The 124315-nt window shown below is 48.4% G+C and overlaps 1 protein-coding gene across 5 annotated transcripts; it reads left to right on the top strand.

The window, feature by feature from the left end:
• Nucleotides 1-19318: 19318 nt before the first annotated feature.
• On the top strand, nt 19319-113805 carry Smarca4 (SWI/SNF related, matrix associated, actin dependent regulator of chromatin, subfamily a, member 4). Of its 5 annotated transcripts, none has more exons than XM_059267469.1 (35): nt 19319-19526; nt 33751-34003; nt 35751-35883; nt 36553-36957; nt 37167-37265; nt 38761-39019; nt 40162-40288; nt 40792-40965; nt 43477-43650; nt 44701-44868; nt 44974-45024; nt 51420-51550; nt 51686-51743; nt 59410-59531; nt 63187-63337; nt 66474-66637; nt 72953-73019; nt 73899-74009; nt 75362-75604; nt 77682-77795; nt 78322-78429; nt 79204-79290; nt 80926-80972; nt 82335-82501; nt 84284-84447; nt 86695-86922; nt 87214-87312; nt 87583-87660; nt 88201-88419; nt 96394-96647; nt 109609-109714; nt 109845-109946; nt 110957-111089; nt 111196-111338; nt 113373-113805. In XM_059267469.1, exons 2-35 carry the CDS (start codon nt 33782-33784, stop codon nt 113403-113405), a joined length of 4941 nt encoding a protein of 1646 aa, XP_059123452.1. In that variant the 5' UTR covers nt 19319-19526; nt 33751-33781; the 3' UTR covers nt 113406-113805. The 5 variants fall into 5 exon arrangements, with proteins under 5 accessions (XP_059123452.1, XP_059123450.1, XP_059123451.1 ...); XM_059267467.1 differs by having other exon boundaries at nt 19320-19526; nt 109606-109714; XM_059267468.1 differs by having other exon boundaries at nt 19320-19526; nt 33754-34003; nt 109606-109714.
• Nucleotides 113806-124315: the final 10510 nt, after the last annotated feature.

Genomic DNA, 124315 nt, shown 5'->3' on the forward strand with positions numbered 1-124315 from the left:
GCCTCCCCAGTGCTAGGATTAAAGGCGTCGTCCGCCGCCGCCGCCGCCGCCGCCGCCGCCTGGCTTGAAATATATATTTATATATAGGGGGTTTATTAGACTGGCTTATAAGTTCTGTTTTAGAGGACCTTAGCTAATATTAGTCAACTTTGGGGAGGGATTTAAGACCCACTGACAGAGTTCAGCAGTGGTGGCGCATGCCTGATCTACAGAGTGAGTTCCAGTGACAGGCTCCAAAGGTACACAGAGAAACCCTGTCTTGAAAAAAAAAAAAAAAGACCCACTGACAGCAAGATGACAAGTCTCTCATGGAAGTATTTATTATTTTATGTATGTGTTTGTTTTGCCTGCGTGTATGTCTGTGCACCATGTGTGCCTGGTGCTCACGGAGGTCAGAAGAGGGCATTGGATCGTCTGCAACTGGAGTTACAGCTGTGAGCTACCATGTGGGTGCCTGGAGTAGAACTTGGGTTTCCTGCAAGAGCAACAAATGCTCTTAACTGCTGAGCCAATCTTCAGCCCTTTTTGTTAATTTTTAAAGCTTTATTGTTTGTTAGTGCACATGTGGAAGTCATTTTTCTCTCTCTGTCTGCATTAATTCCAGGCATTGAACTCTGGTGGTCAGGATTGCCCAACAAGCGTGTTTACCCACTGAGCCATCTCCGTGGGCCTGGTCAGCAGTAGCAAAGAGGGACTTGGGGAATGGTGTGCTGGCTAGTGTTTTGTCAGCTTGACACAAGCTAGGGTCATTTGGGAAGAGGGACTCTCAAATGAGAAAATGCCTCCATAAGACTGGCATGTCAGAAGCCTGTGGTGCTTTCTTAGAGATTGATATGGGAAGGCCCAGCCCATTGTGGGTGGGGCCACCCCAGCCTGGTGGTCTTGGATGCTGTAAGAAATCAGGCTGAACAAGCCAGGGAGCAAGCAAGAAAGCAGTGTCCTCCATGGCTTCTGCTTCAGCTCCTCATGCCAGGTCCCTACCCTGCTTTAGTTAACAGCCCTGACTTTGACAATGAACTGTACCTTGGAACTGTACACTGAAATAAATTCTTTCCTCCCCAAGTTGCCTTTGGTCATGGTGTTTTATCACAACAATAGAAACCTAAACTAAAACTGATGACTCGTGGGTAAGAGCAGCTTGCTATGCAAGCAAGAGGGCCTGAGTTCAAATCCTGCCGCCATGTTGTTCCCAGTAACCCCAGTGCTGTGCCAGGGGAGGGCAAGGGAGACAGGGTTGCTCAGGCTTGCTCCAGGTTCAGTGAGACTATGCCTCAAGAGGATAAGAGCGATACAGGAGGACACCTGATGCCCTCTGACTTTGATATGGGTGCACATCCCACACACAGACACACAAGGACTATTAAAGAGGATTGCACACACCAGCAATGCTTGTGACCATCATTAGATGCCACTTGGGACTTCCAATCAGGGTATGTTTCATGTAATCTCCACCCCCAATCTGAACGGGGCTGTGAAATGGAGAGCAGGAGGTAGCATAAACTCAACATTGAAAACTGTTAGCAGCTAACCATGGAGGGGGCCAACTCAAAGGCCTCAGTGCTGGTCTGGTCAACCATTGACCAATCTCCAGAGGGAGTTACTGATCACTGTCTCTGTTGTTACGCAGAGTCTATATAGCCCTGGCTGGCCTAAACTCATGTTTCCAGGCTAGCCTGAAACTCATTAAAGATTCTCTTGCCTCTGCCTCTCAAATGCTAAGATTAAAGGTGTTGAGCTGGGCTAGAGAGTTGGCTCAGTGGCTGAGAGCATATGTTTAAGCTACCATTTGTGTGCTAGGTATGTACATGCACAGACATATATGTAGGCAAAACATGCATAAAAATTTTAAACATTTAAATAGTAATAAAGCAATGTGCTCCCGAACTCAGCTTTGTATTTTTTTTTGAGATGGTCTTGTGTAGCCTAGGCGCGTCTCCAATTTATCTATGACCTTCAATTTCTGATCCTACTGCCTTCCTCTCTAGGGTGCCAGGATTTCAGCTGTGCACTACCATGCCCATTTACACAGTACTGGCCATCCAGTTCTGTGCTTTGTGTATGCTGAGCACTTTCCACAAACAGATACTGAATTCTAAACTAGTCTGTCTGAACATATTTTATTGCATTTATCTATTATACAGGTGTATGTTTGTGTGTATAAGTACATTAGCACATGGGTATCATGAGGCACATGTGAGGGTCCTAGGGGTTGAACTCGGGTCAGGTCAGGCTTGGGGGCAAGCATCTTTACACAATGAGCCATCTTACTGCTTCCCCCTCTTTTAAAGATTTTTAATTTTTTGAGCATTTTGCTTGCATGTATGTATGTGCATGATGCATGTACTTGTTGTCCAAGGAGGTCAGAAGAGGGCATTGGATCCCCAGGAGTCACAGACAATTGTTAGCTGCCATGTGAGTGCTGGGAACCAAACCCAGGTCCTTTGCAAGATCAGCAAGTGCTCCTAACTGCAGAGCAGTCCCTCCATCCAGCCCAAATAGTCTTTTTTTAATTTTTTTTTTTATTAGTGTATATGAATGACCTGTTTTCGGGGACACCAGAAGAGGGAATCAGATCCCGTTATAGATGGTTGTGAGCCACCATGTGGTTCCTGGGAATTGAACTCAGGACTTCTGGAATTGCAGCCAGTGCTCTTAACCTTTGAGTCATCTCTCCAGCCCCAGTCCCCCAACCCTCCCCCACCCCCACCCGGAATAAAATTAACCTTAATCTCTGCTTTCTGGGCCAGTCCAGGATTGGCTGCCAACATGTTCCTGCTATTCTTTGACAGCCCAGCAGAGGGCGCCAGAGACTCAATTCACAATTCAGCTGCTTTGTCCGGGCCGGGCTGACCTCATGGGAAATGCTAGCGAAGCCCCATGTGGCCTCCGTTGTGTGAAGCACAGCAGATGTGAGCTGCTTTATCTATTTACTGGCATTCAGGATTGGTATATGGTGGCAGAGGTTGGTGCCACGGGGAAGGGCCACAACCATTCCTAGAACCTGTGTCTTATCAGGTTGGCAAAAGAAGCGAGCCATCTGCTCAGTCTACCTTCCTGTAGACTGCAGCCTCAACTCCAAGAAGACACCTCTTGGTGATGCAAAGGCCCTGGAGGGTAGGACAGTCCTTAGATTCCATCTCTGAGGCATCTCCTTGGCCAGGTGGCCTTGCACACACCAATGCCGCTTAGCCCATCCAAGTCACCAGGTCATCCAGCAAAGTCCGGTCATCCATACCTGCTCTCCATTAAAGGCATGTGCTTTGTGAGCCAGCCCTGAAGCTCTCCATGTACGAGGTCTTTATATGATTATGAGATTATTACAGCTCTTAGCCAGCCACCTGCCCCCCTCTAGGTTTGATCACCTGACAGGCACAGCTAGCCCTCTGTGTTTGCAGGTTCTGTACCCAGAGAGTCCAACCACCAGAGATGGAAAACCGCCATGGGAATAGCTGAAGCTCACCTAGCGTTCAGGGAGTCCCAGGCTCCGCCCGGCCTGAGCACTGGTAAATGGGCCTGGTCGTGTACGACCTGTAATGGCAGCACTTTTCTCTGAGAGCTCAGTAAGACTATACCTCAAGGTCATCATCTGCTTTGTAGTGATAGTTCAAGGCCAGCCTGGGCTAAATGAGACCCTGTCTCAAAAAAGAAAAAAAAGAACAAGAACAAGAAGGAGATCAAGAAAAACTTTCACAGAACTGATGATGTACTGACTGTCCTGTTGTTGTCTTCTAAATAATAAAGTACAAAGCCAGGCATGGTGGCTTACACCTGTTATCCCAGCCCCGAAGAGGCTAAGGCAGGAGGATCATGATGAGCTTGAGGTCAGCCTGAGCTATGAAACAAGACCCCATGAGACGATGATAATGATGGCAGTGGGAGCACTTGGGAGCACTTGCCTAGGATGCACAAGGCACTGGCTTCCGTTCTGGTTCCAGAAGCAATGATGAAGTCAGTGAAGTGGGCCCCTCATCTTGAAGTTTGGCCCTGACTGGATTTGCCTCTGTGTCATTTCCTTTGTGGTTTCTTCCCTTGTGGTTCCTGTCAAGTCTCATTAGAGCATGCTTTGATTCTGCCTGGGAAACAGTAAATACCTGGTGGCCCAGTAAATAATTTCATTAAGACTGGGAAAATAGCTGGCCAGTGGTGGCGTACACCTTTAGTACCGGGCAGATCTCTGTGAGTTCAAGACCAGCCAGGTCTATATGATGAGTCCAGGCTAGCCAGAGCTACATAGGGAGACTCTGTCTTTAAAAAAATAAAAAAAAAAAAAAAAAAAAAAAAAAAAATTTGCTTGCCACCAAACATGACAACCTGAAATCAATTCCTGGAGCACTCTCAAAAGTGGAAGGAGAGGAATCTGGAAAGATGGCTTAGGGGTTAAGAGCACTGGTTGCTCTTCCAGAGGTCCTAGGTACATGGCAGCTCACAACTGTCTGTAACTCAGGTCTTGGGATCTAACATGCACATGATGTGCAGACATAGGCAGAATACCCATTCACATAAAATAAAAATAAAGGTTAAAAAATTTTTAGAAAAGTGGAGAGGCAGTGGGGCATGGTGTTGCACACCTTTAATCCCTGCACTCAGGAGGCAGAGGCAGGTGGATGTCTGTGAGTTTGAGGCCAGTCTGGTCTACAGAGTAAGTTCTAGAACAGCCATGGCTATTTGGAGAAACGCTGTCTCAAAAAAACCAAAAACCTGGGTTGGGGATTTGGCTCAGTGGTAGAGTGCTTGCCTAGCAAGCACACGGCCCTGGGTTGGGTCCTCAGCTCCGAATTAAAAAAAAAAAAAAAAAAGGTGTGGAAGGAGGGAACTGACTTCACAGAGTTATCCTTGGATGATGCTGTGGGTAAAGAGTTTGCCACATATGCAAGAGGACCTGGGTTCAATACCCAGCACCCATGAAAGCAAACCAGCACAGCAGTGTGTGGTAACCCCAGAACTGGGCAGGCAGAGACAGGTAGATTTCTTGAGCGTCCTGGCCAGTTGGGCATGGTAGAGCACACCTCTAAATCCCGGCACTTGCGATGGTGAGGCAGGAAGATAAGGACTTGGAGGCCAGCTTGATCTTTGACCCTGTCTCAAAACAAAACAACGGGAAAAAAGAAAAGGGAAGAAAATAGCATAAAATAGACCCCTTTCAGGGTAGAACGAAGAAATTCTCTATCACTCCACTTTGTCCTCCATGGGGTGTGAGCCACACTGTGTAATCTGCTTCCCAAGAGCTACCCAGCTGCACAGCTGTCCTGCTTGTCAGATGGAAGGTTGTCATACAATCTGACCCTGTGTGCTGGATGGTTTTATGTCAACTTGAAACAGGCTAAAGTCATCTGAGAGCAGGGAACCTCAATTGAGAAAATGCCTCCATAAGAGAACTGTAGTCAGGCAGTGGTGGCGCACGCCTTTAATCCCAGCACTCAGGAGGCAGGGGCAGGTGAATTTCTGTGAGTTCAAGGCCAGCCTGAGCCTGGTCTACAAAGTGAGTCCCAGGACAGGCTCCAAAACCTACACAGAGAAGCCCTGTCTCAAAACCCCCCTCTTCGCCAAAAAAAAGAAAAAGAGAGAGAGAGAGAGAGAGAGAGAGAGAGAGAGAGAGAGAGAGAGAGAAGTGTAGGCAAGCCTGTAGGCGTTTTCTTAATTAGTGATTGATGGGGAGGGCCAGCCCGTGGTGGGTGTGGTCACTCCTGGGCTGGGGGCCCTGGGTTCTATAAGGAAGCAGGCTGAGCCAGGTGGTAGTGGCGCACACCTCTAATCCCAGCACTCGGGAGGCGGAGGCAGGCAGATCTCTGTGAGTTTGAGACCAGCCTGGGCTACAGAGTGAGTTCCAGGAAAGGCGCAAAGCTACACAGAGAAACCCTGTCTCGAAAAAACAAACAAACAAAAAAAAAAAAAAAAAAAGAAAGAAAAAAAAAAGCAGGCTGAACAAACCATTGGGAACAAGCCAGTAAGCAGCACCCCGGCACCCCTCCCTGGCCTCTGCATCAGCTCCTGCCTTCAGGTTTCTGCCCTGTTTGAGTTCCTGTCCTGGCTTTCTTCAATGATGGACTACCGTATGGAAATGTAAGCCAAATCAACCCTTTCCTCCCCAACTTGCTTTTGATCATGGTGTTTCATCGAAGTAATAGTAATCCTAAGACACCTGGTTTACACAAGCCTTCAAAACGTCTCCAGAGCACAAGGAGATGATGCTGATCCTGGTGTGGCGGCACACAAGCCCAGCACTCAGAAGGCTGAGAGAAGACAATCTGGAGTTTGTCTCCCTCAGATACTGAAATTCTGCCTTAAAAGGAAATGAAACAGGGCGGAGACATTCAGTGGGTGAAGTGTTTCCTGCACCAGGTGAGGGACTGCGTTTGCATCCCAGCGCGAGGCAGAAAGTCAGGCGCCTGGTGCATTTGTAGTCTCAGGGATGGGCAAGCAGACATTGGCAGTTCCCTGGGCCTCAATGGACACATAAATACAAATAAACCAAAGGCATGCTGGGCATGTTAAATTATTTTTTTAATTTCTGGAAGTATTCTTTTAAATTTTAATTCATTTATTATTTTATGTGTACGAATGTTTTTCCTGCATGTATGTCTGCACCATGTTCATTCCTGGTGCTGGAAGAGGTCAGAAGAGGCTGTGGTATCCCCAGGGACTGGAGTTATAGAGGAAGCTGCCATGTGTGGACTGGGAATCCAGGTTCTCTGGAAAGCAGCTGATGCTCTTAACTTCTGATCCACCACTCCAGCTCCCTAATTTTAAATTTCATTTACGTCCGCCTTATTCCTTTTTCTTATTTGTGTGCGTATGTGTGTTTTCTTTTTTGTTTTTTGAGACAGGGTCTCTTTACATAGCCCTAGCTGTCTTAGCTGGCCAGGAACTCACAGAGATCCACCTGCCTCTGCCTTCCGACTGCTGGGATCAAAGGCGTGCGCCACCGTGCCCAGCAGCATATTTCCACCTTGTTCTTTGGGCTGACCAGGAAGCCCTAGGACCCTCCTGTGTGTGCCTCCTCAGTGCTGGGAGCTTGTGTCCCCGCATCCCTAGCTTCTCACGCAGGCCTCACACTGTGCAGCAAGCACTCTGCTCTCTGCTCCAAACCCCACATCTTCATTTCTTCTTATGGGAAAGACATCCCACTGCCTGGATGTTGCATGGCTTGCCTTCCATGCACCTGCAGAAAGACATTTGGTCACCCCCCAGCAGAAGTGGTGGCGTTGGTGTGGTGGCTGTGTATGGGCACAGCCAAGTGCACTTGTTCTGAGCAGTGAACACCTGAGGGCGCCAGAGCCTCTGCTCTTCCTGGAAGACAAGCTCAGCGGCGAGGCATTTCAGGGTGAGGGAGTTAGTTAAGGTAGACTAGCTGTTTTGATTATATATATTAAAAAAAAAAAAAAAGCGAATGGGGATGCAGCTCCATGTTTACCTTGCATACATTCACCTCCAGCACTTCGAATACCAGGCATGGTGGTGGCTCACACCTGTGATCTCAGCATCCAGGAGGTAGAGGCAGGAGGATCAGTTCAGGACTACATAGTACGTTCAAGGCCAGCACAAGATGCTGAGAGCCTGTCTTGAAAAAACAAAAAGAAGAGAAAAGAAAAGAAAAGAAAAGAAAAAAACTGCAAAATGAACATCCAGCAACACATTAGTTAAAGAGAAACCAGGCGTGAGGTGCAGGCCTTTAATCCCAGCACTGGAAAAACAGAAGCGTTGTTTTAGGTCCTCTATGGCCTGCTTCAGTTCCTGCCCTGACTTCCCTTCATGATGGTGTGTAACTTGTAAATTGAAATAAGCCCTTTGCTTCCCAAGTTACTTTCTCTGTGTTGTTGTTCTTCTTTTTTTCAATTTGTTTTTTTAATTCCACTCATGATATTCATTAATTACACTCATGATATTAATTGCATTTGTGGTATTCATTGATTACATTCACAGTATTCATTCAATAATTATATTTATGACATTCATTAATTACATTAATTGTATTGATTTACTACATTCATGATACTATGTCCTGATACTACTGTCCATTTGTGGGGCTTTTCCATCACACAAAGCAGAGATTCTGTACTTAGGAAATGGTTGCTCTATATTCATTTCTTCTCCATCTTGAGATAATGTCTAATCTTTCTGTCTCGATGAATTTGTATATTCTATATATTTCATGTAATACAATTCTATAGTATTTGTCCCTTTTTTTGAATTTAAAAACATTTTATGTACAACTGCAGGAGAAATAATACACAGATAGCTTGAACATGAACACAGATAGCTTAAAATGGCGATATATACTTTTTTTTTTTTTTTTTTTTTTTTTTTTTTTTTTTTTTTTGGTTTTTCGAGACAGGGTTTCTCTGTGTAGCTTTGCGCCTTTCCTGGAACTCACTTGGTAGCCCAGGCTGGCCTCGAACTCACAGAGATCCGCCTGCCTCTGCCTCCCAGTGCTGGGATTAAAGGCGTGCGCCACCACCGCCCGGCGGCGGCGATATATACTTTTAATACCAGCACTCAGGAAGCAGAGGCAGGCAGATCCCTGTGAGTTTGGGGCCAGTCTGGTCTAAATATTAAGTTCCAGAATAGCCAGGGCTACATAGACATTGTATCAAAATAATAATTAGTAATAATAAATAATAAATCGCTGGGCGGTGGTGGCGCACACCTTTAATCCCAGCACTTGGGAGGCAGAGCCAGGCAGATCTCTGAGTTCAAGGCCAGCCTGATTTACAGAGCAAGATACAGGACAGGCACCAAAACTACACAGAGAAACCCTGTCTCGAAAAACAATCAATCAATCAATCAATAACTGATAAATCATACAACAGGAGTAGAGAAAGTCAGCAAGATGGAGCAGCTAGGAGCAGTAGGTGGAAAGACTGGCACCCCACGCTGGGGTGGGATGGGGTTGCAAGAAAAGGAGCATGCTCTGGAAGGAAGGCCTGAGCTCTTGGATGTAGGAGGTGATTGTTGCTATGCAAACTGAGAAAGGGCCTGAGTCTGGAGCCTGGGGTTGTGTGTGATTGTGAGTGTGTGGTGTATGTGGTGTATGCCCACTGGTAGAGACCAGAGGAGGACACCAGTGTTTCGGCTCTGTCACTCTCCACCTTATGTCTTGAAACAGGATCTCTCTGATCCTGGATCTAGGCTGGCAGCCACAAGCCCCTGAAATCCTCCTGTGAGCTGCCCGCAGCCATGTCAAGGGTGCAGGCTCCTGTGTGGCGACATCAACATCAGATTCTGTGTGGTGCTCAGGGCTTCATGCTTGTACAAGTCCACTATACACTGAGCTATCTGCACAGCTCCTTCGCTTTGACTGTCACTTTTCATGCATCCTTGTCTTTTGCAGGGTTTCTATTGCTGTGAAGAGACACCGTGACCACAGCAACTCTTGTTTGTTTGTTTTTGTTTTTCAAGACAAGGTTTCTCTGTGCAATAGCCCTAGCTGTCCTGGAACTCAGTCTGTAGACCAGGCTGGCCTCGAACTCACAGAGATCCACCTGCCTCTGCCTCCTAAGTGCTGGGATTAAAGGCATGCACCACTACCACCTGGCATGGCAACTCTTATAAAGGAAAACATTTAATTGGGGTGGCTTGCTTATAATTTCAGAGCTTCAGTACATTATCATCATGTCAGGGAGCATGGTGCATGCAGGCAGACGTGGTACTGGAGCTGAGAATGCTACATCTTGCAGGCAGCCAGAAGTTATCTGACTGAGACACTGGGTGGTTTACTGAGCATAGGAAATCTCAAAGCCCACCCCCACAATGACATACTTCTGTAGGCAGAGTTTTCCTGTCCCAACTGCCTGCTCCCAAGTAACTGGTAGCCACTTCCCAAATAACTGGCTCAGAGACTTAATATTACTTATAAATGCTCAGCTGATAGCTCAGGCTTGTTACTAGCTCTTACATTTGAATTAACCCATATTTCTTTTTTTTTTGGTTTTTCGAGACAGGGTTTCTCTGTGTAGCTTTGCGCCTTTCCTGGAACTCACTTGGTAGCCCAGGCTGGCCTCGAACTCACAGAGATCCGCCTGGCTCTGCCTCCCGAGTGCTGGGATTAAAGGCGTGCGCCACCACCGCCCGGCTAACCCATATTTCTTATTTATGCTTTGCCATGTGGCTCATGGCCTGTTACCTCAGTTTCTACACATCCTGTTTCCTCAGTGGCTGGTTGGGGTCTCCCCGACTCTGCCTTTCTTCCTATCATTCTCCTAGTTTGGTTGTTTTGCCTATAATTCCTGCCTACCAGCCAATCAGCTTTTTAGTAAATCAATCCAAGTGACAAATCTTTACAGTGTACAAAAGGATTATCTTACAGCACACTTCCTCCAACAAGGCCATACCCACTCCAACAAAGCCACACCTCCTAATAGTGCAACTCCCTATGGGGGAGTTATGGGGGATTATGGGGCCAATTACATTCAAACTATTACATTGTTCCAGTTCCTTGTTCGTGTACACTAGAATGTGTCAGTCAAGACAGGTATCCTCTGGACTTATGTCTGTATCCCTAACAGTGGAAAGTTGCACATGTCTTAGGGTTTCTATTGCTGTGACAAAACACCATGACCAAAAACAAGTTGGGGAGGAAAAGTTTATTCAGTTTACACTTCCACATGGTAATCCATCATTGAAGGAATCCAAGACAGGAACTCAAACAGGGCAGGAACCTGGAGGCAGGAGCTGATGCAGAGGCCACAGAGGGGTGCTGCTTACATCGTTTGCTCAGCCTATTTTCTTATAGAACCCAGGACCACTAGCACAAGGAATGAAACCACCTACAATGGGCTGGGCCCTCCCACATCAATCAATAATTAAGAAAATGCCTAACCATGCAGTGGTGGTGTATACCTTTAATCCCAGCACTTGGGAGGCAGAGGCAGGTAGATCTCTAAGAGTTTGAGGCCAGCCTGGTCTACAGAATGAGTTCCAGGACAGCCAGAGGGCTACACAGAAGAAACCCTGTCTCAAAAAACCAAAACAAAAAAAAAAAAAAAGGAAGAAAAAGCCTTACAGCCAGGTCTTATGAAGGTGTCTTAGTTAGGGTTTCTATTGCTGTGACAAAACACCATGACCAAAAAGGCAAGTTAGAGAGAAAAGGGTTTGTTAGGCTTACACTCCAGCATTGCCAGTTCATTGCTGAAGGAAGACAGGGCAGGATCCTGGAGGCAGGGGGAGATGCAGAGGCCATGGAGGATGCTGCTTACTGACTTGCTCCCCATGGCTTGCTCAGCCTGCTTTCTTATAGAACCCAGGACTACTAACCCAAGGATGGCACCACCCACCATGGGCTGGGCCCTCTCCCATTGATTACTAATTGAGAAAATGCCTTACAGCTGGCTGTCAAGGAGGCATTTCTCCTCCTGAAGCTCCTTCCTCTCATGACTCTATAGCTTGTGTCCAGCTGACACACAAAACCACACAGTACAGAAGGCATTTTCTCAGTTGAGGAGCCTGCCTTTCAGATAACTCTATGTGTCCAGTTGACATGACTAGCTAGCACAGACAGGAAACTGAGAAAAAAGCAGATGATTAGGGATAAGATAACTTCCAAAACCTCCCCCAGTGACCAGCTTCCTTCAGCTGGGTCGCACCTCCTACAGTTTTCACAACCTCCTAAAACTATGCCACCAGGTGGGGACAAAAATGTTCAACCAGAAGACTATAGTGGAAATTTCTATCTTTTTTAAAGATTGATTGATTGGGGGCTGGAGAGATGGCTCAGAGATTAAGAGCATTGACTGCTCTTCCAGAGGTCCTGAGTTCAATTCCCAGCAACCACATGGTGGCTCACAACCATTTGTAATGAGATCTGGCGCCCTCTTCTGTATACATAATAAGTAAATAAATCTTAAAAAAAAAATTGATTGATTGATTTAATATCTGAGTGCTCTATCTGCATGCATGCCTTTATGCCAGAAGAGGGCATCAGATCCCACTATAAGGTGGTTGCTGGGAATTGAATTTATGTGGTTGCTGGGAATTGAACTCTTTGAGTTCCAAGCCAGCTTGGTCTACAGAGTGAGTTCCAGCACAGCCAAAGCTATGCAGAGAAAACCTGCCTTGAAAAACCAAACAAACAAAAAGATTTCTTTATCTGTTTTTTTTAATGTGGGTGTTTTGTTGGCATGTTCATCTGCCCACCAGAAGAGGGCGTCAGATCCCATGGGACTATAGATGGTTGTGGGCGTCCATGCGGGTTCTGTTCATTGAACCCAGGACCTCTGGAAGAGCAGCCAGAGCTCAAACACTCAGCCAGCTCTCCTGCCCCAATGGCTTTAGTGAGCCATGGGTTCTGACTGTGCTAGCTCAAGGTTGTGTAACCTGTTTAACTAAGTCTCACAGGACCCACCTACTAGCCTTCATACTGGTGCTTCACTGCGATGCCAGAGGCTGTGGCTACCTGTGGCTACCTGATCTGGTTTAATCCCCAGAAGTGAATACACTAGGCATGGTGGTATACATCTATAATCTTATCACTCACGAGGATCAGAAGTTCAAGGTCATTTTCAGCTAGCAGTTCAAAGTCATTTGGTCTGTGGTGATATTCCCTTTGTGCTCTAACAAAGTTTGCCTGGAGATCAGAGCTAACCATTAGTTAACCATAGAGGCCAGTGATGGCACACACCTTTAATCCCAGAACTCAGGAGGAGGAAGCAGGAAAATCAGGAGTTCAAGGCCACCTTGGGCTACACAAGATTGAACCAGTCTAAAAGAAACAGAGCCAGGCGGTGGTGGCACAAGCCTTTAATCCCAGCACTCAGGAGGCAGATACAGGTGGCTCTCTGAGTCTGAGGCCAGCCTGGTCTACAGAGCGAGTTCCAGGACAGAAAAACCCTGCCTCGAAAAATAAACAAACAAAAACAAAAGAATTCCAGCCCAGCCTGGGCTACATGAGACTACCTTCAAATTTAAGTAAATATGTACAGGAAGATGGCTCAGCAGCAGATAAACTCATTTTCTGCCAAGCCTGAACCTGGGACCCACATGGTAGAAGGAGAAAACTGGCTTCTGGAAAGTTTTCCTCTGAGCACCACATGGGCACCATGGCCCTCCCATTCACATGTGTGCACATGTACACACACATAATAAAGTATTTTTTAAATAAATTCCAAGGTGAGCTGGGAATAGTGGTACACACCTTTGATCTCAGCACTTAGGAGGCAGAGGTTGGCTGATCTCTCTGAGTTTGAGGCCAGCCTGGTATACATGGAGAGTTCTAGGCCAGCCAGGGCTACATAACGAGATGTTGTCTCAAAAAATCCTGGCCCATTCTGCTCTTTCAGCAGAGCTCAGTTCCCAGCATGTAGTTCTAGCTCCAGGCACCTGATTCCCTTTTCTGGCCTCACTGGCATCTACACACACACACACACACACACACACACACACACACACACACACACACACAATCTAAATAACCATTTGAAATAATAATAATACAAATAAAAACCTAAAGTGACAGGTTCTCTCATTAGCCTGGTGTAAACACCACAATGCAAACAGGTATTCAAAGATTATATTGTACCCCAGTCATGTCTGTAATTATTATGTTTCAATAAAAAACCAGCTGTTAAAAGTACTTGCTGCTCTTGCAGAAGACCAGGGTTCAATTCCCAGCACCCACATCAGATGGCTGAAAATAGCCTTAATTCCAGCTGCAGCAGGTTCAACTTCTCTAGCCTCTTTGGGCACCTGCACACACACACACACACACACACACACACACACACACACACAGGATAATAAACATAATTCATGTACCCTGGCTGGCCTAGAACTTGCTATGTAGACTAAGCTGGTATCAAACTCACAGAGATATCTGCCTGCCTCTGCCTCTAGAGTGGTGGAATTAAAGGTGCGCATCTTTAATATAAATTTTGCTTGTTTGTTTTTAATTTTTTAAGATTTATTTATTTTGAGCGGGGCGGTGGTGGCGCACGCCTTTAATCCCAGCACTCGGGAGGCAGAGCCAGGCGGATCTCTGTGAGTTCAAGGCCAGCCTGGGCTACCAAGTGAGTTCCAGGAGAGGCGCAAAGCTACACAGAGAAACCCTGTCTCAAAAAACCAAAAAAAAAAAAAAAAAAGATTTATTTCTTTCATGTATATGGTGCTCTGCCTGCATGTACACCTGTGGCCAGAAGAGGGCACCAGATCCCATTATCGATGACTGGGAGATTGAACTCAGAACCTCTGGAAGAGCTGCTGCCAATGCTCTCAACTCCAGCACCCCTTCCTTTTTTTTTTTTTTTTTTTTTTTTTTTTTTTTTTTTTTGAGGCAGGGTTTCTCCGTGTAACCCTGGCTGTCCTGGAACTCACTCTGTAGACCAGGCTGGCCTCGAACTCACAGAGATCTGTCTGTCTCTGCCTCCTGAGTGCTGGGACTAATGGCATGGCCACCACCACTGGCTAATATAAATTATTTTTCAAAAACCCCATTTTACCAGGAGTGGTGGCTTATGCCATTAATCCTATCCCAGCACTTGAGAGGCAGAGGCAGGTGCATCTCTTCTCTGTGAGTTCGAAGCCAGCCTGGTCTACAAAGCAAGTTCTAGGACAGCCAGGGCTGTTACACAGAGAAACCCTGTCTTGAAAAACCAAAAATAGAAAAGAAAGAAAGGAAGAAAGAAGCCGTGAAGGAATGCTGCTCACTGGCCTCATGCTCAGCTAACTTTCTTCTACAGCCTAGGCCTATCTGCCTAGGGATTCTGCTGCCCACAGTGGGTTGACCCTCCTCCCATATCAATCATCACTCAAGGCAATCACTCACACCCATGGTCACAGTCCAGTGTAACAGAGACAATTCTTCAACTGTGATTTCCTTTTCCCTGGTGACTCTCACTTGTGTCAAATTGACAATAAAAACTAAACAGATTGCCTGGGCGGTGGTGGCACACGCTTTTAATCCCAGCACTCAGGAGGGAGAGGCCAGTGGATCTCTGTGAGTTCAAGGCTCTGCTGGTCTACAGAGTGAGTTCCAGGACAGCCAAGGCTACACAGAGAAATCCTGGCTCCCCCCTTCTTCCCCCAAAGGAAACAACTAACCAGGACTAGACAGAGGTTCCCAATTGTGTGCTCCCTCAACAATAAGATTTAGAGTGCTGCCAGTCGGCCTGCTCCTGAGGATTCCTAGTAAAGGTGACATGGGGTCCAGTAGACTTGTGAGCTAACAATGAGGTCTGAGATTACCCGGTTCCAGTCTGGCTTCTGTGTATATTTGGAGTCTTGCCTGTGATCTTCCTAGCGGGTACCCATCTGGGAATGGAAAAGGCCCAGTTTGCTGATGCAGGTTAAGAGCTTGGCAGAGTTGCTACTCAGTAGCCAGGCATCCAGGACCCTCTTCATCCCCTGCCCCCATTTTTCTTTCCTTTTGCCTTTTGAAGCATTCTCATGTAGTCTAGGCTGACCTCAAATCCACTCTGTAGTGGACGGTAACTGCATTACTGACCTTCAGGGCTTCAGATTCTTATTTCTGAGCCAAAAGGCATGTACCACCGTGCCTAGTTTACTCAGCGTTAGTGATGGAACCCAGGGCTTCAGGAATGCTAGGCAAGCTCTACAAGCAAGAATTACACTCCCAGGCCATAGGTGACACTTAAAAGGTCTAGTATGGCTAAGAGTGCTGGCCTTTAATCTCAGCACTCTGGAGACAAGGCAGGTCTCTGAGTTTGAGGACAGCCTGATCTACATAACAAGTCACAGGCCAGCCAAGGTTACATAGAGAGACTCTGTCCCCCCCCCCCCCAAAAAAAAATCCAAACAACCTCTAGTATGTAAATTGGACATGGGGTCATCTGTAATCCTAGTACTTGGGAGAAGGAGGCAGGAGGATCCTGAGTTGAAGGCCAGTTCTGTCTTCATAGGTAGACCCTGTCAAAAAACAAAAGCAAGCCTTATGGAGGACCAGGGTTCAGTTCCCAGTGTCTGTATGGCAGGTCGTATCCTCTGGCTTCCTGGGAACTACCCATGCATGTGGTACACATACATACAGGAAAAACACTAATACTGTTGTTGGGTTTTTGGTGGGGTTTTTTTGTTATTTTTTTTTTCTTTCCCCAGAGAGGCTTAGAGAGATGGCTCAGTAGTTAAGAGTGTACTGGTCTTGCAGAGGATCTGACTTTTCACACACATACAGATAATAAAACTAAAAATTAGGGGGCTGGAGAGGTGGCTCAGCTGTTAAGAGCATTGGCTGCTCTCCCAGAGGACCCGGGTTCAATTCCCAGCACCCACATGACAGCTCACAACTGTCTGTAACTCCAGTTTCAGGGGATTCGACACCCTCACACAGGCAAAACACCAGTGCACATAACAATAAAAAATAAAAATTAATGACCGGCAGTGGTGGCACACGTCTTTAATCCCAGGACTTTGGAGGCAGAGGCAGGCGGATCTCTGAGTTAGAGGCCAGCCTAGTCTACAGAGAGAGTTCCAGGACAGCCAGGGCTACACAAAGAAACCAGATCTTGAAAGGCTGGGAAAAAAAAACAAACTTGTGTCTTTCATCTGTATGATAAGTGTATGTGTATATGCCTAAGGAGGCCAGAGGAAGAAGGTATCGGTTCATAGGCATCAAGAGCCACTTAACGTGTTGGTTGTGAACAGAATCTGGGTCCTCTGCAAGAGCAAGTGCTGTTAACTGCTGAGGCATCCCACTCAGCCACCAAAATATTTGTCTGTTTTTGAGAAGAGTCTCATTAAGTAACCCTGGCTGACTTGGAACTCACTATGTGGACAAAGTTGGTCACAAAGTCACAGATTGGCTTGCTGAGATTAAGGGCAAATGCCACCAAGCCCCATTTTAAAATAAATCCTTTTTAAAATAATTTATTTTTATTTCATGTGTACTTGTTTGCCTGTATTATCTGTATGAAGGTGTCAGATCCCCTGGAACTGGAGTTACAGGCAGTTATAATCTGCCATGTGGGTGCTGGGAATTGAACCCAGGTTCTCTGAAGGAGGAGACAATGCTCTTAATTGCTGAGCCATGTTTCCAGACCCTTAAAATAAATCTTAAAAACAGAAATAAGCCGGGCGGTGGTGGTGCACGCCTTTAATCCCAGCACTGGGAGGCAGAGCCAGGCGGATCTCTGTGAGTTCGAGGCCAGCCTGGGCTGCCAAGTGAGTTCCAGGAAAAAGGCACAAAGCTACACAGAGAAACCCTGTCTCAAAAAACAAAAACAAAAACAAAACAAAACAAAACCAGAAATAAGCCAGGCGGTGGTGGCACACACCTTTAATCCCAGCACTTGGGAGGCAGAGGCAGGTGGATCTTTGTGAGTTTGAGGCCAGCCTGGGCTACAGAGTGAGATCCAGGAAAGGCACAAAGCTACACAGAGAAACCCTGTCTCGAGAGGAAAAAAAAAAAACAAAAAACAAACAAAAAAAAAAAACAGAAATAAAATACTATGAGGCTGCCAGTCTTGGTAGCTTGATCTGTAATCCTAGCACTGTGGAGGGGCCCCAAAACAGCTTGACCACACAGCAACCATGACAGGCTTAGGGGCCTATACACAGCTTCTGTGACAGGCTTATTGGCAGGCAACACTCAGATCCAGGAAAAGCCTTAAGCTGACCCCCACCCAGGGATCTATCCAGGGATGAGGAAGTACCTGACACCCCAAACATTCCAACCATTAGATAAGGTGGCCAGATGTCCTTGAGTCTAGCACACACCTATTTTTGTTTTACAGATACCCCTACACAATTGTCAGCCAATCAGGGTCCTGGACCCTGGAAATCCCCTCACCCCAACCTCTGCTATGATAAAAACTCTGCCCCACCTGAGCTCAGGGCTCTCTGCTCTCACCACTGCGATGGACAGACAGACCAAGCTCGGAGCTTGAAGAGAATAAAGGCTCTTTGCTTTTACATGCAGGATTCGGTCTCCATGGTGGTCTTTTGGGGGGTCCCCGTGATCTGGGCATAACAGCACTTGTAGGAAGCAGTGTCAGGGGAATCACTGCCAGTGATTTTTTCTTTTTCTTTTTTTTTTTTTAAATTATTTATGTGTACAGTATTCTGCCTGCATGTATACCTGCATGACAGAAGAGGGCACCAGATCTCATTACAGATGGTTGTGGGCCACCATGTGGTTGCTGGGAATTGAACTCAGGACCTCTGGAAGAACAGCCAGGGCTTTTAACCTCTGAGCCACCTCTCCAGCCCGCCAGTGATTTTCTGACAGGAAACATTGTTTGTTCTTTATGACAAAAAACAAAAGAAAACAAAATAGCTTTTTGTTTGTTTGTTTGTTTGTATCCCTGGCTGTCCTGGAATTCGTTATGGAGGAGACCAAGTTGGGCCAGGTGGTGGCGGCACACACCTTTAATTCCAGCACTCAGGAGGCAGAGGAAGGAGGATCTTTGAGTTCAAGGCCAGTCTGGTCTACAGAGCAAGTTCCAGGACAATCAGGGCTACACAGAGAAACCCTGTTTTGAAAAACTAAACAAAAAAAGTTGGCATCAAATTCACAGAGCTCCATCTGTCTCTGCCTTCTGAATGCTGGGATTAAAGGCGTGGGATTCCATGCCTGACCACCACCAAATATTTTTCAAACTCAACCAGAGGCTTGGAATCTCTACACTTGCACCAAGTTCCACCCTCATTCCTTCATATCTAGGCTATTGGCTTTCTTAAAAACTTTAAGGAAAATTGTGACTCTGGCTGTCTACCTCACACCCTGTGCATATTTCACTTATTCATCCTGCTACCCACAGATCTGAACCAGAGGGCGGCTAGGAGCTGATGGCAGCTCAATAAATATTTGGAAAGCTAATTAATGGGCCTCAGCAGGTTCTGCAGGAAATGTGGCCAGGGCAGAGCCTTGCAAAGCAGGCAGAGCCGCGCCAGCGCAGGATCCAAGAGTTTCCCAGGCCTGCCCTTGGCCTCGCGTAGGCTCTGTCCCGTTCTTAGGCAGTCTGACCGTTTATCGGCTTCACTTTCCACCCTGGGTGCTCTTTTCCGAGCCTACGGGCTTCGCTTTCATCATTACTATCTCCCATCAGGACCACAAAGTCCCCTCCCCCAACCCTGGAGCCTCCCCGCAGTGGCGCCCGCTCTGCGCATGCTCCCCGGATTGTGGCCCCGGTGCCTGGCTTGGATGCAGCTGTGCGCATGTGCAGGGCCCGCCCCGCGCCCCACAGGGGAGGTGCATCAGGAGCTTGTGCGGCCTCTGGACCCGCCCACCTCCCCGCCGCCTCAAGGACCCGTGCGCGTGCGTCCAGCGGGCTCCTGCGCGTGCGCACAGGGAGCGGAAGGGTGGGCTGGCGCGCGCACGAGGCCGGGCGGGCGGCGGAAGCCGGAGTTGTGAACTGTAGGAAGGGAGGCGGGCGCGCGTGCGGCGGGCGCGCGGGCTGCGTGTGTGTTGGGGGGGCGGCCTGCCGGAGCTGAGCGGGCGCGCGCGCGAGGCTTTTCCCCCGGCTTAGCAGCGGCGGCGACGGCTTCTTTGTTTCGAGAGGAGAAGCGAGACGCCCACTCTGTCCCCGACCCCTCGTGGAGGGTTGGGGGCGGCGCCAGGAAGGCTGCGGCGCCGGTACCTCTGGGTAAGGAACGGAGACTCCCGGGTGAAACGAGGCGCCCGGGGCTTGGCGGAGACGGTTTGAATGAAGGCGAGGCGCCGGGAGGGGGAGGGGGCAGCCGGGCGACCCGAGCGGGGTCGGGGTACGGCGGCGCCCGAGGGTCAAGAAGCCTAGCGCGCGGCTCGGGCCGCAGTGCAGCGGGACAGCGGCCGCTTCCAGCCTCGGTGGCTGGCGAGGCGGGTGGCCCTGGGCCTCGTGGAGGCCGCGCGCGCGTTCTCGTGAGATCTTGGGACAAAGCTCCCTCCCGTTGGCGTTCCAAAGACCAGATCCCCCACTTTAATTTCTGTGACCCCCAACTTTCAACAATGGCTGGGTGTCGTGGGCTTTTCTGGCCTCTTTGTAATGGGTGCGATCCTAATGCGCTGTGGTCGGGCGTCGGGAGCAACGTTTTACATCAGATATTGATGTTCAGTGTAGCTTGGACGCAGTCACGAACCCTCTTCGGTCACAAGACATCACCTTTTTTTTTTTTTGATAAATTTCATTATTGCAGATCTTGAAGGAAATGTAAATAATTCCTTCCATTCCTTGCAGGTAGTGACTTTGAGACATTTGCCTAAAAAGTGAAAGATGGCAGGGAGCGTTTGCTCACGGCGGCATTGTTTTTCTTTCGAGTCTCTTGGCCCTTCCCAGTTTTCCAGATACGGCTTTTTATTTTAAAACATCGAAGGCCAATGTTTCGTGCGGGTCCGAAGGCATCGGCCTGATCCCTTCCCCACTTCAGGGACTCCGGCTGCTTCTAGGGAATTGGAAACAAGTTTAGTTTGAATTGACAGACTGGCTTTGAGTTTGATGCCCTGCGCTGGCTGTCAGCTAGCTCTGTGGCCTTAGGCAAAGTCGCTTAATGTCTCAGAAGTCCTTGGTTTCCTCCTTTGTACAAGGGAACTGCTTTCACAGATAGGGTTGGGGAAAACTGGGCAAATAGTTCCTGCATCATCTTTATTATTGTGATTTTGGAGACAGGATCTCATATAACCAAGGCTGACCTCCAACTTCTTATGCAGCCTAGGCTGGCCTTGAATTCCTCATCTTCCTGCCTCCACTTCTCAAGAGCTGGGGTAGGGGTGTTCAGCCAGACTTCCTGCACTGTTATTGACTGGTCCACCAGATAGTTGAATCCCTACTGTGTGTCACATGTCTAATAGGCTGCAAACGTATTCATGTACAAAGTGTTTGTTTTGCTTTGACTTTTTTGTTTTGTTTTCTTTGGGTTTCGCTGTGTAGCCCTGGCTGTCCTGGAACTATGTATCTGGCTGGCCTCAAACTCACACATATCTTCTGCCTGCCTCTGCCTCCTGAATGCTGAAACGAAAGGCATGCATCACCACGCCCTGTGGGCCCACTCGTGTTTTTTGTTTTGTTTGTTTTTGGAGACAAGGTTTCAACAGTCCTGGCTGGCCTTAAACTTGCTCTGTAGACCAACTGGCCTCTGCCTCCTGACTGCTGGGATTAAAGGCCTGCACCACTGCCACCCGGCTCATGATTTTTTTTTTAATTAAACGTTCCAATTCCTTATTAGTGTGTGGAGGTCAGAGGACAGCTTGTTGGTGTCGGTTCTCCCCTTCATCATATGGATTCCTGGCATTGAACTCAGGTCGTCAGTTTACTCTTGAGTCATTTCTCCTACCCCGAGTCCTCTAAGTGTGTTTGATTTTTGTGGTATTGGGGATCAGACTTGACCCTGTACATGTTAGGCAAGTGTTATACCACCCCTGAACCACTTAGTCAGCAAGCATTATTTTTATGAATGTGGATGGCCTTTTTTTCTTTCTTTTTTTTTTTTGTTTTTTTTTTTTGTTTTTGTTTTTGTTATGGGTGTTGTTGGGCCTGGAACCCAGAGTTTTGTGCATGTTAGACCCCAACCCTTTGGTGTGCCATTTAATCCTCACAACCTATCCTGTAGAGGGACAGAGTGGTTGCACAAGGGAGCAGTGGTAGGCATAAGTCAGGGAGGCTGCATGGAAGAGGAACCTTCCCTCAAAATTAGGGAGGGTGTGTCCCCTCCACGCCCCCACATGCTGGGGATGGAGCGGTGCCAGCGAACTGCTGCTCTGTCAAGTCTGTAGCCTTGCAAGTTGGAAGCAGAGAGTAGTGGAAGGAAAGGAGGGTCCTTGGGAGGGATGAACTTTGGGGTGAGGTGATTGGTAACAAGATCCAAAGCAATAATCATGTGTCACTGCTGTTGGGCTCTGAACTTTCCAGGACGGTGCTTTCCTAGCCCCAGAAGTCACTGCTTCAAAAGTGATGAGAAGTCGCTGAAGTCTGGGGTCCTGGTTTGGTGGTTTGTTTGTGGGGAGTGAAGGGTGTTACTTCTTTTCTTGAACTTAAAGAATGTTTTGTAGGCTGGAGAGTTGATTCAGTGGTTACGTACTTGTTGCTTAGGACCTGGGTTCAATTCCCAGCACCCATATGGAAGGTCACCACCTCCTTAGGCACCAAGCTCGAATGTGGTGATACATGCAGGCAAAACACTCACACACATAAAAATAATAAAAATCTAAAAAACAGTTTGTTTAATTTTGTGTGATATGTGTGGAGGTTGGGACAACTTTGAGGAGCCTATTTTCTCCTACCATGTGGGTCCTGGGGATTGAATTCCAGGTCATACTGGCTGCCAGTTCTTCAGAACTCTAATTCATATGCAGCCCCCTAAGTCCTGGCGCCCCACCTGTGAAACTTATGACCCGGTGCTACCCTACCTGGTGATGGGCTTCAGTGAAAGGACGTGGGAATCTGCTAACTAAACTGTAGTTACAGACATTATTTGTTTTTTGGTGTTTTAAGATTTTCTATCCATTTATTTATTTAATTACACTCATGATATTCATTAATTACATTCATGATATTAATTACATTTGTGGTATTCATTGATTATATTCACAGTATTCATTCAATAATTATATTTATGATATTAATTACATTAATTGTATTGATTTATTACATTCATGATATGATCTAATACTACTGTCCATTTGTGGGAGTTTTCCATTACACAAAACAGAGATTCTGTACTTAGGAAGTCATTGCTCTATATTCTTTTCTCCACCTTGAGATAACATCTACTCTTTCTGAATCTATAAATTTGTATATTCTATAGTAATACAATTCTATAGTATTTGTCCCTTTTTTTGAATGTAAAAACATTTTATGTACAACTACAGGAGAAATAATACTCAGCCTGAACATAAAAACAGGTTATAATTTAAAAGTTCAGGGTTATTTTAAACAGTAAAATATTTTCTCTGTAGAAAATAGTAAAAATGATAACATTTCCCAATAAGCCCTTTTAAGCCAAATGATAGCTGAATTATACATATAAATATTGATTAGATTCTGGGATGCAGAAGAAACCTATCTTCATCTGTTCAGAGAGCTATGTTTTACTTAAGTTGTGTAAGTGAGATTCCTATTCAAATCAGGCAGACGTTTTTCTATAGGCTAATCCATAATCTAAGACGATTTTAGCTTCCCCTCCTGAAAGTATGGCCAGCATTTTTTTTCTGTTTTTTTGTTTTTGTTTTTTCGAGACAGGGTTTCTCTGTGTTGTTTTGGAGCCTGTCCTGGATTCCGCTCTGTAGCCCAGGCTGGCCTGGAACTCACAGAGATCTGCCTGGCTCTGCCTCCCGAGTGCTAGGGTTAAAGGCGTGTGCCACCACCGCCCCCCCTTTCTTTTTTTAAAGATTTATTTATTTTATGTAGATGAGTGCTCTATCTGCATATACAACTTTATGCCGGAAGAGGGTATCAGATTATAGTAGAGGTGGTTGTGAGCCACCATGTGGGTGCTGGGAGTTGAACTCAGGACCTCTGGAAGAACAGCCAGTGCTCTTAACCGCTGAGCCATCTCTCCAGCCCCCTGGCCAGCATTTTCTTTCATCAGCTTGATACAGTACAAATTCTTATCCTAATAGTGAAATGTTTTACCTAAGCTTGCGAGTGATTGGGCAAAACCAAAACTTATTATAAACCACAGTCATCCTAGAGTTCCCCCTGCTGGGTAGCCTCCCTGGGTCTGTGGGTTGCAGTCTGATTGGTGGACATTATTTGTTAAAGTTAGTGTTCTGGTTTCATTTTTATTGTGATGCTGGGAACAACAATACAATCAATACAATTACAATGATAGGTATATTGGTTTGAATGAGAATAGCCCCCAGAGGCTCATGTGTTTGAAAGCTTGGTGGAACTGTTTTTGGGAAGGATTAAGATCTGTGGCTTTGTTAGAGGAGGTGTTTCAGTGTGTGTGGAGGGGGTTGAAGTTCAAAAGCCCATGCCAAGCCCAGTCTCACTGTCTGCCTCTTGCTTGTGTAGCAAATGTAAGTTCTCAGCTACTGCTCCAGGACCCTGCCATGCCTGCTTGCCTTTGCCATGCTCCTGCCATGATGGTCATAGTCTCACCCTCTGAAACTAAGCAGGCCTCCAAAGAAAAGCTCTCAGGTACCTGTCATGGTGTCTACAGCAATAAGCAAGTAACTGAACAAAATAGGGAAGTGCTCTGCCCCTAGGGGACACTTCCAGTCATTGTCATTCATTCATTCGTGTTTTCTGTAGGGTCTCACTTTGTTGTCCAGACTTACCTCAGACTTCAGAAATAGTGGTTTCATGTGTATGCTGTGTGTGTGTGTGTGTGTGTGTGTGTGTGTGTGTGTGTGTGTGGAGAGTTTGTCACAGTGACCTTGGAGGTCAGAGGACAGTTCTGTGGAGTTGGTTCTCTCCTTCCACATTTATGTGGGTTCTTATGCCACAAATACTTTCACTGGCTGAGCCATTTCTGTGCCATGAACCCCCGTGGGAGCTGCACAGCTATGTCTCAGTTGTCAACTGGATACCTCACCTCAAATCTGTGGGTGCTTTACTAGGTGGTTTTCTCTACTTGACACAAACCCAAAAGAGAAAATCTTTTTTTTTTTTTTTTTTTTGGTTTTTTTTTTTTTTTTTTTTTTGGTTTTTGGAGACAGGGTTTCTCTGGGTAGTTTTGGTGCCTGTCCTGGATTTCGCTCTGTAGATCAGGCTGGCCTCGAACTCACAGAGATCCACCTGCATCTGCCTCCCGAGTGCTGGGGTTAAAGACGTGCGCCACCGTCACCTGTGGCTTTAAACTCTTGATGTCGTCCTTCAGCCTGTAGGGGGCTGAGATGTATCATCTATTTAATTACATCCTTTTTTCAGAGACAGGGTTTCTCTGTAGCTTTGGAGCCTGTCCTGGAACTCACTCTCTAGCCCAGGCTGGCCTCGAACTCACAGAGATCCGCCTGGCTCTGCCTCCCGAGTGCTGGGATTAAAGGTGTGCGCCACCACCGCCCGGCAACATTCTTAAAAATTTGTTATTTTTTTATGTATATGAGTATTTTGCCTGCATGTATGTCTGTGTACCACGTGCATGCCTGGTGCCTGCCAGGTCAAGAGAGCTTTTTGGATCCCCTGGAACTGGAGTCAACAGATGGTTGTGAGCTGCCATGGGGGTGCAGGGAGTTGAAACTTGGGTCTTCTGCAAAAACAAGTGCTCTTAACCACCAAGCCATCTTTTTTGTTTGTTTTGTTTTTTGTTTTTTGTTTTTTTGAGACAGCGTTTCTCTGTGTAGTTTTGGTGACTGTCCTGAATCTTGCTCTGTAGCCCAGGCTGGCCTCGAACTCACAGAGATACGCCTGGTTCTGCCTCCTGAATGCTGGGATCAAAGGCGTGCGCCACCAGGCCCGGCCTGAGCCGTCTTTTTAGCACCTCTCCGAGGTGCTATGTGTGCGTGTGTGTGTGTGTGTGTGTGTGTGTGGGTGTGGGCAGCTTAGTCAGCTGTGTAAAGACTGTAGAGTAATCAAGTATCCCTGAACCTGTATGTCTGTTCTGTTGGACACACCCTGTATATCTTCTTTGCATGCCTTTAATATTAGCACTGGACCAGCACTTGATAGGCAGAAACAGGCTGATCTATGAGTTCAAAGCCAGCCAAGGATACACAGTGAGACCCAGTCTCAAAAAAGAAAGGAAGAAAAGGGAGGGGGGCGACTAATGCGTGTATCATTAGGAAAGTAATAAATATTCGTCATTGTGTCCTAGAATTATTTGGTGTGTAGCCTAGTGCTGCAGGAAATGTTTTACAGGTTTTTGAATGCAGGGTGAGTAGCTCTATGCCATCATTGGGTCTATGGTGGAAGGTGTTGCTGTGGCCACTAAGCTTTTCTTGTCTGGGAGCAGCACCCAGCTGATGCACCCATGTTCATCTGCAGATTATTTGCATACTTTCACCTCTCTTAGTGGCCCCTCAAAACATTGAGAGGCACCCCTAGATTAGTTCATGCAGTAACTTTTGTTGGATGTGGGACAGCAGAGGGAGTAAATACTCTGATACTCTGGGTGGGTGTGCGGTGACGTCATCTTCCAGTGAAGGCACCGTGTGCAAAGGGCCAGTCTTCAGCCAGGGCTCTGATGACAGTGCTTGGGGTGGCTTCTGGTTACGACAGTCAGAGAAATGAGGATGTCAGTACCTAGTACCTGAAATACAGTAAGCCCTCAGCTGTGTCAGCTGATTTTGGTCCCAGTCATTGGGCCTACCACGGCATAGACTGTTGTCCCCTTAACAGCCTATAATAAGATTGGGTGTGGTGATGCACACCTTTAACCCCAGCACTAGGGAGGCAGAGGCAGGAGATATCTTTAAGTTTGAGGCTAGCCTGGTCTACATATTGAGTTTCAGGACTACAGAGACTCTCTTGAAAAAAACAAATAAAAAAAAGCACAAAACAAAAACAGAAAAACGGGACAGACTGTCATGAATGGTGCCCATTGGTTAGAGTAGTACAAGAAGTAACAGTCACTCATTTGCCATTCACCAAGCTGGCTGTGGTAGTTTATGCTTGTAATCTGAGATTTAGAGACAAGAGGATTGCAGAGAGCATGGGTTATCCTTGGCTACATAATGATGCCAGTCAGCAGGAGCTACGAGCAAAACCCTGTCTTAAAGAACAAATAAGGGGCCAGGCATGGTGGTGCACGCCTTTAATTCCAGCCCTCGGAAGGCAGAGGCAGGGGGATCTCTGTGAGTGTGAGGCCAGCCTGGACTACAGACTGAGTTCCAGGACAGCCAGAACTGTTACACAGAGAAATCCTGTCTTGAAAACAAATAAAGCAACGGCAACAAAAACAAATACGGGAGGGGAAAGAAAGAATCCTAGTAAATAGGTCTGCATGGAGTGTCCACAGCAGGCCCTCCAGGGAGCTAGGCTTAGTGGGGCTAAGGCAGGGCCTCTGCTTCTCATTGAACACCCAGCTTCTTACTTCCAAAGGGGGCAGCAGTGATGCCTCACTGTAGAATTGTTACAGGGACTAAACACCAACAAAATTACAACTGTAAAACTTAGAGTTGTGCTCTCAGGAGGCAGAGCCAGGCGGATCTCTGTGAGTTCGAGGCCAGCCTGGGCTACCAAGTGAGTTCCAGGACAGGCACAAAGCTACACAGAGAAACCTTGTCTTGAAAAACCAAAACAACAACAACAAAAACTTAGAGTTGTGCTAAACAGTAGGGTACAGGCTGGGGACACAGTGCAGTGGCAGAGGCTTTCCTAGCCCTAGAAGCCCTGGGATCTAGTGTCTGGAGGTTGTGAGCCGCTTGATATGGGTGCTGGGATTGAACTCGGGGTCCTCTGCAAAAGCAGGAAGTGCTCTTAACCTTTGAACCATTTCTCCAGCCCACAGCTGAACACTTAAAATACTATTTGTAGTTCTATCAAGAACTGTGTTTTTATAGCTCATTTTTCGGCTGTAAGTGTTTTCTGGGGCGTCTTTTTTTTTTTTTTTTTTTGGTTTTTTTCAAGACAGGGTTTCTCTGTAGTTTTAGAGCCTGTCCTGGAAGTGTCTTTAATTTTTGTAAGTTTATTTTGTGTGTGCACATGCAAAAAAAGAGGAGGGCATCACTCTGCCTTTCCACTGTGGGAAACAAGACCATCACTGTCAAACTCAAGAAATTACTGGAAGTGAAACATTTCGTAATACGGTGTTTTTTTCAGAAAGGGATGCCAGCACAGAGAATAGGCAAAAATGTCTGGCATGTTGATTTGGTGCAAGATGGTTTTGTTTGAACTTATTTAGATCAGACTGGCCTTAAGCTCACAGAGTTTCACCTGCCTCTGCCTCCTGAGTGCAACATCACACCCAGCTCTCAAGACTCTGTTTGCTTGTGTAATTTGTTTTTTTGGAGACAGGGTTTCTCTCTGCAGTCCTGGCTGCCCTGGAACTCGCTTTGTAGACCAGACTGACCTGAACTCACAGAGATCTACCTGCCTCTCTCTTCCTAGTGATGGGACAAAAGGGGTGAGCCACCACCACCTGGCAGATTTGAGTGTTTTATCTGCATGTATGTCTGTATACCAGAAAAGGGCATCAGATCCCATGGTACTGCAGTTGTAGATAGTTGTGAGTTGCCATGTGGGTTCTAGGAATTGAACTTGGGACCTCTGGAAGAGCTGTTAGTGTACTTAACTGCTGAGCCAGCTCTCCAGCAGCTACTAGGGATTTGAACATGTTTTATTCTTGCATAGCAAGTGCTCCTACCCCAAGTCATCTCCTTGACTCCTAATTTGTACAGTTATTTCTGTTTCTAGACATCATCCCATGTCTGAAGTGGAGCTGGCAAAGATAGGCTGGTGGGCTGTTCTGCCTAGATCATGTATTTTTTTTTTTTTTTTTTTTTTTTTGCCTCTTGTTCTGTTTTCCAGCTAGTTGGAATCAACTCCTCTATTTTGCCTTTATGGTAAAAAATTAATAATTGTAATTTTGCCATCCAGCTTTGTGAAGGAGAGAATGTGTTTGGTGATGAAGCTTTACTTGCTTACTTTAAGACAGTCTTTTGTAGCCCACGCTGACCGCAAACTCACTATGTGTCTGAAGGTGATCTTAAACTGCTCGTTCACTTGGGCCAACTATTCCCAGCTCTGTTTACTATTTAAAAATCTTTAATTTCAGGCCGGAGAGATGGCTCAATGGTTAAGAGCACTGGCTGTTCTTCCAGAGGTCCTGAGTTCAATTCCTGACAACCACATGGTGGCTCACAACCATCTGTAATCAGATCTGGCGCCCCCTTCTGGTGTGTATGCATACATGCAGACAGAACACTATACATAATAATAAATAAATCTTTAAAAAAATCTTTAATTTCTTTTTCACATACATCTATTTATTTTGTATGTGTTTATGCAATAGTCAGGTTAGGAGGTCAGAGGTCAACTTTCAGGAACAGGTTCTCTCCTTTAATCAAGTGAGTTCTGAGGTTCAAACTTATGTCATTGGGCTAAGTGGCAAGTGTCCTGACTTAGTGTTTCTATTGCTGCCATGAAACATCGTGACTGAAAGCAAGTTGGTGAGGTAAGGGTTTATTTGGCTTATACTTCCATATCACTGTTCATCATCAAAGGAAGTCAGGACAGGATCTCAAACAGGACACAAACCTAGAAGCATGAGCTAATGCAGAGGCCATGGAGGGGTGCTACTTACTGGCTTGCTTCTCATGGCTTGTTCAGCCTGCTTATAGAACCCAGGATCACCATCCTAGGGATGGCACCACCCACCATGGGCTGCCCCCCCTCCCCCCATCAATCACTAAGAAAATGCCTTACAGCCAGGTCTTATGAAGGCATTTTCTCAGTTGAGGTTCCTTCCTTTCAGATAACTCTTGGTTTTTTTTAAATTAATTTTTTTCGTTGGTGTTTTGCCATGAGTGTTGTCCCTTAGAATGGGAGTTACAGACACTTTTGATCTGCTATGTGGGTGCTGGGAATTGAACCTGGGTCCTCTGGAAGGACAGTCAGTGCTCTTAACCTCTGAGCCATCTCTACAGCCCCAGATAACTCTTATTACGTGTCAAGTTGACATGAGACCAGCCAGCACATGCCCTTAACCTGCTGAGCCATCTTGCTTGTTCCTATTTATTTATTCTGGTTTTTCAATGCAGGGTTTCTCTGTGTTGCCCTGGCTGTCCTAGAACTCACTCTGTAGACCAGCCTGGCCCGAACTCACTAAGATCCTCCTGCCTCTGCCTCCCAAGTGCTGGGACTAAAGGTGTGTGCCACCGCCCTGGCTCCTAATTATATTTTAAGATAGGCTCTTGCATGGCGTAGATTGGCCTGGAGCTTGCTATGTAGTTGGAGGTTACCTTTAACTTTTTTCTTTTTTCATAGGATCTTGCCGTGTATTCAGGCTGGTCTCAAACTCAGCAATCTTCCTGGCTCAGCCTCCTGAGGATAGGGTTTACAGGTTTGGGTACCACACTTGTCTTAAGCATTGGGATTTCATTTTTCTGACTTCTCCTAAGTTGTACTACAGCATCTCTCTGTGGTCTAGTGGCTAGGGTTCTGAGCTTTCATAAGCTGTAGCATTGAAAAACACTTGAGAGTTTAGTGGGGTTTGTTTTGTTTTGTTTTGAACGAAGAATTTGGGGCTATGATCTGGCTTAGTGGTAGAGCACTTGCCTAGTATGTGTCAAGCCCTAGGATCTATCTCACACACACATTCATGCACACATAGTCTATAGAACTGTGGGTCTGGAGGGATGGAGAGATAGTTAAGACTACTGGCTGCTCTTCCAGAGGACCCAGGCTCTATTCCCAGCACACACATGGTGGTTCACAACAGTCTGTAACTTCAGTTCCAGGAGTTCAATGCCTCCTTCTGTCCTCGGGGCACTGCACATAGGAATTATACAGACACCCACGCAGACAAAACACCCACACACATAAAATAAAAGAATAATTAACAAAAATGGAAAAAAATGTGAAACTATTCTTTGATTTTTACCTGTTACTTAACAAAGTGTCCCCAGAATTCAGTTACCCTTCTCATAAACACAAGCATAAATAAATAAATAAATGTGTCAGATCCCCTGGAACTGGAGTCACAGACAACTGCAAGCTGCCATGTGGGTGCTGAGAATTGAACCCAGGTCCTCTGGAAGAGCAGCCTGTGCTCTCAACCACTGAGCCATCTCCCCAGCCTCCATGAATTAATTTTTAAAAAAGGACTGGAGAGCTGGCTCTGCTGGAGAGTGTGTACCGCTCTTGTAGAGGATCAGAGTTTGGTGCCCAGCACCCACATTGGGTGTCCCATAACCACCTGTAGCTCCAGCTCCAGGAGGACTCTGGTGCTCATGTGCTTGTGGTTGCAGGTGCCTGTGGAGGCCTGTGGAGGCCAGAAGAGGACATGAGTCAGATCCTGTGCCTGGATCTGGAGTTATAGGTAGCATGAGCTGTCCTGCATGGGTGCTGGGGAGTGAACCAGTAAATGCTCTTAACTGCCGAACTCTCTTTAGACCAAATTGGATTGGTAATATGATTCAGTGGTGGTGTGATTGCTTAGCATATTTGATCCTGGGTTCAGTCAGTAGCACCACACACTTAAACCAGAAGGGATGTTTAAAAGCTCTGAGTGTGCTGGGTGGTAGTAGCGCACACCTTTAATCCCAGCACTCAGGAGGCAAAGACAGGCGGATCTCTTGAGTTCGATCGAGGCCAGCCTGATCTACAGAATGAGTTCCAGGACAGGTACCAAAACTACACAGAGAAACCTGTCTCAAAAGAACAAAAACAAAAAACAAACAAAAAGCTCTGAGTGAAAGTGGCAGTATTATCTGGGATATGTCATGGTCCTGTCAGTCAAGTCCAAGAGATCTTGCTGATCTCATCTCTTAGAGGAAGTGTTAAAGCTTATTAAGGTAACTAGTGATTTTTGTTTTTTTGAGACAGGGTTTCTTTGTAGCTTTGGCGCCTTTCCTGGAACTCACTTTGTAAACCAGGCTAGTCTCAAACTCACAGAGATCTGCCTGCCTCTGCCTCCCGAGTGCTGGGATTAAAGGCATGCTCCACCCAGTGGTAACTAGTGATTTTGATGTTTTCTGTGTAACATCAAAGCTGCTGCTGTGAAGTGTTCTGTTTGTGAAGTTGGAAGGAAGGTATGTGAGTTAGGGGATGGATGGCAGGGCCAAGTATCTGGCTTTGTCTGGGGGTTGACTTTCCCACAGCTGCATAAAAGGAGTGGACCTTCATTGGCGTCCCACCAGGAAGGTACTATATGTAGAAATAAGCAAGTGGATGTGAGCAGACACAGACTATCCCTGACCCCTTCCTGTCCTTTGCACCCCAAACTGATTTCTAGAGCTTATGCAATAAACTCATGTAGCTTAGGCTGGCCTCAAACTCATTATGTGCCTGAGACTGACCTTGAACACCTGCCTTTGCTTCCCAGGTGCTGGGATTTTTGGGGGTGGAGTAGGGACTATTTAGTTCTTATTATGTGTTCTAGTTAGCCTGGTACTTGAAATGAAGCTTATGTTAGCCTTGATGTTGGGGTCCTGCCTCACCCTCCCAAGCACTAGGGTTATAGGTCTGTGCTCAGCTAACAGTTCAGCTTTTGTTGCATGTGTTCACCATTCAATATATGGCAAAGTTGCTGAGGGTGTAGCTTGGTTTGTAGCATGCTTGCCTGGCATATATGAAGTCCTGGGTTCCATCTCAAGCACTCTATAAACAAGCATGGTAGTCCATGCCTGTGACCCCAGCACTTGGGGGGTGGAGGCAGGAGGATCAAAAGTACAAGGTGAAGCAGGGTATGGTGGTGATTGCCTTTAATCCCAGCACTCAGAAGCAAAGATTGGCAGAGATAGATAAGCTGGAGGCCAGCCTGATCTACATAGTTCCAGGCCAGCTAGGGCTACCTAGTGAGACTGTTTCAGAAACACAGAAAGCCTCAGATCCAACAATAGAAAAACAAGCAGCCTGTGCCCATTTTTAACAGTGGTGGCTCTTCGTCAGTTTTAAGTTGTTTGGCCCGCTAGTTATGCCTCACTGGCTCAGGAAGCAGGTGGCTGCATGACAGTTGCTGCATCACCTGTGACAGTAGGAGGTGTCAGGGACATCTGATGTGCCTCTTGTCTGTCCTGAAAGTCTCAGGAGAGTTGTACTGTGGGCCATCTCACTGCCTTTGAGGTTGAATCTGGAATCCAAGTGGCTAAGTGTGATGCTGATGGTAGTCATTGCTGTTCACCCAAAACAAAACAAAACAAAAAACAAAAAAACCCCAACAACAACAAAATGTATGTGTCACCATGCCTAGACTCATTTTATTTTTGTACTGACAAGGCCAGTTAAGGACCTGGTCTGTAGGCGGACATTTCTTTCCTGCCTGCTAGTTCCCAAGTAACCAACATGGAGTCTTTGTTTGTTTGTTTGTTTGTTTGTTTGTTTGTTTGTTTTTAAAGATTTATTTATTTATTATGTATACAATGTTCTGCCTGCATGTATGTCTGCAGGCCAGAAGAGGGCGCCAGATCTCATTACAGATAGTTGTGAGCCACCATGTGGTTGCTGGGACTTGAACTCAGGACCTCTGGAAGAGCAGTCAGTGCTCTTAACCTCTGAGCCATCTCTCCAGCCCTGTTTGTTTTGTTTTTTGAGACAGGGTTTCTCTGTGTAGTTTTGGTGCCGGTCCTGGATCTCTCTCTGTAGAGCTGGCCTCGAACTCACAGAGATCCACCTGGCTCTGCCTCCTGAGTGCTGGGATTAAAGGCATGTTGGGGATTTTCCCTCTGTGCTGACCTTCTTTGTGGACTAGATGCTGGTTAGAGCTCACTGATTTTGTGTGTGTTTATTTTTCTTTCTGTCTTTGTGTCTGTCTGTCTCTATGACCTTCCTGAATAAGAGAACAGATGATTCCTCACAGTTAAAGGACATTTGAGAGATGCCCCACAGTCTCCCGGGACCTAGTTGATCTTGGATGCAAGGGGAGGATATTTTCCCTCTGACCACATCAGTGTAGTCTCCAAGTGTGGTTATTGATCACACCCAGAAGGTCAGATTCACCAATCTGTTACTTTATCTACCATGTGGTATTTAGATAAAGCTGGGACAATACCCAAAACCACTTGCCCTGGATGGTCTGGAACTTGTTATGTAGACCAGAGATCCTCTGCCTCCCTATTGCTGGGGAGATGAACCTGCACAATCATGTCCTGCTTTCTGATCTGATTTCTCTTATATATAGTGTTTTCTCCAAAAGGAATAGAAGAAGGGTTTGGAACAGAGGTTAGGACAGGGCCTGCAAGGTGGGGGGGCACTGTGGGCTGCATGGTTCTGACTGGCCTGTGGCCCTTCTTTGCTCTTCTTGACCTACTGAACCTATGTCCCAGATCACAGGATGACCAGGATTTCTTTCCAGCAGGAGACCACTGCCTGCTGCTCCTGTGAAGATGTCTACTCCAGACCCACCCCTGGGTGGGACTCCTCGGCCTGGCCCTTCCCCTGGTCCTGGTCCCTCACCTGGTGCAATGCTGGGCCCTAGCCCTGGCCCCTCACCAGGCTCTGCCCACAGCATGATGGGGCCCAGCCCAGGACCTCCTTCGGCTGGACACCCCATGCCCACCCAGGGGCCTGGAGGATATCCTCAGGACAACATGCACCAAATGCACAAGGTAGGCATGCTATGCTCTCATTCTGTACTCTGTTCCTGAGACTTGTCTCAGCTTGGGTCCTCAGTGTTGCATACAAGGCTGCAGGAGCCTCCCTAGACTAGAGAGGAAAGGTCTTTGTGAAGGTAATTTGGCTTGGTTCAGAGTCCCACCCTCAGTCTGCTCCTGTGAACAAAGGAATCAGGCTGTGGTCCTGAGCCAGGAGGCTGAGCAGCCACCCCACTCCTACATTTCCCATATTCCGTGTTTGGGAACAGTGTGCCAAGGCTTTCTTTTGTTAATCAAGGAATTCCCAAATTCCTCCAAGGAGGCTTCTCTGGCTGCACTGGTGCCTGCATACTTGAAGCAGCGCTGATTGCTCGAGCTGTTCCTGAACTTACACTCTGGACTGCCATCTTCCCAATTCGTAAATCCGGCAGCATTGCTTTTGCCAGCAAGACTACCCAATAGCTCTCTTGTCCTGCGGTCTTGGTCTTTCTGAGCTGGCTGAGAGTAATATCATCGTTTGTCTGGGCCTGTGGAGGCTGGGGTGTGAGAAGATATGGTTGGAGGCTGCAGTAGGCCTCACCATAGTGGCGTTGTCAGCTGCTCTGCCTCCCTGCAGGGTCGTCCTTGGGTTTGCTTATACACCTCTGCAAGCTTCCTGGTTTGGCTTGTGTTCCCCATCCTCAAATGAGGAAGGCCCTCACTTGCCTGTCTTACCCCGTCTGGATTGTCTTTGTGTGCCAACTGTGCTCTGCCTCCAAGATAACCCTTCTCTGGTTCCCTAGTCCTGTTCTGTCATCTTAGTATAGCATTTGTTTTGCCCTTGTCCTCCTGTGAAGGAAGCTGTGGGTCACATGCACAAGCCCACCTTCTGGTTTATAGCCTCTTTCAGCATACCAGCCACATCCCCTCTACCTGTATTCCTTCTCCTGCCATTGCTCACATGTTCTACTGCCTCTGAGGTGCCTGTTGGATATCTACCATGTATCCAGGCACCTGCTAGTTACTGGAATCCTGGATGACAGCACCTCAGCTACACAGAGCTTCTTCTATACTGGGGGCAAGGCTCTTGCTCAGCATGAACAGTCTAGGGAGCCTGCACACACCTGTCCCAGCTTCCTTTGTTAAGGCTGTATTGAGCCGTGTCTTTGGCACTCTGCTTCATCACATGCTATGCTTGTTAACTGGGCCTAATTCACAGAAGGCCCTTAAGCAGTGTGTCTCTCACCAGCCACTGTAGCCATTGCCCTGGAAGGCATGCCCACTCCCAAGGGTACCATGTGTCAGCCTCTCCTCCACATGCAAGGATCCTGTTTTATTGTGCTCTGGCTCAGTTGCAGGACAGTGAGGTATCTGGTATCTTGCTGTTGTCTAGTCTTTGTGTGCAGATTTTTTTGCATGTCCCTTTGATATATAGTCTCCAAGGATGAGGACTTTAGCCCTAGGTTTGTGACCAGTCACCTTCGCACAGGGAGCAAGGGGCCAGGACATTCCTGCTGGGAGCTATGGCATGAGTCCTTTCCTTGTGGGTTCTCACTAGCCCAAAAGACAGCTCCATACCTCTGCTGTCTATTGCCTAAGTGGTCACCTTCTCCAGCAGCTTGATTTTGTGTCTCTGTCCTGACACCCAGAAGCTGTGGTGTCTGTGCCTCAGAGCTAGCCTTCTGGCCGCCTTGGGTGGACCTCTGTGTGGTCTTTCTGGTGGTAGTTTGTTCGGCTGCCTCTTGCTGTACTTGACTGACCTGTGTCCTTGCACATCTCATAGCCTATGGAGTCCATGCATGAGAAGGGAATGCCTGATGACCCACGATACAACCAGATGAAAGGGATGGGCATGCGGTCAGGGGCCCACACAGGTATGGGACCCCCACCTAGTCCCATGGACCAGCATTCCCAAGGTACGGTCTGTCCTGGGTCCCTTTCTGCCTCATGTTGTTCATGCACCTGGAGCCCAAAGTCTCCTTTCTTCAGCGGGGTTCTGAGGGCAGCTAGGACAACTGACTGTGGAGAAGGCTCGCCTGGGGCCTCCTGATGAGGGGTGGCTGGTGTTCTGTACAGCCCTCTTGCTTTGGAGTAGTCCTGGAAGACTGAACTGGTGGGACAGATGCTGATCAGCATGGTGTTTGAGGTCAGGCTCAGCATGGTGGGGCCTGAGGGCTAGAAACTGCAGTGGAGCCTCTCAGCACCTTGGCTTAGGCAAGTTGGATTTTCTGCATGAGGAGATTGATGTAGTAGATGACTTGTGGAGTCCTTCCTGTCACCAGGGGCAGCAAGCAAGGTACTAGATCTTCGGACTTGACAGGAATGACAGTGGGGAAGCTTGCCTGACTGAAGGGCAGGTCTCACCTTTTGCATTGATCATCTGTACCCTACTGAAACATCCAAGCTCCTGTCCCCATGGGCTGTTGGGCTGGGGCTGTGACTTAGCCCTGCCCCCTGGGTGCTTCTTGTTTGACTTAGGAGAGTGGTCACTATGTCTGGGGAAGCTGGGTGATGTGGATATAACTTATCAGTCATAGATATATGTGCTGCCAAGTGACCACTGAATTAGTCTTCTTTCCTTACAGGTTACCCCTCACCCCTGGGTGGCTCTGAACACGCCTCCAGTCCTGTCCCAGCCAGCGGCCCATCTTCAGGCCCCCAGATGTCCTCTGGGCCAGGAGGGGCCCCATTAGATGGTTCTGACCCCCAGGCCTTGGGGCAGCAAAACCGAGGCCCAACCCCATTTAATCAGAACCAGCTGCATCAACTCAGAGCTCAGATAATGGCCTATAAGATGTTGGCCAGGGGCCAACCATTGCCTGACCACCTGCAGATGGCCGTGCAAGGCAAGCGTCCGATGCCTGGAATGCAGCAGCAGATGCCAACACTACCTCCACCCTCAGTATCTGCCACAGGACCTGGCCCTGGCTCTGGCCCTGGCCCTGGCCCAGGTCCAGGACCAGCCCCTCCAAATTACAGTAGGCCCCATGGTAAGGCCTACATCCCTGCCCCTGGGTCATAGTGGTAGGCAGCCCTGGCTCCCAGATGGTGGTTATGGATGGGGTTATGTCGATAAATGTTTTTTATCTTTCTCTTTAGTCTTATTTGTGGTGGGTGTATGTGTTCCTTGAGTTGACACGAGCAAAGGCCAGCAGGTTTGAACAGTGACATTTATGGTGCTTTGTTTCCTTGAATGTAGGTATGGGAGGGCCCAACATGCCTCCCCCAGGACCCTCAGGTGTGCCCCCCGGGATGCCTGGTCAGCCCCCTGGAGGGCCTCCCAAGCCGTGGCCTGAAGGTGAGTTTCTTTTCTCTTGGTGGCATGCCTTACCTCCTGTCATGAGCCTGAGCAATGTTGGACCCCAGAGATTGGGCTACATTTCTTTACCCCAGAAGAAGTCTCGGGCTTTTCTGTGAGGGTCAGCTGGGGTTAGCAGAGTACTTCCTTGTTCTGTGGGTGGGGATTGTTCTGCAGTCTCCTTACACTAGTCAGCAGAGGAGGCAGGCAGGCAGGGAATGTGTCTACTATGGACTCAAGGAGAATGGCTGGCTATCACGGGGACCACAGACAAGCTTGCTCAGGACAAGGTACTTCCGAGCTTAAGGGACGAGGGTGTCCAGTATGGTTTCCTTCTCTCTAGAGAGCATTCCCAGTGGAGGTAGGTACCTCTGCTGATTGTGTGTGGCCTTGGCCCTCCCATCTGAAGTATCTCTGGAAAGTAGTTGGTTATTTCAAGTTCTATGTTGGGTTGGGACAGTGGCCTCGGCCTGCTCTCTTGGGGTCTGAGGTGGACCATTGTATATTAAAACCTGGTTTGTTTGGATGTGGAATAGAGTCGTTCTCTTCATCTGAGAGGGAAACTGTCCAAGACCCTCAGTGGATACCTGACGCGCAAATAACAGCAAACCCCACATTCACTGTGTGTTTTCTTTACACACTGTCCTTCATTCATCAAACAGAGTAACAAGAGCTAAACAATAAAACACATCAGACATGATCGAGTAAGCAGGAATGTGCTCAGGATAGTGTGCACTGTACCTGCCTCTGTGATAGTGCTGCAAGGAAGCGGTGAATGATTCAGAGGTAGAATTCGAGTGTAGTTATTCAGAACAGCACGCAGTTGAAACCTAGCAATTGTTTATTCCGTTTTTTTCCCATTTAATTTTTTTAAGACTACCATTGACCAAGGGTAATTGAAATGGCAGACATGAAGCTGCTAAAGGGAAGCAATGAACTGCTTTAGAGGAAAGATAGGGACATGTGTCCCTGTGAAGCCAAGCACAGAAAAACCAAACACTGGGTGGTTAGGTCTGAGGTTGTGGGCACCCAGAGAGGAGACTGGCTCCCACATTTTATGACAGAGTACTCTTGAAGAGAGAGGGATAAGAAATATTAGGTAGAAGGATAGAGGGGAGAGAAACAGATAGAAGCACAGGATAGCCTTGGGAGGGTCTGGATCAATATCCACTGGCCCCTCCTGTTTCTTCTAAAGGGCTATTTATAGGAATGCCAAGGAGTAGAGCAAAAGACCTTCCCTAGCTCAGCCAAGTGTAGACCCTTCCAATCACTGAGTAACCGTGCGCGTGGTCAAACAGTCCTCTAATGTAACTTTGCTGGGTAAAGCAAGCTCAACTCTCACTAGGAAACCTTTGTGGGCCTTCATATGAGGTGTGGGAGAACTGTGCTGGAGGATGGGAGTGTCTGTGTTCTGGTCTGGGTGAGAAGTGTGAGGGCTGGAAGGGCAGTTCTGTGGCTCCAGAGTTCAAGGAGCATATTCCGCTTGCCTCTCCAGGACCCATGGCCAATGCTGCTGCCCCCACAAGCACCCCACAGAAGCTGATTCCCCCCCAACCAACAGGCCGCCCTTCACCTGCACCTCCTGCTGTCCCACCTGCTGCCTCACCTGTGATGCCACCACAAACACAGTCCCCAGGGCAGCCAGCCCAGCCTGCTCCATTGGTGCCCCTGCACCAGAAGCAGAGCCGCATCACCCCCATCCAGAAGCCCCGGGGCCTGGACCCTGTGGAGATCCTACAGGAACGAGAATATAGGTGAGCACCCAAGTGCTACACTGCCAGTGCTGATTGCCAGGTGTCAGGGAGTGGGTTTCATCTCTTTCTTAGGCTCGTTCCTGTCCCAGAGCCTTGGCGCAGGCTGTGCACATCTGTGGCCGTCCAGGCCTCACTGCTGAGGCATATGGTCCTACTCCCTTTCGGCCTTGCACTTGGTGCTCGGGCGTGGCTGCCAGTGCTTACTGCTTTACTCCTTTAGAGCCGTTCTTCTAATGAGACTGTGAGCCACAAGAGAAGGGCAACATTTGGGCCCCTGTTCAGTGCTAAGACTCCATGAGAAACCTGCCCTGGCACATAGTAGGTGCTCTGTAAATAAGTATGAGAAGATAGAGTAGGGGACTTTTCCCACCTAGGGTTACTGGGAGAAGGGTAGTATCTCCTTAACCTGTAGACAAAACATTAACGCCCATGGGCTAAGTAGATTCCCACAGTCCCGTGTCTCATGCTGAGGCTGGATTGCCTGATGTCGCAGCTCTCATTGCCCACATAGGATTAGCACTTAGCTAAGTCACTGTTCTAGTTTGCTTTTCTATTGTTGGAATATAATACTGACCCAAGCAACTTGGAGAGGAAAGCGTTTATTTCCCCATAGACTTCCAAGTAACAGTCCATTACTGGAGGAAGTAAGGGCAGGAACTCAAGCAGGACCTGAAGCAGAGACTGTGGAGGAACACTGCTTACTGGCTTGTTCTCCAGTTCATGCTCACTAGCTAGCTTTCTTATATAGCTCAGACCTACCTTTCTAAGGATGATGCTGCCCACAGTGGGCTGGCCCATCTGATAAGGCAGTTTTCCAGTTGAGGTTTCCTCTTCCCAGGTGATTCAAGGTTGTGTCAACTTGGCAATAAAAATTGATAAGGACAGTCACCATCAGGTCTTAGGCTTGCTGTGTAGTCCCAGCAAGCCTGTTCTCAAGAGCACTCTGAAGGCTGCTTGCCTCTGTTCTGTGTTGTAATGGAGTCCTTTCCTGAGGTGTCCCCTCTCTACACCTGGACTGGGGCTGCCTCCTTTGAGGGATAGATCCTTTACAGACTCCAGCTTTAAAGACCAGGTGACTGCTTGCAGACAAATAGTCCTCACCACTCTTACCACTTGTCTGTCCTTTTCCTGTCTCTGCCCAGGCTGCAGGCTCGAATCGCACACCGAATTCAGGAACTTGAAAATCTCCCTGGGTCCCTGGCTGGGGACCTGCGAACCAAAGCAACCATAGAACTCAAGGCCCTTAGGTTGCTGAACTTCCAGAGACAGGTGTGTCTGGTGGCCTCAACTCTGGGCTCATGAGGCCTTTTCTGACAGTGGGGATGCTGGATTCTGAGAATGCTTTGAGGGAGGTTACCTGAGATACCTGTGTAGTTGGGGCTATCTGGATCCCAGGATAGTTAGTTCACCATCATGGCCCATACTGCAGCAAGACCTGTCGATGGATATCCTGTGCATACACAGGTGTGGGCTCCTGAGGTTGCTATTGGCAGCTGGAAGGCCGGAGGCCTGGTGAGTCTCAGTTCCTGAGGGTTCTGTGCTTTTACACATCCCCCCAGGAACTGTATGTGTGGCTGTGGAAAAGTCCAGATCTTTCATGTTCTGCTCTTTGCTTGTCTCACCTGTGGTGCCTCCCAGGTGTCCTGTGCATTCCAGGCAGGAATGTTGTTGTACTAGCATCTGCCTGGCATGTGCTCATCCCTTGTGAGCATCACCACAGGTATCACAAACCCATCATGCCTGATGCCAGCATCTCCTTTTCTACCCTAAAGCTGCGCCAGGAGGTGGTGGTGTGCATGCGCAGAGACACAGCCCTAGAGACAGCCCTCAATGCCAAGGCCTATAAGCGCAGCAAACGGCAGTCGCTTCGGGAGGCCCGAATCACTGAGAAGCTGGAGAAGCAGCAGAAGATTGAGCAGGAGCGTAAGCGCCGCCAGAAGCACCAGGTACGTTTGCTACAGCACCTTGCAGGGTGCATTCTGCTGGCCAGTCTTCCTGTGGCTCAGCTAAGAGTCCCCTGGGCACAGCAGTATGCCAATACACAGGCCAAACAGTAAGAGAAGATGAGCAATAATCACACTGGGCACGTAAGAGGTGGGAAAAGAGGAGTAAGGACAGGAAAGGAGCCACCTCAGGCAAAAGGGGGTCATTGAGGTTTCCATGAGAGGAGACAGCAGAGAGACTTGAGTGGGGTTGCCAGACTGAGGAGGGGCAGTGGCCCTGGGACTGGAATGGGCTTCAAGGATCAGGGTAGCTAGCAAAGTGAGTCATAAGATTCATTAGAGAAAGTGAGTGAGGACCGTGTGGGATGTGGAGTGTTTGTGCTTTTGCTCTGAGCAAGGGGAAAACCACAGGAGACTGACTGACTTCGATTATTACAAAGTCCTTCAAGGAAATGAAAATCTACAGTCTAGCAGTCTTGCAGATTAATCCAGTCAGCTCATTTGTGTGTGTGTGTGTGTGTGTGTGTGTGTGTGTGTGTGTGTTTTAAGATTTATTTATTTATTGTGTATACAGCATGTATGACTGCGAAGAGGGCACCAGATCTCATTACAGATGGTTGTGAGCCACCGTGTGGTTGCTGGGAATTGAACTCAGGACCTCTGGAAGAGCAGTCAGTGTTCTTAACCTGAGCCATCTCTCCAGCCCTGCTCATTTGTTTTGTTGTGTATTTATTTTATACAGATAGGCTTAAAATAAAAAGGTATATTTTATACATATTTATTGTACCTGCATATATGCCCGTTACATGCATGCCTGGTACCCAAGGAGATCAGAAGAGGAGAGCATCGTATCCCCTGGGATTGGAGTTACACATGGGTTTTACCCACCATGTGGGTTCTGAGAATTGAACCCAGGTCCTCTGCAAGAGCAACAAGTGCTCTTAACCACTTAGTCATCTTCCAGCCTTGTTTATTTATTTAATTTTGAAACAGAGTCTTCCTGTGTAGCCCTGACTGTTGGTTGGTACCCTCTGTGTAACCCAGACTGGCTTCAGACTCAGCCATCCTCCTACCTCAGCTCCTGTATGGACCACCATGCTGGACTTGGTTGCTTGCTCATTCATAGTTTCTACATTTTTAAAACAATGACTATTCCGGGATGATGACCATGGTGTAGGTTTGTAAATTTTTTTTTTTTTTTTTTTTTTTTTTTGGTTTTTTTTTTCGAGACAGGGTTTCTCTGTAGCTTTGCGCCTTTCCTGGGACTCACTTGGTAGCCCAGGCTGGCCTTGAACTCACAGAGATCTGCCTGCCTCTGCCTCCCGAGTGCTGGGATTAAAGGCGTGCGCCACCACCGCCCGGCTAGGTTTGTAATTTTTATACTCAGAAGTATCACAGATTTAAGGGCACCCTGAGCCCAAGGTATAGCTCATTGAATAGAATGCTTGCCCAGCACATACCACACGGCCATAGGTTCAATTTCCAGTACCACACATAAGCAAATTTAAAGTCGGTGCTCAGTATTAACCATGGTTAACGTTTTGGTATTTATCATTTCAGCTTCTTTGTGTGTGTGTGTATGTATGTGTATGTATGTGTATGTGTGTGTGTGTGTGTGTGTGTGTGTGTGTGTATTAATTAGAAGTTAAAATACCTGGGCTGTCGAGACGGTTCAGTGGGTAAAAGTTAACCACCTACCCTTTCAGTAAAATTTAGATACATTGATCTGTGCTTCCTCTATGGAGTATTTCCCAGTTTCCTATGAATTTTGTCATTGCATCCCTATTTGGGACACAGACTATAACTACTTTTGCTTTCTTGAGGCAGGTTCTTTTTTAGTCCAGGATGGCTCGGAACTCAGTGATCCTCTTACCTCTACCTCCCAAGTGTTGGTACTACAGGTGTGTACCACACTACACTCAGCTATGCAGCTAGTTTTTCACATTCCAGAGTTAATAGTTGCCCTGGCAGTCTCGGAGTCACTACTGTATCAGGATAAGTTCCTTGGAGGGGCACAACTGAGCATGTTTGGAACTTGCTTTACAGTGAGTGTCTAGTTGTCCCTGACAAGAGGTTCACTTGGGCACATGCCCTTGATCCCATCACCCAGGAGGTAGAGGCAGGTTGTTCTCTTGAGTTCTAGGCTAGTCTGGTCCACATAATGAGTTCCAGGACAGCCAGGACTCACAGTGAGACCCTGTGTCTAACCCCTCCCTCACAAAGGGGGGGTCTACTTGGTACACCCACCTATTGTGTCCAAGGGCCCCTGTCATTGCACAGGGGCCAGCAGCAAATTTTGTCATAGACTGTGATGATCATGGCAGCCTTATTATGTGGACGGAACCCGCCTCCATTTTCTTTGAGGTGCTCGCGATGGAACCCCAGAGCTCCATGTATGTTAGAGAAGTGCTCTACCACCGAGCCAGTTCTAGACACTCCCAGCTGGGGTACAGTTGTGTCTTCGTGTCTTACTGATCTGGAACTTAGCCGCCCCTCCACGATATCTCTCTGCAGGAGTACCTCAACAGCATCCTGCAGCATGCCAAGGACTTCAGGGAGTATCACAGATCAGTCACAGGCAAACTCCAGAAACTCACCAAGGCTGTGGCCACCTACCATGCAAATACCGAGCGGGAGCAGAAGAAAGAAAATGAGCGTATTGAGAAGGAGCGAATGCGGAGGCTTATGGTACACCCAGTTTTCTTGTGTTTGGTCACTTGTCGGCCCTGGGTATAGCAAATTCTGGGTTATTCACCCAGGATTACACTTAGATGCTCTGTGGCTTGGCTTAGAAGTAGAGCTGAAGGAAGAGCCACGTGGACTTAGGAGGCAGAGGTCTGGGCCTTCTGACTGTTAGGGCAGGGTAGCTCTGAGTTCTCTGGGCTCCATGAGAGCCATGGAAGGTACAATGAAATGAAGACTCTCCACCCAGATGAGTCCAACTCATGTTTCATCATGGTGGAGCTGCTAACTGGACAGATTGTTACCTGCTCTGGGGACACAGAGGGGAGCAGAATAATTTCCTGTCTTCATGGGGCTCGTGTTTGCCCTGGAAGGAACAAAACAGACATAATAGTACTGGGTAGAGACAGTTGAGGCAGGGCTAGGGCTTGGGCAGCTGTGAGACTTGGAGCAGTTGAGGGGAGGGTCCAGTGCATAGTGCAGAGTGCTGTGGAGAAGAAGAAAGAGTCCAAGGAGGAGAGGAGAGGGTCAAGGAGGCAGGACACACACACAAAGTACAGCAAGTCACCACTGGGGCCCTAGAATCTCATGGGGAACGGAACAAGACCCCAGCTCCAAGAGCTTGCAAAGTTGGGTCACGTGGGGCTTGTAGGCCAACCCTGGCTAGCCTCCTTTGCATAGAGCAGGCTGGGCTTGAACTCGGATCCTCCTGCTGCTGCCTCCCAAGTGCTGGGATTACAAGTTTGTCCCACCTTGTCCTGTTCCTGCTCTTGTTCTTTCATAAAAGGATATATAAAGGTCCAAGCTGAGATTTGTGGCCACAGGGCCCAGATCAGATAGGAAGGTTGGGATTCGTGGTGTGTTTTTTGGACAGGGAGTCTAAAACTCACTATGCCCTCTGTGAATGGTTCATGGCAGGAGCTGTATTGTCCGGCAGTTCCTTCCAAGTCCAGCATGGGGTAGGGACAGGGTGCAGCAGTAGTCATGAATGAGCTTCTGCAGTCCTCGGGGGTGCACTCCTACAGGCCTGTGTTCCATCCTGCCTTGGTTTTACAGGCTGAAGACGAGGAGGGCTACCGCAAGCTCATCGACCAGAAGAAGGACAAACGCCTGGCCTACCTCCTGCAGCAGACGGACGAATATGTGGCCAACCTCACAGAGCTGGTGCGGCAGCACAAAGCTGCTCAGGTCGCCAAGGAGAAGAAGAAGAAAAAGAAAAAGAAGGTTTGCTGGGCCTGACTGGAACAGGCACCCCTTGTAATTGGCCTGGCTCTATGCTTAGTGGCCTGGGCCTATGAGGCCAGGCTGACCTTGTCTTTCTGTTTGCAGAAGGCAGAAAATGCTGAAGGACAGACACCTGCTATTGGACCAGATGGTGAGGTGAGAAGTTGGGCTTTCTTACAGAATTGCTGGTCAGCCCTGGGATATGCATCTCTTTGAAATCACATTTTGATTTCTTCAGTGGGGTACTGGTGGTGTGGATTTCCTCCTTCCTCCTTGTGAGGGTGGGTGCTTAGGCTTTCATGTCGGGCACTTTACCCACCAGTTCATCTTGCTGGCCCAGGGCTGAACTTCCACTTTGGATTGTCTTGCTTCCACTTAGTCCTTTTTGTGTAATACTTCAAAGTTTTTTAAGTCAGGTGGTAGTACTGTACACCTTTAATCCAGCACTTGGGAGGCAGAGGCAGTTGGATCTCTTGAGTTTGAGGCCACCTTGGTCTACAGAGTGAGTCCCAGGACAGCCAGGGCCACACAAGAAACCCTGTCTTGAAAAACAAAACAAGTCTTTTTTTTTTTAAATTTTGTAGTTGATGATGATGATGATGATGATGATGATGATGATGATGATTATTTTTTTGGTTTTTCAAGACAGGTTTCTCTGTGTAGCTTTGGAGCCTGTCCTGGAACTAGCTCTATAGACTAGGCTGGCTTTGAGATCCACCTGCTTTTGCCTCCCAAGCGCTGGGATTAAAGGCGTGTGCCACCACCACCCAACCAAAACAAATCTTTTATAAAGATTACATTTATTTCTGTGTGTTTGTGCACACACCTGCCCTCACATGTGCATCAGGCATTTTCTAGGCAGCTTGGACTGCAGGCATGTGCTGTTGCATTCAGGTGATATCTTCATTTCTCACCCAGCTCCCCTTCGGCCTTCTTCCTAAAATCATTAGTCTCACTCCTAGCAGCCTTCATGGATTATATATTTGTCTAGATTTACCACACACAGAACATCTGTTCTGACTATCTGTCCAATGCTGTTGGTAGGAATCTGTTTGCCTAGACCTCAGCCTTTGTTTTCAGATCTTTGGTTGGGGAGTGTGTTTCCAAGTTTGTTTTTTTGACTCTCCTTGTGTCTTCTTGCTGATTTCTGCATTCACTGAGTTCATTCATGTGCTTAGTAGGTGGTTCCAGAAAGTCAGCAGACAGCATTGCTCATTTTGAGACAAGGCATGCTATCCACACTGTTTCCATTTCCTAAAGGCAGGTAGTCTCATGCACCTGCTGTGTGTGTGTTGGGGGGGCGGGGTGGCTATGGATCAAACCCATCGCCTTGTGCAGAGTAGGTAACCTGTCTACCAGTGAACTATATTCCAGCACTCAGTGCATTTGGAGAAAAAAGGAATATACAGTCGAGGGGGAAAGAAAAAAAAGAGCCCAGAAGGTAGATGTGGTGTCACCTGCCTCTGGCATATGTGAGGTCAGAAGTGAAAGATCACCAGAAGTTCAAGGCCTTGGGCTATACAGTATCCTGTTTTACAAAAAGCAATTACAAAAATGTAATTGTGTGAATTACATTTGTGTGAATACAAGGTCAGTCACTCCCAGATAGAAGCCCTGCCTCAGAACAAGGCTGTTGCCTCTCTTGGGTGTTTTCTATGCAGGCCTCAGGCTCTCTGCTAGTTCCTGCCTGGCCACATATCTTTTCAAGTCAGATCACATGCCCCTTGTTCTGTCTAAAGCCTCCTGAAAAGTTGCTGCTCCCCCTTATTTGAAAGGCATATGTTTTGTGGAAAACTCTCCAGGAAAGCACACTGATGATACATGCAGGCATGCAGGAAAGGTGCAATGCTACACAGAGAAACCCTGTTTTGAAAGGAAAAAAAAGAGAGAGAGAGAGAGAGAGAGAGAGAGAGAGAGAGAGAGACAGGGTTTCTCTGTGTAGCTTTGGAGCCTGCCCTGGAACTCACTCTGTAGACCAGGCGACCTCGATCTCACAGAGATCAGCCTGCCTCTCTCCCAAGTGCTGGGATTAAAGGAGTGCACCACCACCACCCGGCTCTTTTAGGCATATTTAAGCATATAGCACAATTACAACTTATGCTGGTTATGATTAACTCAATCCTGCATACACAAAAAATCATGCATAAATCTCTTTGAAGAACAAAGTAAGCTAAATATAGATCACATATGACTGCATCAAAACTATTTTTAAAGTCCATAAAGATAAAGTTCTGTAGATTGACTGAGAAAAACAAATTTATTATAAGGGTCTGGGAATGGGAGGGCCTGATGCTTTAGAAATTTTTAGCCACTACAGCACAAAAAGGTCACCAGGCTAGGAAGAATGTTCCAGCTTCTGTGCTGGTAAGAAGGTTTTTCATCCTTTTCCTTGAGGGGACAACCTTGTATGCTTAACATTCCAGGTTCCACTCCTGCAGTGGTTCTCAACCTTCTTTTTATTTATTTATTTATTTATTTATTTATTTATTTATTTATTTATTTATTTATTTATTTATTTTTTTGGTTTTTCAAGACAGGGTTTCTCCTTGTAGTTTTGGTGCCTGTCTTGGATCTCACTCTGTAGACCAGGCTGGCCTCGAACTCACAGAGATCTGCCTGGCTCTGCCTCCCGAGTGCTGGGATTAAAGGCATGTACGACTGCTGCCCGGCGGTTCTCAACCTTCTTAATGCTGCAACCCTTTAGTACAGTTCTTCATGTTGTGGTGACCCTCAACCATAAAGTTATTTTCATTGCTACTCCATAACCGTAATGTAATATCTGTGTTTTCTGATGGGCTTAGGCGACCCCTGTGAAAGGTTCATTCGACCTTTAAAGGAGACGTGATTCACAGGTTGAGAACTGCAGCCCTAGTGCATGTTTGTAAGCACAAAGACCTTAGTGCCTCCTACACTATTTTCCATTCCATGGGTGTTCAGGCAGTTCTCTGTGAAGATATATTACAGGAATCTTTTAGACTGGTGGTGGTTCAACAGGTGGATGTCTGTGAGTTCTAGAACAACCAAAAAAAGAACAAAACAACAAAAACAACAACAACAAAAGAACCTTTTGTCTCACTGTGTTTGTGTGTTTGGACTAGTGATGTCAGGCTAACTTCAGGTCATTTATTTCCTTCTATCTTTTTTTTATTTGTTTTTTTGTTTCTTGTTTTTGGAGACAGGGTTTTTCTGTGTAACAGCCCAGGCTGTCCTAGAACTCTCTCTGTAGACCAGGCTGGCTTCGAACTAACTCACAGACCTGTCTGCCTGCTTCTCGAGTGCTGGGATTAAAGGTGTATGCCACTGTTGTCTGGCGGACATTTATCTCTTGAAGCTGTTAGAAATTTGTCTCACGGAACACTTCTGAATCATGTTCTTTTTTGGATTCTTTTGTTTTTTTCTATTTTATACATGTATGCCTGCGCAATTCTGTGTTTGCAGGTGTGTGTACATGTGTAGACTAAAAGGCAGCTTTGAGTCTCATCGTAAGAAGCTCTACCCATTTCCTTTGAGACAAGGTTTTTTATTGACCTAGAACTGAGCAATTAGGATGGATTTGCTGGCCAGAAAGCCCCTGGGATCCTCCTGTGTACCTCCCAGTGCTGGCATTATAAGTGTGCCATCTTGATTGCTTTCTACTGTGCATGCCAGGGCTCACTTGGGAGGTGAGCACTCTGCTGACATGCTTCCTCCCTGGTCCCCTTGTTTTCTTCTGTTGAGGCTTGGTCTCATCTAGCCCAGGCTGGCCATGAAATCTCTGGCCAAAGATGACCTGGAACTTCTTATCTTGTCTTCCACTCCAGAGTTATGGCATTGAGATATGGACCACTATATTACCCTTACCTTTTTTTTTTTTTTTTTTTTTTTTTTAATTAGTCTTTTCAAGACAGGGTCTGAGTAACACTGGCTGGCCTGGATGAAACTCATGTAGACTTAAGCTGGTCTCAAACTAACAGAAATCTGCTTGATTCTGCCTAGTGAGTTCTGGGATTAAAGGTGTGGGCCACCATGCATGGCCCATCTTTTTTATTTTATCTTGTTTCTTTAGTTAGTATTTTTATTTCATGTGTATGAGTGTTTTACCTGTGTGCATATCTGTGTACCAAGTGCATGTCTGGCTCCCCCAGACGTCAAAAAAGATGTCATATTCCTGAGAACTGGAGTTATGGACAGTTGTGAGCTACCATGTGGGTGGTGGGAACTGAACCCAGGTCTTCTGTAAGAGCAACAGATGGTCTAAAGTGCTGAGCCATCTCTCTGGCCTCTGGCTTGCTCCCCGACTCTTCTTTTTAAGGTAGGGTCTTTCTATGTAGCCTGGGCTGTTCCTGAACTCTGTAGACCAGACTGGCCTCAGATTCACAGAGATCCAACTGCCTCTGCCTCCCAAGTGCTGGAATTATTATGTGATAATAATAATGATCCCAGGATAATAATCCATGGGATCATTATGCCTGGCTTTTTTTTTTTTTTTTTTTTTTGGTTTTTTCGAGACAGGGTTTCTTTGTGTAGCTTTGCGCCTTTCCTGGGACTCACAGAGATCCACCTGCCTCTGCCTCCCGAGTGCTGGGATTAAAGGCGTGCGCCACCACCGCCCGGCTCTGGCTTTTGTTTTTTAATGTAGATTCTTGTTATATATCCAGGCTGATCTTAAACTTATTGTGTAGCCAATGCTGGCCCTGAACTCAGAACTCCTGCCTTTCTCAGCCTCCCTAATGCTGGGATGACAGGCACACCCCATGCCCAACTCCACTATGTGTGTTTAGCTTTTTTTTTTTTTAACGATTTATTTATTATGTATACAATGTTCTGCTTGCATGTGTCCCTGTAGGCCAGAAGAGGGAACCAGATCTCATTACAGATGGTTGTGAGCCACCATGTGGTTGCTGGGAATTGAACTCAGGACCTTTGGAAGAACAGCCAGTGATCTTAACCTCTGAGCCATCTCTCCAGCCTGTGTTTAGCTCTTTTTTTTTTTTTTTTTTCCTTTTTTTTTTTCCTTGGTTTCTTGAGACAGGGTTTCTTTGTTTAGCCCTGGCTATCCTGGAACTTGCTCTGTAGACCAGGCTGGCCCCAAACTCAAAGATCCAACTGCCTCTGCCTCCTGCCAGCCTGGTCTGTATAGAGTGAAGTTCTATGACACCTATGACTACACAGAGAAACCCTGTCTCAGAAACAACAGAAGGTTAAAAGTGCTAAGGTCTGATACTTTCTCTACCCTAATATTTGAGTCAGAGTGCCCTAGGGTGAGTCTGAGTCTCGGTTACCTCAATTGTTTTTTTTTAACTTATTCTTTTGTGTTTGGGTATTTTGCTTGCATGTATGTATGTTTACTGTGTATGTGCCTGGTACTCCCAGAGGTACCCTAGAAGAGGGCATTAGATCCTTTGGAACTTGAATTAACAGCAGCCGTGTGGGTGCTGGGAATTAAACCCAGGTCCTCTACAAGAGCAATTAGTGCTCTCAAGTGCTGAACCATCTCTCCAGCCTCTTATCTCAATTTTTCACCCCCATACTACTGACTAAAAAGCATAAGTGAGGCTGGGAGCAAGCACCGAGTGACAGGGGCACCGTGAACTCCAACCGAGGAAGCACCACAGTGCTGACTCAGCAGGATTCCCTGAAGCTCAGTTTTCCAAAGCCAGATTGCTGCCTTGAGTCCGTCCCCACATGGTCTAGAGTAAGTGGCTCTGTGCTTCAGGCACAGTGGCTCACACTTGTAATCTCTGTGCTCTGGAGGCTCAGGCAGGAGACTGAAGCAGGCAGGTTGCCAGCCTGAGCTAGTAAGACTTTGTCTCAATAAAAGTAAACACTACAAACCCCCCACGAAGTGGCTATGCACTGTGATATGCCAGCCCATATGCTTTTACAGTAATCTAAGAGAACATCTGTGCTGGCTAATGTTTTGTCAGTATGACAGAAGCTAAGGTCATCTGAGAAAAGAGAACTCAGTGAGGAAATCTTTCCTAAGATTGTCCAATGGGCAAGCCTGTGGGCCATTATCATCAGTGATGACTGATGTAGGAAAGCCAGCTCATTGTGGGTGGTGCCACCCCGGGCAGGCTGAGCAAACCATGGGGAGCGAGCAGTAAGCAGCATTCCTCCACAGTCTTTGCATCACTTGCTTTACCCAAGTTTCTGCCTAAGTTCCTATCCTGATTCCCTCAGTGTTGTGCAACCTGTGATAAACCTTTTCCCTCTCCAAGTAGCTTTTGGTTGTTAGCACAGCAATAGAAACCCTAAGACAGCATCCCAAATAAAGTCCCTTGGAATGGCCGTCTCTAGGAGAATAGGCACAGCAGAATGCTTCTTTGAGACTAGCCTAGAGAAACAAGTATGCACTGCTCTGGCTTTCCTGAGGCTTGGGAGGAAGTGCTGGGATCAAGGCATGTGTCATTGCCCACCTACTTTAGCCTTGCTGAAGTCATCTGCTGTCTCCTCTTGTTTTCTGATACTGTGTGTTCACACTGGCTTCAGTGGTGTCAGTCTCCCATCAGCTAGCATCTTAGCCCTTCTAAGTTGGGGGGCCTTGGGTCATGACAGTCACTTTCTTTCAGCCTCTGGATGAGACGAGCCAGATGAGCGACCTTCCTGTGAAGGTGATCCATGTAGAGAGTGGCAAGATCCTCACAGGCACAGATGCCCCAAAAGCTGGGCAGCTGGAAGCCTGGCTTGAGATGAACCCAGGGTGAGTTGGATGCCCCCTTCATGGGACTTGGCAGCTATGGTGACTAGTGCTTGCGTTTGGGGGCCGGGCCGGGTTCCAGGGAAAGGAAAGCTGCCCTTTGCAGGGCCCTGCGTCTAACCACTGCTGTTTTCCCAGGTATGAAGTGGCTCCCAGGTCCGACAGTGAAGAAAGCGGCTCCGAGGAGGAGGAGGAGGTGAGAAGCCACTTGATCTCTCCCGTTAGTGGGCCTTCCACTTGGTTTGTGCCCGTCAGCCTGTGGGCTGTGCCCTTCGTGCCCTGTGTGCTGGCCGGGCGTGGTGTGGCAAGGGCAGCCGAGCCCCCGGGCTTGGCTGAAAGTGGTGCTTCAGAGCTTCACTGACTTGAGGACTGTTTCCATGTAGGGCCGACCCAGTGTCAGTCATTCCCTCGGTTGTACTGGCCTCATTTCAAGCGCTCAGCATCACTTCTCTGAACACTGCTGCTTTTGTTCATTCTTTATCAGTGCTGTGACTTAACAGTCATGCGTGCGTGTGTGCCCCATATGTGCAGTAGCCACCCAGGATTCTCCTGCTCATGCCTCTTGATGGCTCCTCCTGCCCTTGCTCCCTGGGCTTTGTGTTTCCCTCCCCTCCCCACAGCATTAGGTGGATGGTCCGCCATCTCCTCCAGCTTTTCCCTGTTGAGTTGTGGTGTTAGAGGACTTTTGGTTCTGTGTCCACTAGAGTCTTGAGGGCCACCTGTCTCCTTAAGAGTCTCTCCAGCTTTAGGTGTATATGTATATAACCTGTTTGTTTGTTTGTTTGTTTGTTTGTGATAGGGTTTTGCTATTTTGCACATTCTGGTTTGAAGCTCAGACATACATTCCTCCTGCCTTTCTGAATGCTAGAGTTATAGGTGTGCACTACCATGCCCAACAGAGAACTTTGTTCTAATTTAAACAGTTTCACTGAAGTCTAGTTTTGTAGTGAACACATGGGACTGTGGATCAGCCCCTTACACCAGTGTTAGAATGTCTCGGTCAACCAGAAAGCCACCCTTGAGCTGTCTTTTTGTGGTTGTCTTGCCTTCCCCTCTTGCCCCAGGAAGCCCCAGAACTGGTTTTTTTGTTTTTGTTTTTTCATTTCTTGTTTTATGAGCCTCCCTTTATAGCCCAGGCTAAGTTCAGACTAACTGTCCCCTAACTGCTGGGGTTACAGCAGTGCACCCTCACACCCAGCTCACCAATCTGCTTTCCATCTCTAGATTAGCCATTTGTGGACATGCTGCAAATGGAGTTGGAGCACCATTCATTGTATAGCATGTTACTGAGGTTCATCCATGCGTGGTGTGTACCAAGAACTTGTTCTTTTTATTACTGCGTTGTATTCCATTGTATGAATAGACCGCATTTTGTTTACCCATCCACTAATTGGTTGACACTTGTGTTTTCGTTTTTGCTATGATGAATAATGTTGTGAACATTTGCAAACATGTTTTGTGTGGACATATGTTTTCATTTTTCTTGGGTAGATTCCTAGGCGTGGAATTGCTGGGTCACGTGGTAAGTTTATGTTTACTTTCTAAGAGACTGCCAACTGTTCTCCAAAGTGGCTGTACCATTTCACGGGTTCTGGTTTCTTCATGTCCTCACCAACACTTGGTATTGTCTGTTCTTTTGCTTATGGCCATCTTAGTGGGTGTGTGGTGGTATCTCATTTGGTTTTGATTTGCATTACCCTAGTAAGTAGTGATGTTAAGCATCTTCATATGCACATGTGCTCCATCCATCCATCCATCTTCCTCAATGGAAGTCTGTTGAAGTCTTGCCTGGTTTTAATTGGCCTGCCATCCTAATGAGCAATCAGTTCTTACTTATTCTAGACACACGGTTCTGACCCAGTATATAATTTGCAAATATCTTCTAGTATGCTTGGTTTCTCACTCTCTTTTTCTGTGTATGTGTATATGAATATAATGTGTGTGTGTGTTTTACTTGTGTCTGTGTCTGTATAGGCACACACATGCCACAGTGCCTGTGTAGAAGTCTGGACAACCTGAGGTGTCACCTTTACCTCTACCTTGAGACTGGGGATTCTTGTTTCCTGCTGTGTACCCCTGGTGAGCTGGCCCACAAGCTTCCAGGGATTCCTCTGTCTCTGCCTCCCAGCTCACCTTAGGAACACTGGGATTAACAGACGTGCACTACTGCACCTGGCTCTGTGTGGATTCTGGGGATTGAATTTAGGTCTTCACACTTGTGCACAAGTGCTTTACCCACCGACCCCAGCCCCCAACGCTGTGTTTAATGGGTTTTAACTGCCTTCATCCTGTAGGCTCAGAGGTGAGGATTCCTGAATTCCCAATTTGGGTACTTTAGTGATTTGTCTCACTTTGTTGATTGATCTATGCTTAAATTATTGATGTGAGGCTTTTTTGGGATAGAAATAGTGTTTAAAACCTGTATGTTTAACACTATGCATTCTTGGGTACATTTAATAAACTTTGGTTTTGAGTTTGGCTCTCACTATGTATAACTCAGGCTGGCCTTGAACTGTTTGGCCAGGATGGCTTTAAACTCTATATCCCCCTGCTTCAGCCTCCTAAGTATTGGTAATTATAGTTGCGTGCCATGACACCTGGCTTCATAAATGTTTCCTTTCAACTCCCCCTACTCCAAAAACCTAAGGCCAGATAAGCACTGTTGTGTGTCTCATAAATTTTAATGAATTCAGGTGTTTGCTTGTTTTTTTTGTTTGTTTGTTTGTTTTTGTTTTTTTTTATGTTTTTGAGACAAGGTCTCTATGTTATGTAGCTCTAGCTGTCCTGGAACTTGCTATATATATTAGGCTGGTCTTGAACTCAGAGATCCACCTGCCTCTGCCTCCTCCTGTGTGGTTTTGTTTTTGACACTGGAGTTGAAAAAGGCCCCACATATTCTAGGGAAGTACTCTGTACCACTGAACCCTAGCTCCAGCAATTATTTTATATTTATATAGTTTTGGCACTCAGGAAGTTTTATTTAAAACAAAAATATGCACACATACACGCCATACACAAAGGGACAGATACACCCATGGGTGGGGGATCCAGACCCAGAATCCTAGTATTTTATTTTTGTTGTCATCCAATCTGAACTTCTTTTAAAATTTATTATCATGTGTGGGCGAGTGTAGGTGTATATGTCATATGCATGTGGACTGCAGGCATAAAACTTAGATTGTAGCTTTGTGTAACAGTTACAAAACTACTATGCTATTGGCTATTAATTTGATTTCCTTCTAATTTTCCCTTCTTTGTTCATTTTGACATTTTCTTTTTATTGTTATTATTATTATTAAGAAATTTTCTCTTCATTTTACATACCAACCACAGGTGCCCCTCTCCTCCTCCCCCCGCCCTTCTTTGTTCCGTGAATGTGTGTGCAGGTGAGCACCTGAGGCAGCTTTGCTTTACATTCCAAGTTGCCTTGACTTCATGAGATCCTTTGGAGTGCTGGGCTTCAGGTGTGCATCACCAGCACAGCTTTGCCCGTCTTCCTTCCTTCCTTCCTTCCTTCCTTCCTTCCTTCCTTCCTTCCTTCCTTGTGTTTTTAAAATCTTTTTTTATTCTTCCTTTCCTGTGTACTATCTTTTTTTTGCTGAGTTACCATTTCTATAAATTTTCATTTGAGCTATGCATTTATTTAGTAATTTCTTTGTAATCATACAATTTCAGTAGGCATCTACTTCATTACTATGACTATGACTATATTACTATGACTATGAACCTGTTATCCTCCTGTCTCACTTCCTGAGTGCTAAGATTTAGCACAGTGTTCTTGAAATTAATGCTTTATGCACTCGCAATCCTTTGAAAGATAGTATAGAAGAAATAGGTAAAAGTATATTTAAAGTCTTACATTCATCTGTATACTTACCATTTCTGATGCTATTTCTGGGTGGTTCCCAAGGATTTATTTTACATGTGTGAGTGTAAAGCTTGTGTGTGCATGCAGAGGCCAGAAGAGTGTCAGCTACCTTGGACTTAGATTTGCACGTGTTTGCATGACTGGGCCTCATGAGTGTGCAGCAGGCACTCTTAACCTCTGAGCCATCTCTGTCTCTGTTGTCTCTTCAGGTACTGTTTCTCTCTATGGATTTAAATTATCTGCCAGCATGTTCTTTAGTTTTGTATCTTGAAATTTTGTGTTAGTGGTTGTTTGGTTCTTTTTGCAGTCCTGCTGGGATTGCGCCCTAGGGCCTTATACATACAGGCAAGTGCTCTACTGCTGGGCCACACCCAGGCCTGTCTGCCAGCAGCAGGTGCTGTTCAGTCGGTTCTTCTGGGGTGTTTTGTCTTTTGGAAGGACAGTTTAGTTGAATGTATAGATACTGGGTGACAGCCCCTTCCTCCTCCTTCAGCACTTTGAACATGTGGTTCCACTCTTAGTTGGCCTTTTTGTTTCTATGCATGTCCCTATATGCGGTCGTGAATGCATATGCAAGAAGACGTCACATTCCCTGGAGCAAAGCTACTGGCAGCTGTGAGCTGCCTGACATGGGCACTGAGAACTCAACTTGGTTCTTTTGCAGGAGCAGCATATGCTCTTAACTTCTCAGACCTTTTTGCAGCCTCTTTTTTGACCTCTATTTCAGATGAGAATCAGCCACCTGTTGCCTCAATTCTCTTTTTTATTGCCTGAAAATAATTATTAGCCCCACCCCCACCCCGCTCTTTGTCTGTTTTGCCTTATTGATTATCAGATTATCTCGTTGTCTTTGGATTTTTAGTGGCCTCCATACAAAGCTGTCTTGATATTTATCCTTCTTGATCTGTCCCTAGCTTGTCTGAGGATCATTTTGGTTTTGTCAGAGTGGAAAGTGGATAATCTTTTGATTCTGTGTTCATCGATTGAGCAGAAGCCTAGCTTCTCCAACAGCTTTGCACACACGAGTTACTCCTGCTTGGAACACCTTCCATAGTCTGTGAAGAGAGGCAGGGACACCTAACTGTCTTTGTTTTTTCTCGTTTATTTACTTAGCTCTTTTTTGTTTGTTTGTTTTGTTTTGTTTTTTATTTTTTGGTTGTTTTGTTTTGTTTTTTGAGACAGGGTTTCTCTGTGTAGCTTTGGAGCCTGTCCTGGAACTCACTCTGTCGCCCACGCTGGCCTCGAACTCACAGAGATCCACCTGCCTCTGCCTCCCCAGTGCTGGGATTAAAGGTGTGCGCCACCACCGCCTGGCTGTTGTTTTTGAGGCAGAGTCTCACTGTGTACCCCTGGCTGGCTTGGAACTGGCGATGTAGACCAGACTGACCTCAAACTCAGAGATCTCCCAGTTAGCTCCTTTGAAGGATTATGACCCACACCCCCTCCAGGACCATGGTAGCTGTCTTAGATTTCTCTATTGCTATAATAAACACCAGGACCTAGGGCAAGTTAGAGAGGAAAGGGTTCATTTGATCTTACAGCTCCCAGGCCAACAACCCATCACTGAAGGAATTTGGGTGGGAGCTCAAGAAGATTGAAGCAGGACCACAGAGGAGCCCTGGTTACTTACTGGCTTGCTTCCAAACTCACAGAACTACTTACCATTAGTCTACCTCCATGCCACCTGTTCCCAGAGTGGCATGACCCACAATGGCTGAACTCTTCCCACATCAGTCAGTAATAAAGAAAAACATCCCAGACATAGTGACAGGCCAATCTGATACAACCTCAGTTGAGATTCCCTTCTCCCACGTGACTCTGTTTGGTGTCAGGTTGACAAAAGCTAACCAGCACAGTAGCGATATCTGTGGGAGTTAGTTCATTCTAGGAACTCTTGTTTTCTCCATGGTGGGTGCTGCCACTTTTGGCTTGGCTCACTTTATTTTCCTAGTTCAATTCCTGGCTCCCTAAGTAAAGGCCTTATTTCGCTACCACTTATGGGTGATAGATCCTGTAGTAATCTGGATGAAATTGTGTGCAAACAACTGAGCCTGTGAGCTGTCTCTGTCCTGATAGGCTGTGTGCACAGGGACTGCATTTCAGAGCAGGGCTGTTTTCATGTCTGCCCAAGGCCCTTTTGATCTCTGCACATGGTGACCTCTACCAGTCACACGCACATCTTCACTAGTAGTAGCATATACCAGCTCCCTGGTGAGATTGCAACTTTTCGACCAGGGGCAGGCAGGGCCACCATTGCTGCCAAATGAGTAGAAATGTCCTCGAACTTGGAGTCACAACCCGGGCCCCAAGTTAGGTCTGGCCACCTGTCCTCAGTACTCCAATTAAAAATGGAAAGCAGAGAGAGATTTAGTCATGTGGCCACATTGGGAAGAGGGACAAGAGAACCAGCATAGCCCTCAAACCCATCGTCAGGGTCCTGAAGTGATGTCAGAGTTTAAATGGAGGGTCAAGGTTGTGCATGTCCAGTCAGTACCTATCATGGTGTGGTGCCAAACCGACAAGTTGTTAGAACTGTGTGAAATCTCTTTCTGGGAGACCAGTTTCTCCCATGACTGGTGATGTTTCCTTCCCCCAGCATGAGATTCCTGGGGAAATTCCCATTTCTTTGGAGTCTGTTGTTTCAATAATCTGATACATTGAGAGATTTGCAAAGTATGTGGTTGATGTTTTGTTTTGTTTTGTGTGTGTATGTATTTTTTTTATATAGATGATCTTTATTTCTACCAGACGGGTTATAGAACCTGTCAGCCTTGTCCACCTCCATGGTTCCCTAGCATAGCAGACTTCATCGTGTTATTGGGAGTGGGTGGGCTAGATTGAAGATTAAGCTGCAACCCTCTGCCCTGTTTTCCCAGAAGTTAGCAGCATTTCTAATGAATGTTTCTTAGAATGTACTGTGCCCTGCCTAACTCCTGGAGCTTGAGTCGTCATTTTTCAGTCTTGTTCATTCAGTTCGTATCCCTGGGAAGGGAATATCCTGACGACCTTCTCCTTTAGCTGTTTGTCCCACCCTATGTAATTCTAGCCTTGCTGTGATTCATTGGAGGGCTGCTGCTTTTCTAAATTGCTTAGTGTGAGTGTCCGCCTTGTCTGTCCCCAGTGATCTGGAGTTGTGTTGCGAGGCGCAAGGAAAACTTTGTCAGAGTTTGATTAGAACCGTTTAACAGATAGTTATGAATTAAAAATATACATTTTGTACCATTGGGGTTGAACCTTGCCACATGCTAGGCAGGTACTTTAGCATTGAGCTATGGCCCTGGTTGTTTTAATTTAAAACAAGATTCAACTACATTGCCCAGATGACTCAAACTTAGAGTGTGTGTTCTTTAGGTTCCTGAGTAGCTGAGGTTAGAGGCATGTGACAGTTACATACAGTATTTAAAAATCTGTGTAGCAATTCTGTTATAGTTGAGAAGAATCTGCTATGGACCTGCATGGTTCATGTAGGAGAACAAGAATGGCTTGGTACTGGTAGTGCGTTACTGTGTATTTGTTGAGCATGATCTGCAGAGTTCCAGTGTTACCTGCTCAGTATGCAGGGAGGCCCTTTAAGGAAGTAACACTCAGTCAGCTTACAAGTATTGGAAAGATGCCTGTTGTTTCCAGATGAGTGAGAGCCTGTCCACAAAACTGGAGGTAAAACACGGGCATATTTAGTGAGGTCAGCTATGAAATTGGAAAGCTTGCTTGAGTTGGTAGAGAGTAAAGGTATGGTGTGATTCCAGGAGGGATGTGCAGGCTGGTTTGGAGAGCAACAGGTGTAGAAGTGCCCCAAAATACCCTTGCAAAGAACCTGCAGCCCGCTAGGAAAACTCAAGACATGTACCCAGCTGTTCAGAGGGAAGGGCAGCAAGACACAGACACCACAGCACGGGGGAGCAAGGCTATGAGAGCATCTCTTTCCCTGGGAGCCCTGCAGGATTCTAGGGAACCGAGCTAGGGACACTAGGTGACATGGCACCTCTCTTGGTAGGAGGAGGAGGAGGAGCAGCCTCAGCCTGCACAGCCCCCCACACTGCCTGTGGAGGAGAAGAAGAAGATTCCAGACCCAGACAGCGATGACGTCTCTGAGGTGGATGCGCGACACATTATTGAGTAAGGGGTCCCCATTTGTCCTTATCTGCAAGCTCGCTATAAAGTGGCCAGAGTCCCAGTCTTTCCCTTTTCATTGTTTTTATTTTGAGTCAGGATTCTTATGCATAGCCCAGATTGGCCTCAGACTTGATCATCCCCTCCCTAGGTGTCATCCCCCAGTCCTGGCAGCAACCTCTGTAGGGGCACATTCCTTTTCCTACAGATTTCATTTGTATGTAGTAATTTGTTATAGAAAATGATTCCTTGGTCATCATAAGCTTGCAGAGTACAGTTGGGTGACAACAGAGACCTGCCCGTGTACTCTTGTTCCAGCAGCCTCTTGCTGGCTCCTCCAGGCAGCCTGGTCCAGCCCTGTGTCATCATCTAGAGAGATTTGCTGCATTCTCTTTCATTTTTGTTTTGTTTGCACACATATATCCAGGCACTGTGGTGTGCATCTCTTCACTAAGCATCTGTCTGGGGTATGGCCCTGTGTCTACAGATGTAGAGAGCTGCTACCTTCTAGTGTAGCGGTGTGACGGCCACACAATTTACTCTCTGCTCTGGGCTCACCCCTGGTGCTGGGCATGCAAGTTCTCTCTTTTACATTTTGCTCTTGGAAGCACAGTTAAAAATTAATGTACTGATTTGATCTCTGTGGTGAGAAGTTGATGGGGGACCATTATAGAGAAAAAAGATAAAGACTGAATCACTCAAATCTGAAACGCTCCAAATTCCAAATGTTTCTGTTTTCACAGAAACTGTTTTATTTTCTGATTGGGAACTGTGAAATTATTAACATCTATATAGATACTCCAGCAAGTGAAAAACTCCAAAATCTTTTTTTTTTCAAGACAGAATTTCTCTGGGTAGCTTTGGAGCCTGTCCTGGAACTCTTTAGACCAGGCTGGCCTTGAACTCAGAGAGAGCCTCCTGCCTCCACCTCCCAAGTGCTGGGATTAAAGGCGTGCACCACCACACCTGGCAAAACTTCAAAATCTTAAACACATGAAAAGTTCGGATAAGAAATGATCAACCAGGTGGTGGCACATGTCTTTAATCCTAGCACTCCCAAGACTAGCCTGGTCTGCAGAGGACTACACAGAGAAATCCCATTTCAAAAAACAAAAACAACAAAAACAACAACAACAAAAAAAAAAAACCCAAAACAAAAGAAGAAAGAAATGCTCAACCTTGGGGGCTAGAGAGCTAGTTCAGTTCAGTGCTTAAAAGCACTTGCTGCCTTTGCAGAGGCCCTGATTCGGTTCCCAACACCTACATGGTGACTTATAACTATCTGTAATCCAGTTCTAGGGGACCCTCTGACTTCCAGGCCCACACATAGTGTATATACATACATACAGGCAATATTCATGCATATAAAATAGGTAAGTCTTTTTTTAGAAAAAAGAAATGTTGAAAGAAAGAAAAGCAATGTTCAACCTGAGCTTTAAAATCTGCAGGAGAAATATATGAGAAGAACCTTCCCTCCAGTGGTGCTAGGTACATCAATGGCTTCGTAGGGAAAGTTGATCTACAGCAAGCATGAGAAATAGATTGTGGATTCCTGGCACCTTCATTAATGCTGGGTGGGCATAGTGGTCTGCCTGTAATTCTACTTCATGGAAGCCAGAGAGCCAGGATCCCCAGAGCACACTGGAGAGCTGTACTAGCCATATTGGTGAGCTCTGGATTCAAAGTGAGAGATCCTGCCTCATTGAGTGGAGAGTAATTGAGGAAGACTTGATCCTCCTTATACACAACACTCAAAAATAAGAAAATAAGAGCTTAACGTGACTGTTTCCTAGGGTTTTTAGCCAGAGTTTCACTGTGCAACTCTGGTTAGCCTTGAACTCCGTATGTAGACTAGGTTAGCCTGGAACATACAGATCCACCTGCCTCTTCCTCTGGATTGCCAGCCAGGATTGTAGGCTGGCCCCATGGTACCTGGCTGTCGCTATTTGCTGAAAAGATAAGAATGAAGATGCACAGCACACAGCGAATGGATGGAAGTTGAATTGCACACATCTGCTGAGTAATGGGGAGTAATGATTCAGTGGTAGTGCATTTTAAATCACCTGAAATTTTTAGTTTCATTGTTGTATTATTTTAATTGTTTTGTGGTGGAGACAGCCTTGAACTCGAACTACTCGTTGTTTTAGTTTTAATTTTTAAAGTTTTTGTTTTGTTTGGAGACAGGATCTCACTGTGTGACTCAGGCAGTCCTGTAACTTACTGTGTAAACCAGTCTGACATCAAACTCACAGAGATCCATTTGCTTTTGCCTCCTCAGTGCCATGATCAAAGGCTTGTGCCACATGCCTGACTGTAACCCCTCTCCGCCCCCTCCTTTTTTTTTTTTAAATTTTGAGGTGAGATCTCACTGTGTAGCCCAGGCTGGTTTCAATCCTGAAATCATTTTACCTCCTGAATGCTGGAGTTACAAGTGAGTGTAACCATGCCATACAGTTTAAAATCACTCTTTCAATGACAAATAAGGGCCTTGGTTAAAATAAGTTGGCTCCTCTGGTTAAAGCACTGCCAGTCCTAACAAACAGAGTTCGATTCCCTAGAATTCATATGCTTGGTGGCGCATGCATGTGCCACCCATGCACTGTTGAATTTATAATCGTCAGAAAAGAGAGGCTAGAGAGACGGTTCAGCAGTTAAAAGTGCATACTGCTCTTGCAGGAGACCTGAGTCTGATCCCTGGCCCCAGTGTCAAGGGGTTCACAACTGTCTGTAACTCAGGCTCCAGGGGATCCAGCACCAGCTTGTGGCCTCTTAGGGTTCCTGTACTCATAAGCACAAGACCCCTCCAACTCATACACATAATTAAAAATCAAATCTTTTAAAAAAAAGAAAAAGAATTTATCGAGCCAGGAATGAAGTGGTTGCCTGTAATGCCAACACTCAGGAGGCAGGATTGTAACAAGTTCAAGGCCAGCATGGTCTGTGTAGCTAGTTTCAGGCCAGCCATGGCTACAATAGTGAGACCTTGTCTTTGAAGAAAAGAAGAAAAGTGAAGGGCCAGTGAGATGGCTGGCTGTATTGATAATGGTGCTTGATGCTAAGCCTGATAGACTGAGTTTGGTCCCCAGAGCCCACTCACAGGAAGAAGTGAGCTGTCTCTGACTTCCACATGTATGTGATGGCTTGTGTACACTCCTACATGCACACAAATAAATGGTTTCTTAAAACCTCAGAAAGTAAAATGAAAACTAAATTCTTGAACCAGGTCCTGAAATGGGAGGCACAGGCAGGAGGATGACAAATTCAAGGCCAGTCAGGGCTACATGCTGAGAGCCTGTCTCAGAAAGATGAAGATAAATGTAAACAGCAGCAGCAAAGTGTGCTCAGATTGGATCTCAAAAGCACCCACATGAAAGTGCTGGTTCTGTGAGCAGCTAGCTGCTCCTCAGCACCAGTACCTCCTGTCGTGGTGACTGGCAGGGCCTTCACCAGCCTGTGTCAGTGGCCTTGGGACCTCTGTTGTCTCAGGGGGCAATCAGCTGATCCTTGGGTTGGGATCGCTGCTAGCTATGCTGTGGTTCCCACCTCTGTGTTCCCTGCAGTTTAGTCCGTAAGTTACAGGCAGAGGCAGCTAATTCAAGCTAGTGGCAGCACATTTTCACAGACAGAAGCCTGTATTCTTACACAGCCTGTGCCCCTCCAGGAATGCCAAGCAGGACGTGGATGACGAGTACGGCGTGTCCCAGGCCCTTGCTCGTGGTCTGCAGTCCTACTATGCTGTGGCCCATGCTGTCACAGAGAGAGTAGACAAGCAGTCAGCCCTCATGGTCAATGGCGTCCTCAAACAGTACCAGGTAAGGCAGGAGGCAGCAGGGAGGCCGGGTGGCTGTTGGCTGTACTTAGGCAACACTCGCTTTTCCTGAAGAACCACAATTTTCCCATCTGGTTTTGTTTCCTCTGAAACAGGGTCTCAATGTGTATTCCAGGTTGGCTCGGAACTCTTTATGTAAACCAAGTTGGCCTCAAACTAAACAGAGATCCATCTGTCTCTGCCTAAGGAAAGGTGTGTAGCACTATACCCAGACAGTTTCCTCATCTAAAGCAGCTATGGTCAGATAGGTTAACTGCCAGAGGGTAATAACACTTCAGTAACCCGCCACGTGCTTGCTCTAGGCAGAGGAGCATTGTATGCACAAAGAACTTAGAGAGCCTCTCAGTGCAGACATGGGCCTTGCATGGATGCTCTGTATCATGCCTCAGACCCATAGTCACCTGGACCTCTGGTCAGGACTTTGTTCTGGGAGCAGAGGAATGGCCCTTCCTGTGGGAGGGTTTTCTATGAGGGTGACAAGACCATAGCTGTTAACTGTTCCCAGCCTGGCTGGGAAATTCTCTATGTCTGGGTGTTAAAGCCTCATCTCTGAGGTTCCAGAAGGGAGCTAGCCTCACTCTGTCCAAAGATTATGTCTCCCTGCTTTCGTTTGACTGTGGTCTCTGTTCTTGCCCATTCTCCTTAGGAGAACTCTTAGACTGTGTAGCTTCCAGAGGCAAATCAGCATTCACTGGAACTTTCCACAGGCCAGTATAATTAAAAGCATTATAGGTTGCCCAGGTCCTACCCAATGTGTAAAAAACAATGTCCAGACTTTGTTCCCTTGTGTTATATTCAGTTGGAAAGCTTCTATGCCAAGCTTGATGACCTCAGTTCAATCCTGTACACCCACATGGTGGAAGGCATAATTTCTGCAAGTTGTTCTTAGACTGACACACAAGTGCACACTCTTGTAATACATCCATGGAATAAATTTGTGTGTGTGCTGCTGGGGCTGGAGCCCAGGGTCTTGTATGAGGTAGGCAAGCACTGTACCCTTGACTACCTCTTCAGCCTTCCTTCAGTTATTAACATCATGATAACATTTAGGTAGTCCTTGGCCATTTGATGTTTTCATCTCACATTCCCCTGAACCCTAATGGTTCTGGCATTGAAGTATCCCGTTGAGTGGCAGGCTTTCCTGTGTGTCCATGGTTCTGTGCCAGGCAGTGCTACTGGCTGTTAAGGGCCAGCCACTCGTTCTTCTAGTCCACTGTACCTCAGAGCACCGCCACACTCCTGAGAATGAGAAGGTTCTAGGTAGGAGGTTAGGGAGATGACTCAGTGGATAAAGCACTTGCCACACAAAAATGAGGAGCAGAGCTGGGCGGTGGTGGCACACGCCTTCAATCCTAGCACTGGGGAGGCTGAGTTCCAGGCCAACCTGATCTACGGAGCTAGTTCTAGCACAGCCAGAGCTACACAGAGAAGTCCTGTCTCATAAAACCAAAGGGGAAGGGAGATTCAGATCAGAATTCCGATCTCTAAACCGGCATGAAAGCCAGACACGTGGTGTGGCTGCCTGTAACCCCACCACTTGACTTGGGAGGTGGAGACATCATCTCCAGGGCAAGCTGGCTAACTAAACTAGACTTGCCAAATCATAAAGTTATGGGTTCAGTGAGAGATCCTGTCTCAGAAAATATTGAGGAAGTTGGGATTGATCAAGGAACACCGATAAATAACGTCTGGCCTCCACATACGTATATGCATGAACACATGGCCTGTACATCACACACAATAAAAACAGAAGTTTTAGGTGACCCATGCCCACACTTAAGAGCCCTTGAGGTCCCCTTGCCTACACTTCAGCAGTCTTACTTCTGAGCTTCTCTTGTCTCCTAATCCATACACTGAAGCCTGTCTTTAAAGCATTTAGAGGCAGAGAAATGGCTCCATTGGTGAAGAGCAATTGTTGCTCTTGCAGAGGACCTGGGTTGATTCCCAGCACCCACATGGTGGCTCAAATCTCTGAGTCCAGTCCCAGGGGATCTGACACCATCTTCTGTCCTCTACAGGCATAAGGCACACACATGTGACAAACATACATATATGCAGGTAAAATACTCATACACATAAAATAATAATAAGTCTAAAATTATTAAAATATATTTATTAATAAATAGGTTGGTTTCTGAGGTGGCATCTCATTCGTATGGTCTCTGGACTTCCACTCTGGCACACCTTGGCCAAGGGCCAGAATGTAACAGTGCAGCTACCAGCCTGATTTTCAGATCCGTGTAGAAGAGATCTGGGCTTCAGGCGTGCCTTATGAGCAATTGAGTATGTAGAGAGAGGGTCGTCTTAGTGGTTTGGATGAACACAGTACATGATGCAGAAGAGTTTGAATCTACATCAAGGGAAGAAAGCAGCTACATTGGATCAGCTGATAGGAGAGGCTGTGACTCTGCTACAGTGTATTTCGGCTAGCAGTGACAGAGGAGTGAGACGTGGAGAAGGCAGCAGTGGGTTAAAGGTGCCTTCTGCTGGGAGCACAGCATGAAACATTAGTCATATTCTTTTGATAGCCATTACATTATTGTCAGGTAGCAGTTGATGCTGTGAGATGGCTTTCATTAAAAATAATTATCTGGCCGGGCAGTGGTGGCGCACGCCTTTAATCCCAGCACTCGGGAGGCAGAGCCAGGCGGATCTCTGTGAGTTCAAGGCCAGCCTGGGCTACCAAGTGAGTTCCAGGAAAGGCGCAAAGCTACACAGAGAAACCCTGTCTCGAAAAACCAAAAAAAAAAAAAAAAAAAAAAAAGAAAAAGAAAAAAAATTATCTGGGCAGTGGTGGTGCATGCTTTTAATTCCAGCACTCATGTGGATCTCTGTGAGTTTGAGGCCAGCCTTATCTACAAAGTGGGTTCCAGGACTGCCAGGGCTGTTACAAGTGAAACCCTGTCTCAAAAAACCAAAAATAAATAAATAAACAAAGCTAAAAGCAAAACAAACAAACAAAAAAATTTAGCACAGTTCCCTTGTGCTTTCATAACACAAGTGTGGCCAAGGTGAGCACAACAGAAAAACTGGGTAGTCCAGGGCAGAGTACCTTGTAGGGTATTTGCAGGTGGCATATTTGTTGTGTGAACATGGTCCTCACATTTCTGACCTTACAGATCAAGGGCTTGGAGTGGCTGGTGTCCCTGTATAACAACAACCTGAATGGCATCCTGGCTGATGAGATGGGGCTGGGAAAGACCATCCAAACCATCGCGCTCATCACATACCTCATGGAGCACAAGCGAATCAACGGGCCCTTCCTCATCATTGTGCCTCTCTCGTATGTATGAGCCTGACTCTGTCACAGCCTGGGTTCAGAAGGGCTTTCTCTGTTCTGCTGGGCAGAAGTGGATTGTCCAGAGTGTGGCATAGGGTTGGTCTGGAGCCTCTCTGTGACCTCCTTCCACATGTCCTCACATTGTGGCCACCTTCTGTCTGTCTTTATATGGTTGTCCCTTAGGTACAGAATAGGATGAGACACTGCATCAGTCATGTCTGAGTTCCTGAGTATGAGGACTGCAGTACATCTGTTAGGGAGACAGACACACGTCAGCCCATTGCTGTCTGCCTCTAGCTTTGATCCCACGGGTCAGCTCTTACAGATTTCTTTAGTGGCCCCTTCCTCCTAGGGGGATGGAAAGGCTACTTTTGGCTCTGTTAAGCAAAAGCTTTTGTACTCTGTCATACCCATTGTACCCAACATCTCCTGTATAACATCTTAGCTTGGCATACACAGCACAGGTGCCCAAGCTTGCTTGTATCTGGCATCCCGCAGAGTCTCGCACTCACCAGTTCTTGGTTTCAGCAGGTTTGGAAATCTGTTGACTTAAAAAAGAGTTGATCTGCTTCGGCCCTCCCTTGGGCTGGCTCTCATTGGCCCAGGCTAGGGTATGCTTCGGGGCCTCAGTCAGTCCCTGGCCTATGAGGATAGTCCGATTGATTCTGTTGTCTCTGTATGTGGCTGGGCCTCATCCTAGAGTGCAGCCCCTCAGCAGTACTACCATATGTTCATTCAGAGCCCCTATCTCCAATCTTAGTTCTTTACAAACTTGTCACATCACATTTGAAGCCTGAGCAGAAAGTTTGTCCCTTGGTCAGGGTTTGTCTGAAGTCTCTGGGGGTTGGGTTCTACCCACTGCATGTGTCAGCAGAAGCCTGAAATGCTACTTTGTTCTTCGACAGGTTGGGCATGGTTACCTTGGCCCAACTGCACAGTACCCTCCAGGCACCTTCACTGTCATGCTGAAGGTTTCCCTTGGTTAGTTAAATGTCTAGTGGTAGCCCCCGGGCTCTAACTGGTGCCCATTTCCTCTGCTGCTGCGGACATCACCGCCACCACAGTACCAGGCCTGCCTGTGGTGATTATTTCAGGGCTGCCAAACATGTCTGCATGTCTGCATGTCTCCTTCGGCTGCTCATTGGACTTCTCCTAGGAAGAGCTTCCACTCTCTCTCTCCATTTGCTTTATTCCTTCCATGAAGTCTCGTCCTTTCCTTGGTTCTGGTGGTGGGTGACCACAGTCACAGGCTCGCTGAGAGACCCTCTCACTTAGTTCTGAGTTCCCCTTGGAATACATCTTTGTTCCTGAGGTTTAGTCACAACAGAGTGCATTCCAACCTCAGTTACGTCCACTAGCTTTGCTCTTATGTTCATTATTCTGTCCAGGCTCGCTTGTTAGGGCTCCATGCTTCCGGCCTGTCATGGTTCGTCCATATTTCCATAATTTGGACTTTGATACATTTTTGTTGTCATTTATTTTGTAAGACAGATTCTCGCTATGTATCATAGGCTGGCCTTGAGCTCAAGATTCTGATGCAACTTTCTGAGTGCCTCGGCACGACTTTCGTTTGAGGTGCTGGGTGTGGAGCTAGGTTTTCAGAATGCTAAACAAGTGTTTGCTGCCACACCATGCCCTAGGCCTGTGTGGATGTGTACTTCATAGGCTCCTGCTTTGTCCTCCGTGTGGGTATGTTTCATGGCTAGATTGTGCCCATGACTGGATGTGAAGTACCCTCATTTTCCCTCCTGTCTGTGTTGCCCACATCATGCCCATGGCAACCCTGACCATGCTACTCGGGCAGGATCATTGCTGGGTGCTTGTGCTTTTCTCTACTACTCCGTTGTTCGTTTTTCTGCGTTTTTCTGTGTCTGGTTTCTCTGTAGAGCCCTGGCTGTCCTAGAATTCACGCCACAGATCAGGCTGGCCTCTGCCTCCCTAGTGCTGGGATTAAAGGCGTGCCCACCAAGCCCAGCTCTACTAACTTGTATTGGGTGCTCAGGGATGTGGATGTGGAGCTGTCTTTATAGGTGGGTGCCGCAAGCAGCATTTGGAGTTCTTCCCCCTTTTGCCACTCCATTTCTTACCAGTGAGAATGTGAGTGTTTGTTGCTTTGGCCTGCATTAACACTGGTTCATTTCTTGTGCTTTTCCAATTGTTTGGATTTGGCCTCTCTTAGATGGGATCCCTATCCTTGTAGCAGGTGCCTTCTGAGGTTAGAGCATTTCTTGCTTTTTGTCCCAGCTGATTTCTCCTGTCCCAGTTCTGTATCAACTCATTCCCTAAGGAGCCTCAGTGTTAGAAACCATACTGTAGCTGGGCGGTGGTGGTGCATGCCTTTAATCCCAGCACTCGGGAGGCAGAGGCAGATGGATCTTTGTGAGTTCGAGGCCAGCCTGGTCTACAGAGCAAGATCCAGGAAAAGGCACAAAGCTACACAGAGAAACCCTGTCTCAAAAACAACCAAAAGAAAAAAAAAAAGAAAAAAAGAAACCATACTGTATACTCACTCATGCGGCTGAGGCAGGAGGATTGTTGTAAGTTTGAGGCCAGCCTGGGCTGCATGATGTTCCAAACTCATCTGGGAAATAGGATGAGACACTGTTTCAAGAAAAACAAAAGGGGATAGAGAGATGACTCTGGTTAGTAGTGCCTGTTGCTCTTCCAGAGACCAGAGTTCGTTTCCCAACATCTAAACGAAACTGCCTGAAAACTGCCTGTAACTACTGACGAGTTGATTTCACCCAGGGGCCCATGAGTGCGGGGGGCTGAGGTGGAGCTTCCACCAGAACAACTACAGGCCTAGCAGACCAGACACTCTCCTGCCTTGCTGTCTGTCTCCTGCTCTCCTCGGCAGGAGACTCTGCCCCTTGGAGTAAGCAACTGCTTCCCACTGCAGGCAGCTGCTTTGTCTGAAGCTCACAGCTCGTAGTGAAAACCGTTGTTGTGACAAAACCGCACGACCAAGGTATCTTATGAAGGAGGAGAGCATTTTATTATTTGGCTTAGGATTTTAGAGAGTTAGTGGTGGCAGAGTAATCCGGGAACTCAAATACTAATGCACAAGTGTGAGGCAAAGAGAGATACTGGAAATATGTGGGTCCTGGGAATAGAACCCAGCTCCTCTGGAAGAGCAGCCAGTGCTCTTTTTTTCTTTTCTTTTCTTTTTGATTTTTTTTTCGAGACAAGACTTCTCTGTGTAGTTTTGGTGCCTGACCTGGATCTTGCTCTGGAGACCAGGCCTCCAACTCACAGAGATCTGCCTGGCTCTGCCTCCTGAGCAGGATTAAAGGCGTGCGCCACCACTGTTTGGCCGAAGCCAGTGCTCTTAACCACTGAGCCATCTCTCCAGCCCTTAAGTTTTATTTTAAGTGCATTGGTGTGAGGGTTTCAGACCTCCTCGAACTGGAGTTACTGGCAGTTGAGAGCTGCCATGTGGTTGCTGTGAATTGAACCTGGGTCCTCTAGAAGAACAGACAGTGCTCTTAACTGCTGAGCCATCTCTCTAGCCCTCCAGAGACACACTTATTACAGCAGGCCACACCTCCTTGTTCTTCCCAAAGAGTTTCAGCCACTGAGCCCAAATATTCAAATATAGGAACCTATGGGGCCATTCTCATTCAAAGCACCACAGCAGTCCACAGCTACGGTTCAGGAGCTCCTTGCTGCCGCCTCAGTGGATGTGACCCTGGACTTACCTTCAGTCTTTCCCCATGATTCCTGTCCAGGAATATGTTCATGCGTTTTCATCTCACCTCCTCCTGGTTAGACGCACTACCTGTACCCTGAGGAGTGTCCTAGTGTCCAGCTGTCCCATCCTGCCCATTGCCCTGCTCTTCCCATGTAGTGTTCCTTGACTTGTATTCTTGCATCTATCCTGATTCCCAGGCTCCTTATGACATGCTGGCTTTTCTCCCTCTTACTGCAGGTCTCCATGGCCCTCAAGCCTTCTCTTCCTGCCTCTCTTGGGCTTCCATCATGCTTTGCAACAGTATGATAGTAGCTCAGCCTGTATCAGGGGTCTGGCTAGTGTTCCCTAAGGGCGGCCTCATATCTGGGCATAGGGTAGGCCCAATAGCTCCCAGTGCTGCCAGGCATCCAGGCTCCTGAAGCGGTTCTTTACTTTGGTTGGTTGGGTTTTTGTTTTTTGGTAGTGGTGCACACCTTTAATCCCAGCACTCTGCAGGCGATCTCTGTGAGTCCTGAGCGAATTCCAGGACAGCCAGGGCTACACAAAGAAACCTTGTCTTCAAAAACAAACAAACAGGGCTGGAGAGATGGCTCAGAGGTTAAGAGCACTGACTGCTCTTCCAGAGGTCCTGAGTTCAATTCCCAGCAACCACATGGTGGCTCACAACCATCTGTAATGAGATCTGGCGCCCTCTCCTGGCCTGCAGACGTATATGCAGGCAGAACATTGTATACATACTAAATAAATAAATCTTAAAAAAAGATTAAACAAACAAACAAACAAACAAAAAAAACAAACAAACCCAAACCAGACAAACAAGTGACCAACAAACAGTACATATGAAATTCCAGGCTAGCCTCTCTAGCCTCTCCTTGCTTTTAAAGTTTTATTTGTTTATCTTTTTTTTAAATTCTGTGTGTATCTTTCACATCATGCATCTTGATCCCATTCATTTCTCCATCCCTTTGCATCTGCCCTCCGCCCCTGCCAACTCCCCCCCCCCAATAAAACAAAATTTATGAGAAAAAAATTAAAAGCTCGTCATGGAAGCTGCTGTGTGAAACAGTGAGTCACACAGTACCCCTTTGTCCATATATCTTTACTTGCAAGGGTTCATTGCAAAGAGTCATTAATCTGGTTGAGGCCTCTGATTTCTATTACACTATGGATACCGGGCCTCACTGGGACTCTTCTTGGTTGCCCTGTGTTGTGAAGATCCTGTAACTTTGGGTCTGTGGGTCAGGCCCCTTCACATACTCCAGCAGATATACATGGGGTGCATGTTGGGGTGGGCCAACTCATAGCCCTGTTTCTGTGTTTGGACTGCTGCAGGGTTGGTCAGCCCGTCAGCTCTCCCTGTCCTCACCACCAGGGTGAGCTCTCCAGCAGTGCCCCAGATAATTCACCTTTTGCAGCAGTGAGCGAGGGGCAGGGCCAGTTCTCCTGCCTTCATGCCCTCAGGTTGGGCTCTCCCACACCTACACCATTAGAGCCAGCTCCACTGTGTCGTACAGTCGAGGTACAGGGGCAACTCTCGAGCGCTGTAGATGGTGAGGGGCAGGGACAGCTCTTCCATTCCCATGAACTCAGGGTCACCTCCTCCACTCATGCCCACCACATGTCAGATGATTAATGGGGACAGCTCCTCCTGCTCACAGCCTGTTTGTTTTTTGAGACAGGATTTTTCTGTGTAGCCCTGCCTCTACCTCTTGAGTGCTGGGATTAAAGGAGTGCGCCACGACTGCCTTTAAGTGCTCTTTTCCTTCACGCTTACTTGGTAACAGCTGTCTGTAGGCTATTCGCCTTATGGCTGCAAAGTGACTACACTGTCTCTATCATCTCACCTGGGTTGCTAGAAGGATGGCAGAGTAAGGGCCTTAGTAGCGTATTCCAGCTAACCTTAACCCTTTGCCGGTGGGACCCCAGGAACTTGAACTGTCATTAGATGGGACACTTAGGCAGTTACCAGAGAGCCTAGGAGTGGAGTTTCTGGGAGGAAAACCAAAAATGGGGAGCAGTCTCTATCTTGAACCATATCTATCTCAGCCATTTCCTTCTCTTGCTCAGTCTCCCCGGATTGTCCAAGGAGGAAGGCTCTCAGGTCTGTCCTGAGGAAAGGTCTTGGTTCTCCCCCTTCCCCTGTGCTCCTGGTCTTTGCTTACACTCTGCTTTCCCCCTTCTGGGTCACGATCATCTATAGCGTCCAGTTTTGGTCTCAGAGTTGGTACCAGGCTCACCGTGTGTCCTGTATTTCCATGTGTTGAACCACAGTCCCTGACATTGGGAGGCCAGGCACAGCTGCTGCAGCAGATCTGTAGTGTCTCACATACTCATTCACCAAGGGGCCAATGACCCCCACTGGAGACAGGGCTGGCTACCTAAGATCTATGCTGGCTCTGCCCTGGGCCAGCTGTACCAGCACCATGTCTGTGTGTGTGTCTGTTCTTCCCATCTGGAACAGGGTGCCTTTTTCTCTCTGGCTGCTGCCACCTCACCCTTCCCCACCCCTGTGCACAAAGCTCTTAAGGGACACATTGTGTTTACTATGGTAGTTCTGAGTACGAGGCCTGTTAGCTTCACTGTTGTCTAGTCTAGAAGAACTTGACTGTCCCTTCCTTTCCCTTCAGGACGCTGTCAAACTGGGCATATGAATTTGACAAGTGGGCCCCCTCAGTGGTGAAGGTTTCCTACAAGGTACGTCCTAGGAGACACAGGCATGGGCAGGGAGGGTGAAGGAGCAAAGAGAGAAGCCAGTATGTGTTAGAGACACAAGGCTCCCTCCCAGGCCTAGTGCTTATTTGATGCACATGTGGTGTTAGTCGTTATGCAGAATGGATGGTTACTTATTTTGTGGCATAAATACTTTTTTTTTTTTTTTAAGTCAAAATCAAATGTTCCATTTTTGGAAACATGGTTTCTGCAGTATATATTTTAATATACATAATAGACCTGGATAAGTTCACTGGAGAATTGTCTTCATCAGAACTCTGGTTAAAACCCATTTGTATATGAGAACAGAACTAACACATGGCATGATGCCGAGTGTTCTGAATACCTAACCAGGCCTGTGCCAAGCATCGTGCTCAATGTATTGGATGGGACCTGTAGTCCACCGATGCATAGCACTGTTTACTTCTGCCTCAGGCTCTTCGTCCTGTGCCTCTGGTGTAAGGACATTGTTGCTGTGTGTTAGAGCTTGATGTGTCTAGAAGGCAGTCAGGGAGGAGCCTGGGGACTAGAAATGAAGAAGTGCTAGGCAGTGGGGAGGAGCCAAGTGATTATAGTGGTTATTGCCTAGTCAAGGAGAGGACCTAGCTTCCAGGTTAGGGGCCTAAGTTCAGGACCTAGGAAGAGGGGAGTTGATGAGACAGACACCAGGAACGGTGCAGGCAGCCCCGTTTCCCCAGGTGCCCTGTGTCCATTCCTCCCCTGCAGCGGGTGTTCCTCATGGCAGGATCAGAGCAGGCTAGCAGTCTTGCCCAGCAAAATCTCAGGCTACCTTTGGCAAGGACCATCTTCCTTCTCCAGGAACACTCTTCACTAGTTTAAACTGTTTGCATCCTGTCTCTACAGGGCTCTCCAGCAGCAAGACGAGCTTTCGTCCCCCAGCTTCGCAGTGGGAAGTTCAATGTCTTGTTGACCACCTATGAGTATATCATCAAAGACAAACATATCCTGGCCAAGGTAGCGTATCCTCACCTAGAACACTGCAGGCCTAGAGCTCAGGCTGTAAATGACCTTGATGCCTGATAGCATACCTGTGTCAGCTCCTTGCAAGGAGTCCCTCAGTGCTTCATCTGCACATATAGCAAAGCACAGCTGCTGTGCACTTGTGTAGTGCACAGCCATGCCCTGGCTCCTTCAACAGCCTAAGCAGACCCTGGGTCAGGTAAGGAGTCCCCACAGAACCTGGACAAGTACCCCTCACCCATCTCCCACAGCCTCTATGCAGAGAGCCTTTTCACTTTGTCTCCTGACTTTCTTGAGTGACCTATCCGATTGAGACAAGGCCACCCGGGTATGTGGTCCTAGTGGGCCTCTTCCTGGGGTTGGGCTATCCCATAACATTGACTATGGGTCCTAGTGGACACTTTGGGGAGCAATTGAGGATGAAGAGTATGGTGGAGGTATATTACCGTGCTGGTCTAGAGCTGGGCCCCTGTCCAGGGGGGCTACAGCCTTGTCTGATGTTACTCAGAGCTGTAAGTGACATGAAATTACCCATTCTCAATCTGTCCAAGCTTGTTTTCCTAATGTGGACCGGGATGGAAGCTGGGGGGCTAGGCTGGGCCCCCATGGCTGGTGTTCTAGTAGGAAGTATTAAAGAGCTCACATGGGGATGGGACCCTCTGCCCATAGCCAAATTTCCCTGCACAGTGCTAGCAATGTGTGCACTCACTGTGGTTTCCTGGACTGACAGGTGACTATACCAGTGCAGCCTTTACCATATAGGCCTTGCACAGGGCACCATCTCTAGTGTACAAAACCAAATCCACCCCAGGCCGTGCATGAGGCCCTGAAAATACCCTTGCTTCCTGGCAGTGGTTGACATTGATGTAAATGCCAAGCTTCTGTATCTTCAAACGGTACCTTGGACAGTCCTATTGTGAGAGATGGAAGTCATTGTGGTTATAGGAGACATAGCCAGGAATTTTCCTGGGGCTCCTACCCCAGCCTCACACTGTCCAGCCCTGTCCTTGGGGTTTGGAGTCCCTGGCAGACTGTTGAGGAAAGGTCTGGCACTGCCCCACTTGTAGCCACATTCAGATGTGTTTGTGTGTCACTGCTATAGAGGCATGGCTGCTCGTGGCGAACATTGCAGGTGCCTTCCAGTTGTGGGGTGGGGTGCTGAGCGCTGTCTCCTGTCACTGTTTGGAAAACCAGAGTCCTTTTTGCTCTGTGCCCTGACAACACAGCCTGGGCTCAGCTCTTTAATCGTGTGTCCCCATGTCGTGTGTTGGAGAGTCTATATCTGGGGGTTCCCGCCAGACACGCTGGTCACTTGGCAACCCTGCTACCACATCTTGTCCTTGCAGATCCGCTGGAAGTACATGATTGTGGATGAAGGCCACCGCATGAAGAACCACCACTGCAAGCTGACCCAGGTCCTCAACACACACTACGTGGCCCCTCGGCGCCTGCTTCTGACAGGCACTCCACTGCAGAACAAGCTGCCTGAGCTCTGGGCGCTGCTTAACTTCCTGCTGCCCACCATCTTCAAGAGCTGCAGCACCTTCGAGCAGTGGTTCAACGCACCCTTTGCCATGACAGGAGAGAAGGTGAGCTTGCCTGGGGTAGAAAGTGGCTGCTGAGGAGCTGTCCCAGGCTCAGCCACCTGAGACTGACTGTGTGCTCCCAGGCCGCACAGCCTCTGCAGTCACCAGGACTGCAGTCGGGAGGCAGTCTGGTGTCCGGTGGGGACTGTGGAACCCCCATGATGATCAGGTGTAGATGTAACCAAATGTCTTATTAAATAAGAAACACAGAGCCGATTCAGAGAAGAAAGCCAAGAGGTCAGAGCTAAGAGCCTCACCCTTCCTGCTTCAGCAATCCTCTTTAGTCAAGAGAGCTCTCCTAGCCGGGCGGTGTTGGCACACGCCTTTAATCCCAGCACTCGGGAGGCAGAGCCAGGCAGATCTCTGTGAGTTCAAGGCCAGCTTGGGCTACCAAGTGAGTTCCAGGAAAGGCGCAAAGCTACACAGAGAAACCCTGTCTCGAAAAACCAAAAAAAAAAAAAAGAGAGAGAGAGAGAGAGCTCTCCTAAAAGGGGACCTACTTCCTGTGTGTATGTCTTTAAATAGTCTTTCTGTTTTGCCTTCTCATTGGTTGTAAACCCAAACACGTGACTGCCTCGTCACTGCCTGTATGTACAGCCCTCGAGGTCCTCTATGGTATTAAGATTAAAGGCGTGCGCCACCACCGCCATGCTCTTGCTATGGCCCCTATAGCTCTGACCTGTTATTTATTAACATACAATTAAAATCACATTTCAGTACAAGTAAAATGCCACCACAATCAGGTCTTGCCGAGAGGGTGTCACAGAGCTCACAAAGTTCAGTTAAGACATCTGTGGGGTCCGACTTTGACGCTCTTTACAGAGAACACTACAGCTAGTATCTTGTCCGGGTGCTGGGAGGTGGGGCTGAGTCTCCATATTATGGAGAGCAGGTCTTCTGGGGGAAGACACGGCTTCATCTGCTCTGCTAGCCCACAGCAAGCCATATGCATTGGGAGGGGGTTAAACAACTAGCCTGTGAGCCTGGGCCAAACCCATAGGCTGCTGACCACTGCCATTTGTTCCTCTTAAGGCCTTCTTGGGTTGTAGAAAGGCATCCATTGCTCTCATCTGCAAGTTCCCTGTCCTCCCTGGAGGCATGCTGAGGCAGCAGGCCTTGTGAAAGTGAAGTTGGTGTTTTTCCAATCTATGTAATGAAAGAGCCTCTTCTCAAGGCTCCTTTTTCAGACCCGGGGCCCAAAGCTCTAGCTGTGCTGCTTCTCCTCAGAGTGGAAGCTCTAAAGGGATGACCAGAGAGCAGTGGAAAAGCTCAGGCCACCTTAGTTATCTCTCCTTCCTGACTTTCATTTAAAATGGAGCCCTAGGAGCTGGGCTTGGTGGAACAGAGCAGCCAGATCTCGGGGTTCGCAGCCAGCCTGGTCTACAGAGCAAGTTCCAGGACAGCCAGGGCTACACAGAGAAACTCTTTATCAAAAACCCAAAAATTAAGTAAATAAATTTTAAAAAGTGAGTAAATAAATAAACTAGAGCCCTGACTAACAAGATGGCTCATCAACTAAAGGCACTTGTCACCAAACCTGATGACCTGAGTTCGAGTTCCAGGATCCACGCGATAGAATGAGAGAGTCAGCTGTGACCTCCTTGTGGTCTGTGTCTCCTCACACACAAGTAAATGAACAACGTCTTCTGTGTTAAACAATGTAGCCTCTTAGCTGAAGAGTGGTGGCCTGGATAAACAGTGTTTCTTGTGCAGTACTTCATCTCAGGCTGAGAAAGGAAGGTGTGGCTCCTGGTGTCAGAGCAGGCTTTGCCACTGGTAGCTTTATTAACTAACGTTGTGGTTATAAACACCAACATGATAACAGCTTAGGGAGGCCCGGGATCCAGCTGTTAGGTGTGCTCTTGGAACTGGGGGGAAGCATAGAGGAGGCCATGGTACCTGCCCCTTAGGCATTGCATAAACGATACAGAAGACAGCAGCATTTCTCCTTCCCAAGGAAGGGTGCTCCCCTCGCACACAGCACTGCAAGTCCCAGCTGCTGTTCGTGACACAGCTGCCCATTTCCATGCCTTGCCCCCTCTTCTGGAGACAAGGTTGTGATGTACTGTCTGGCCCCCAGGTGGACCTGAATGAAGAGGAGACCATCCTCATTATCCGTCGCCTACACAAGGTGCTGAGGCCCTTCCTGCTGCGGAGGCTCAAGAAGGAGGTTGAAGCCCAGCTACCTGAGAAGGTAGGTTTGGGCAGAAGCCACAGGGTGCCATTTACAGGGCTATTTCCCGGGTGGGGGCAGTCAGGTGATCCTTCCCTGGCTTGCTCCACCAGGCTTGAGGTGGTGACAGACAGCACTGTGCTGCAAAGCCAGGGAGGGCAGTGTGTCAGAACTGAGCCCTGTCTCAGCGGAGCTTGCTGTGTGCCTGCCCAGATTCCTTTCCTCAGCAAGAGGCCGTGGCTCATGTTGAGTCTCCTGAGCATTGCCAGTGGTGTGGGCTCTCTGCTCCATGCAGCCACACTTGACTTGCCTCTCTGGTTCACCTCACTCTTTATTTTCTGGCAGGCTGTGAGCCCTCCAGAATGGGAACAGCTTACCCATTTGGGCCCAGAATCTCCTGCCTTCTCTTCATTCCAAATCTCCCCAGTATCAGGGCTCCTCCCTCAAGCCCATATCCTAACCAAAGTGCTGGTCACAAGGCTCTACTTGGTGGCAGAGGTGGCTCAGTCTGAGATTGGATGGCCTCAGAGTACTCTTTGCTCCACAGGTGGAGTATGTCATCAAATGTGACATGTCAGCCCTGCAGCGTGTGCTCTACCGTCACATGCAGGCCAAAGGTGTGCTGTTGACTGACGGCTCTGAGAAGGACAAGAAGGTTTGTTCCAGGTCCCTTCTCCCCTCCTGATTGTCTTTGAAGGGGAGGGTGGGTCGAGAGCACCATCGGATTCAGAACATTGAGCCTGCCCAGAGGCCTCACCTGGCCCTGGTCCCTCAGGCATTCAAATAGTCACAGCTTTAATGCTGGTTATCTTTTGAGGGTGCTCACTGGGCTGCTTTCTGGGGTTCCTTGTTTAAGATACTGCCTTCCTCAGGGCTCATGTAGAGTTGGAATATTACTAGAGGGCTCCACTTACTCAGCAGGTTAAGAGCTGCCTTAGCAGTCATGGCCTCTGTGGCCTTCTTCTTGGTATTGCTGAGGGCGTGCTGACATTGGAAAGAGAGGGCAGGCCAGCTCTCTCTTGGGAGCACTCAGAGTGTCCTTCTCCAACTCCTCTAAGCAAATCTGGGCTTGTCCCGTAGGGAAGCCTCAGTCCCTCCAGTCTGTACCCAGCATCCCAACCGTAGCCCTAAGTATGTCTCTTGTTCGCTCAGGCTATTTCTTAGCCCCTTTCTTTCTTGTGCTCCTCACTTCCCTTCCTGGCACAGAGCACCACCCCTTCTCATTAGAGCCGTTCAAAGTGCCTGTGCTTGCCCTAAGCTGTTTGCCACACTTGCTTCCATTCATCCCGAGTGCCGGGTAGTCTCTTACACAACACCAGTGGCCCTGCTTGCTCTGGGCCCTCTCGTACCACTCTACCCAATCCCCTGCCCACCTCCGTCATGCCCAAAGGCAGGACTGCATTTTGAACCATCTCATGTGCCTCTGCAGGGCAAAGGTGGCACCAAGACGCTGATGAACACTATTATGCAGCTGCGCAAGATCTGCAACCACCCCTACATGTTCCAGCATATTGAGGTAAGGCCGCAACCCTGTGGCCCAGCTCTTTGGAGACAGAGCTAGGCTGCTTGTCCCTGGTGTGTGTGTGTGTGTGTGTGTGTGTGTGTGTGTGTGTGTGTGTGTGTGTGTGTATGAGATGTCAAGTGTCTTCCTCTACTAATCTCTGCCTTAGTTTTTGAGATAGTTTCTTTCATTGAACTTAGAGCTCATTGATTGGCTAGACAGAATGGCTAATGAGCTCCACAGATCCATCTGCCTCCACCTCCGCACCTGTGGGGTTACCCACATTAGCCACCACGCCTGGCTTCTACCTCGGTGCTAGGAATCCAAGCTCAAGTCCTCATGATTGTACAGCAGGGGCTTTAGGGACAAAGACATCTGTCTTCCTTGGGCTTTATGATTTTAAGAGTAGCTTAAGGATGGGTCTGGAGAGATGGCTCAGAGGTTAAGAACACTGGCTGTTGAGTTCAATTCCCAGCAACCACATGGTAGCTCACAACCATCTACAATGAGGTCTGGTGCCCTCTTCTGAAATGCAGGCATACATGCAGGCAGAACGCTATACATAAGAATAGCTTAAGGAGCTGGACATAGTGACGCACTTCTTTAATCTCATCACATGAGAGGCAAAGGCAAGTGGATCTCTGTGGGTTCAAGGTCAGCCTGGTCTATATCGTGAATTCCAGGACTGCCAGGGCTATGTAGAGAGACCCTGTCTCAAAACAAAACAGCAAAAAAGGCAGCCAGGCATGGTGGCACACGCCTTTAATACCAACACTCAGGAGGCAAAGGCAGGCGGAACTTTTGAATTCAAGGCCAGCTTGGTATACAGAGTGAGTTCCAGGACAGCTAGGGCTACACAGAGAAACTCTGTCTCAAAAAAAAAAAAAAAAAAAAAAAAAAAACAAGGCTTAAGATATTCTCATTAGCCACTGTGTATACATCTGTCTCCACTGAGTTTTCCTTTTGTTGGTGTTTAGTTTATGTGTATGTGTGCGTCTGTGTTGCTGTGGATGTAGCCAAGGGTCGTTAACATGTAAGCACATGCTCTGGCATTGGGTGTGCCCAGTCCAGCAGATGCTTAACAAACCCATCATGGGCCTGGAAATGACTGTCTCTAAAGCTCCATGCTTAAGAATCACCTCTTAGGTGTTTTCTGTGGGTTTGGGGACTTTCCCCTTGGGATGTGTTCCTACTCCTGAGGTTACACATGTCCTTGGCAGGGTTTCCCACACCTGGTTAGGAAGAGCTGCCACGGACATCAGTGAAGTCTGTGACCATATTCCACAGTCATCATGAGTAACTGTGCTTTTGAAGACTCTGGACTCTTGCTCCTGAAAAGCACATGTCGTATTCTTGGTGTACAGTTTCAGGGTCATTCCAGACCTTGGAGTTCTATTTCAGGATGGTCAGAGGTGTTCACCTTAGTGCCCAAGTGTCATGTAGTCTTCTTCCCATCCATCCTAGGAAAAGCATGAGGGTTGGCATTTGGTGCACTGAGGCCAATGACATCCATATCTGGACTCGGTGCCACTGCAGGCCACAGTTGGCCACCAGTGTGTACTCAGTCCTCTGCATAGCAGCTTGGACCATGGGCTTGACTGGGCAGCCCCTTCCTGCCTTGGCACTGATCCATCTCTTGTCCTGTTGCAGGAGTCCTTTTCTGAGCACTTGGGGTTCACCGGCGGCATCGTGCAAGGGTGAGAAGCTTCCCAGCTCTGGGGGTGGGCAGCAGTCTGCCAGGAGGGGTTTGTAGTCTTGTTCAGTGGCTTTGTTGCTGTGGTTAACATTTATCTGGTATCTGAGACAGAATATGCTATCAGACTGGCCTCCAGACCATGGCTCTGCTGCCCACAGTGTAACCCTAGACAGCTTCTGTAATACCTGAGCCTGACTCACCCACTGTACAGAAACACACTTGAGACTCTGTGAGAGTATGTCCTGCAGCTTCCTTAGGTGCAGGCTCCACTTCTCTTTCTTTTGGGTTGTTGGGACATGGTCTCAATGTGTGGACTAGGCTCCTATGTAACTTAGCCAGGATGTCTAATCATCTCTGTCCTGAAAGAGTTGGAGTCCTTCTGCCTCAGTCTTTGAGGTGCTGGGGTCGTTGGTATGTACTACCATGCTTGGTTGCAGACCACACTTCTATAATTCCTTAGTGGTGGCCCTGGATGCGAGCTCGAGAATTTCACCCAGAGCCTTGTTGCAAACATTCTTGAAGTTGAGCCACATTTCCAGCCTTGCATTGTTCGCCTATAAGGGCATGACATGCCATTAGAAAGGCAAATGGTGCTCTTTGCTGTTGAGGTGGATTGGGTCTACTGCCTTACCATATTACGCAAGTGCTTCATTACCGTGTGCTTGCCTGGCCCTCTTGATTTTGAAGTACACAGTCTTTGGTCTTATGTTTTCCTGCTGTAACTGGAATTACAGGTATGCACCACCAGGCCTAGCTTGAAAAAGTCCTGTGAACCTGTATGTATTTATGTCATACGGTTTCTGATACATCTCAGACACTGCTCTGTCCCACTGTCCATGCCACTCAGCCTGTTTCCACATGTCAAAAGCTAGAGGAAATGAGAGAATCCTGGGATTCTTTCGAGTCCAGTCCCTAATGTAAGCTATTCTATCTAACCAGGTAGTGGCAGACCCAGCATCCTGGGAGCAACTCCAGCTCATATCCATGCTCTCGGCCTTGGTTCTTTCTGGAGCTATTTCTCTCTCTCTACCTTTACATAGGTTCTAGGGATGGAACTCAGGTCAGCAGGCTTACAGGACAAATGCCTTACCCATGAGCCAACTCCCTGGCCTTCTGGACATCATGTCTAATTACACTGATTTTATTCTCCTTGTGACCTTGTGAAGTGACATGTACATGGTTACCAGGGATGTACCCTGGCTGAGAGTGACCTGAGTTTAGCTGTAGCTGTGGGTGGGTCTGCTTGGGAAACCAACTCTTTGCTCTTGAGTCTCGTAGGCAGCCTAGAACCTCATACACCATTGTTGAGCTCACAGTTGTGTGACTGACCATCTGAATCTGACCTCTTCCTTCCGTGTACTAGATTGGACCTGTACCGTGCCTCAGGGAAATTTGAACTTCTTGATAGAATTCTACCCAAACTCCGTGCAACCAACCACAAAGTGCTACTCTTCTGCCAAATGACCTCCCTCATGACCATTATGGAAGACTACTTTGCGTACCGTGGCTTCAAATACCTCAGACTTGATGGTGAGTAGAAGACAGTCTGCGTGAGAGGTTTATTCCTCATCTAGTTACATGGACTTATAGTCCAGTGGTACACTGAGTCTGACAACATCCTAGAGGCTTGGAATAGGGGAGGAGGGCCTGAAGGTGCTTCTTTAGACGTCTGGTCCCTGGAGTCTTCACTGTAGGACTGATTCAGTGTCATGGGTTCTAGCAGGGCCCTTTCTTTCCGCAGAAGTTCCACAAACCTTTCTCACATGGCCGTGAACATAATAACGCCACTAAAATGGAGCCTTGAGGGTTCTCTGGCTTCGGTAGAGCTGCATCCAGATACATGCTCTCCTCCATCTTGGCCTCATCCCTAGACAGTGTCGCTAGCAGAGACACCAGCTTTCCTCCAGCTCCGGGCCAGCTGGCTTTCCCTGAACTGCTTTGCTATGGCCTCTCACAGGCCTGGCCTGGAGCTGAATGAGGCTCAGTTGCAGTGGAACCATGGCCTGCTTCCAGGCAAGGTCAGGCACTGTCCGACAGGCTCTGTGTACCAGCTGCCACAATATGTCTTTCTACTTCCCTGGTGTCCAAGAGCTATTTCAGGGAGGAAGAGACCCATATTATTCACAGAACAATGGTCAGGGAGGCCCTGAAGTTAGTTTCCCACACTGTCAGACTGAGAAGATAGACTTGGAAACTTCAGGACCAACAAGATTCAACAGCTTTCTGTTTTTCCCTGCAGAGCCTTTATTGGGCTAAGGAGCTGGGTGTGCCTCACCTAGACCTTCCCCCCCTCTTGCCCCCACTCCATCCTCTGGAGCTTTTTTACTACATTTATAGAGATGTGGTTTCAGGGACAATCAACCTGGGCTTGGTTATTTCATCTTTTTGTCTCACCCTGTGGAACCTCATCTAGAAAATGCTGACCAAAACTGCGTACCCACCTATCCCCAGCCCCTCAAAATACCCCAGTGCCACCTTTCGTAAGCCAACATTCTGTTCTGTGTGTTCACACATCTCAATGCTGGCCAAATGCTGCTGAGGTCCAAATGGCTAGGCCTCTTCAGCTGCCCCCTCCTGTCCTTGTGAGTACCAGTCCTACTGTATGTGGGTCCCTGTTCCCTCAAGGAGGAGCCCAGGGACTTGTATCTGTTTGGTCTCAGGTGTTAAGGCCACAAGCAGCGTAGTTGCTCGAGGGGCGAGGAAAGGTGAGAATGTATTTATGCCATGAGTGGTAACTGTGAGGTGCAGGCCCATTAGCCCCTGCTAGGTAGGAGCCCGAAGAAGGCTGCAGTGGGCACAGCTCTTAGGCATGGGTTTTTCCCCCTCTTCTCTAATCCAGCCAAACCTACTGCAAGAAGGTCAAGGCTGAGTGCCACCCCTGTAACTAGTGGCCCACCCCACCACCCTAGGCCACTAATGCTGAGGTGCTGTGGTCCTTGTCAGTATGGTGTCAGCCTTGTCAGCCACTTGATGTCTGTCCTCATACAGAGAGCGTGAACAAGAGTCAGGAGGCGTCACACCTGGAGATGGCAGTCCAGGAGCCTGCGTCATCTTCCTCTCCCAGTGGCTTGTGTCATACAGGACACAGCTGGTCTGGGGGGCACATTTGTTTTTAAACTCCTGCGATAGGCATGGTGACATTCAATAATGATATGCTGTGCCTCCAAGTCCTTGTCTGTTGACCTTTTCACCCTGTAGAGGACAGCTGTCGCTCTTGTGCCCTGCAGCACCACTCCTGATTCTAGAGCACAAGCTCCTTTGCATCTCCCACCCCAGGGCACCCTCTTGACCCTTTTCTCCTGTGCCTATCAGGAACCACAAAAGCAGAGGACCGGGGCATGCTGCTGAAAACCTTTAATGAGCCTGGCTCTGAGTACTTCATTTTCCTGCTCAGTACCCGTGCTGGGGGGCTGGGCCTCAACCTGCAGTCAGCTGACACTGTGATCATCTTTGACAGTGACTGGAATCCTCACCAGGTAAAGGCACTGGCTCAGGAGAGGGATGCCTCCTTTCTTAGTATCCACTCCCTCCCTGATGCTTTCCCTAAGCTGGGAGCCATGAGAAGTACATTCATTGGTCCATGGTAGTCAGGGAACAAACCAGGCAGGTTCCTTCCTGCTTCTCAAAGTGGAAGTGACCTTGCACCTTGACTGGGGCAGGGGAGGGCTCTCCTTCCAGTATCCATGTTTTTATTCTCGGGTGCACACGGGCAGTAACTAGCACAGAGATAGAGCCCTTGTCTGGCCCACATTAGTCTCCAGGCTCCATCCTCAGTGTTCAGCAACCATTCAGTTCTTGGATTATATAGCTGAGAGGAAAGTAGAACACAGCCTAGTCTACTGGGATGTAAGCCCTTTTAGACCTGTCCTGTATCCCACACTCAGTCCCACTCGTAAAACCAGATCTGGGCAAGCTCTGTGCTCTGTTCATTACCTCTTCTTGCTCCTTAGCCACATTTGCCCTGGGGCCCCCATGCCAGAAGATGCCAGGCTGTGCTGATTCGTACATTTAACAGTTTGAAGATGAGTAGCAAATTTGCCCTATCTCCTCAGACAGGTATACTGTATTGGTTTAGTTTGAAATGCAAATGCTAATATATAGGCGAACTGGTGTCCTCATTCCCATCATCCTTCTGCATCTGCCGGGCACGCACAGTAGTGGTGTGTTTGCTGTGTAGTGGTTTGTTTCTGTCTCATTGAGCCAACACGGCCCACCACCACTCCAGAGGATACATGTAAAGCTGTTTGCCTGTTGCCTCTGCTGCAAAGTACCCCAGACTCTAGCAGCTCCAGGACATTTTTTCCATTGGCCCAACAGGCGGGAATCTATATTTTCTGTCTAGTCAGTGACCATTAATTAGCCCCTAGGTAACCTTGTTTGTCCCTCTTGGGGCACTTTTGCAAGGACCCTCTAGTCCCATGGTTCTCAACCAGTGGGTCATGACCCTTTGGGGGAGTCGAGTGACCCTTTCACAGGGGGTGCCTAAGACCATCTGAAAACAGTTATTTACATTATAATTCATAAAAGTATTAAAGTTACTGTTACAAAGTAGGAATGAAAATAATCTTATGGTTGGGGATCACCATAGCATGAGGAACTATATGAAAGGGTCACAGCCTTAGGAAAGTTGAGAGCCACTGCTCTAGTCAGATCCGCCCTGAATAAGTGATTGCCCTAGTCATGAGGCATTGCCCTCATGTGCTGGCTGCTTGTACATAGCTGGCCCACTCCCACTGATAGTCTCTGAAACGTCCTTTCCACGGCCTGGGAGACCTAGTAGAAATTATCCATGTGATTGTTAAATTGCCTAGGTGGTCACCATGTCATTCCTGTGATGAGTGTCAGTGTAGTTTCTGCCTAGATGCTACTGATGGGCCATTTCCTACGAGGTGGTCAGGTAATAACAGAAGTCCAGCAGAGTCCACTTCAGAGCCAGCCGGGGGCACATTATCAAGACCTTGCCAGCAGTCATCCTGATTTACCTGGGGGCCAACTGTCCAAGTTCCTTCTGTTCTTATGATCAGATATGAGTCTCAAATTGAGGAACCTTGTTGATGCCCAGCCTGCCCACACTGCTTCTGCCCCAAAGAGAACTAACTGCAGGCAGTCTCACTGTGCTAGAAACGACAGAAGTGTAATATTCGCAGTGTTGACTGCCGTGCCGTCAGGAGCTGACTCCTCTAGTCCCTGTACCATACTTCTCACACCCATCTGCACTGTCTGCATTGAAGCTGTAGGATCTGATGCTCAAAAATGTTGGCCCAGCCAGGCCCCGAGTGCACAGAAGTGCTATTCTCACAGCTGTGACTTGGCCATGCTATGGAGCTTTGACAAGGGCTGCTCAGAGTATTCTCCTAGGAGTTACCCTCGGGTAACTTCTTCAAAAAAGAAGTATCCAGGGCCAGCAATTAAGAGTGTATACTTGAGAGCACCTGAGTTTGGTTCCCGGCATCTGTGTCAGGTGGCTCACAGCATCTCCAATCCCATTTCTCTTACACCCCCTTCTTGCCCAGGGGGTACTTAACTCTCCCTCTCCCCCTCAGATTTACACTTAAAATAGATGTTTGTTTAAGTAGACAGCTGCTCTGTGCTAAACAAGGCCCCTCCAGGCCCCTAGGGACAGATCACAGGTTCCGTTATTGGGTTCCTGGCTCATGAAGCTGCAAGCCAGGGCTAAACACGATGTCTAGAATTGCCCAGACTGACCCGCCTCCTCTCCCAAGGACCTGCAAGCACAGGATCGTGCCCATCGAATTGGGCAGCAGAATGAGGTGCGTGTGCTTCGCCTGTGCACCGTTAACAGTGTGGAGGAGAAGATCCTGGCCGCTGCCAAATACAAACTCAATGTGGACCAGAAGGTTATCCAGGCAGGCATGTTTGACCAGAAGTCATCCAGCCATGAGCGGCGCGCCTTCCTGCAGGCCATTCTGGAGCATGAGGAGCAGGATGAGGTGAGCATGGTGCCAGCCTGGCCCAGCGTGAGTGGTGGATGCATGAGGCTTTCATTTTCGGTTTTGTACCTTTTTTGCACTCTTGTTTTTTTGTTTTTTGTTTTTTATTTTTTGGTTTTTTGGTTTTTTATTTTTTTATTTTTTTGCGTCCCTTTGGAGTAAAGGGAGTGTGGGCTGAGCAGAAAGAGGATGCGCACTTGCTTTCCCTTCGAAGTGGGTTTTTTTCTAAACTGCTGGTGACAGACGCCGCCTTGACAGCCCTGGAGACTGAAGTCCTGTATTTATCCACAGAGCAGACACTGCAGCACGGGCAGCGGCAGTGCCAGCTTCGCCCACACTGCCCCTCCGCCAGCGGGCGTCAACCCCGACTTGGAGGAGCCACCTCTAAAGGTGAGAGGGGTAGTCCAGTCTCCACGCCCACTCAATTCTCGGCTTCTCGCTGAGACTGGCCAGCAAGGGCCTGACCCCACGGAGCGTGCGTGTGCGTGTGTGTATGTGTGTGCCTCTTGCTGACGCGTGGGATCCTCCACCGCAGCCAGCCTGGGACCTCCAGCTCATCAGCTCATCTCCTAATGGACGGACGCTGCTGCTCGCCTCTGAGCCTGGCCACCACCCAGCCTGGCCCCACCACAGTCAGACTAAAGTTTTGCAATCTTGTAGGAGGAAGATGAGGTACCTGATGATGAGACCGTCAACCAGATGATTGCCCGGCACGAAGAAGAATTTGACCTCTTCATGGTGAGCACCTGGGCTGGGACCACGCAGACTCAGTGATGATAGTGGTGTCCCTGTAGCTAGTGAAGCTGCTGTTCCTCCTCATGTAGCTTTCTCCTGCCTTCGGCTGACCCTCATGTTGTAGGGATAGTGAGGGACACTGCGCTGCCATTTCTGTGATCCTCAGAGCCTGTGGGCTTTTTTATAGAGGAGTTGAATGGACACTGCGGACCTGAGGCGGGGCTGGGGCCTGGGCCACAGATTTCCCCACACTGCTGTGTGCTAGTATGAAGTTCAGATGGGGCTCTCTGAGCCCCAGTAGGGCTTATATCTTCCTCCAAAGTCGTGCTGTGGACATACCTGTACTCCCAAGGTAGAACCCTTACCAGGGTCTGCTGTAGCAGCCAGCTCCAGTCAGTTCCCAAAATGAGACACTGTTGCCTAACTCTTTAGCACCTAATGTCCCTGCAGGCAGTGAGCTGGTCCCTGTGAGGCCCACAGCAAGGGCTTTTGGTCACTGTGCTGACTTCTTTCTACCCTCCTGCCCACCACCCCACATCACAGCGCATGGACTTAGACCGTCGGCGTGAAGAGGCCCGCAACCCCAAGCGGAAGCCACGCCTGATGGAAGAGGATGAGCTCCCATCCTGGATCATCAAGGATGATGCCGAGGTAGAGAGGCTGACATGTGAGGAGGAAGAGGAGAAGATGTTTGGCCGTGGTTCCCGCCACCGCAAGGAGGTGGACTACAGCGACTCACTGACAGAGAAGCAGTGGCTCAAGGTACATGCCTGAGAGGGCTGTGCGCCGCAGACCATGCCAGGCAGGGCAGGGGGCAGAGGCCAGGCCTTGTTGGGTCATCCCAGCTGGCGCCTTCCCTCATTGTTGGCTGCATTGAGCACTGCATGGCTTCTGAGGACCTTTAGTTGCTACCTCTACAGCTGCCACAGGGAAGAGCCATGCTGTTGTCCACATGCAGCACCTAACATGCTGTCAGCCCTCCTGGGCTCTCCAAGTTGACTGGTGAGAGACCCTGGTATACCATCAGCAGGTTTCCCGGAGGTGGCCAGGAGCTGGGCTCGTGGTCTCACTGTGGAGAAGGCTGAGGTTTCAAGTCCCTGCCTGCTTGCTAAGCTGACTGCCCCTAGGCACACAGAGGGAAGGGCAACATTCTTTGAGTACATGGTAGCTGTCCAAGCAGCAGTAGCAGCAGATGGTAAACGAGGTCAGAGCTGAGTAGTGTCAAGTGTCTGGCATCAAGACTGGCATTGGTGTCAGGAGTGTAAGCTAGTGATTCGCAATCCAGCCCTGAAGTCATGTTGTGAGCACAGCCCAGAAGCAACTCTTCAGGTGTAGGCGGGTGGCAATGATCCCTGTGGCCCTGCTGTGGCCAGGCAGCCCTGGCCCCTCCTGGGAGCTCAGAAGAACCTCATCTAGAGAGCACACCAGGGAAGCCAGGGTCGTAACTCAGGTCTGTAACCCATAGGTTGTGGCAAGAGGATTAAGGAGAATTCCAGGGCAACCCGAGTTTCACAGCAAGACCTTGTCAAAGAAAAGAATCTGCCAAGAAGTCAAACTTTGGGATGGGCTTACCCACTCAGAATACTCCAGAGCTAGGACAGGACCCCCAGGAAGACTTGGTCTTTTCTGAGATAAGGCCATCACTCCCAAGAGGAGTTGTCATCTGTTCACATACGCAAAGCACTGGGTGGCTTTACATTCAGACTAGCACATCTGCTAAGTTTTGTGCATGGGTTTTTGAGGTGGGATTCATCTGCCATGCATAGCATCTTTTAAAGGTACATTGCTGGAGTCAGGCAGCATTCCTGTCAGCATTAGAGCAACTTCATCCCCCTCCCCCCAAAAAAGAGGCCCACATTTCTGGATACTTCTGTTAACGCCTTTGTTTGCCTCACTCTGGTAACCACTACTCTGCTTTCTACCCATTGACATTCATGCACTTGGTGGGTTGTTGTTGATAGTTTTGTTTTGTTTTGTCTTTTTTTTTTTTTTTTTTTTTTTTTTTTTTTTTTTTTTTTCTGGTTTTTCAAGACAGGGTTTCTCTATGTAGCTTTGCGCCTTTCCTGGAACTCACTCTGTAGACCAGGCTGGCCTCGAACTCACAGAGATCTGCCTGGCTCTGCCTCCCGAGTGCTGGGGTTAAAGGCGTGTGCTACCACCGCCCAGCTTTGTCTTGTTTTTTGAGACAGTGTTTCTCTTTGTAGCTCTGACTGTCCTGGAACTTCTGTAGACCAGGCTGACCTCAAATTCAGAGTTCTACCTGCCTCTGCCTCCCGGGGGCTGGGATGAAAGGCATGTGCCACCACCACCTGGCGGCTTTTTGTTTTTAAATATGGTATACTTCGAGAATTTGCATGTTATCCCTGGCAAGGGCCTTGCTAACGTTCCCTGTTCTGTTTTAGTATATGTGCTGTTGATGAGCACTACTGGTTTGTTGTTGTTGTTTTTAAGATTTATTTGTTTATTATGTATATGGTGTTCTGCCTACATGTATTCCTGCAGGCCAGAAGAGGGCACCAGATCTCATTACAGATGGTTGTGAGCCACCATGTGGTTGCTGGGAATTGAACTCATGACTTTTAGAAAAACAGCCAGTGCTCTTAACCTGTGAGCCATCTCTCCAGGCCCTACTTGGTGTATTTTCTTCTTCTTTTTTTTTTTCTTTTCTTTTCTTTTTATTTTTTTAAAGAACATACTATTTTATTTTTATTTATCTTTATTTTATGTGCATTGGTTTTTTGCCTTCGTGTCTGTCAGTGTGAGGGTGTCAGATCCCCTGTAACTGGGGTTACAGGCAGTTGTGAGCTGCCTTGTGGATGTTGGGGATTGAACCTGGGTGCTCTGGAAGACCAGGCAGTCCTCTTAACCACTGAGCCATCTCTCCAGTCCCTACTCGGCATATTTTTAATTGACTGATTGATGTACTTACTTCGATGTTTTGAGACAAGGCCACATTCTGTAGCCCAGGCTGGCCTTGCATTTTACCTTCTTGTGTCCTCACCACCCCACCAAGTGTTCTTATTACAAGCAAGCACCACACTCCACCTTTCCAGTCTGTGACTGTTGTCAGCATAGCACCTTCCCTGGGCTGGGTAGTGTGCACCATTGTGCAGAATGCCTCGTGTTGTCTTTCCATCAGTTGGTGGGTGTTCGAATTGCTCCTTTGAGGAGACTGTTTTGGTTGATATGTGGTAACCATGTGTGGGCCTGTCTTTTTGTCTCTTGTATACCTTGGAATGGTATTAATAGAACAGATGGCCAGCCACACGTGTGCCAGTCCTTGGTCTTGCCACATCCTCACTAATACCTGTCATCTCTTGCCTTGGTTGTGAGTTTTGTGTGCTTCTTGCTCGTTCCTATATCTTCTGGAGAAATTTATCTATTTATTCATGTCCCTTGCCACCCACCTCTACCCCTTTGAGAAAATTGTCTTACTGTGTTGCCCATTCTGGTTTCCAACTCATGGGCTCAAACAGTCCTCCTCCTTCAGCCTCATGAGTAGCTGGAATTATAAACACACAGTAGTGCTTACTCTTTCTCTTTTTAAAAGGTTTATTTGTTTGTTTGTTTGTTTGTTTGTTTGTTTGTTTGTTTTTCGAGACAGGGTTTCTTTGTGTAGCACTTGCCGTCTGGAAACTCACTCTGTAGACCAGGCTGGCCCCAAACTCAAAGGCTTGTCTCTGCCTCCCAAGTGCTGGGATTAAAGGCAGGCACCACCACCGCCTAGTCTCTTAAATTATGTTTCTGTGTATTTATTTCAAATGTGTGTATCTGCATTTGTATATGCATATGTGTAATTGGGTGCCCCCAAGCCATGGCATGTGTGGAGGTCAAAGAAAACTTGATAGGAGGCAATTCTGACCTTTGACTATGTGGATCCTGGGGACCAAACTCAAGTCATCAACTTGGTAACAAGCATCTTTACCTACTGAGCCATCTGGCCAGCCCCCAACAGATCTTTATAAACCTCTCTTTTTGTTTGTTTTTATTTTGTTTATTTGAGACAAGGTTTCTCTGTTTAACAGTCCTGGCTGTCCTAGAACTCACTCTGTAGACCAGGCTGGCCTCAAACTCATACACCTGCCTCTGCCTCCCAAGTGCTGGGATTAAAAGCGTACGCCATCACTACCAGGCCGTAAGTCTCTTTTTATAGATACACATAGCAGTAGATTCCTCTTCTCTGGGTTCTTCTTAATCTATTTGTGTGTGTTTATACATGCTCATGAGCCACGGAGTCTAGAAGAGGACATCTGATCCCCTGAAGATGGAGTTGGGGCAGGCGAATGAGCCACCTGACATGGGTACTAGGAGTTAAACTTGGATTCTTTGTGGTGTGGGCTCTTAACTCTGGAGCTCCCCTGCCCCTTTTTTTTTTTTTTTTTTTAAAGATTTATTTATTATGTATACAGAAGAGGGTGCCAGATCTTATTACAAATGGTTGTGAGCCACCATGTGGTTGCTGGGAATTGAACTCAGGACCTCTGGAAGAGCAGTCAGTGCTCTTAACCTCTGAGCCATCTCTCCAGCCCTCCCCTGCCCCTTTCACCTTCTTCATATCCTTGGACTCACAAGGGGTTTTTCATTTTGAAAGTTGTTTGTTATTGGTGTGTGTGTGTGTATATTTGTTTGTGAGTGCAGGCACACACATAACATGGCACTCATGGAAGTCAGAGGACCTATAGGAGTCTATTCTCTTCCTTCATGTGATATGAGGCTTGGTGGCAAACTCTCATGAGCCATCTTGGTGGTGCTATTTATCTTTATTGTTTATGATTTGATATATATTTAAAAATTGCCAAATTCAAGGTCACAAAAATTTATCCCTGTTTTCTATTTGTTTTTATCCTTATACTTTGTGGGATAGAATCTGCTGTTTGAGCTCTAGATAGCCTAGTAGTTGCTAGGTACCCCAGGCTGTCTTCAAACTCATGGTGATCCTCCTGCCTCAGTCTCCCAGTTGTTGGGATTATAGGTGTGTACCACCAGGTCTGACTTCTGTCTTTTGTTTTGAGAGATTTGTAGTTTTGCTTCATTTAAAAATAGAGCACTTCTGAGGCTGTAGAGCTGGCTAGGTGGTCAAGATACTTGTTGTTGAAAAGGACCTGGGGTTGACCCCAGCACCCGTGGAGGCTCACCTCCTCAGGAACACATGTGGTGCATAGGCATATATGTAGGCAAAATACTCAAACATAAAATCATAGAAATTAATCTTTAAAAAAACCAAAAAACAGAAGACATCATAAATTTGAGTGTCTCTTGGTGTTTTGTTTTTTTCCCTACAGATTTATTTACTTTTATTTTCTGTATATGGGTGTTTTGCCTGCAATGTATGTCTCTGCCTATGAAGACCAGAAGAAGGCACCAATCAGATCCCCTGAAACTGGAGTTATAGATGGTTGTGAACCATCATGTGAGTGTAGATAATAGAACCCAGATTCTCTGGAAGAGCAGCCAGTGCTCTCAACCACTGAGCCATCTCCAGCCCCTTTTGGTATTTTATATTGGCTAAACTTGCTGGACATTAAACATAAGGACAACCCGTCTCCACACACCCCACACATACCAGCACTAAAGTGTATTCCACTATTCCCGGCTTTTATATGGGTACCGGGAACTCAGGTCCTTAGCTTGCAAAACAGATACTTTCCCACTGAGATATCTCCCAGCCTTTTATTTTACACATTAAATTTTGTGAACTGGGCTGTGGAAGTGCACACCTTTAATCCCAGCACTTGGAAAGCAAAGGCAGTTGGGTCTCTGAGTTGGAGGCCAGCCTGGTCTATAGAGTGAGTTCCAGCACAGCCAGAGCTACACAGAGAAACCCTGTCTTGAAAAAGAAACAAACAAAAGTTCTCTGACCCATTTTGAGTTTTTGTAAGTATGAGAAATAAGGTCCAGTTTGAATTCCACATATGCGTATCGAGGTGTCCCAGCAGCATTTGCTGATGAGAATATTTTGCAGAGAGAGCATATCTTACATTATAATAAATTTATAGTTATAAAGCCATGTGTGGTGGCACATGCCTGTCACCCCAGCACTTAAGAGGTAGAGGTAGGAGGATCAGAAGTTCAAGGCCACTCTGGATTACTGGAGACCCTGTCTCAAAAAAAAAAAAAAATTCATTTACGATAATGAAATCTCTAAAATCAGCCCTCTCTCATGCTGCTAGTAGACATGTAATTCATGCCACTCTGCAGGCCACTCACTCTTGTGTGTCCAGATCTTACAGCTTATCTGACCGCTAACCAGGGCTGACCCTATCTCTTTTCTTTCTGGGGCTCCCCTGATAAAGTGCCATAATTGTGCCACTCAACACAGTTCTGAAACATTCTCTCACTGTGGGAGAACCAGACAAATCACTGGCAGGGTCATTTTCTGTCGGGAGCCCTGGGCAGTATCCTTGGCTCTCCCATCTTCAGGGGCTCCAGCAACTCTTAGCTTGTGGCCACCTCTCTCTAGTCCCTGCCCCTGTCTCATCAGAGGAAGGAGGGCATGGAGAAATGGCTTAGTGGTTGAGAGCATGTACTGTTCTTACAGAGGACCCAAGTTCAATTTCTGGCACTCATTAGGTGGCTCACAACCACCTGGATCTCCAGCTCCAGGAGCTCTGATGCCCATGCATGCATGTAATTAAGAGTAATTCCAAAAAGGCCTGGGGCTGCTTCTCAGCGTTAGGCTATCACTAACTACTCCCTGCCAAAACAAAATCATTAACAGATTATAAGGACCTCATTTCTATCTAAGGTCAAGTTGTGAAGTTCTGGGTAGACATGAATTTGGGGAACAGTCTTAAAACCATTGCTGATTCCTGGGTGCAGTGGAGCTCACAGGTGTGTCTCACCTGCTGCTATATGCCCTAATGCTGCTTTCTTGGCCCAGAGCGCCCCCCCCCCCCCCCCACTTCCCCTTGAAGCTCAGTTGTCACTGCTCTCGTGAGGTTTGGCCAGACCGTACTGTGTTGTGTTACTGTCTTTGGGCCAGGATTCATCTGACTTGAGCATGCAGCCCAGTGCCTGGACACTGCCATAGTCTAGGTGTGAAACAACGACCTGCTGGGTCTTCTGGATTCAGGACTCTCCTGATCCCAAGCTCCCCTAGAATATTCTTTGAAAGTTAACTACTGTTATTTGGCATGCCCTTCACCTCAGTAGCTTCACCGTGAGGAAGCTGACTTGAGTCCGCTGGCAGCTTCAGCTTGAGCAGCCATGGAAGGGCTTGGCCCATGTAACTCAGGGGCCGGAGCCTTGGTAAACATTAAACACGTGTGAGATGTTGGGTCTTATCCCCAGCACTGCAACAAGGTTAGGCTGGAGAGGTGGCTCGGTGTTAAGGGCACTTATGGCTTTTTCAGAGGGCCCAAGTACAGTTCCCAGCATCCACATCACAACTACCATTAAAGTGTCTAAGAACTTGTGCACCATTCTTTGAGCAGACAGGCTGTCTGTGCATTAGCACGGCGGCTCTTGGACACTGCTTACTTAGCCTGTACCTGAGAGCTGAATCCCATCCTTAGCGCCACAGAGTAGGGCGAAAAAAGGAAGAAAAGGACACTAGAAAGGACAGGAAAGCTGGGCATGCCTTACCCCTAACTTGGGATGTTGAGGGGTGGGTAGGAATTCAAGACCTGCCTGGGCTACATGAAACCCTGTATCAAAACAAATAAACAAGCAACAGTAATACTAGTGGTAAAAGTGACAGATCTGCCTACAACAGAGTAAACCTGTGCTGTGTGAGCTGCAGTGGTACAGCTCCACTGAGGTGCCTGAGAGAAGGTTCTGAGAGGTGGCTGCTAGGCCTTGAGGGCACCTGATTTCCACTGTACTCTACTGATGAACAGCTAAAACAGTTTAATCACGATTTCAAAAGGTAGGTGGGGCATGTGTTAGGGTTTCTATTGCTGTGAAGAGACAGTTTCAGCACAGCAACTCTTAGAAGGAAACCATTTCATTGGGGTGCCTTACACTTCAGTTTTAGTCCATTATCATCATGGTGCGACATGGTGGTGTGCAGGCAGACATGGTGCTGGAGAAGGAGCTGAGAGTCGTACATCTTGACCTACAGGCAACAGGAAGTGATCTCATTGGGTGTGACTTGAGCATATATGAGACCTCAAAGCCCACCTCCACAGTGACACACTTTCTCCAACAAGGCCACACCTCCTAATAGTGCCACTGCCTTTGGTGGCCATTTCTTTCAAACCACCACAGGGCACTAGTGAGGTAGGTAGCTCAATAGGTGTAAAGGTGATTGCCCCATGTCTGATGACCTCTGAATTCAATCTGTAGAGCCCACGTGATAGAAAGAGAACCAGTTCCCAGCTTGTCCTCTGAATTCCATCCCCACTGCCCCTGTCACACAACACACACAGTCAATCAATCGATGGATTAATTTTACAGACTTTTAGTAGATGGTGACAGAGCCTTAGAGCAGGGTCTTCTTCCAGGTGTCTGTATCCATATGGCTAGGCTTTTGCCTGGCCCATGCATGATCCTGTGTAGTCAATCTTTTGAATGGGCACTGGGTGGGCCATCAAAGTGGAAGAGCATTGGCCTTTCCTACCTTCAGGAGACAAGTCGGGGTTCCCACTAAATGTTGTGCCCTGAGCCAGCCATGCTGGAAGGACGTCAGTATGGGGGCCACCTCCCTCCCTAGCCGGGCCCCAGGAGCGTGCATCGCGGCCTCTCTTTGTCGACTTGGGTGCTGGCTGTCCTATTTTACCACTATTGACCCTGAAGGCCATCGAGGAGGGCACGCTGGAGGAGATCGAAGAGGAGGTCCGGCAGAAGAAATCCTCACGCAAGCGCAAGCGGGACAGCGAGGCCGGCTCCTCCACCCCGACCACCAGCACCCGCAGCCGTGACAAGGACGAGGAGAGCAAGAAGCAGAAGAAGCGTGGACGGCCACCTGCTGAGAAGCTGTCCCCAAACCCACCTAACCTTACCAAGAAGATGAAGAAGATCGTGGACGCCGTGATCAAGTACAAGGACAGGTAAGCTGAGACAGCGGCAGAGGGGTCCCTGTGGGGTGTCGTTAAACATAGGGTGTAGGACCTGGTCCTCACCAGCACTGAAGGCCTGTGTTTTGGTTCCCTTCTTCAGAGGGCTTGTGATCTGAAGCAGGGACAGGAAAAGAAGAGGTGGTGGGATAGAGAGGCAGGCTTGAACGTGTCAGCAAAGTTGGCATGTGCCAGTTGCTGTCTGAGGAAGGGCTGCTCCGGAAGAGTGGGCCCTGCAGTAGCTGCAGTAGGTGCAACTGTTGGAATGGCCATGAGTGCTGAGAGGTGGTGGCTAGGTGGTGGCAAAGAGGCCAACATGACTGCAGCCTCTGGCTTTCCTGCTGTGTGTCTGGCATCTTGGTGGTTCTCCCTCTTCCTGTGCTTAAGGTCATTCAGATGTTGAGAGCTTGTGGACCTTGTCTTGTTTCTTGCCAGGTTCCAGTCTTGGAGGGAAGCCTGCCTGATAAGATTAGCCCATGTTTTTGTCTGTGGCCGAAGCCGGCATCAGATGGTGGTGTTCCTCTATGGGTGGTACTGGGGTTCCCATGCAGGCCTTGACTAGCAGGAGATGGAAAGCGTGAAGCTTGGGACTCGCTCATCTTTCCATTGCATGGTGTCTTATTTCACCTTTCCAATGCACACTGGCCAGTGCCAGCCCCTTAATTGGAATTTTTTCTGGTGACAATATTCTGTGACTCAAGAAGCAAAGTGAGTCATCCAGAGGGATGTTGTGCGTCTTCTCACACCATTTGGGAAGAGTCCACAAGTGAAACAGTTTAGGTGTGGTTGTGGTGCCTAAATCAGTGAGTGCAGATTGGCTGGTGAGATGGCTCCGTGGGCAAAGTTGCTTGCCACCAAGCCTGATGACCTGAATTTGATCCCAGAGACCCACTCGAGGGAAGGAGAACCCCAGCTCTTGTAGGTTGTTCATTGACTCCATATGCACATCCTGGCACAGATCCCCTTGTAGATCTGAAGATGGAGGGGGATGGAAGAAAGGGAATGTTGGCCCTGGTTTGCTGCCTTTACCTCTCAGGCAGATTCCACACAGAAGGCCCATGGAGGACTACTGTGCAGAGGGATTAGCTTATTTAGATACTTGTTCTAGATATGGAGTGTGTAAAAATCCAAGGAAAATAACTGGCCTGTGGTTTCTTTCTCCTTTTTTTAAATTTTATTTTCAATTCTTTGTGTGTATGGTTGATGGTGTGCCTGCACATGTGTGCCTGGTTTCTAACAATGTGCTGTGAGGACACTTAAAATCAAAGTGAAAGAGATTGTTGAAGGCCAGTGGGAAGCAAGATGGGCTTTGAAGTGAGCCCCCCCTGAGGGTCTGGAAAGCCACTTGAGAAGGCAGCCCTTGACCTCTCTTAGATTTTGCTTTGAAATAGATTATAGTTGTAAAACTCAAAAAGGTAAAACAATGTTCCAGGAGAAACCACCCACTGATCTTCAGTCCTTGGGTCGCCCTTCAGTGGGACACAGAAGCCATCCACCATTAATGGCTGACAATCACTTCACCATAGGATGATTCCCTTATAATAATGCAGACTCTTACCAGACTCTGAGAAGATGAGCTGATAGAATCATGGACAAGGGGTGTGAAGACACGCCTCCTAAAAGAATTTCCTGGTGACTCAGTCTCCATGAGAAGGGGTGTCAGGGTCTCTCCATACATCAGAACACCGGGAAGTACACAGTAAAACCAGAGTGACCTCTAAGTGCTGGTATACCCTTGTAAGCCCAGCTTTGGAGTGGGGCTAGGGCTGAGATAAGATGATCTCATAAGTTTGAGGCCGATCTGAACTACATAGTGAAAACCTGTCCCAGAAAACAACAAAAATGAGCCAATGAGATGGCTTAATGGGTAAAAGCACTTGCCACCAAGCCCAGTGGCCTGAATTTGATACCCAAGATCCACGTGTAGACAAGTTCTGACTCTCCCAAGTTGTCTTTTGACTTCCATGTGTGTGCTTGTGATACAAGCTCCTAGATGTACACACAGTAAATAAGGAACATTAAAAAAAAAAAAAAAAGTGAGCCGATGCTGGATGGAGCACAAGCCTTTAATCCCAGCACTTGGGAGGCAGAGACAGACAGATCTCTGAGTTTGTGGCCAGCCTGGTCTATATGGAGAGACCCTGTCTCAAAAAAACAAGCAAAGGAACAAAAATCCTAAAAGTAATATTTTTCATTAAAATTGAGAAATTAGGAGACTGTCCCCGCCAAGATATCCCAAATTTTGGCAGTTGATGGCAAGGTCATGAAGTGACTAACCCTCATCCTCTCAGCTGAGCTCGGCATGCAGTTTCCTGTCTGGGTCCATTGCTGTGTCCCAGGAGCCCAGCCCGTGTCCATAGCAATGGGGTTGCAGTATTTTAGACAGGAATCCATCCACAGGGAGTGAATCTTTGGCAGCCATAACCACCTCTGAGAGCTCTGGACACAGATACTGCTGCCACCTAGAGGGCCGTTACCTGCAGAGCACCATGTACTTCAATGTGGATGAAGTTCCAAACTGATCCATGGTGCTGGGCAGTGAGCAGCAGTTCTCTCCAAGAGGGGCCTGACTAGAGAGCTGCCTGAGAAAGACTCTGGGTAGCTAAGAGTGTTCTTCCTTTATTTCTAGATGTGTGCCTTCCTTGGATTTTAGTGTATCGGGGGAGGAGCACATGTGAAAGACTTCCTAGCGGTGGCAAGGCCTTGCTTGTTTTCAGAGGAGCCAGTTTGTTAGTTGTGTGTTCTGTGCCCTCCTGAAAAAGCTTCCTTCACCTCATGTCATTATCCATGGCTGACAGATGACTCACAGTAGAGCAGACAGTCTCCAGCACACAGATATGATCATGATTTGGTTAGTAAGGTGAAGACTCAGAGATGGTTTGTCCAGATGGCTCTGTTGTAGGCCACAGACTCCTTGGATATAGTAAACGTGAGAGCTGATGCTGAGCACCTTGTTGGGGGATGTGACTGTGCTTATAGCTGACTCTGGGGGACAAGATGCCTTTGGGGCTTAATGCCTGGTTTCTGAGTAACCTCACACCTAGATTGGACAGTGTCATGGAGCCCAGAGCTCCACAGAGGGAAAGATTGTAACAGGATGCCTCTGAAGGGTGGTGGTGAGCTCTGGTTTTGTTGAAGGCAGGTCCCTTTGCCCTAGTGTGGGTCACTGATGGCCACAGTCACATCACCTGAGGAAAGTCAGCCTTGCCTCATTTTCCTTGTCAGAAACCTACCTCATTTGTCGGAGAATTTTAACAATGATGTTTAGGTACAACATTGATTCATTTTGTGCATACTTCTGACACGTAACTAAGTTTGCTACTAGGAAGGCAAGCAAAGCTGTGAGACAGCACATTGTGAGCTTACAGAAAGTCTGGCTTTGTCATGGTAAAAGGACAGAGATTAAAGCAGCCAAAGGAAGTGACTAACAGGATAGCCACAGTTCTGGTGATTGATGGAAGGTCATGCAGCCACTATACCTTTTCCTCAGTAGCGGTAGTTCCCAGGAAAGTCCTGGTTGCTGTTTCTGGAGCAGCATCTCCCCGCCGTCCCTCCCTTCCTGGTGGCATCACAGACATTGCCAATTTCCCTGCAAATGTTGAGACAGCTGGGGGTGCCTTGGCACCCAGGGATTTTTTTTGTTGGGACTCTTGTAGTGGCGTGGCTGGCTACTCACATGACTGACCTCTGTATCCACCACCTTCTTGTCAGTCAGACCCATAATCACTAGCTTGAATCACAGAGCCCTATCCCCTCCAGAATGGCATTTCAAGGGCCTAGAGGTCACCTTGCAGCACCTGAGGGCAGAGGCCACAGATTCTTTATGACCTTCCTGTCATGCAGAAGGTTCTGAGCCATCACTGGTCTTTCTCATGGCAGGCAGTATTCACAAGTCAGGCCTGATATCTCTTACCCTGTTGCAGGTATGCTAGAGAGAACATGGGAAAAATAGCATTGTAGCATCAAACTTAGTTTTGTTTTTTTATTTTAGACAGGAGCTCACTATGTAGCCCTCCCTGGCAAGCATCACACTTTTTTCTTTTAATATCTGTGAGTGTTTGCCTGTGTGCATGTCTGTGTACCGTGGGTGTGCCTGGTGCCAGAGGCCAGAAGAATGTATAGGAACCCCTAGAATTGGAGTCATAGGTGATTGTGAACTACCATGTGGGTGCTGGGAATTGAACCTGGATCCTCTGCAAGAGCAGCCAGTACTCTGAACCATCAAATGGAACATTTCAAGGAAAACGTTTGAACCTTTTGTTGTTTTTGAGGCAAGCACTTGCTTTGTAGCTTAAGCTGGCCTCAAATTTAAGGCAATCCGACTGCCTCAGCTTTCTGGGTGTTGAGGTTACGATTGGGATCTTTTCAGTTTGCTTCCTGAAGCCCTCTGCTCATATACACAGCAGGCCGAGTGCAAGATGGAGCCTGAAGGATCGGCATCGCCACAGTGCTGCTTTCTCTCCTCTCCCCCCACCCCCCAAGACAGGATTTCTCTGTGTAGCCTTGACTGTCCTGGAACTCACTCTGTAGAACAGGCTGTCCTTGAACTCACAGAGATCTGTTTGCCTCTGCTTCCCAAGTCCTGGAATTAAAGGTGTGCACCACCACCTCCCGGTACCACAGTGCTTCTTGACAGACACTGAAGAATGATTTTGAGCTAGACCATGTACCTGCTTCTGGGTGACAGCTAAGTTACACATCCATTTGGCGGCCTCAGGAACTAGTGCTGCTGGGTCCAAGGCAGACTGCTGTGGAGAGACAGGGAAGCCCTTGCTGTGTGAATACTGCTAACCATTGAGTCTGTCTGTGGCTTTCTGACCCAGCTTGAGTTAATATCACAGAGCTGACCTTGTCTCCTTTGTATGTTCTCCTGTAGATACTGGTAGCGAGTAGGCGGGGGCCGCTGACCTTGGCTCCATAGCACCCACTCACAATATACCTTCCTACCATGGCACACAGGGAATAGGGAACGGAACTTGAATCGTGTGGCTCTTTGAGTCAGTCCACAGGCTGGCAGGATTGGCCACCTGATCAGAGCCCTGGGAGAAGAGGAGGGTGAGTCCTCAGGGAGTCTCCTCAGGGAGAGGAGACAGTGTTGGCAGAGTGCTGGTATCCCAGGACAGAGGTCTGCAAGGGTCAGGAATACCCACCTACTTGAAGCAGAGCTGCTCTCCCTGCAGTTTCAGCCCTCTGTCCATGTTAGAGAACCTGCCAGACTAAGAGTAAAGCTGTGCCTGGCACATGCAGAGCTGAGCACCATCCCCAGTACCACAGCACACAGCCAGCCAAAGACCATATTGCCAAAATGAAGCGGGAAATAGAAGTTTTTACTTTGAAAGCAAAACATAGATGAAAATTAAGTATGGACTCAAGGGTTGGGTGTACCTTTTCCTGGGCCAGGGGAAAGCAAGGGCAGCAAGCAGATCCTTTCAAGTGCATAGGGACAGGTTTCAGAGCATTAGAGGGTGCCACCTCCGCTGTCCCTGGGGCAGAGCCCTCTCAGAGGCCTTGCTGCTGTGTAGACTGTGTATTCTACACTGGTGCTGAGGTCATGGTGACATGTTTGTCTCACAAGTTGCACATTGTGGGTTATAGGGGAAAAGGGGATGGTTTCTGCACTTGACACTCGGGGGTGGTGGGCACATATTCACACTACTAGGCTGAGCATATATGGCCCCATCTCTTTTTCTGGAAGTTTGAGAGTTGTAAATTTTAGAATTCTCTTCTATCCTGTGCCTCAGTTTCCAAATGGAGAAACAAGAATGAGAGGTCAGGCCCATGGGAAAGTGAATGTGGGCAGGATGAAGCTTCAGGCCCAGAAATAAATCCAGCACTGCCTGGGACTTCTCAGCAAGCCATATTGTCTCCTTCCAGTCCCTGCTCAGTGTACAGAGGCAGAAGGTAGATGTTTTTCAGGAGAGAGACTGTGCTCTGTGGGGAGAGAAAAAAAAAAGCGTGGGTTGTTGCCTGAGGTACCCCTTCGATTAAATCTGTCCTCCTAAGTAAAGGAGCCAGGCCCCAGTCCTCAGGGAAGATGGGGCAGATTAGCCCCAGGGCTTTCCAGCCCCTCGGCCTTTGAGTGACATCTGGGCTTGCTGCCTGCTGGTTCCATGTTTATGGCCAGCACCATCTGCTTACCACCTGGCCCAGAAGCTGCAGCAGATTTTGGCTAGAGGAAGGGCCAGGTGAGCCCCAGGCCAGGCCACAGACAGAGCTTACTCAGCGTCTCAGGGCAGCCCTGGCCTGCTTCCTTGTCTAGCCACCTAAGACTATGAGCTCACCTTAGAATCTACTTGGAAAAGCTCCATCTGTTCTGATTAGAAGGCAGATTCCATCTTGGGCTTCATGTCCTGGGCCAAACATTTACACACCAAGGAAAACAGGCAGCTGATAATGAGACCAGTGTGATCAGTCCATAGCTCACAGGCAAACAGGCAAGACTGATAGATAGGGTGCTGTGTAGAGTCTGGAGCAGCTGGGTCCTTTGCCCACCTGCTCTGTCCCCCTGGAGTCAGCAGCAGCCTGTGTCCCTGGGAAAGGCCTTCCATTCAGCAGAAGGTCCCAGGTCCCACTTGCTCAGCCTCCACACATGGTGTATAGGCTGCCACTCTATGGCATGATCTCCTCACCCCGTTACCTCCAACTCCCCAGCCCATGTGTTCTACTGGATCAGAATATCCCGTGGTCCTTTGGCTCCCAAGTTCCTGATGTCTCAAAAGAGGATTGAGGTGTCCTTTGACAGTAAGATTGCTGCCATAGTCACAGATGGAATGCTGACAAGTTCAGTTTGGGCTATTGTCACCCAGTACTGCAGACAGACCTCGGGCCTCCCTCAACTTGCCTCTAGCCTCAGACAACTCCGGAGAGCCATGACTGGCCTCGCTGTCCCTTTGCATCTGCTTCCTAATCCTCAGGTGCTTTCTTGGCATTACCGTGGACCTGTGGTCACCTGTTCCATTCTCAGCTTGACTTCCACCAGTGCCATATTCAGGATCTCTTCATCAAATGAAGGTGTTGAATTGTGTCCTATACAGCACTGGGCTCCGTGGGAAATCTTCCAGACTTCTCGAACCCCAGGCTCATATCCCATTGTTAACCAGCATGACACCATAATAAAACCTTTGGTTCCAGGGCTGGGCTGTGCATCCCATCCCAGAGTGTTTGCCAAGCATGCACAAGATCTTGGGTTCCATCCCAGCACCCTGGAAGTGTGCACCTGTAACTACCAGCATTGAGGAAGTGGAGGCAGAAGGATCAGAAGTGAATTTAAGGCCAGGTTGAGACCCATAAGACTGTCTTTAAAAGACTCGGTCATTTATGGCGGTGGTGGTGCACACTTAGGGAGGCAGAAGCAGGTGGATGTCTAGGTTTGAGGTCAGCCAGGGTGACACAGAGAAACCCTGTCTGGAAAAAACAAAAAAGAAAAGACTTTCACAGTAGCTGTTCCTGAACACCTGAGCCGGTGTGGAGAGAGGCCCTGCCCATATGGTGGCAGCACAGGCTGCTGGCTCCCAAGAGGGCCTGTAAACCAACTCAGGGTCCTCCCTGGTAGGGCCTCAGTAACTGAACCCTGGGCTCTAGATGGTGTCCCTTTCTGTAGTGGTAAAACAGGACAGGGAATGAAGTAGCGGCGATCTCTTCTCTAGGAGTCGGCACGGAGACGCAGAGCAGCAGTGGTTCTATCCCCAACTGTCCCTCACATCGTTGGCTGTTGCTAAAGCAATGAAACCCAACTGGGAAGCCATGGCCATGGCCTCCCTCCTGGGTCTGGGTTGAAAGCAAGGCTCTCCTAGCTCGTTCATGCCATCCAGACACTGGGAGGTTCAGCTTCCATTTCCCTCAGTTCTCATCCTGCAGAGGCTTTCATCAGAATCAGAGCACGTCCGGCAGGAGGCCCGGGTAGGCACGTGGCATCTGCAGGGAGCTCTGCAGTGGGTCCTCCTTGTTAGGAGGTGGTGTGCACGGAACAGTTCAGGCTCCTCAGCCACCTGTACACGTCTTTCTTCCTTTGTGCCTGTCTCGTCCCATGCCGGTAAGACTTGTAAACAGTAGTGCAGTCTGTGACTCATGGCTTGCCGTGGGTGAGGAGGCAGGCAGGCAGGACAGGGTGGGAATACTGAGAACAACAGGAGGGAACGTCTTGTCAGGGCGATCAATCCTCAGCTAGTGGTGTGGTAGGGGACGTTTTCAAAGTGTATGTCTGTCCAATGTGATGCTAGGCAGATGCCTCTTCAACGGGACAGTAGATCTGTTCAGCCCCCCAGAGCACCGAGAAGAGAGTGAAATGAACCACTCATCATCAAACAAGTGTTTGCCTAAGCGAGTCCAAGCCCTCCCAGATAGATGAACTCCCAGGTTCTGGCAGTTTCTGGAAAAGGCTGCAGGTGCTAGCAGCCTTCAGGAAGGTGCTTAGCTCCACTGTGCACCCAGAAACACAGCTCATACCATAGAGATGCCGGGTCACAGCCTCACTGCAGAATGACTAAGGAAGGAAAAGAGCTGTAGTGGATGCAATAGCCCCAGGCCATCCCTCTGCTGCCAACTTAATCCTGCCTGGGAGGGTTTTCTGTGACCAAGCACTTCCCTTCCCAATATGTGCCCGCATTTTATTCCTATTGCTCCGATAAAACACCCTGAAGATAGAACTTAAGGAAGAAAGGGAGTTTTTAGCTCACAATTCCAAGTTACAGTTCATCAGAGCAGGGAAGTCAAGGCCATTTACTTCCAACATCTAGTCACATCACATCCAGTCAAGAGCAAGGCTCTGAATGCGTGCATGCTCCATGGCTGAGCATTTGATTAGTATGTGTAAGGCTGGTTCAGTACCAGCATCATGAGAAATGTGTGGGTGGAGTTAGAAGCAGCCTGTGCCAGAGATCTCGAGAAAGGTTCCATTTGCATCAAGGTGAGGTATATAATGATAGGCTTACCTGGGGAGTGGCACTCAGTGCTGATGTCAGTGGACAGTCTGGAAGAGCTTGGGAGCTAGGAAGCTTGGCAAGTGGGCCCGGGGATTGGGAGGTAGCCTGCATGGTACTCCATCACAGTTGTGAAGTTTAGCCTCCCAAAGTATGGCATTAACTGTCCAAGAGGTCCTCACAGAGAGTGCCTTGCCTCACCTGTGCACAGCCCTAGGGTTCACTCATGTTTCTGAAAAAGGAAGGGGACTCTGTAGGCCTTTCTTCCTCAAGGATGCTGTTGTTCCTCAGGTTCTTGGGACATGCTGCTATGTTTTCTTTCCAGGAAGAGAGTCTCGTACCATCCATGGTCTGTCTGACACAACTGTCAATCTTCCAAACTGAATTATAGCAGAGGACCAACATCCACCCAGTAACCACGTGCAGACAGAGTGGCAGGTAGCACCAGGGTGTAGTATCACCATGTGAGTTTCTGTGCAGAGGCAAGTGTGCTTGCCTGGTGAGCTATGTGGCTTAACTTGCTAAGAGCAGAATTTTCTGTCCAGTTCAGCAGCCTCCACTGCTCGTCACAGGATGGAAGGTGGCCTTGAGCTCTGGTGCCAGGTGCTGTGATGGCACCGACAGGAATAGCGTGGAACGACGCTCAGCAGTACCAGAGAGCAGAGAACTAGAAGAGATGGGCATAGTGGGCAGATCTCTCTGATTTTTGAGGCCAGCCTGAGCTACATAGTGAATTGCAGGCCAGCCAGTGTGTAGAGGGAAGGAACTCAAACAAAAAAGAAAATTCTTAGAAGACGCAGGAGTCAGTCAGCATTGCTTTGTTTACAGCCCAGGACTCCTCAGGGTTGGATTGGAGCCAGATGGAGACAGATGGTAATGTCAGGTTGACCACACGACTTACCACAAAGGTAGGTGTCAACCAGGTTCTGGGCTGAGCAATACTAAGCAATCCAGAAAACTGCCAGCTTCCTCTAGATCAGTGGTTCCCATCCTATGGGTTTCTAATCCTTTGGGGGTCACAGATCAGATATTTACATTACGATTCATAATAGGAGCAAGAGTACAGTTATGAAGTAGCAACAAAATAATTTTATGGTTGGGGTCACCACACCAGGAGGAGCTGTATTAATGGGTCTCAGCATCAGGAAGGATGAGAAGCACTGGTCTAGATGGCGAGACACTCCTGGGGAAGGCCGTCTCCAGACCACAGGGGAATGGCTGCAGCGGCTTTGGTCATCACCTGGCCTGGTTTCAGTCCTGGTACTGTGATGAAATGCCCTGAGAAGCAGCAGCTGAGGAAGAAAGAAGGGCTTACTTAGGTCAGAGTTCAGGGACAGGCTGTACTTGTTGGGAAGGAAGTCAAGACAGGAACTAGACCCATCACAAGCACAGTCAAGAGCAGAGAGAAATGAACGCATGTCCCCTGCTCTGCTGGCCTTCTCCACACCTACCCTGTTCAGGACTCTAGCCCAGGGAATGATGCTGCCCGCTTCTAGGCTGGGACTTCCTATATCAGATAACAGTCAAGGCAGTCCCCCACAGGCCCGCCCGTGGGTCATCATCCAAAATGCCTGAACACCATGGGAAACTTGAGACAAGGGTTTCTTCAGGATTATCAAAGTGTTGCAGAGCAGAGCTGAAGGGAAAATGAACTATTTCAAAACACTCAAGGCTCCTTTTTTTGCATTTGCATCACCTGAATTTAAAAAGTGGGGGTGGAGGCTCTTAAGCCTGCCACACTGGGGACATCTTTTGTTACTGAGACAGGGTTTGCTGAGCTGTCCAGGCTGGCCTTGAACTCCTGGGCCTCACCAGCTTGTTAAGTGCTATTCGTCTGCCTGTGCCCGCCTGTCTGCATTAGTGGGAAACAGTTCTTGCTAAGGGTCAGAATTGAAGGAACCCTTGCTGCCATCAGTAGGTTCTGCTTAGAAGATTCCACAGCAGGGACCGGGGCACGGCTCAGGTCAGGAGACCTGGCCAGTGCCCTTCAGTAGCAAAAAGAAACTCCCACAGCACGCATATCTGCACGTGCAGGAAGCTAGGCTGGGCCACATCCATTGCCTGGAGACTGGAAGCAGGTTTGTCTTCCTGGAGGGGATGTGCCATGGCCTTCTTGAGGCCTATACAGGACTAGTACTGAAGGAGGTGGAAGATGCTAGTTCCTATACACAGGCCAGGCATGTCCATAGGCCGCTGCGCACACACACACGGACACGGACACGGACACACACGGCCCCCATGCTGGATGGAAGAACAGAAGGAACACAGCTAGAACCTTTGCTTTCTCAGCAGGAGCAGAATTTGAATTGCTGCTGTGTGCGGTGGCAGTTGCTCTGTAGGACGTGTGTCATGCAGGGACGAAGCTTCCTCCTGCTGTTGTGTCTAAGGGACTCTTGTGTCTGTATCAGGGATTGTGACCTCCATGCACTGAGATTTTTCTTTTTCTTTTTGTGGTGCTGAGATGGAACCCAGGGTCTTGTGCATGCTAGACACACACTCTACCAGTGAGTTCAGTCAGGCCTAGCCATTTAGACTTTTCTAAAACAAAACGAAAACTTCTATGTATTTTGATCATAGTCACTTCCTACTCGGCACCCTAATCATTACCTACCTCCACCTTCTAGTTTTTCTATTTTGTTTTCTTTTTTAACCTACCAACTCCAGTCTGCTGCCCGTAGTCTCGTGGGTGTGGGGCATCCACTGGAGCGTGGCATTTGGTTCCTTGGTTGGTTTTTTGAGATAGGTTCTCACTGTAGCCCTGGCTGCCTTGAAAGTCAATGTGTAGACTGGGCTAGCTTCACCTCACAGAGAGCCCCTTGCCTCTGCCTGTTGAGCACTGGGGTTAGTGTGCACCACCACCCCGTCTGTTTTGAATTTAGGGTTTTTAAGGAGAGAAAGAGTGAAGTTCAGAGTCATTCTTAGCAACACAGCAAGTCGGAGGCCAGGCTGACCTATGTGAGAAAGAAGAAAGGTAATCAATAGAGGGGTGCTCATGAGGTGGTTGTGGAGCTCAGGGCCCCAAGGACCCTCCTCCATACAAATACCAGCTTCTTGGCCCTGGGAGGCATGGTTTCCTCTACCCCACTCACTGGCTTGCCTGCCACTTGGGAACTCTGAAGGACTGGGCAACTGTGTGTCAGGTGATTGACCAGAAGACAGGGCATTCTCGCCCCTTGCACCAGGCACACACAGACCCTAGGGAGCCCGCTTCCCTCCCTCTGCTGGTGGATGTGACCCTCTGCACTTAGACTCTGCAGAGCCTGCTCACACCACTTTCTACAGGGGCCACTAAGGTGAGCCCTTCAGGAACAGGAGCCAAGACAGCAGTCTGGGGGGTCCCAAGCCACCTTCCACCCTTGTTGGAAGCAGCAGTTGTCCCTTCGGAGAACCCAAGACACAGCTGTACTCATCCTCCTTCATCCTGGGGTTTGTGCCATATGCTCTGAAGGCCTCTGCCTTTGGGGATTGGAGCCTCAAGAAGGTACCTGTCATGCTCTTCATGCTCAAGCGTGTATGGCTTTCGTAGTATAAAAAGTAGGGTGAGATGGGTGTGGTGGTGAGCACTTGAATCTCAACACTCAGGAGGCAGAGGCTGTCGGGTCTCTGAGTTAAAGGCCAGCCTGGGCTACAGAGTGAAACTCTTGTGGATAGGAATGAGAGTGACCTGGCTGGCTGTACCCCGAGGGTGGCAATATAACACTCCTTCCAGGGCCGGGCTTAGAGATGGCACCAGACTGCATACACGTCCGACCTGGTTATCTGTCAGGAACGCTTTAACAGTCAAAAGACCTCAAACACTTAAATAGCTCCTGGGGTAAATGGAGTGGGGTGCTCACATTCAGTCCCAGCACTTGGGAGGAGGCAGGCTGATGATCTCTGAGTTTGAGTCCAGCCTGGTCTATGTAATGAGACACTGTCTCAAAAAGATAAAAGAACTCCCTGGTCTTTAAATTCTCATCCTCTGTCCTTGTGTGGTGGTACAATGTCCCTCTCGGGTGACACCTGGGAGTGACACACACTGTGTCATCTTGCAGCAGTAGTGGACGTCAGCTCAGCGAGGTGTTCATCCAGCTCCCCTCGCGCAAGGAACTTCCCGAGTACTATGAGCTCATCCGAAAACCTGTGGACTTCAAGAAGATCAAGGTGTGTGGGGACCAAGACTCTGGGGCTGTGGGAGGACAGCCAGGTCAGCCCAGCAATCACAGTGTGGGCAGGCAGGAGGTCATGGGTGCCCAGAGTAAGGCCTCCTTCCCTCTCCCCCCTCCCCCCACAGGAACGCATCCGCAACCACAAGTACCGCAGCCTCAATGACCTGGAGAAGGATGTGATGCTGCTGTGCCAGAATGCTCAGACGTTCAACCTCGAGGGTTCCTTGGTGAGCACCCTCACGGCCATCATGCCATCTGCCCTTCATCCCTCTGCAGCTCATTCATGGGACTGTTTGTTGGACTTCAGCAACTGGGGCTGTTCCACTATTGCCGAAAGCAATGTCTCTTCCTTAGTGGTGAAGAGACCACACACAGCTGCTACCAGCCATGTTCTTATTTTATATATGGGTGTCTCTGTGAGGAAATGCCTGCGTGGGTTTCTGTGCACTACGTGTGTGACTGGTGCCTGCAGAAGAGAGAATTGGATCCACTGGAACATTACGTTCAGTGGTTGTGAACGGCTGGGAATTGAGCAAGAGCAGGGTGCTCTTCACCCTGAGCCATCTCCAGCCTGTGTTGCAATTTTTTTTTTTTTTAAGATTTATTTATTATGTATACAGAAGAGGGTGCCAGATCTCATTACAGATGGTTTTGAGCCACCATGTGGGTGCTGGGAATTGAACTCAGGACCTCTGGAAGAGCAGTCGGTGCTCTTAACCTCTGAGCCATCTCTCCAGCCCCGCAATTTTATCTTTAGAGTGTACAGAATCCACTCTCCTGAAAGGCATACTGTGCCAAGTGTCTCTCTTCTTTTAGTTTTTCGAGACACAGGGTTTCTCTGTGTAGCTTTGCGCCTTTCCTGGAACTCACTCTGTAGAGCAGGCTCACAAAGATCCAAGTGCTGGGTTTAAAAGGCGTGTGCCACCACCACCTGGCGCCAAGTGTCTCTGTGAGGACATGCCTGGCAGTGGTCCCCATCCTGCATCTGGCAGGCTCCTCCCACCTTTGAGAGGGGCGGCTTCCAGGAGATGGGTTTTGCTTTGTTAGGTCAAGGAAATGCCATGCCAGCAGGATTGTGTGTTTCTGACCCCATTCGTCTTTGCAGACATCAGGGCATTGAAAAGTGGAGTCAGTGAGGGAGGAACTGGCCTTTTGTCATCCAGGGAAGGGTTGTGGGGTGGCCTTGCTGAACAGCAGGGCTCCAATAGAAAGCCACACAAGCCCTATGTCCTCACAGATCTACGAGGACTCCATCGTCCTGCAGTCTGTCTTCACCAGTGTGCGGCAGAAGATTGAGAAGGAGGATGACAGTGAAGGGGAGGAAAGTGAAGAGGAAGAGGAGGGCGAGGAGGAAGGCTCCGAGTCTGAGTGTGAGTAAGGGGAGGGGCGGGGAGACGCTGCAGTGCAGCAGCTCTTCGGTGACCTGAGACGCCAGCCGGGGCCTACTGAACACCTTACCTCCTTGCTGCCCCACAGCCCGCTCTGTCAAGGTAAAGATCAAGCTGGGCCGCAAGGAGAAGGCCCAGGACCGACTGAAGGGGGGCCGCCGGCGGCCAAGCCGGGGGTCCCGGGCCAAGCCCGTTGTGAGCGACGACGACAGTGAGGAGGAACAGGAAGAGGTAAGGGCACTGCAGCCCCAGCTGGGCCACACCTCATCGCAGCCAGTCCCAAGTCCAGGCCACTCTGCAGATGGGTTATGTCACCTAGACTGTTCACATATCCATGTCTAGCAGCTCACCGTCCAGACCCAGTCTCACAGCCCAGGCAGCAGAGTGCTTAGTTCTGGTAGCAGCAGGTTCCAGAGCAGGAGCTTTGTGCTTGTGGTGAGGCCTGCAGAGCAGCTAGGCAGGACAGGACAGGTCTGTGTCCGAGGAGAGCCAGGCCCACTGGGATGACCAGGGCACCGGACAGGTGCCTGCACATTGGAAGCCTTCCTGTGTGTTGCCATGAGACACAGGAAGCTGTGTGTTGCCATGAGACACAGGCTTAGTCCTCAGGTTTCCACATAAGACCAGTGAGTTAAAAATAGAGAGGACTGGAAAGAAGATAGCTCAGGGATAATGACACCAGCTGCTATTCCAGAGAACTCAGGTTCAATTCCCAGAATCCATGTGTGGGCTCATACCATCTATAATTCCAGTCCCAGGGGATCCAGTGCCCTCTTACGGCTTCTGTAGCCATGAGGCACACATGATACACAAACATACATGTGGCTAAAACACTCATACACATAAAACTAATTTTAAAAAATTAAAATGGAACTGGGTGATAGTGGCACACACCTTTAATCCCAGCACTTGGGAGGCAGAAGCAGGCAGGATCTCTGGGTTCAAGGCCAGCCTGGTCTACAGAGTGAATTCTAGGACAGCTAGGGCGACACAGAGAAACCCAGTTTCAAAAAACAATAAAGTAAAATGGAGAGGGGCTGGGGAGATGGCTCAAAGTTCAGTTCCCAGCACTCACGTGGGTGGCTCACAGCTGCCTGTAACTCAAGCACCAGGGGATCCCAGGCCTCTAGCTCTAGCCTGAGTGTCCATACTCATGCCACACACAGACACACACCTAAACATTGCATAATAAAAATAAACCAGGTGTCATGGTGTGCGCCTTTAATCACAGCAGTAAAGAGGCAGAGGCTGGCAGCTCTCTCTCAAGTTCCTGGCTAGCCAAGATAGAGCCCCTACTTCAGAAACGAAACAACAGCAAAAACCCAAGTCGTTCTTATTTATCTATTTTAGATTACCTGTTGTTTCTGTGTATAGATATTTTCTCTGCATGTATGTGCCACGTGTGTGCCTGATGATGATCATGGAGGTTCTGGAAGGCATTGGATCCCCTGGAACTGGAATTAGAAAATGTTGTGGGCTGTCATGTGGGTTCTGGGAACTGAACTCAGGTCCTCTGGAAGAGCAGCCTTAACCACTGAGTGCTCTTAACCACTGAGCTATCTCGCCAGCCCTAAAAAAAAAAAAAAAAAAAAAAAAAAAAAGGGTTTTTTTAAAGATTTATTTATTTACTATGTATAGTGTTCTGCCTGCGTGTATGCCTCCACACCAGAAGAGGGATCCAGATCTCACTGTAGATGGGTGTGAGCCACCATGTGGTTGCTGAGAATTGAACTCAGGACCTCTGGAACAGCAGCTGAGTGCTCTTAACCTCTGAGCCATCTCTCCAGCCACCCTAATAATAAATCTTAATAAAATAATGACTGTAGACATAGTGGAGCACACCTGTGATCCCAGGACTTGGGAGGTAGAGGCAGGAGGATCAGGAGTTCGTGACCATCCTTGGATGCATTGCACGTTTGAGGCTGGTCTGAGCTGCATTAGACAAACACCAAAAATGGCAGTCAGGAGACAGAGCATGTGCTCATACTCAGAATGGCTATAATTAGCCGGCTGCCTCTTGGAGGTTTCCATGGTGGCCTGTCCTTCACCCACAAGGCATTTTCTCTCCATACAACAGGCCCAGTGGTAACAGGGCTGCCATGTTACAGGACAGGGTTCAAGCTTTGATGTTTTCTTGCTGCTGTATCAAAATAATTTATTCCTTGGGATCTGAGATCCATAGGCTCTTCCACAACATTTGAAAAACGGTGACTAGGGAGAGTGCCTAGGTGGCAGCCACTCACAACCTGTCTCCTGTTCCTCCAGGACCGCTCAGGAAGTGGCAGCGAGGAGGACTGAAGCAGACATTCCAGAGTCCTGACCCCGAGGCACACGTCCCAGCCGAGATGGAGTAGCCCTTAGCAGTGATGGGTAGCACCAGATGTAGTTTCGGACTTGGAGAACTGTACACATGCACTCTTCCACATTTATAGGCAGAGAAGAATAGGCCTGTCTGTCGGCCCTGGCCTGGCCTTGAGTCTCTACCAGCATTAACTGTCTAGAGAGGGGACCTCTTGGAGGCGCTATCCACCTCCCCAGGCCCAGTCACTGTAGCTCAGCGTGGATGCATGCGCGTGCCGTCCACTCCTTGTACTGTATCTTACTGGACAGCGCCGACTCTCCGGGAGGGTCACAGGCCCCGCGGGTATGTCAGTGTCACTGGAGTCAGACAGTAATAAATTAAACCAATGACAAGCCACCACCGGCCCCTTGTGCTCCTTGTCACTACAGGAGGGTCTGAGCCACAGAGAACAAAGACCTTTGGGCAAAGTACTGGCCATGTCAGAGGCACAGGCGGGGGTTTGCATCCCTACTGCTCACACATGCCAAGCAAGCCAACTCAGTGAGGTGTGGGTTCAAGGGAGAGCCTCCATCTCAATGTGTGCAGTGGAAATCAATCAAAGAAGATGCCCAACATCCATCTCTGCCCTCCACGTCCATATGTACACACACTGAGCGAGCATGTGTATAGGTGTATAGACACACTGCTCATACACACATCCACTTGGGGCAGTCCATAATTTGGGCTGGGTAGGTGGCACCACAGGAAGCAGGTCCAAACCCCAATCCAGTCCAGCAGTCCTGTGCTCTAAGATGGAGGCATGGAGAAGAGCCTCCAGGCTCTCAAAGCGGCATGTCAGGGCAGTAGCAAATAAGAGACCTTGCTTCAGATGGGGAGACAGAGCCCACACCCAATATTGCCTTCACATATGAATTTGTATTTAAACATACACAAAAATATTCTGTTTTAAATTATTAGGTGTACTTATGTATGAGTGTTTTGCCTGCATGTATGTATGTGTACCATGTATATTTCTAGAATGCCTAGAGGTCATGTGAGGGTATTAGATCCCCTGGAACTGGAGTCACACATGGTTGTAAGCCATGTGGGTGCTGGGAACCAAACCTGGTTCATTACAACAGCAGTAAGTTCTCTTAACCACTGAACCATTTCCCCAGGCCCCCAAACAAGTGATCTTTTAAAATAAGATTTAAAGGCTGGGCGGTGGTGGCACACACCTTTAATCCCAGCACTCGGGAGACAGAGGCAGGTGGATCTCTGTGAGTTCGAGGCCAGCCTGGTCTACAAAGCGAGTTCCAGGAAAGGCACAAAGCTACACAGAGAAACCCTGTCTCGAAAACCAAAAAATAAAATGAAATAAATAAGACTTAAATAAATAGTTAGGACTTGCCTTGGTGCTGTGCTCTGAAGCCCCAGCTCTGTCTGCAGCCCTCCCTTTGCCCTCCAGGTCTCCATTACTGTTCAGACGGTGCCCACCTGTAGCTACAGCTCCTTGGGTGCCACAGTCCCAGAAGCACACAGTACTGCCAACCAGTGCAGGCCTGCCCGGCTCTTCCTTTGGCAGCCAGCTCTTTGAGCTCTATTTTCGGCCTTTTTTTTTTTTTTTGGTTTTTTGATTTTTTGAGACAGGGTTTCTCTGTGTAACTTTGTAGCCTGTCCTGGATCTTGCTCTGTAGACCAGGCTGGCCTCGAACTCACAGAGATCTGCCTGACTGTGCCTCCCAAGTGCTGGGATTAAAGGCATGTACCACCACCGCCCGTCTGTTTTCAAACTTAACCAGCTTAAAGTGTGTACAGCTTCTAGGGTTCTGCACAGATAACAGTTGCTGACTGAAGCCTTGGCCCACACGTGTGCTACTGAGCCTCAGCACAAGCACTAGCCCTTCACCACACCACCGAATGGCTGCTCTCTCCCTCTGTGTCCATCACTGCTGCTCCTTGAGCAGGGTTTTAAAGAGAGGATTTTTAGAACTCTCTGTGTACCCCAGGCTGTAGATCTTGAACTCACAGATCCGCCTGCCTCTGCCTCGCAAGCGCTGGGATTAAAGGTGTGCGCCCCACTGCCTGGCTGGTTTATTTTGTTTTGAGACGGTTTCAGGTAGCCCAGGCTGACCTTGAACTCAGTGTAACTGCAGCTAGCTTTGAACCTCCTCGTAATCCCAGATGCTGAGATTACAGACTTAACACACTTGACTGCTTCTAACTTTAATGTTCTTGAATGTTTAGAAAACCAGTTTGTGCCGGGCGGTGGTGGCGCACGCCTTTAATCCCAGCACTTGGGAGGCAGAGGCAGGCGGATCTTTGTGAGTTCGAGGCCAGCCTGGGCTACAGTGTGAAATCCAGGACAGGCTCCAAAGCTACACAGAGAAACCCTGTCTCGAAAAAACAAAGCACTCATACACATCAAAGATGCCTGCTTTCAGTCCCTGTAGACGCAGGAAGATCTGTGATTTCAAGATCTGCATAATGAATTCCAAGACAGCCAAGGGTTCGTGGAAAGTTCAAAAAAAGGGGAAAAATCACTATCACTACATGGATGAGAATTTATCTTTGAAAAAAAACAGAAGGCCTGGGAGCCAGAGAGGTGGTGCCTTGACTTGACTTGTAGAGCCTGGGGGGGGGGGGGGGATCCCACTCCCTCGAGCTGTGCTCTTGAACTATAAACAGGGTTTTTAGTTCTTTATGTGCATTGGTGTTTTGCCACGGAACTGGAGTTATAGACAGTTGTGAGCTGCCATGTGGGTGCTGGGAATTGAACCTGGGTCCTCTGGAAGAGAAGTCAGTGCTCTTAACCACTGAGATGTTTGCCCTCTGAGGTTTGAATTCAGGCCCTTCAGATTATCAGGTGGACGTGCTGCCTTCTATGCTAAGAAGGCACTAAAGTTCTTTAATGGCATTTAAAATCTAGAGTCGAGCCAGGCATGGTGGCGCATGCCTTTAATCCCAGGAGGCAGAGGCAGGGGGATTTCTGAGTTTGAGGCCAGCCTGCTCTACAGAACAGGTCCCAGTGCAGCTAGGGCTGCATAGAGAAACTGTCTCAAAACAACAACAAAGCAAACATAACACACCAACACGCAGGTATGATAATGTAGTTCATTATAAACAGCAGCAAAGTCCACAGTGGGCCCGACAGGGTCTGTAACCCTGCATCTCTCTTTAGGTCAGAAGCAGCTCCCTCATCCTTCTGTCTCTGTGCAACACTCGTACATCCAGCTACCTGAGGCCTGAAGTGGCTGCCGTTGTCCCGTGTTCCAGCTGTTCACGAAGAGCGAGGAGGGTCACACACACACACACACACACACACACACACACACACACACACACGTTGTAACTGTCCACACCACTTTTCTAGGCTGTTGACTGCACAACTGAAATGAGTTTGTGAGCTGGGACCTGCATCCTGTCTCATCTGAGAGCAAGAAACGAGGGCTGGATTTAGAAGTGAAATGACCCAGTCCAGGGCACTTTGGGTTCAGCGTCACGGGCACTGCCGAGTGTCATGGGGACGTGGGCCATGTAGGGTGAGAGGTCAGAGGAACAGGTCCGCCTCGTCCCAAGCTGCCCTTTGCCTGAGGCTGGTGACAGCCCCTTCCGGCCCCACCCCTGCTGGCCTGTGGTGGCCTTTCCCCTCTTCCCTGCTGGTCTCACCCCTGAACTTTCCAGAGTCCAGTGTCTAAGGGATTCTGTCCACTTCAGAGATGGTTCAGATGGGCCCACTTCTCCAAAACTGTGAGATCCAAGCCTAAGTTTCAGGGGTGCTAGGGGTCTGAGGACGGGTGCAGAACCTGGAAGGTGGAAATATCTTGGGGAGAGGTGTGGGTTACACAGTGAGCATGTAACCATTGCTAGGAAAATGGCATCAGGGATGGGGGCTTGGCATGTCACCTCCCACCCCACGTGCTCCACTGAAACGCACCCTCCAAACCCCAGTGAAGCCTCAGATTTCTTCTTCCCTTCAGCACTGAGAAAGAATGGAGCCACAGAAGTGACACCAACTGCTAAAGGCGGGTCACCAGGACCAGTGTGCCACCCAGTGGGTAGAGCGCTCCCCTTTCCTGCGAAGGCCTGGCCTCCCCTCTGGAGTTGCATAAAGTTGTCCTTTGACATCCACAAAGTCCCCGGCCAGGCAGTGGAGGCGCACACCTTTAATCCCAGAATTGAGGAGGCAGAGGCAGGCGGATCTCTGCTGTGGGATGTCTTTCTGTATGCTGTGACTATGTGTTGCTATGATTGGCTGATAAATAAAGCCATTTGGCCTATGGCAAGTCAGGTTATAGCTAGGTGGGAAATCCAGGAGGGAGACAGGAAAAAGAAAGGGAGGTGGAGGAGACACCATCCCACTGTCCAGGGAGCAGCATGTAATGGCACACGGGTAAAGCTATAGAACACATGGCGACACATAGATTAATAGAAGTGGGCTGAGTTTAGTTATAAGAGCTAGATAGCAAGAAAATTGAACCATAGGCCGTGGCCAAGCAATTCATAATTGATATAAGCCTCCGTGTGTTTACTTGGGTCTAAGTGGCTGCAGGACTGGGAGGAACACAGGAAAACTTCCAGCTACAGATCTATGAGTTCTAGTCCAGCCTGGTCTACAAAGTGAGTTCCAGGACAGTCAGTGCATGACACAGAGAAACCTTCTCTCAAAAAAGTTTTTTCTAGACAGGGTTTCCCTGTGTAACAGCCCTGACTGTCCTAGAACTAGCTCTATAGAACAGGCTGGCCTTGAACTCGCAGAGATCTGCCTGCCTCTGCCTCCCTAGTGCTGGGATTAAAGGCATGGGCCACCACCACCACCCAGCTAATAAAAAAATTTTAATTAAAATTATTTTTGTGGGGTAGGGAAACGTGTGCCACAGGATCAGAGGAAAAATTGTGGGAATTGGTTCTCTCCTACCGTGTGGGTCCTGGGGATCAAATTCAGGTTGTCAGGGTTGGTGGCAAGTGCCTTTACCCACCGAGTCATCTCACAGGCCCCAAAGCCCTTTATTAAAACCCCAAACAAGGGTCTGGAAGGATAGCGTGACAGGTCAGAGTATTTGCTGCTCTTCCAGAGGACTAGAGTTCAGTTCCCAGCACTACATCAGCTTGGTAACTCCAGCTTCAAGGAATTAGGTGCCCTCTTCTGGACTCCACAAGCACCTGGAAGTGCGTGGGGACACACACACAAACAATGGCCACCTACCCATGGGACTCTGGTGTTTAGTCTCTGGTAACCCTTGATCTTCATGTTCTCGAGATTCCTCCCTCCCTCTTCTCTCTCTCTCTCTCTCTCTCTCTCTCTCTCTCTCTCTCTCTCTCTCTCTCTCTCTCTCTCTCTCTCCCTCTCTCTCCTCTCTCTCTCTCTCTCTCTCTCTCTCTCTCTCTCTCTCTCTCTCTCTCTCCTCCCTCCCTCCCTCCCTCCCTCCCTCCCTCCCTCCCTCTCCCCCCCCCCCTGCTTTTACACTCACTTGCCATCTACAAGTTTCAGTCATGGGCCTCTAGATAAGAACTGAGCTTTGGCCTCCAGGGTTTGAAGGTTCTGTGGGCACTAGCGCCTTCATACTCAAGGTGCTCGCCCTCGAGCTGGCAAAGTAGCAATAGCAATGTGGGTAAAGGCGCTGCACCAAGCCTGATGACTTCCGTTCTACCCCTGGACCCCACGCGCTGGAGGGAGAAAACTGACGCCCCTCCTTAGAGGCACCATGGCAGGGCCCTTCACCCCAGACACACACCCCGTTCTCATGTCCTCTGGGTTTGCCTGACTTCAACCTTCTCAGCCACTGTAGCCATATACAGCCCTGGACAGAACTGCACAGGCCGAGGTCCTCCTGGCCCTGCAGCCTCATGGCTCACGGGCAAACACATGCATCTCCATTAGCCTGTGGCACATGACCATCCATCTCTAGCGCTCCGGACTGTCCTTTCCCAAGGCCCTCACAGGCCATGGGGACAGTTAGTAAAGCAGTATCTGACCTTGTTCTGATGGCCTCCACTGGTGTCTGAGTTCTCATCCATCCCCTCCACTTTCTACTCTGATTCAGACTCCTACCCCAGCCTCTCCCACCTAACCAGCCCATTCACCTCTTCCTTAGACCCCTCCTCCTCCTCCTCCTGCTATCACCCCACCCAGTATGTGAGACCACAGGAGGCACCGGAGTTAGAGCAGGTTTCTCTTCTGCTCAGGAACCCTCTGTGGTTGCCACCTTAGTCTGGATAGGAGCCAACCCCGCCCCCAGCCCGTGGTGGCTCACTAGGCTGGCATTGTCGCATTGGTTTTTTTTTTTTTTTTTTTTTTTTTCCGAGACAGGGTTTCTCTGTGTAGCTTTGAACCTTTCCTGGAACTCACTCTGTAGACCAGGCTGGACTCGAACTCACAGAGATCTGCCTGCCTCTGCCTCCCGAGTGCTGGGATTAAAGGCGTGCGCCACCACCGCCCGGCCTGGTTTTTTGATACATTGTCAGCACTCCGTTTGAGGGGAATAGAGGTTTATTCACATCTTCCCAGGAAGGGCCATACAGCAAGGTACCCGTCAGGGCTTAGGACACACCACTCAGGGTGGCATTTTAGGACAGAGGGGAAGCAGGCAGGCTTGTCTTCCCTTCAGCCTTCTCCACGGAAGCCAGCAACTTACAGTCTAATCATCACCTTGGAGACAAATCTCTGGGCGTGAGAGTTTCTAGATTAGGTTCACTGAGGTAACCTAACATGGAGGTGTCACCCTTATGTGAGTGACACCATCCCACAAGCTGGGATCCTGGACTGACTAGAAGAGAAGCAGCTCATCCCCATCTCAGGCTCCCGCCATTATGCCCTCCAGACCATGCTAACCAGCGTCCCCTCAGTGGTGACCAGAATAAAGCCTTCCTTCTTGTCTTTGTCTGTATCCAGGCAGACAGGCCCCTCAGCTCTTCCCCGGTGCTGCTGACAGGTCACAGGAGGTGTTACCAGTCCCTCCCCACCCCTGCACCCTGAGGGGAAATGTCCTATATCCTCAGAGGCAGGAATGCAGAAGAAAGCCCAGGACCCTCAGAAAAACCCTGAGTCACCGCTTTGACCCCATCACCCCACAGCTTGCTGTGTGTGTGAGTTCCACAGGTGCTGCCACACACGCCTGGGGCCCTGAGATTGGTCCCTGGAACCTATGAAAAGGGGGAGGAGACAGCCAACTGTATGATGTCCCCTCCACACATGCTGTGTCATTTGTGTGCTCACAATAACCATAAGCAACTTTTTTTTTTTTTCTTTTTTTCCTGGTTTTTTGAGACAGGGTTTCTCTGTGTAGTTTTGGTGCCTGTCCTGGATCTCACTTTGTAGCCCAGGCTGGCCTCGAACTCACAGAGATCCTCCTGGCTCTGCCTCCCGAGTGCTGGGATTAAAGGTGTGTGCCACGGTCGCTCGGCTATGAGCAACTTTTTATGTCCTCATCCCGTCATCCTTGCTGGGCATGATGCTGTGCAACTAGTTCAGCTCAGGAGTCTGAGGCCTAGGAGTTCGAGGCCAGGCTGGGCTACATAGCGAAAACCCACTTTAAAAAACAAAAAAGGCTGGAGAGATGGCTCAGCAGTTAAGAGCACTGACTGCTGTTCCCGAGGACCCAGGTTCAGTTCCAACAACCACATGGCAGCTCACAACTGCCTGTAACTCCAGCTCCAGGAGATACAATACCATCTTCTGGCCTCTGAGGGTACCATGCACACATCAAGCACACATATCTACATCAGGCAAGATAATCATATACATAAATGATTTTTTTTTTTTTTTTTTTTTGGTTTTTCGAGACAGGGTTTCTCTGTAGCTTTGCACCTTTTCCTGGAACTCACTTGGTACCCCAGGCTGGCCTCGAACTCACAGAGATCCGCCTGGCTCTGCCTCCCGAGTGCTGGGATTAAAGGCGTGCACCACCACCGCCCGGCCCATGATTTTTTATAAGTTATTTTTTTTTAAGATTTATTTATTATGTATACAGTATTCTGCCTGCATGTATGCCTGCAGGCCAGAAGAGGGCACCAGATCTGATTACAGATGGTTGTGAGCCACCACGTGGGTGCTGGGAATTGAACTCAGGACCTCTGGAAGAACAGCCAGTGCTCTTAACCTCTGAGCCATCTCTCCAGCCCATAAAGGATTTTTTTTTTTTAAAAGAATCGCCCGGGGGCTGGAGAGATGGCTCAGAGGTTAAGAGCACTGGCTGTTCTTCCAGAGGTCCTGAGTTCAATTCCCAGCACCCACGTGGTGGCTCACAACCATCTGTAATGAGATCTGGAAAAACAAAAGAACAACAACAAAAAAAAGGTGGCACACACCTTTAATCCCAGCACTCGAGAAGCAGAGCCAGGGGATCTCTGTGAGTTCGAGGCCAGCCTGGGCTACATAGGGAGTTCTAGGACAGCCAGGACTGTTACACAGAGAAACCCTGTCTTGAAAAACAAAAAACAAAAAACAAAAAGAATCTCCGGTGGCACACACCTTTAACCCCAGCACTTGGGAGGCAGAGAGTTCCAGGTTAACCTGGTCTACAAAGCAAGTTCCAGGACAGCCAGGGCTACACAGAGAAACTCTGTCTTGGGAAAAGCAAAACAAAACAAATCAAAATCCTGGGCCAGGCATGATGGCAAGTGCCTTTAATCCCAGAATATAGGAGGCCGAGGCAGGTGAATCTCTGTGAGTTCCAGTCCAGCCTGGTTGCACACAGAAAGACTCTGTCTAAAAAAATAAAATAAAATGAACAAGGAAACAAAAATCAAAATCCTTGGACTAGAGAGAGGTGTCTTAGTCAGGGTTATTGTTGCTGTGATGAAACACCACGACCATAAACACCCTGGGAGAAAGGGTTATGTGGGCCCCACATCCCCACCCAGGCCACTGAGGGAGGCCAAGGCAGGAACCCAGGCAGGAGCTGAGGCAGAGGCCATGGAGGGGTGCTGCTCACTGGCTTGCTTCACTTGGCTCGCTCAGCCTGCCTTCTTATAGAACCCAGGACCACCAGCCCAGGGATGGCACCACCCACCATGGGCTGAGCCCTCTCCATCAATCACTAATTAAGAAAATGCCCGATAGCCTGCCTGCAGCCGATTTTATGGAGGCAGCCTCTCAGTTGAGGGTCCCTCCCCTCAGGTGACTTTAGCTGGTATCAAATTGACAAAATTAACCAGCAAAGATGACTCAGCTGGTTGGTAAGGTAACTGCTGTGCAAACGTGAGCCAGAGCTGGACCCACAGCACCCACAGGAAAAAACCAGATGGGGGGGTGGGGGGGTATGTGGGGGGTATGTGTGTGTGTGTATGTATGTGTATTATGTGTATGTGTGTGTCTGGTGTGTGTATCTGGTGTGTGGGTATGTGGGTGTATGTGGTGTATGTGTGTATATGGTCTGCGTGTGTGGTGTGTATGTGTGTCTGGTGGGGGGGTGGGCATATGTGGTGTGTGTCTGGTGTGTGTGTGTGTGTGTGTGTGTGTGTGTGGTGTGTGTGTGTGTGTGTGTGTGTCTGTCTGTGCGCGCGTGCGCGCCTGCAGAAAGACCAGGGCATCCCTATGGCTTGCTAGCCAGCCAGTTTATCCAGTCAGTGAGTGCTGGATTCAAATAGCTCTAAAGATAAGGTGGACAGACATCAAGGAAGATACTTGGTGTAAGGACTGGCACGCACACACACACACACACAGGCACTTACATCCCCAAACGCACAAATTTAAAACCAAATGACTTAAATCCAAATAATGTGCATTTCTTGCTTTGGGCAGAAAAAGGCAGGTGTTCTCTAGAGTTGAAAAGGAGGGAGGAGGGGAGAAGGCAGGAAGTGAAGGAGGAGGGGAGGGGGGGGAGGGATGGGATGGAGGGGAGGAGGTCCAGCCGGAAGGAGACGGCAGACAATATAGCTGAGCTCCATTCCTGGCCTGGCTTCTGGGTGGAGGCTGGCCGCAAACACACTTCAGGTCGAGTTCCGGAATTCTCTCAAGCTAGTGAGGGGAAGGAAAAAGACAGGACGAGACGCTGAAGCAGAAACGCTCAGGAGCAAACTCTGGGGCCGGCCGGGGCAGCTCAGGAGACAGCCCTGGGGGGGGGGGGGGGGGGCAGGTGTAAGAAAAACACCTCAGAGGAGCACAGGACTCCCCCTCTGCTGCTCAGACCGCTTTCCCGAACAGCCAGGGGTCCAACCTTCTTGAGGGATGAAGGTTAACCAAATTTGGAGGGGCTGGGACACACAGACGCGTACACACATCTGTCTCTCTTTCACACACACACACACACACACACACACCACACACATCTATCTCTTACACACACATACACACGTACACACATCTCTCTCACACACACACATACACACATCTCTCACACACACACCACACATGCACACATCTCATATACACACCACACACACATACACACATCTCTCACACACACACCACACATGCACACATCTCATATACACACCACACACACATACACACATCTCACACACACACCACACATGCACACATCTCATATACACACCACACACACACTTCTCTCTCACATACACACACCACACACACACACATATCTCTCTCTCTTACACACACATACACACCTCTCACACACACATACACTCATCTCTCATATACACACCACACACACTTCTCTCTCACATACACACACACCACACACACCTCTCTCACATACATACACACACACACACACACACACACACACACACACACACACACCACAGCCACACCAGGAAGTTGCAGCTACTTTGACTGGGAGCAGCAAAGATTTTCAATGTCTGGGCATATGTCTCTGTCGGTGAACGGTCAAGCTGGGTTAAGCCATTCTTTATGGCTAGGGGCTATTGCTCAGTGCAGCCTGACTGATTCTTCATGACCCGGGGCGATTACCCAATAGCAGGGACAGGCAGAGGCTTGGGGATGTTACAGGCAGGTGTC

The sequence above is a fragment of the Peromyscus eremicus genome, chromosome 7 (assembly GCF_949786415.1).
Source record: "Peromyscus eremicus chromosome 7, PerEre_H2_v1, whole genome shotgun sequence".
In the NCBI taxonomy this organism is placed as follows: Eukaryota; Metazoa; Chordata; class Mammalia; order Rodentia; family Cricetidae; genus Peromyscus; species Peromyscus eremicus.

Coding starts and splice junctions, on each gene's coding strand:
- Smarca4 (XM_059267467.1), top strand. CDS start 33,782: ATGTCTACTCCAGACCCACCCCTGGGTGGGACTCCTCGGCCTGGCCCT. Junction 82,502..84,283: donor CAAATACCTCAGACTTGATG/GTGAGTAGAAGA, acceptor TGTGCCTATCAG/GAACCACAAAAGCAGAGGAC. Junction 111,339..113,372: donor GTGAGGAGGAACAGGAAGAG/GTAAGGGCACTG, acceptor CTGTTCCTCCAG/GACCGCTCAGGAAGTGGCAG.